The following is a 141,318-nucleotide window of genomic DNA, read 5'->3' on the forward strand; positions in this document are numbered from 1 at the left end:
AGTTCTCTCCCCCTTAATCATGGCTTACATCTTCAAATGGATAAAGCTTAAAACAGCCAAGACCAACTTTTTCAAGTAATATATTACAGTAACAATGACTTCTAATCACAAAGCAATTAACACCAACCATGACAAACAGCACAGGGCAAATTAAAGTTAAGCATAGTAATAAGAATCAAGCATCATTGTCCTTAAACTAAGCCAATGCTAACATACCATCTTTCTTTTCTCCCCCTTTTGTCATCAAGGTGGAAAAAGATCCTGCAAAAAATTTTGTTAGTGGCGATCCAAAAAGTTATCAAGCAGTAAGGTAGTTATGGGTTACAGTCATCCAAATAAAACAAAAAGAGTTAAAAAAAAAAAATCAAATGTATAGACGAGATGAAATGTTCTAGGCATCAGAGTCTGAATCAACGGAATTTCAAGTTGATCATATTAATATTTTCATCACTTTAATTACTAATGGCATCAGAATTTATTAATATGTCATATTAAGTCATATCATACTGACCACAATACATATTTGACGGTTCTAATTAACTGCTAATATAGTAATTTTATGAAATTAAATTACATTAATTTAAAATTAATCTAATTTCATAAATTTATTATATTAGTAGTCAATTAAAACTATTAGATGTATATTATGCTGTTACTTAATATGTTGCAACAATAAATTTTGATACTGTCAACAATAAAAGTGGCAAAAAGACTAATATGATTAATTTAAAATATTTGAAAAACAAATTTAATTAAAAAAACTTTCAAGAACTAACTTGAAAAACGAGTAATTTTTTAGGCTGCATTTATTTCTAAGAATAGGATAAGATAAGACACTGAGAACAATAAACAAAGGCCAAAGACACAAAATTTAGTATTCTTGTATTTTGTTTTGTGATAAAATAAAATAAATTATAAAAATTTAATTTATTCTCATTTTTTTCGTTCATAACATTTGAGAAAAAAATATAATAACAAAAAATATAATTATAAAAAATTAACAAAAATAATAAAAAAATTTTAAAAATAAATTATGTTATTTATTAGTATCTTTGTGTCCTTCCTGTTAGAATAGACACAAAATACACTAATTCAATATTTCTAAACACAATATTTTTATTTATGTCTTATCTATCAAACACAATTTTATATCTTTTAATTTATATGTGTTTTTGTCTTAGTGTCATGTAAACAAACACGACCTAAAGACGAATTTAACCATTTACTTGTAATAAAAAAAAAAGGATAGATAGTACTCCATATCATCTCATTACTTAAGCAACAAATGCACTTTCATTGGGCATAACAACGAAATTGGGAACACTAAAAGTCCATCCTAAAAAAAAGCATCATCACTTATTGACTGACCATTGATATGCTCACTATTAATTAGAACAAAACAAGAAGGAAAAACGTTAAATTCTTATTTGATCGGTCCATAAATACATCACATTTTTACCAAATCTCTTCACATTCATCCTACCTAGTTTGATCCACCAAAGTTTGTCTCATCATTTTCTTTTTACCTAAGAAAAATGTATAGAACATCATCAAGGATCCATAGATTTGGCAATAGTAGTAGTAATAGTAATAGTGGTGCTTCCAAATACACAATCAACTTTGGTGGAAAAGCAATTGAAACAACAGTTACAAACAAAGCCATCATTGTAGATCAATGGATTGAAGAAATCAATGTTCTTTATGCTGGAAAATCAACCGTAGTAGTTGGTTTAGATGTTGAATGGAGGCCAAATTATTCTCGTTACATGGACAACAACAATTTGACAATTTGACACTTTCTCTCAAGAACTTCCTCATGAACCCTAATTTCATTTTTGTGGGAGTTGACGTTGGTGATGATATTTCTAAGATTAGAAATGAGTATGATCTCAATTGTGGTGTACATGCCGATATTAGAGAGCTTGCAATGGAAAAATGGCCCGGCCGGTTTCGCCGGCTGGGGTTGAAGGATCTGGCTAAGGATGTGGTTGGTTTGAGTATGAAGAAGCCTAAGCATGTGAGTATGAGTAATTGGGAAGCTAGGGTTTTGAGCATTGAGCAAGTTGAGTATGCATGCATTGATGCCCATGCTTCTTATAAGATTGGTCACAAGCTTCTCATGGATGATTAATCACTTGGTCATGATGAATCATGTTTAATTAGTTTGTTTTATATGGTTTTTTTCTTTATTTTGTGTCCTTATTAATCCTTTTTGTCATTAGTACTAAGTGCCTAGAGCTAGAGTGATGAAGAAACCTAATGATAGTAGTTGACGTACTAGTTGTTGCTTGTTTTGATTTAGAAATTAAAGTTTTTGAATCATGTTTCTTGCAATTAGAAGTTTTGTGATTATGTTAATTAAATATTTTAACTATTTGGAGTGATGATGATAGTGATTTGTCTTTTAGAAAAAAAATGGAAAAGAAGAAGAAAAGTAAAAACTAAAATAAGTGTTTTGCTTGCATTAATTACAACCAATATAAAAGATTTTTTTTTCCTAAGAGGAATGCAATAACCTTCAATAAATAAATATGTAAATTACTATAATTTTACCAAAGAAAAAAAAAAAATAATAATATTCTTAGTCACCAAAAAAAAAAGAAAAATAATATTCTTAGAATCATTTTTCTCTTCACATGTCAATTTTTTTTTAATAATTGCTTTACATATAATAAACCAATTCATGTTACTAATTTCACTAAAGACTAAATAACAAAAAATAATTTATATTAATAATAATTTTAATATTTTAATTTAATAATTTACTAAATAATATCAAAACTTAAAAATTGAAAAAACCGGCCCAACCTGTTAACAAGTGTGTAGATATGTGATAGATACCATTTCTATTTTTGTAGAGTTCAAATGTGATTTCCCTTCTATAAAATAAAATATAGTTGTCCCGTTTTTGGTGAATCCCAGTAGTTAAATTAAGGGATAAGGCATTCACGTTTTTCTCAATAAGACAAATGAGTAACAGCCACTAGTATAAATTCTTTATTTGAGGTACTTCATTAACAAATCAAAGAGGGAAAAGATGGTAAATTATTGATCTATTAAAATATATTTATCTCCTTGTAATGAACATTAACTATATTGTCTTATATTAGGTGTGTGTGATAAACATATGCTACTTATATTATTTTTAATTATTTATAAATAGATTTCAAGCTATTAATATATATTTATTATTCCCTAATAAGCTTTGCCAACAATTAAAAAGATAAATAAAATTCCAAATTAATTTTAATTTTTTTTAGTGATCACTTTAGTTTTTTTTAAGTGAATATCCCATCCGACCCCTGATAATTATTTCAAAAGGACGACGAGACTTTCAAGAAAAAAAAATTTCAATCCGATCATTGATCTTTTTTTTATTGATTAGTCACTGTGCCAGAAAAAATAACATTAACTTTTTTTTTTTACACAGAGACTTTGTTGTCCTTTTGAGATAATTATTAATGGTCGGGTTGAGACTTTTTTTATTAAGGGTCTCGTTATCTTTCGAAGTAATTATCAGGAGCTGTTTTCGGTTTTATTATATTTTTTTCTTATTTTTTTCCTTCACCCTTATCATCTCATTCTTGCCAACAATTCTAAAAATAGAAAAATCAAATTAATTTTAACTGTTTTAATTATCACTTTAATTTTTTTTTGTTTTTACTTTTTTACCCTAATAATTCTCAAACTTCAAGATCATAATTAAGCTCATTCTTGCACTTTGCATACAAAGAACACACTTCTTCTTCCCCTCTTTGTTTCTACAAAATGTCTCTTCTCACATGGCTTAAGGAAGAAAGACTTACTACACCATTTTTCTTCATCTCCACACTAATTTTCCTCATTCTATTAACAAAGTTCCTCTTCACAAACAATTCAAGAAACAAGAAAAAAAGAAAATCCAAAAACAATATAAAAAATCTTCCTCCAAGTCCACCAAAACTTCCCATAATTGGAAACCTCCACCAACTAGGCAAAAACCCCCACATTTCTCTTCAAACACTTTCACAAAAATATGGGCCAATAATTCACCTTCAACTAGGTGAAGTCCCAACAGTGGTTGTTTCATCATCTAAGGTTGCAAAAGAAGTGCTTAGAACACATGATCTTGCACTTGCAAGCCGTCCACAACTATATTCAGCTAAGTACCTTTTCTACAATTGCACTAATGTTGTGTTCTCTCCCTATGGTGCTTATTGGAGGCATATTAGAAAGATTTGCATACTTGAGATTCTAAGTTCCAAAAGGGTACAATCATATAGTTCTGCTAGGGAACAAGAAGTTGCTCGTTTAGTTCAAAGGGTAAGATAGGTATTTGAATCATTTTCACATGAATAAGAATATGGAATTAACTTTTAATTAGTTAATATTAGTTATTTTTTTAATATAAAATTATTTTTTTTAATCTTTATTTTTTGAAAATAAAATTTAGAATTTTTGAGAGAAATTTAGGATTTATAATTTATAATAAAAAATAATTAATTTTCTAATTTTGAGTAATTCTTTGAACATTAGAAGTTTTAATATAATATAAATATTTATTTTAAAAAATTAGAGATATATCTGAAAACTCAGGTACAATCGATTTCACGTAAAGTTGATAGTTGAGAGCAGCCGTTAGATGAAAATTTAATCAAATCAGTCAAATCATCTTACGGCTCTCAGTTATCAACTTCACCTGAAGTCGACTGCACCTGAGTTTCCAACATATTAAGGATCCTACTAATTTTAGAGTGTCTGTGCATCATAGGTTGCAGAGACTTATCCAAGAGCTTGTAATCTTTCTAGGATGCTTGGACTGTACGCAAACGATATTCTCTGTCGCGTCGCATTTGGAAGAGATTTTTCGGTAGAAGGAGAGTACCAAAGACATGGATTCCAGAAGATGCTTGATGAGTACCAAGAACTACTTGGAGGGTTCAGTGTTGGTGACTTCTTTCCTTCATTGGAGTTCATACATGGCTTAACAGGTGCGAAATCGAGGCTTAAAGAAACTTCTAGAAGATTTGATCAGCTCTTTGATCAGATATTGGATGAACATAAAGGATGTAATAATAATAAGGTGGATGAAGAAAAGGACCTTGTTGATGTTTTGCTTGAAGTTCAGAAGAATGGCTCACATGAAATGCCTCTCACCACTGATAATATCAAAGCAATTATTTTGGTTAGTGATAAAGCCTTATATAATCATGTTTAGATATATTGATTTAAAACCATCTTGGGTTGGTCGAGCTCACTCGTCCGCTTAAGCAAGTGTCGGGGGTTCGAATCCCGCCTTGTGCATGCAGCAACCTATTAGCCAGCGGCAGACCCTTAAATGGAGCTCCGATCCGCGACGGATTAATCCTTGGCCTGTCAGGCTGGAGGATACCGTGGGCAACCAAAAAAAGATATGTTGATTTAAAAATTTACCAAAAAATGACAGTAACATATAAAACAGAGCAAAAACCGATGAAATAAGTGATAACATTTTTACTTTCAATGATTGCAGGACATGTTTGCTGCAGGAACTGATACAACATTCATTACCCTTGATTGGGGAATGACAGAACTTGTAATGAACCCACAAATTATGAAAAGGGCACAAAAAGAAATAAGAGACATCATGGGAGAAAGAAAAGTTATCCTAGAGAGTGATCTTCACCAATTTCACTACATGAAAGCCATAATCAAAGAAGTGTTCCGGCTACACCCTCCGGTGCCGGTTTTAGTCCCGAGAGAATCCATGGAAGACATAGTCCTAGAAGGATTCGAGATCCCGGCAAGAACAAGATTCTTTGTCAATGCTTGGGCTATAGGAAGGGATCCTGAGAGTTGGGAAGATCCTAATGAGTTTAAACCAGAGAGGTTCTTAGGGAGTGATGTTGATTATAAAGGGAATGATTTTGAGTTGATTCCATTTGGAGCAGGGAGACGAGGGTGTCCGGCGATTGCGTTCGCGGCCGCAGTTATTGAACTTGGTCTGGCTCGGCTGCTACATAGTTTTGATTGGGAGCTTCCTCATGGTGTTAAAGCTCAAGATTTGGACCTCACGGATGTCTTTGGAATTTCCATGCATAGGAGAGAAAATCTTCATGTTGTTGCTAAGCCATATTTTCCATAACACTTAAGAGTTTAATTAGTATGTTAATTAGTAATTAGTTAGTGTTAAGGAGTTCTTAAGGTGATTTGTAAGTCAATGACTCCCTAGTCAGGTAGCAAAGTCAATTAGAAAAGAAGTGTTACTATGTAAGAACTAAAAAGCTTAATGGGATTAGTATGATATGTAAGAAGAATTTAAATTGGAATAACTGATTCGTATATGTTATTTTAGATGATTATTCACGTAATTAATATAAAAAATAATATATTAAAATTAAATTTATATTAAGACATACATTGAAATATAAAATAGAAAGTGATTTTTTGTAAATATTATAGTTTGGAATTGAATGAACTTGTAATTCAATGAATTTTCCATTATCTCAAGCGTTGATATTTTTGGTTTTGCTCAAATTGATTTTGTATGTCTTGGAAGGCATTCAATATATATATATATATATATATATATATATATATATATATATATATATATATATATATAAAGTTTAGGGGTCAGTAATTTTTGTGTTTTGTGGCCAGCATTTAACCATAAAAAAATGAGTAATTTTCTACTATTGAATGTAATCTCACACCATTAAAAACACTATTGATGACCAATTGATAATTAGAAAATACAAAAGTTGTTGCCCCCTAACATTCCTCATATATATATATATATATATATATATATATATATATGAATATATATCGGATTAGGGGATAATGTGGGCAACAAAAAAATGTCTAGTTTAAATCAAATTATATATATATATATATATATGAATATATATCGGGTTAGGGGATAATGTGGGCAACAAAAAAATGTCTAGTTTAAATCAAATTAAATATATAAAAAATAACAAAGGTTATTATTTTGGAATTGGCATGATTTTAATCCAAATTATTTAAATAATATCATAATATATACATGATTAAATAATGTAAAAAATATTTATACTAATAATAATGAAATAAAATTAAATTCACCAAATGTTAAAAAAAATAAAATTCACTTTTCTAGGTTTTTTTAATTCTTAAGTGTGATTTATGGTGGATAAATATTTTTGTTTTTATTTAAATTAAAAAATTATTTAATGTTTTACGATAAGTATATATAAGCAAAAAAATTCAGACAAAATTATTCTCCACATCACAGATCATCCAATGGGTTCGCTCGAAGCACCAACCACTACCGAAAACGGTTCCACCGCCACTCCCGCCGGAAACGGCAAATCTCTGGCCACGGACGGCACTGCACGCGTTCCTCCTCCGGAGATGACGTCGGAGAAGCCGCCGGATTCGGACTCATCGAAGCGCCGGAGATCGTCGGTGCTTCCCCTGGAGGTCGGGACGAGGGTTATGTGCCGGTGGAGGGACGGCAAATACCACCCTGTCAAGGTCATCGAACGCCGCAAGGTTTCTTCCAGTGACCCCAACGATTACGAGTATTACGTTCATTACACAGAGTGTAATTACTTTCACTTTCTCTTTCTTTTTCTTTTAATTCTTGCTATTGCTCATCTTGGAAGAGTTAGGGTTTTGATTGTGAGGTGGAAATGTAGTTGGAGTGTGCAATTCTCTTTGATAATAACTTGACTTCGTCTTTTTGTTGGAGTTAACTGTGATTAATTGAACTTTTAGCTGGAATATTAGGGTTTAGGGTTTCGATTTTTGAATGTTAAGAATCGGTACCAATTGACGGATGTATTAGAATTCCACAGATTTTGTTATAGGATGGATTTAATTTCAGTGTTATCCATGTAGCAGAGGTTACCTAGTTGGAAAAGGTTTGGCTTTTTCTTTGTTATTTGTTGGGGGTGTTTGGAAAATGTGATATTTAATGTATCATCATCATGCTTTCAACAGTTGTTGAGCTTCTTTGTTTTCTTTTTTGTTTCTGTGGGGATGAGGTGGTTGTTGGTTGAGGAGGAGAGGAAGAAACAGAGATAGATTACTATGCTTTTCCACCTGGAAAAATGAGTAATATGATGTTTTATTAAGAAAAAAGAAGTTAAAATAAGAGTAATATAATGGCTTAATTAGTGACACTTTCATGTATTATAAAGTTAACAGGGCAATATTTTCAAATAAATTTGCATTTGGTGTTTTTATTACTCACAAGTCACCATGTTTCCCTTGTATTGCTGTTTATGTATCTGAACTTTTTTAGTTCCCTCTAGTTTATCAGCTGACGTCAAATTTTTTGCAATTTGTGATTGTGAGCACAGATGCCAACCGCTTAGTCTCTTGTTTTTATTGTTTCTTTTAGTCTTTCTACTTTTTAGTTATGATTATGGTTCTCTCTCTCGGCAGTTAATAGAAGGCTTGATGAGTGGGTGAAGCTCGAGCAGCTTGATCTCGAGTCAGTAGAGGCTGTTGTTGATGAGAAAGTGGAGGAGAAGGTAATGATTATATCATCTTCAAAGTTCTTGGCAGCCTTTCAGTGGTTGCCTAAAATTAATTTTATATCTGTAGTCACTTGCTCCTGCTAATCTTGATTTTAATGCAATGAGTGGTGCTTTATGATTAAACATTTTGAAAATTACACATTTGGTTTCTCAGGGGGCAACAGGCTTGAAGATGACACGCCACCAGAAGAGGAAGATTGATGAGACACATGTAGAGGTATTGAATGGTTACTTTTCATTTACAATGTTGAAATAGGCTGAGTATACACACACACGCGCGCGCGCGTCTGACAAAGTAAAACCTGCTAGACTAAACCTTTTTAGTTTCTACTTCAGCCATTGCTAACCAGCATCTTGAGCTGAAAACACACAGAATCGTATAAAATGACAATTTTTTACTCTGGCACAGATACCTACACACAATGTTCCGATTGAATAACTTCCAGTCAGTATTTGAGTTCTACTTTTAAATGACATATAAGAGACATGTGATGCCAACTAGCTATGGAAACAGTACACACATTTGAGTAGCAGTAACTCCGGTTCTGATATTGTCAGGGAAAATTTAATATTAATGTTATCTTGCTGGAAATTATTGCTGCTAATGACTATTTTCAATGAAATTGAAGCGACATAAAACGTGTAATTTTATTATTATTCTGTTGAAACGTGAAGCTGGTGGTTGCTTCTTGCTGTAATTCCTATCCTGCTTGAAGCTGAAGCTTTGTTCCTTATATTCTACATTTCTCTTGATACATCATAGGGCCACGAGGAGCTTGATGCTGCCAGTTTGCGAGAACACGAAGAATTTACCAAAGTGAAAAATATAGCTACTATTGAACTTGGAAGATATGAGATTGAGACATGGTACTTCTCCCCCTTCCCACCAGAATACAACGACTGTTTGAAGCTGTACTTTTGTGAGTTTTGCCTCAATTTCATGAAACGGAAAGAACAGCTTCAGAGGCATATGGTAAGGGGTGCTTGAAATGTTCCTTTTTCCCCGTACTTCTCTTTGTTTTGGCTATTTTTGGTGTATATTCTTGTTGGAAGATCGCTGTACATAAGATTAATATGTTTACTTGCAGTTTATTCTACTATTTTGTAGATTGCAACAAATGGTGTTTTTGTAACTTGTGTTATTTTAGCTCTTTTTGCAGTTGGAGAAGTTAATTGTATACCTATGTGCGATATTTGTTTCCCCATGTGCAGTTCTAATGTGGATATGTGCGATATTTGTTTCCCCATGTGCAGTTCTAATATGTGGTTTTTTCCTCGCAAATATATTGCATAATGATACAACATACGATAATTTTATATGTATAATCATGTGTATTTTACCTTTTGTGATAAGAATCTATCATATTTTCTTTGTACTATTCTTCTCATTTACTAGCTACATATTTGAAATGACCCCTTGGTTAAAATGCCATTTTTTGTGGGGGGAAAAAATGATCATCAAATCCTATGAAATAGCTAGTGAAATTCGCTTGTGGTATTTCTTTCTCTATCTTCTGAGTAGCCAAAAAATAGAAGAAAGGTGACAGTTTTATATAATCAATGCAAATTATTTAAATGCCTTTTTGAGCCCATGTAACAACATCGGTTCCTGTTCGTGCAGAGAAAATGTGATCTTAAGCATCCCCCTGGTGATGAAATATACAGAAGTGGTACCCTGTCAATGTTTGAGGTATATTTACGGTAATGTTTTTGTTATTATTAATATAAGTTCATCATCTATTCATTTTTCTCCTCCTATGGTAAGTTTTATCCTATGCCACTATGATTGATATTTTTTATATCCAAACTCAATTCTTTATTTCTTGCAACATTGTGATTACTTTTAATTATTGTTCTATGTCTAAACAGGTTGACGGGAAGAAGAACAAGGTTTATGGCCAGAATCTGTGTTATTTGGCAAAGTTGTTTCTTGATCACAAGACCCTCTATTATGATGTAGACCTATTTCTGTTCTATGTTTTGTGTGAATGTGATGATCGAGGATGCCACATGGTTGGCTATTTCTCTAAGGTAAATAACACTTGGCTCTAATCATTTCAGGTTGGCATGAGATATTTCAGTATTTATATTTTTTAATTTGCTAGCCCAATTCTTTCATCTCTTCTTAGAAGCCTGTGATGCTTTGTAATTGGTGAAACTTGACATTGGACATTGTTTTAATTTAAATATCTTATTTCTCCTCCATACTTATGCCTTGTGGTTTTGTTGCACTTATTTCTTCGTATTTACTTTACATGAATGATACCGGTGTTGATATTGACTACCTTTTATAATAAAGGAAAAACATTCCGAGGAATCCTACAATTTGGCATGTATCCTCACGCTTCCACCTTACCAAAGGAAAGGTTATGGCAAATTTCTAATAGCCTTCTGTAAGCTCTCTCTCCTCCTCTATCCTTCTCACACGGATGCACACACACATTTTTGTAGATTTCATCCATTCTAATTTCAAATATTGAACAGCATATGAACTTTCCAAGAAGGAGGGCAAAGTTGGCACGCCAGAAAGACCCCTTTCAGATCTTGGACTGCTAAGCTACAGAGGATATTGGACCAGGGTTCTCTTGGACATTCTGAAAAAGCACAAGGGTAACATTTCCATCAAGGTAAGCATCTGTATAATAATTTTATTTCATAGAACGCGTGTTATCTTGTTACTAAGAAAGTTGTGTTTCTGCAGGAGCTAAGTGATATGACTGCCATTAAAGCCGAAGATATATTGACAACTCTTCAGAGCCTAGAATTGATCCAATACAGGAAAGGACAGCATGTTATTTGTGCAGATCCTAAGGTTCTTGATCGCCATCTTAAAGCTGCTGGTAGAGGGGGTCTTGAGGTTGATGTTAGCAAATTGATCTGGACCCCTTACAAGGAACAAAGTTGAGGCAAGAGCTACCTACTATTTATGTAACTTTGATGAACTTGTATATATAGATTTTAGGTTAGGTTGGTTAGTTGTTTTAGCACTACCCCCTTTGTGTATTAACAAATAACAAATACATGGTCTTGTAAAGATCTTAGCTGAGCTTAGGAACACACTGATTGTTATAAGCTGAATCATTCTTACCTGTTTAAATTCATGACTCAATGTATTTGTGCTTAATTTCAACAAAAGGAAAAGAGAATACTTGGAAATCGACCTTTAATATTTTTAAAAAAAATGGAAATTGGTAACAATTAGATTTAGTTCTTCCTTTTCTTATGAGCAATGTACTAAATCGCCTCTTTTGGTGCAGTTTGAGAGGCATGTATTGTATTCTCTTTTTTACGGTATCTTGTGCAAGTTAAAGATTAATTTGTTGCAAATTTGTGCTCGATTTAAGAGATAACATATTGAATTAGATTCTGAAATTAATATGACAACATTTTGTCATATAAGAGACCCAAAACTAAAAGGAGTTCCCAATCAAACTTGCATTTACAAGCCACCAAAATACTAGAATTAAGATGAGAAAAACTCGATCTATGAAAAGTTGAAAACCACTAAAAGAGAGATATGCTATAAGGCTCTTGCAATGGTTGGTCATCAGAACACAAAATTGGTTTCCTTAGCCTACTGTTTCCTCTATATGCTCATCCATGACTAGCAACACTGTTTAACAAAAAGGGTTAGTCACTTCATGTTCAAGCAAACCATAGTAACCCTAATGACTCCTGATATCCTGGATATAGCGACCAATTTGCTGCGCACCGAGATATAACGCATCTACCGCAAGAAAGACTCCAAGCTGTGAGGAAATGATCAAACATACAAAACATCATGATTGAGAAAACAAGAGTTGCGACTAACAGAAAGAAATATAGATTTCGCAAATTACCAGCCGTGCCGAGAACACTAATCTATAACCCCAACCTTCCTTCGCTGCAGCCGCTCTTTGCTGATCAGTCCAACTGGATAATCATGAAAACATAAATTTTGCATTTCCAGTAGTAATATAATGAAACTATATTTAAATGGTGCACATAATGATTATGTTGTTTCAATTTTATATATAAATCCCCTTTTTATATTCCAATCATTTTTCTATCATGCAATGCAGCCATAAAATCTAGCTACACAGTTTTGTATTATCAACAAGCAAAGACAGGACATTATTAAGATTTGTATCTCATGCTGAAATCTTCCAAACTTCTTTGTCTTTGCAATTTATGTACTCACATGCTTATAATGACAATTTGAATATTTTCAAAATGTTATTTGATTTCATCTTAAAAAAGGAAAATCACAATAAAATTACCACAATAAAAGTTTTGCATGTTTTTCCAGCCAATTAATAAGTTCATAACTGTTAAAAGAAGCAAAAAAGTCAAGCATAGCAAGAACTTCTTTTGATTAAAAAAAATGCACACAGTATACAATAATTCATACTTTATAAAATTGAAAAAGCTTTAAATTGACAAGGCAAACCACATCATATTACATGCACTAAGAGAGATATAGTTGAGATTAGATAGTCACCCAAGGAATTCTGAAACGCCACCAATTCCGGCAAACTTAAGAGGCATAGGACCCTCTACGATGAGATCCTGCTCCGCAGTAATAACGAGAGCCGAGAATGCATAACACTCGTCAGATAAGCTAATTTTCATTTCCAAAGTACAATAGAATACCAAAAAAAATGTAAAATTGGAAAACATGCCTCGTCATCAGCAGCCTCTAATCCTCCTTGAACCCAGAACAGGTTTTGATAGCCGGCGTTGTACAACAGTTCACAGGCAGCTAATGATCTGAGCAGAAAATAAGGTTCAGAACTACTCAAGGACTGTGTTCGGCAACAGTGAAATGATCTGAGAATTTTCTTTTATGCATGCAAACTAATTCAACTGGTGCAACAGCTAGAAAATTAGTACTGAATGTGTTGCAAGGGAATGGAAAATTAGTACAAATAACGAATAGCAATTTAGCCTGCTAACAACTCGATTATGCGTACAAAAGCTCACCTCAGTCCCTTCTGGCATGCAACTATCAATTCTGTATCTTTCGGGAACTTCTCCTCGACTTTGGCTAAGAACTGGCTGTTGGAAAAAGGGAAAAGAATGAATGCGGAAATTCTTGTACACAGATCATGAATTATGAAAGTAAAGGGGAAATTGTACTGTCTTTGCTTCGTACTAGTCGATATTACATACATGGCCTTGATTTGTAAAACCATACACTAACCTCATCTAAGGTTTTGAATGATACCGAACTCAATAACTTGAAATTTTTGTAAAATATGACATTGACCTTCCCTATAAAGTATAAACATAACAGTAAGGTGCCGAATGTGACCTCACATGACCTTAGAGGAGTTCAGTGTAATTTATACAAAAAAAGTAATGATGGTTCATGATACCTATCATAAGACAGTGTAGGCAAGCCACTCCACCAACCTCCTGTTTAACACAACATCAATTCAAATGCAGTAGATTTGTGCCGAAATGTTGAAAATTGCTGCATAACTTCTGAAAGTCTAGAATGAAAAATTAATAATGGAAGAGCCAGCATGGATCTTTCATTTCAATACCCATAACGAAATTCGTGACTTTTCTTGGAATGCTTCCAGCATCTAGTCTTTTGTCAACATCAAATATCGGAATCCAGGTTGAACCTCTCACCCATGCCTAAAAATTATGCAAAAGGAAAAGACAATGAACATTATAATGATAAGGAAAAGACCATAAGAATGAACACTAAGTTTTAGATTACGTATTCGCAAAAAGAACTGAATAAAGATGTGCAAATTATGCTTTTTAACAAATGACAGCTACCAATGTCAATGACCATCATGATAATAATAATCATCATGTCTTGACACATACGGCACCATGTTTACGCAGTCGAATTATTTTTCTTTTGACCTCCTAAACTCCTACTTCAAGTAAATGGCTAACCAACATGTTCAATATATTTGCTAATATAGACAAACATAAGGAACAAGTAATACATCAAAAGAGAAACCTTGTTGTGCTCGTTCGACGGTCGAACATCAAGAAAGGGCTTGTTCGAAAGCTGAACTGCATAACCAGCTTCCCTTGGGGTAAGAACTTTAACCTTTCCATCTCTTATCTACAAAAGAAAAAGGGTTAACTTAAATCAAAATGAGAGATCCAATATGATCAGCATCATGATCTAAACTCTAAATTCAAGAAGAAACCAATCATAGACAAGAAGGCACCTTTCAAAAACAAAACCTTTATCATAATACTACACAAGTTCAGGCCTTTGAGATAATTACAAACAACAAACACAATTTACAACTGAAAATTCAACTCTATGAATTATAGTTACAAGCATAAAATTGAATAAAATTATTATTATTACCAGAGCTTCCCGTCTCTTTCTAGCAGCAGCCATGTCCCTCATTTGCTTCAATTCATAGTCCTCACTATCAGCTTGAACTCTAACAACACTCTTCTGCAAACAAAAAAGGGCACATCATACATAAACAAGGAAAAATCCACAAACCCATCAATTAAAAAACAAAACTTGAATAAGAAAAGAGGGAGATTAAGAATGAATAATACCAAAGAGAGTGTTGTGGTGGCAGTGAGAGAAGGAGTGAGTTGTAAGGAAGAGAGAGAAGCATAGTGAGAAGTTGAAGAGAGAGAAGTGAAGTTGGAATTGGAATTTGTAAGGCTAACAATGTTTATGGGAAGAGAAACAGCTCCCATTATTATTATTATTAACACTGAAAACTGCAAAGTTCTTCAGAAATGAATGAATCAATGAAGAAGAAGAAGAAGAAGAAGAAGAAGAAAAGTTGAGGTTCTTATCATCCCCTACTCTATTTTGTCCTTTCTATCTTCACTTCTTCTGTTCTTCACTTTATTGTTCATGCTCAATTAACAAAGAAAATTCTCATTTTTATTAAAAAAAAAAAACTAAATATGTAAATATCAATAGAAATTATATTTATATCACTTTGGAAATAAAACTTATTTTTTTTACTTTCTATCATTTAGTTTTAATATAAAAAAATACAAAAGTATATACTATATACACATAAGTAATATATAAAAAATATTGGTAAAATATCTAATTTATTATGTTCATTTTGGAAAAGGACATTCTTGAGAGTTGAGAGCATATACTTTCAGTTTTAACTATCAATTTTAGTTCAATTTTATTTTGGTTTTCACAAAATATTATTTTAATATTTATTAAATTATAATAAAAAATGAGTTAATATTAACGTGATTTATATGTGATAATTTTGTATTAAGATAAATTATAGTAAAATGAATGTTGTTTGGATTATATTATTTAAAATTATATTTAAATAAAAATTATTAAAAAAAAGACACCAATTTATAATTTTGTATCATTTAAAACCATATATTTTTTAACATTCTTTGACTATAATTTTTTTTATAAAAAACTTAAATTTATGTGTTGAAATTTAGTATTTTTTTTGTCGTAATTTGTCGGTCCTCTTTTTAGTACAAATTTTAAATAAAAACTATAATCTCAATAGTAATTTGCTTTCTTCATCCATAGTTGATAAAAATCGTTTGTTTTTTTTTTTTTACCAAAATTATGAAGACTCAAACCCGCAACCTCTTAAATGAGTATGAAAAGTTTATGTCATTTGAGCTATTACTCATTTGCTTTAAATATGAGTAATTTTGGAATAAAATACTAGTTGAAACTTGAATATGAACATCGATAAGATTAGATAAATTGTTATATTATACATTAGCGAAAAAACGTTTAAATAATTAATATAAAATTAATAAAAATACAACAAGGTTATTTAAATTTAAATGTTAACAAATTATTAGATTCTAATCCAACCAAATCTATTTGTATACTATCTTTGTTTTAAAATTAAATAATTACCACATCACACATCTGAATATTCATAAATTTTGTTTCGAATTGCACTTAAATTTGAAAGAAATCTTTTTTAAATTAAAATAGAAAGAAAATGGATATGTAATTTTATTCTAGATAGCAAGTTAAGATGAATGTCCAGTGTCCAATAACTATTAATAGAGAACATCAAAGAAAAAGTTTCAAACAAAAATATTTATATTATAATAAAATAAATGAAAATTTGATAAAAAAAAATTAAAACTTAGTAAAAAAAATACTAAAAATCAGGTGATTGTTGATAAAAATATCAACAAGAATAATTAGAAGCTGTATTTTTAAAATCAGGTGATTGTTGATAAAAATAGATAAAAATTGAATTGAGAAAATATTGCGTTAATATTAGAGAAAAGCCATAGCCAAGGTTTTGATAGTTCTATATAAAGTAGTATTTTCATTTAATCGCGTATTTATATAATATTTTTGCTTATTATAAACTACGCAATTCACAGATATATTTTCTCATTAACCTATCTTCATATTTTGGTCTTTCTTTAAAAATAGTAAAAAAAATGGATTTTTTTCCTTTTCATTATCAAATTTTATAAACCCAAAAACATTCACTATGATATTAGAAAAGAAAAAATCGTAACTTTAACTAATCTCAATTCCAATTTGCACATTAACAATAACATAAAGCAACAAATTAAAATCTCTATTATTTACATAATACACAATGGCAATTTGGAGTATCCATTTTTCTTCGTGACGTTGTTGCACTTTGCTTCCTCATAATCATGATTAAGAACTTGATTATTATAATGATGCTTACAATAAGTTCCATTAGCTTCAAACGCCTTGATGAGCTTCAAGAAGAGCTTGTTCATAATTTCATCCTTAGAATCCATATAATTCTTAAAGTTTCTAAGAATTTCATGGGCTTGAGTTCTAAAATGTCCCTTAACCAAGATTTCAAAACCCTCCAATGGTGACTCTAACATCACAAGCATGGCCTCCCATGTTCTAATAATTAGAACATTTTTTTTATTCCTTGAAAACTCATCATTGAGAAACCCTTGAATAGTGACAAGTATATCTAATATTCTAAATGGATTTGAAGAAGAACATTTTCTCTTAGAGTGTGGTAGGTTGACTTTTCCATTCTTTTTCAAATTTGGATTCAAATCATAGTCATAAGAATGGTAGAAAAGTTTAGGAGGTTGATTAGGGTAATCACAAGTAAAACATATGTCGAAGCAAAATAATGCGTTATAATAAATGGTATTAGGAGGACCTTTAATTATAGCTCTCATAAGATAAGGTCTTGACTCATAAACCCTAACATAAATGGAAGAGTTAATTAGATTTAAATCTAATACTTCCCATTCTCTCCTAATTATGAAATTTAGAGAAATTTTTTCACTAATGTGATACTTAAGGAAGTTGTCGTGACTAAAAAACCGATGATCAGTCGGAGAAGATTGTACCTTGTCGAAATTCTTTATCTTCCAAAAATTCATCTCAAGTTCATCTTGTAATTCTTCAATCTCTCTGTAAATTTGTGCAACTAGCATTTTTTGTTCTTCCTTTGGCTTCTCTAATGCTAATTTGCTTTCTTCCTCCATGATTGATAAAAATTGTTTGCTTCAAATGTGACCGAAAAGAAAATCAAACAACAACTAGAAAAGAATGGAACAAAATAAGAAATTGTTTAAGTAAAAAGACAGTCATGAATATTACTTTCGAACTCTTTTTAAAGCAACCTGAATCTGAATTTGAATCTGAATCTGAATCTGATTCTGATTAAGATTAGATAGATGATATATTATCGAAAAAGTGTTTAAATTTAAATAATTAATGAAAAAATAACATTTTTGTTATTTAAATTTAAATCTTAACAAAAGATTAGATTCTAATCTAACTAAATCTATTTGGATACTATATTTATTTGCTTTAAAATTAAATGAATACCACGTTACGCGTTTAAATATTTCATGAATTTCATTTTTCTTGTGTCATTAATTTGTTTTCATGAATAATTAAAGACGAATAATTTAAGTTTTTTTTTTCAAAATCAAAATAAAAAGAAAATAGATATATACTTTAATAATTGGAAAACAAATTTAAGTTTTCCTTTTTTTTAAAAAATCAAAATAGAAAGAAAATAGATATCTAATCTTATCTTAGAGTGAATTTAAAATGAAGTGCTCACAATAACTACTAGTAGTGGGTTTGAAATTGAATTTCAGTTCTTAATTATTGTATTGCGAATTTGTGATAGCTAGCGTCCTTATAGATAGGACTGACAACGGATAGGATAGAGTAGAGTAGGGTTTGGATTCTATCTTAATTCTACTTGTGAATTAATTTTTTTTAATTTTATTTTATTTTATTTGCGGATTGAGAATTTTTCAACTCTAATCCTACTCATATCCTAAAGTTCTAAATCCTACCATACTTGAATCTATCCACAGAAAAATAAAAAAATTTTAAACAAATATAAATTCAACCATTTCAAATTTTATACATATTAATAAAGTAAAAAATAAAAAACTAATTTCAAATTAAAAACAATATATCTTAAAGAAATCTAACATAAAATTACAAATAATATAATCATCAACTAATTTAGTGGTTATTTCAAGTTTTTATAAGAGGAAGATTGCGACTTCAACATTCACTTTCTTTACTACATACATAACTTTTACATATATATTATATAATATATTAGGAGTGCGGATAGAGTAAGGTAGGGTATACCTTGAATTTGTACTACCCGCAAATAAATCTGCACCGCCCCCTACTCTACCCGTAATGGGTCAGGTAAATAACTCTATTCGAACGAGTTGGTCTGAATTGGATATCTGCGGGTAAGGTATACATTGCCAGTCCTATTTATATTTATATGAGAAGCTATTTTCAAATTTTCATTTTTTTTTAAATTATTTTCAATTTTTGATTCATTCAAAAACAGAAGAACCGTATTGGCGTATTATTGTATCATATATCATTATCATACATACACTCATATCAATCATATTTGATATGTGACAAACCAAAAAGTAAAACAAACAACGCCCATGGTATCCCAATCCAACCACACCCATCTATAATAAATGTAAATCATTAAATAAACAAATAAAAAAAAAAGTGAAAACATGATGTTGTGGACTTATGGATGCACATGCATGTCAAGTCTTAAAAAAAATCAATAATTAATGTGTGCATTTGATGTTGTATATATATTTTTCACGAGAAAATGACTTTCTAACATTATTATTATTGTTGTTAAAATAATTTATTTTGTTAAAAATAAAAGGTAATTATAAACTTTAGAAGACTTTTTTATTTCGAATAATAAAAATGTTATTTAATTTGTTTAGAAAATATAGTAGAAAGAAGAGAAATTGAATTAAATAATATTTTTCTATTTATATCTATCTACATGTATTTGATAAAATCATCAACATAATTCAGTCCTTGTTTTATCTTAGTAATTTGTGAAAAAAAAAAGAATTAATCATCTCAAAACACAATTTTATAATAGTTTATCTAACCCGTACCTACCATTATTGTTGTTATTATAGTAATCATTATCATTATTATTAAGTTATAAGTCAAATAACTTCTTAAGTGCTTCTACTGATGAATATAACGAAAGATAGAGGGAGAGAGCTACCTTTTTTTCGTCTACCACATTAACTAATTTTTTTAAATTTTAAATTTTAAATTCCAAATTTAAAAATATTTTATTGTAAATTTTAAATTTAAATTCTAAATCCAAAAAATTAAAAAATAATTTTACTATAAAAAATAGTTAATATTGACTCATTAGAAACTAATTCCTATATATTTTCAATAAAAAATAATGAATACGACAGCAACATATTTAGATTTAAATATATTATAATGAACAAAAATAATAGATTATCTGTTAACATTTTTTACGATAGATTTATATTTTAAATAAATAATAATTCATCTTTGAACTTTTGAAATTATCAGGAGTGATCATCTCTTAAGTGTTTTTTTTTTTTTTTGCCACACTATTTTCTTCATAAAGTTTTAGTGTTTTACACACTTCATATTCATCAAAATGAAAATTATAGTTCTTCAAAGCCAATAAATAGGATGTAGTTAGTCGAAGTTTGACCAATTCCCTGAATCATGGGAGTTCAATTCCCACTAATTGATATGCATATGAGATTTTAATTTAATAATTAAAGATAAAATAATATAATATATGTAACACTAATAATAGAAACAAAGAGAGGGAAATTTTTTTTCCATATTTTGATGAATAATCCAAGAAAACCCATGATAAATAATTTTTAACCAAATTTATTATAAAAAAAATAGGAAAAATTTTAAGTATACCGAGAACATTAGTATTCTAATTGTTTTAACCGTTAATTTTAATTAATATATATTATATATATTTTTTATAATTCAAATCAACGGTTAAAATAACTAAAACATCGGTATTTCTGGTACACTTGAAATTCTTTCAAAAAAATAAAACGAATTTACAAATTTATGTAGTTAAATTTGGTCAAATCAACCAAATCAAAACACATGAACAAGCCATATCATCATTTATTTGAAAATCAAATTTAATTAACTATTTAAATTTAATTTTTTCTCTGAATATCTACTAATTTAATAAGTTAAAGATTACTTTACTTTGAATTCAATGAATTATTATATACATCAAATATCATTCAAATTCTCAATATTTATTTAAATAAACAAACGAATTAATTATTTGACCAATATAAATTAATTTCTATTTAAATTTAGATATTATCATCTTTACCTATACTATATACTTACTATATATAATAGAAATACAAGAGAATTTTGGTATATATATTTTCTTTTTCAAAATGTTTTTTTATAAAACATAATCTATAAAAAAGTATTTTCTCAACTCTAAGAGTTGAATTTATAATTTTTTAATTTTATTAGAACATACTATTTTAACTAATAAAAAATTTATTTTAAACACTGAATGTTGACCTTATTTTTTTTACGAGTCCAGAATTTTATGAACAATAAAAAAATTATTATACAAAATTATCAAAATAAAGTAACATTATTTATTTTTATATTATATAAATGACATTTATTTTTGTTAACGAATTATAATTCAAATGACATAACTTTTTTATTTTTATTTAAGTATTTCGAATTCAAAGCCAATGAGTAATAACTCAAATAGTATAATCTCCGCATACTCAATTAAGAAGTTACGGATTCGAGTCTCTTAAATCTTATCTTTAATAAAAAAAATATTTTAAATTCAAATGACATAACATTTTTATTTTTATTTAAGTATTTTGAATTTGACTTCAAGTCTCGTTCTTAATTTTGAAAAAAATTTTTTTTTTTTTGCTTTAAAATATAATTAGATAAAACCTCAAACACCCCTAATCCCAATCTAAGGGCCTAATCCCTACACCGCTTGATAAGAACGCAAATCAAAACCTGGGTGCTAAGCATTAAGCAACATTTTAATATGATTAAGCAATATTTAAAAGAAGCTAGCAAGAAACAACAAACAACAACAATAAACAGTTTTATAATTTTAGTTTTTTTTTTTCTTCTTTGTTTTCCTTTTTAATCTTCTTTTTTTTTTTTTTTTGCCTAACAAAGTGAGTGAGTGAAAAGTGAAGTGCTAAGAGAAACTTCGTGGAAGCAACAACCTCTCTCCACCACTTACCAATCAATCAAAATCAAACATTTTGTTTTGTTTGCAGCATAAAAACAATAACATAAACATATCCATTGCTTCTATCTCTAAATCCAGTGCACTGAAGACACTCAAACACACCAAAAGCTTCGATCTTTGTTAGTGTGTTATGCTTTTTCATTTCATTCTCTCTTACCCACCTCTTCAAGGTATAATCTTTCTTTATTTTCCTTATGCATTTTCATTTTTTTCTCATTTTTTGCTTGCTTTATTTGTCAGCTTTTCTGTTTCTGATGTCAAAGTTTTCAAAAGTGTCTTCTTTTTTTTTTTTCTACAAAAAGGGAAAAAAAAAAGGGGTTTGGTATGTAAGAGTTTTGGAACTAATGTGAAAAGGGATTGAAATAGAAATCATGGGATTCTTTTGTGTAGTTTTCATGATTTGAAAAAAAAAAAAATGAAAATCAAGTTTATTATTATAATGCAAATTGGGGTGTATCTTGACTTTTGCATAATGTGAATTGTGATTTTCATGAATTTTTTAAGTTAGGGAGAGAAAAAAAAAGTGTTATTTTTTTAATTTAACTTAGATTGAGCTTGAAAAAGTGCAGTACAGTTCTTAAAGATTTGATCTTTGATTGTTTTTATTGTATTGCTGAATATTCTGCAAGATAAAGAATTTAGCTTGAAAATTGAAAAACAAGTTTATTATTAAAATGCAAATTGGGGTGTTGTTTTGACTTTTGCTTTATGTGAATTGTGATTTTCATTATTTTTATAATAATGTGGGAAAAAAAGTTACTTAGATTTTCCTTAAGAGCTAAAAAAATGTGTCTTTGATCTCTTTAGCTTGATAAGACACAGCTTTTAGAGTTAAAAAGATTTGATTTTTAATGATTTCATTTCATGGGGCTTCTGAATTTATCTGCAGGATAAAGAATCTCTATGGGTGGATCAAGTTCTAAAAGAAGTAGTTCCAGGCGTTCAACCACGAGGTCGAATTCAAATTCATGGTACCCTCAATATCAAACACCTTCTTATGCACAAAACCCTCAGTATCATGGGCCTCAGGGTTATCAATATCATGGCAACACATCTCAAAGCTATGGTGGCAGCGGGAGTGGCCGTCCCGCGGAGCAGAAGAAGAGGTTGGATAGGAAGTATTCGAGGATAGATGACAATTATCATAGCTTGGAGCAGGTAATTTTATCTCCCTAGTCTCTGCTGGTATCTCTAGAACGATTTTCAGGGTTGTCGTTGCAGAATAACTCGGTTCTTGTTTGCAAATTGCATGATAATTGGCATCTCTAGAAAGATTTTTTGGCGTTGTGCCGAAAAATGAAACTGGTCAAGGTTATCAAACTCTCGAGTTAATTTTATTTACAAGTTTAGTTTTACAATCCAATTAAACTATACTTCACGAATACAGGTGTACTCTCGAGTTTGGTAACTTTGAAATTGGTCATGTTGGAACTCATGCACTTTTATGTAAGTTTTTGAGAAACAAGAATCTGTTTAGGTGTTCAGCTCTTCAGGTCATGAATTATTTCGGAACATTATTGCCATTGCTATCAAATTGCTTAGAAATCTTCTAAAGTTTGAGGGGAACTCCTATTTTTCGGTCTTGCGACTGTTGCTTTTAGTTGTTACTTGAAATTGTTATTATAAAGTTGGTGCCGGATTTGGTACAAGAAATCATCTCTCGTCTATTTGGTGCAAGTTTTGTACATACATCTTGTTTCACATTGGCCATCTTTTTGTACATAGCTATTCGTTTCGTTTCGGCATTGTGTTGGAGGATGTAAAGATGTTCTTGTTTTTGGATTTTAGCCTTAGTTATTCTAAATTAATTTGTTTTCTGTTTCTGACATTTTGAATTAAATTTTCATATTTGAAGGTAACCGATGCTCTGGCAGGTGCTGGCCTAGAATCTTCCAACCTCATTGTTGGTATTGATTTTACAAAGAGCAACGAGTGGACAGGTTTTGATTCGCTCGACTTCTCTCTTTTCTATTTTCTATTTTCTCCTGCTTGTTTTGCTTCAACGTGCATAGCTTGTCGTTTTGACCAGGTGGAAGATCATTTCAAAGGAGATGCTTGCATCACATTGGTCACGAGCAAAATCCATACGAACAAGCTATATCTATCATTGGGAAAACATTGTCTTCCTTCGATGAGGATAACCTGATTCCTTGTTTTGGGTTCGGTGATGGTAATTCGAGAAACACTGTTATGATCTCTTTAAAATCCAATAGTTAATGTTCTTGTGAGTTACATTGTGTGTGCACGTTTACATATTGGCAGCATCGACACATGACCAAGAAGTTTTTAGTTTCTACCCGGATGATAGATTTTGTCACGGATTTGAAGAAGTGTTGTCACGATATCGAGAATTAGTCCCTCAATTAAGGCTTGCAGGTCAGTTAAGCTTCATTTCATTTTTTTTAGCATTCTTAGTTTGCCCCTTTTTTATGCCGTTTTTGCCTTCCAACATGCGACAGGACCGACATCATTTGCCCCAATTATTGAGATGGCAGTCTCCATTGTTGAGCAAAGTGGAGGCCAGTACCATGTCTTATTGATCATAGCTGATGGACAGGTACAATCTTTTTCAAATTGAATTTGAAAATAATAAAAGTGATTTACACAAATAGCATACACCGAATTCCTTAATCTAAGTGGTTTTCTGTTAAATCATTTTTTACGTATTCCCTCTTAATGCATAAGGTTTTAGTTCTCAGTCTCGCTTCTTATATGTGGCTGCTGATAAATAACATTAGAGTTTTCATATCGAAATATTGAGGATTGCTACTTGTTGCAGGTAACAAGAAGTGTTGATACCGAGCGTGGTCAATTGAGTGCACAAGAAAAGAACACGGTAGAAGCTATTGTGAAAGCAAGGTACTTATCTAACTGTTTCACTTTATTCATTGTTTTGGTTATCATATTTCTAAAACGTGCTTGTTGACAGCGAATATCCCTTATCGATCATTCTGGTTGGAGTTGGCGACGGGCCGTGGGACATGATGAGACAATTTGATGATAACATCCCTGCCCGAGCATTTGATAATTTCCAGGTATGCATCGCCTCCGAAGTTATCAGTTTCGTGGTTCACAATTCATTTATATTTCTATTAATGTTAAACTTAATTTCCACCCTTCTTTTTTGTAAAATTATTCCTTCCATAGTTTGTGAATTTTACGGAAATAATGTCAAAGAACATGGATCGATCACGTAAGGAAGCAGAGTTTGCACTTGCTGCTTTGATGGAAATACCCTCTCAGTACAAGGCAACACTAGAACTTAATATATTGGGGTAATGAAGTTAACCCTTTTTTTTAACTTAATTTTCAAAATAAATGTCACTTTCATTTGTTTGGTATAACGGAAAACTAATGTATCCGGTGTAAATTGTATCCGAATACATTGAATTTCCAATTTACCAAAAGTGAAAGTGATGTATATTTCGTAACGGAGGGAGTAGTAGCCTTTTGCAAGCTTCGCATAACGAAGTCATTTACATCCTATTATTTCTTGAGCAGTGCTCGCAGAGGGAAAGATATAGACAGGATTGCTCTACCACCGCCGCTATATGGTTCCAATACGCCATCTTATAACTCTCCGAAAGCTTCGCGACAAAACAGTTTCCGCCCCACTGCGCCATCTCACAGTCAAAGACACGATGATGTCTTTCCCGCACATCCTCCTGCGACTTCTGCATCTGATAATCAGGTACTTGGACAGTTGAACACACTTTATTACTCTCTCTCTTGCTTTTGTATCTTACTTTCAACTTTCCTTGTGAATTACCATTACTCTGAACCTTCATTATAATGTGATGATCCTTGCAGCTTTGTCCCATTTGTCTTACTGATCCCAAGAACATGGCATTTGGTTGTGGGCATCAGGTAAGAATCCACTCGATTCAATGCTTTCTCGCATGCATGACACGAGAAAAACTTTCATGCTCGTGGCGTATCATTAGACTGTTTGATAAGTGTCTCGAGATAGAAAATTAAGATATCATCTTTGTTTTCGTCTTTGGTTTTTCCGGGAGTGTTTGGATTGTGTAGGGACAAAATTACGAAAGAAAATTATTTTGTATCTCGTTTGATGGCAACCAAAAACGTAAATTTTTGTCTTAGTGTTCTGTCTTCACGGCCGATTCTACCTAGTGGGATAAAGCTTCGTTGTTGTATTCTGTCGTCACGGTTTCCACTTTTCCGTCGCAATTTCTTAGTCTAAACACGATAGATGCATTTTGCGTGTTTTGGACTTTTGATATACAAAAATATTACGTGTACACTAAAAATCAGCTACTATATATTTGTATATAACTACATATGTTGTTTTACACACTTTCAATATGTATTTTTGTATTTTAACATGTATTTTCAACAAATGACTAATTTTTTGTATACACGGAGCATAGTTGTTTTGTCTGAGAGAGAAATACAAAGACAAGAAATTTGAATCTTCTATCCCAATTGTGTTTTCTATCTTCAGTCAGTGTCTTTGTATTTCTTTTCTAAGACAATTATCATGATCATACACAATCACTCATTTTTCTTATTTTATGAATGGTTAAATTACATAGTTGGTCCCTACATTTTCAGTGAAATTGTAAATTGGTCCTTACATTTTAAAAGTTTGTAATTGGGTCCCTAAAGAGAATTAAAATTTGCAATTTAGTCCCAAGCCGATCAAAAAGTGTTGATTTAACAGAATATTCTTATACTGAGAATATTCTGTTAAAATAGAGAATATATTGAAAATATTCTGTTAAATCAAACACTTTTTGAACGATGGGGACTAAATTGCAAATTTTAATTCTCTTTAAGGACTCAATTACAAACTTTTAAAGTGTAGGGACCAATTTGCAATTTCACTGAAAGTGTAGGGATCAACTGTGTAATTTAACCTTTATGTATAACCTCCTAATGCTATAACTGAAATTAATTAATAATTGATTGTGAATATTTTTAGAGCTTGTTAGACATGATTGAATGAGCCTGCTATAATTCTTTTTTTATTATTATTTTTTTTGAATTATTTTTGGTAATTTGCATTGCAGACATGCTGTGAATGTGGACAAGAGCTTGAATTATGCCCCATATGCAGGAGTACTATTGACACAAGAATTAAACTTTATTAATGTTATATATCTCAATTTTTTTTAAGAAAAAAAGAAAGGATTGTGTGCAACTTTCTTGGTGAGAAGGTGTGTAAGTAGGGATGGGCAACAAAATATTGCTTATTCAGGTCCTTATTTGTAAATATTTTGGTATTTATTGGTTCAACAAATCTATGCTTTTGGCTTATTTTTATATTTCATTTACATGTGGTGGTTCATCATTCAACATAATGCTCCTTGCCCCTCATTAGGTAGAGATTTAATTATTTAATAATTTTTTAATTTAATTGTATTTTTATTTTTTAATTTTAAAAAATAATATTAAATAAAAAAGTGATTTTAATTTTAGTTATATTTTTTAAATATAATTTAAGTTTTATAATAATTAGAATCACTATAAAATATATTTTTTCCCAAGCCATCTAACATTGTCGGTGGAACAACATAGTTGTGTGAATTATTTGGATACCAAAAATCCTTAAATTTCACTAGTGAATAATGGGGACACTAATTTAGTGATGGGATATGACATGAAACATGATGAGTTGGACAAGGTTGTTTTTGTATTTTTGTACATTAATTTATGAGTGCTTTATATATTTATTGATGAACAACCCTAATATAGTAATATGCAGGTGAGAGCTTACACTAACTTATTATCTTATCCACAAATAACTTTTCATTGACTCAATAATACACTTTAAGAAAAGTAAATGTCTCTCCTAATGGACTTAGGTATGGAAACATCTTAATTAAGTTTTTTTTGAAAAAATAATTTAAATAATAAATATCTATATTAAAAGTAGCTTATAAATAAGTTAATTTGTGTTTAGATTTTTAGTTTTAAAAATATTTATTTTAAAAGAAATGTAATAAAAAGCTTTTTATTATAAAAAAAAGTTATTTTTTTTTAATTTTTCTGTAGGTTTTTAAATAGTTTCTTAGAAACATACAATTTAATACTACTACTTTTCATAAGTCACAAATTAAAAAAAGTTACTTTTGAAATTTTCCAAACGAGCCCTTAATAGACTAAATTATATTAATATACTACCAGTGTAAAATAATTTTATACTTGCATCTAATTACGTAATGTCATATTATTAAAAATAATTATTATTTTCATTGACCGTGTAAATAATCATATAGAAGAACGAATGTGATTATATAATTGTATAAAATATTTTATATTATTAATACATCAAAATTAAACTCATGATATAATATAATATAATGTATAAAATGGCTTAGAGGGTAATTTTGCTTTGCCCATATACCATGATCAAATATGTGAATAGCTTAGCTTTTCACAAATATTTCACAAAAAGTCAATATTTCCAAAATTCTAAATGTCATTGTTTCTGTTCCTATTCCCTAAAACTACCATATTATTAATGGTAGTGAATTGATAGGTATTAATATGCTTATTAATTCATTTTGTTATTAATTAAATATGTGTAATAAAAATAAAATATAAAATAAGTTAAGATGGTAAAATTATATTCTTGATTTAGATTTTAGTAAAAAAATAGACTTAATTTTTTATTATATCAATCACATCTTTCTAAATCATTGAAGTTGACTCAATATTTTTAAGCATTAATCTAAAATTAAAATAAGTTTTTTATAAGTTTATTTTAATACACTAAATAGCATAGAATAATTTATATAAGGGTAAAGTTATTTTTTGTTCCTGAAGTTTACTAAAGTTTTAAAATTACTTCTAAGTTTCAATTTGTTTCAATTTTATTCCAGAAATTTTCGATTTGCATTAATTCTATCCTTTAAATTGACGTCGTTTAAATCAGATACAGACGTTAGTGATGTGTCCAAATAGAATGTCTGATGTGGCAAGGAAAGTAAATCCCCAAAATTATATTCTCACAGCTTTCTTGAACTCCTCTCTTGTTGCATAGAGAGTTCTAGCTTCCCACTTATAATTGCTCATATCCTTCAATTCTTTGTGAACGGAAAATTTTTTTTGCTGACTTCATCATCCTCACTCGATAATTCCTCTAACTCATCACTGTTCAATTCTTCATCATCGCTTAAATGAGAGCTCTTTCTCTTTTTCTTTCCAACAGCCACCTTTTGAGTTTTCTTTAATTTCTCAACAACACTCTTACTTTTTTTTAGACTTCTTTATGTTTTGGTACATCTCCCCAAAAATTATATCAACATCAAATAGCCCATCATCACCACAATAATCATCTTCACTATCACTAAAATGAAGATTAGAATCAACCTCATAATCTAGATCATCAGTGTCATCCTCTTCTTCACTATTGTCCCATCACCAACATTCTGAACCACTTCTTCAATATTTAAGTGGACATCAACTAATCTCTGCATTTGGGCTTCCGTATCCACCCTTCCACCTTGAGCCTCTACTTTAATATTTTGGGCCTCTCTAATATTACTTGACCCACCATCAACATCCACATACTCTTTTTCAACAACCTTGCTCCCATCCCCAACATCTAAATAACCAATGTCATAACAGAAATTATGAGGGACTGAAGTCTTATACACCACATACAAGTCAATCACCTTATTTTCAACTCCTATATTTGTCATTTCCATTGCTTCTTCATCACCTTTCAACAACTTCAACCCTTCTAATCCTAACTCAGTATCTTTATACCACAGTATCCCAATGTTCTCAGCAATGTACCCAAATTTTCCAACCACATCATAAGTCTTTATAACACTCCAACTATTTCGGTCACACCAATCAACTGTTGTCACCTCACCATCAATATACTCAGTTTTACCTTTATCACTACAAAACCTACCCCTGTGATGAATTCTAACAACAATCTAGAGTGATAAAAAAATGCCTAAATTCTAACCATTCAAACATGCAATTTCAAAATTAAATGGTGGCCTACCTCATTAGAAACCTTGATCACAACGGTGCTATCTCAGACTCCCTCGTTGATGACTAAACCCTATCCCAAACTCCTCCCTCAGTCTCGACGGCATTGCCACTTGCATCGTCCTGCACGTCGCCGTGGCGAACTGAAGACCACGGCGCAACGTCTGACCACCCACCAAGTTTCTTTGTGTGACTTTGTTTTTCTGGTTATGTTCCTTTTGTGTCAAACGGAAGACAAATGGGTTATGTTTGAAAAAGGAAGCTAATTGATATACTTGGGTTACTCACACATAAGTATTTTAAAAATTTGACTTTCCTTGCCACATCAAACATTCTATTTGGACACATCACTAACGTCTGTGTCTGATTTAAACGGCGTCAATTTAAAGAATAGAATTGATGCAAATCGAAAACTTTTGAGATAAAATTAAAACAAATTGAAACTTAGGGGTAATTTTGAAACTTTTAGTAAACTTCAAGGACAAAAAGTATAATTTACCTTTTATATAATCATCAAATTATATTTTTTTAATTATTATTTACGCTATAACTATAAAAAGTAAATATTTTTACTACTATATCACTATGTAATTTCATGCCTAAACAATTTGTCAAATTTTCTTTTTCATATTATTTATTTTACCTAATTAATCAATAATTCAATGTATCGGTATTCTAGTTTGGTCAATTCAACTAATCGTATAGTCACCAAAAAAAAAAAAATTCAACTAATCGTATCTCCGTTGACCAGAAAATAGCTTGATCGGAACCGCCTCTGGCGGTGGTCGACCCTCTCTTTTCCCTCATTGCTTCCTCAAGGTGCATACTTTCACTCGTTTACTAACAAGTTTGTTTTTTTCGGTGCATTTTCAATTTCATTTGGCATCTTCAATTTCACTATAATGAATATTTTGTGTTTAGGGTTTAGGGGTTACTAATTACTGGTATTACTTCTGACTTTGCGAGAAGTTGTGAAATTTGTTAATTCAGCACTTAATTTTTAGTTGGATTTTTGTATAATGAGTTGGGATTTTACTCATTAAGATGTAAAGTTTGAGCTTTTACGTTTTGCTTATAGGTTTAGCTTTTACTTGCAAACTCTACTTTTATCACCCTTGATAGTGTGAACTATGAAGCTGAGAGATTAAACCCACACTTGTAGCAGTAAGCAAAGCTTCAAGCTTTTGAAACTTAGATAGTTAGAGAGTAAATGCTGAACTTAGCTCCCTGCTTCAGCACCACCGGTCAGTGCCTCCTTCTTTGATTTGCTTGTCAATAATCTTCATTTGTCAGTCATAAAATTGCAGAAATGATGACATAGGAAGTATCAATGGCAGCGTGAAATTGGTTCACAAATATCTAGTAATATAGCACTCTATGTGTTTGTTACTTTGCTTGATAGAAATTGGAACTTTTTAATTACTTCTAGTTTGATATTTCAATAGCTCTTTTGCCTTCTTAGTGTTAGTATGGGTTTGCTACTAGTTTATTTTTATTCTTGTGGTGTGAATGTTAAAGTACATAATTTGTGAATGATATAGCATATAATTTGTGGGTGTCTAAATATTGATGAGTTAGAATGATTTTAGTATAAAGTTCTGATTTCAATGCTGAGTTTTATGTTACTTGCGGTAGAGATACTTTCATTTAACACTGGAGAGGAAAAGAAGGGAGAAGAGGTAAAGGATGAGACTAATTTTTGGGAGTTAGTTTATATTTTATGATTTAGGTTGGGGACCAATTTGAGTCAAACAAAATCATTTGATGTCATCCTCCGCGTCAGCTAGCCATTGGAGTCCCACATGAGCACATAACCGTCAATGTTGGAGTGCTCTTAGGGACTAACGTGATTCATGGTGAAAATTTTGGGCACCAATTTGATGCAATATATTTTTCGGGGAACAACTTGATTCAAGTGTGAGATTTTAGGGACTACTTGAGCATTTACTCGATAATTAGATATCTTTCCACTAAGCTGCTACAAAGATGAAAGATGTTTTTGTTTCAGTTAGCAGAGTGCTAATATACATCTTCATGCATTTCCATTTGAGAAGGAAATACTATAATTTTGTTAACTGCCCAAATTTTAGGATATATATAGTCGCTGGTTAATTCTAAACTGGCCAGTTTCATTTAACATTGCCATTGAGTGCAAAAATTTGATTCTTGTGTATGGTTCTTGTAGAAAGAAGCTGTTCACTTGGTTTTCAATGTTGATTCGATTGCATCTCATTTTGTCTGTCTCATTGGCATCATAGGTAACATTTTTCACTTCAGCATTGCTCAACTTTTTATTATTGGATTTGTAGGCACCTTTTTATTTCTTAATCTTTTTGCTATCGTTGTGAGCAATGAAACATCAAAACCTAATGGCTTCTTCCTGTTGAATTCATCTAGGTAGAGGAGGCAGGTCAAGATGGAAGCTCTAGCCAAGAGTTTTAGTACTCTTGCATTTTAATTATTCCATGTCAATGATTACTCAAGGACAAGTTCGATATTTATGTAAATGCGTAAAACCTATTATACAGCCAATATCAAGCAGCAGTTACATCGATTTGATGTGCAAGCAGCACCATTATGAAGAAGCACTCCATGCATTCGATTTCTATATAAAGAACTCAAGTATCCAGCTAGAACCAAGCACATATACGAATTTAATACTGGCTTGTACCAACTCTAAATCTCTTGAATATGGTAGGAAAGTTCATGATCACATTCTAAATTCCAACCATCGACCAGACATTGTTCTGCATAATCATATTCTTAATATGTATAGAAAATGTGGTTCTTTGAAGGATGCTAGAAAAGTTTTTGAAGCAATGCAGCTGAGAAATGTGGTCTCATGGACATTAATGATCTCTGGATACTCTCAAAACGGTCAAGAGAATGATGCCATCATCATGTATCTGCAAATGCTGCGATCAGGACATTTACCAGACCAGTTAACCTTTGGAAGCATACTCAAGGCTTGCTCTATTGCAGGTGATATAACTTTAGGTTGGCAACTGCATGGCCATGTAATCAAATTAGGATTTGGTTATCATCTGATTGCACAAAATGCTCTTATTGCAATGTATACAAAATTTGGACAAATTGATCACGCCTCAGATGTGTTTACTACAATCTCTACAAAGGATTTGATTTCTTGGGGTTCCATGATTACAGGGTTTACCCAATTCGGTAATGAGATAGATGCTTTATATCTTTTCAGAGACATGCTCAGGCAGGGTTCCTATCAGCCAAATGAATTTATATTTGGCAGTGTTTTCAGTGCTTGCAGCAGCCTGCTAGAGCCAGAATTCGGAAAGCAAATACATGGAGTATGTACTAAATTTGGTTTAGGGAGGAATACCTTTGCTGGATGTTCGCTCTCAGATATGTATGCAAAATTTGGATTCTTACCTTCAGCAAAACTTGCATTTTATCATATTGAAAGCCCTGATTTAGTGTCATGGAATGCAATTATTGCAGCATTTGCTGACAGTGGTGATGCTAATGAATCCATATATTTTTTCTGTCAGATGATGGATTCGGGATTGGTCCCAGATAGCATTACATTCCTCTCCTTACTTTCTGCTTGTGGGAGCTCGATGGCACCCAACCAAGGCAAGCAAATTCATTCCTACATTATCAAACTAGGATTCGATAAGCATGCACCTGTTTGCAACTCTTTGCTAACCATGTACACGAAGTGTTCAAATCTACAAGATGCATTTAATGTTTTTGAAGATATAAGCGAGAATGCCAATTTAGTCTCGTGGAATGCAATTCTTTCAGCTTGCTTGCAGCATAAACAAGCAGGAGAGTCTTTCAGATTGTTTAAACTAATGATTTCTTCTGCAAATAGACCTGACAATATCACCATAATGAACTTATTAGGAACTTGCGCAGAATTAGCTTCATTGGAAGCCGGGAATCAAGTCCATTGCCTTAGTGTTAAAAGTGGACTTGTGCTAGATGTTTCTGTCTGCAATGGATTGATTGACATGTATGCAAAGTGTGGATCACTTAAATCTGCTCAAAATGTTTTTGATTCAACTCTCAACCAAAATGTTATCTCGTGGAGTAGTTTGATTGTTGGTTATGCACAATTTGGGCTTGCACATGAAGCACTTAATCTCTTCAGAAGAATGAGAAAGTTTGGTATTCACCCTAATGAGGTCACATATCTCGGGGTTCTCAGCGCATGCAGTCACATTGGATTGGTGGAGGAAGGATGGCACCTATATAAAACCATGCAAGTCGAACTAGGTATTCCACCAAGAAGAGAGCACTTCTCATGCATGGTTGATTTGCTTGCTCGAGCTGGATGCTTGAATGAAGCAGAGACTTTTATCATGAAAACAGGATTTGACCCCGATATTACTACGTGGAAAACTCTCCTATCTGCTTGCAAAACTCATGGTAATGTTGACATTGCGAAGCGAGCTGCAGAAAATATACTAAAGCTTGATCCTTCCAGCTCTGCTGCAATGGTGTTACTTTGCAATATTCATGCTTCTGCCGGAAACTGGGAAGATGTTGCCAAACTAAGGAGCTTGATGAAACAAACAGGTGTACCAAAGGTTCCTGGTCAGAGTTGGATAGAAGTCAAGGATAAGATCCATGTGTTCTTCTCAGATGATACATCACATCCTCAAAGGGAAAAAATATACGCAATGCTTGAAGAGTTATGGTTGCAGATGTTGGATGATGGTTATGATAGTTGCAAATGGTTAGACATTGACATTTAGTGAGGAAGTTAGTTGGAAGGTTTCATCGAAGCTATGCTTTTTTTGGTTCCCGATTGAACAACCTGCATCCAAGTCCTTATACTAAGAACCCAACTAACCTATCCCAAACCGGGACTACAGATTAAGGGACCAAGGGACTTACAATATTGATCAATCCCATATTGGTTTGTTGAAACTATGCTGCTGATATGTGACAGATGGGGTGAGTTAAGCTCCACTTAAACAAGGTATGCATCAGTTATTGGGATTGATGATATGCAGTATGCCTCTAAGTTATATCTTGTTTAATGCCATATATCACTTTGGGCTAAATAGATTGTTGCATATAATATATGACAATGAATTATATGTTAATCAATGTAAGTTATTAAAATTTTTGTTGGAGATATTCTTATTTCTTTTGTATAGGAAAAATGATCTCTTCTATTATTCTCTTTTTTCTTCTGTCTCTCTTCTTTATATTAAATGGTCAATATTAGTTATTACTTTATGGAGTAAATATTTCTTACTGTAGTAAAAGTTAAGAATGCATTTGTATATAAGGATATAATTGACAATATAATGATAAATTTTAAATAAAAAATGACATTGTGGAACAAAAAATAAGGTATCATATTTAATGAATGAGGGAGTATAAAATTATGTTAATCAATTGGATTCCCACCAAACACTCAACTGCTATTTACTTCCTTCAAGACACCACCACTCTTATTAAATTAAATCCTAATCAATCATCATACACTATATGATAATTAGGTTAAGATTTTGTCAAATTAATTTCTTCTTTACAAGAGCATGACTTCTAGTTCTAGTTACTCGCCCCCAACCAAAACAATGTCATGAAACATTACCCTTATATTGCTAAATCTTATAATTACCATAACCCTCTAGGCATCATCATCACATGGTGTATGAAACAATGGTCATAATAATTTCTTGCACCAAATCCATGATTATCACAATCTTAATCTTGATCATCTTTTGTGCTGTGTTGATTAATGGTGCCAATGTAAAATCTAGTTCCTCTATAGGCACCAAAGGGCAATGGCAACTTCTACTTCACAATTCTGGTGTGGTCAGCATGCACATGGCATTGACCAATCGGAACACGGTTATAATGTTTGACCAAACCGGAGCCGGCCAATCAGGTTACAAATTAAGAAAACGCTACAATGGAACACGGTGCACCACAAGTCACAATGATCTTGTGGATCCTACATGCTATGCACACTCAGTAGAGTATGACATTGCTGCTAACAAAGTTAGGCCTTTGAGGCTTGACCCTGATACATGGTGTTCCTCTGGTTCATTTCTTAGCAATGGAACACTATTGCAAACTGGTGGATATGGCAATGGAGCTAAAAGCATAAGATTCTGTAGACCCTGTGGTGGTGGTGGTGGTGGAAAGAATCTTACATGTGGTTGGATTCAATCAAAGAAGACCCTTTTTGATGAACGGCGGTATGCTTCTAGTCAAATACTCGCAGAACATGACAGAGTTGTTATTGTTGGTGGAAGAAACGTATTCACATATGAATTTGTACCAAAAATTAATCATGAAGAAAAATCTTTTGCTCTTCCATTCTTGCACCAAACCAATGACAAAAATTCAGGAGGGAACAATCTCTATCCTTTTCTTCATTTATCATCTGATGGGAACTTGTTCATTTTCGCAAACCGTGATTCAATCCTGCTCAATGCAAGAAGGAACCGGGTGATCAAGACATTCCCTCGGATCCCCGGACACGGATCAAGAAACTATCCAAGTTCAGGCTCATCTGTGATGCTACCTTTACATCATAAGGACAAGTTCCAAAAGGTGGAAGTTATGGTATGTGGTGGTTCTACTACTGGGGCATTCAGGGCTGCTAACGACGGCATGTTCCTAGAAGGCTTAAGATCATGTGGGAGAATGGTAATTACAGGTAAGAGTTAGAATTTCAAGTGTAAATAGTTTGGTCTGATATGGGTTAAGATGTGGTGTGTGACATTTTTATGGTTTATCATTTAATTTGTTAATTTAGAAATTTTCAGAATTATCTTTTAGTGGATTGTATGAGTAGTAGCATATATCTATTTCCCCATGATTCTATTAATTTGACTTGAGTCAAGATAAAAATTACTTAAAAACTTGTGTTTGGAAATTTTTTGGATCTGTCACTGCAGGTAACCATCACAAATGGAACATCGAGTACATGCCGCAACCGCGCCTCCTCCATGACATGCTGATTCTCCCAACTGGCCAAATTTTGATCATCAATGGAGCAAAACATGGTTGTGCAGGGTTTGACAATGCAAGAAATGCTTCTCTTGAACCATACCTGTATAACCCCAAAAGGATACTTGGGAAAAGGTTCAAGGTGCTTAAGTCCACAAGCATTGCCAGAATGCACCATTCATCAGCAACCCTTCTTCCTGATGGAAGGGTCTTGGTTGGTGGTGGCAACCCTCATCCAAGGTATTACTTTTTAAAATTTATAAAACTTACAATGAAATCTCAACCATTAAGAAGCGAAAATTTTAATATAAAAATGTTTCTTTTATTATCATTTTCACTATTATTATTAAAGAATGGTGAAGGGAGGCCTTGGAGCAACGACTGAGTTGTCTCCGTGTGACCTGAAGGTTACGGGTTCAGACGTGGAATAAGCCACCGATATAATTATTAAGTTAGGCTGCCTACATTCGCCCTTTGGGTGCGGCTCCTCCCCAGATTCTGCGTTAATACGGGATGTTTATACACCAAACTATTAACGACGCTAGAGTATAATTCCTATTATTATTCATAACAGGTACATATTTCGCAATGTGGCATACCCAACAGAATTGAGACTCCAAGCATTTGTTCCACACTACATGGACAAGAGGTACCATAACAAGAGGCCTATGAACTTAACCATAGAATATGGTAATCAAATTGGGTACGGTAAAGAGTTTAGAGTGAAGTTTATGGTGGTTAAGAAGGGGCAAATTAGTAACAATACTGTAACTTTCAGTGCATATGCACCACCATTTACAACACATGCATTTGGCATGAATCAAAGGATGCTTAAGCTTAGGTGCAAGAGAATGGTTGTGAGCAAAAATGGTTCAGTGAATGCAATTTTGGAAGCACCACCATCATCTTTTGTTGCACCTTCTGGTTACTACTTGCTCACTGTTGTTAATGCTGGAATTCCAAGCATTTCTCAATGGATTAGGTTCACACATAATGGTTAGTTGATTCATTTAATATACAATTTAGGAGTACTAATTACTTGGGAGTTTTCTCATATACAAAATGTCTAATGATATTATTATTATTATTATTATATTATAGATTATAGATAATAAAATTGTTTCCAACCATTTATTTGAGCGTTAACAATTTAATTATGAACAATGTTATTACAACTTTTTATTTTAGGGTTAGATCAAATTGACTCCTCTGTTATGAGATGTGATATGAAATTTAATTGGTGTAAGTCAAAATTTCAAACGTTCATTTAATAATAATAAATAATTTTCATGATTGCATGCAATGTAAAAAATAAATACATATCGATGATCATTGATAATAATAAGACATTAGGATTTGAATTAAAGTTTAAACGTGTGATCTATTCAGTTAATTTATTGACAGACAAATTCGTTTTAAAATAATAACTAAAATTAAATATAAACTTATTTTTCTTTATTTTAGAAATTAAATATAAGGCTAATTTATCCCAAAAATTAGTTTAATTTTAATATTTTAGAGACTTTATTTTTGAAAGGTGTCGAACTTATAATAAAAAGGAAATAACATCTTTTTTAATAGAAAGTGATCAAACTACATCAAGAATTTACGGTTCATTATGGAATCCAAAATTCTAAATTTTATTGCTTTAACCACGCCTTATCTTATTGGTCAATCCAATATTTATTGTATAATATCTTTAGAGCATTATTTAGCTAAATCTATGAAGATTTATATAATTAGAAATTGATTTATTTTTTTTAATCTTTAATAATCAAGATTACATTAGCTCTTCTAAAATTTTTGGTTTCTTAAAATTAAAATACAAATTCAAATATGTAACAAACTGAGATAAAATAATAGAAGATCAATCTAAAGATAGTATCTAAAACTAATGATAAAGATATTCTAAAGATAACCTTTCGAAATATTAGATTGCTATATATACAAATCGAATCTTCAACATATTTTTATTTCCTAAATTTCATAATTTTACAATGATGCCAAAAGGCACAAATTTTTTTCCCCTATATTAGATTGTTATTTGTTAATGATCAATTTGTATTTTTTCTCTCCTCCTTAATCATCAAATTAACTTGCCTCTATGAAGATGGTTATGATGGAAGACAATTCAAGTTCAAAATATGTGGTGGTTTTTGATGGATTAAGCATTGAAACAATCATCACTCACAAAGCCAACATAGTTGAGGAGTGGATTCAACAAATTTCATCAAAAGAAGACATGATTATTGGATTGGATACCGAGTGGACCAAAGACAAAAACAAGAAGACAAAGGTGGCAATTTTGCAATTATGTGTTGAGGATAAGTGTTTAATCTTTCAATTTTTCTTCAACAATATTGTTCCTCAATGTCTTAGGAGCTTTCTTATGGATCCTAACTTCAAATTTGTTGGGGTTGGAATTGAGAATGATATCAAGAGACTCAAGAGTGATTATGGGTTGGAGTGCAAAAATGGCATAGATTTGGCTACTTTTGCAGGAGAAAAATGTGATCAAAATTATTCATCTAGAGGGTTGAAATTTTTGGCCAAAGAACTTGTGGGGCTTGATATGAAGAAGTCAAAGGATATTTGCACTAGTGAATGGAAGTCAAAGGAGTTGACCAAAGATCAAATTGAATATGCATGCATTGATGCCTATGCTTCTTACAAAATTGGCCACTATCTCCTTCTTCAAAAGGAAGAGGTTTACCCTAAACCTATCTAAATGATGTTTCTTATGTATGTAATTTGTTTTTTTTTTTTTAAGGATTATAGGTTTATTATTTTTTTTCCCCAAAATTAGGAGTGGGATTCGAACCCGAAACCTCTAGGTGAATATGTGAAGATTTTGTCATTTGAATTATAATTCGTTGGCAAGGATGATAGGTTTATTAAGAATATGTTTTCTTTGCTATTCTTTTTAACTCATTGATCTTATATTTGTTTTTGTTTATTGAATTAGCTCTATTATTGTAATTTTTTCTTAGTTTTCTAAAACTAATGATTAATATAACTTTATTGTTAAGCAATTTTGATCATTGTTATCGATTCGGATAACAAGTAAATTGGTTTTTGGGTGCCAATAATATTCAATGATTTAATTTGAATTTTAAGAAATTTATAATTTTAAATAATTTATTATTATTATATATTTAATAAATAAAAAACAACTTAATAATGATCTACTTACCATTTAGTGAATTTACAACGCAAATTGTATCCGAATTATGGTCAGGTCATCCCTTCTATATTCTTCGGGGATTCTCCAAATGTTTTTAGTGGGAATAAGGGACTCCCTTTATTTTTTAGGGTGAATGGTAAAATTTATTTTTGATTTAATTATTTTGTTGGTTTTTATAATTTTATTAAATTTTTAATTAGATTTATATATATTTTTTAATTAAATTTTTATATTATTTTTAATTTTATAATTAAATTATTTTTAGTGTACAATTAATTAAATATTTTTTTATAAATTAAAAATATTTATAATTAAAAATATAATTAGATCTTTGATAGTATATATTTTAAAAAATTATTTTATTAATTTTAATATTTTTGACATAAGAAAACTCAATTACAAAATTAAAAGAAATATAAAAATTTAATTAAAAAATAATTATAAAGATTTAATTAAAAATTTAGTAAAATTAATAAAATAATAATTTAATTACTCTGTCGATTTTATAATTTTACTGAGTTTTTAATTAGGTCTTTATATATTTTTTTAGTAGAATTCTTATACCATATCAGATTTTGTAATTAAATTTTTATGGTGACAAAAATACTGAAATTAATGGAATATTCGATTAAGCAAAACGAATATACTTAATACTTAATTAAATATTCTGTATAGTTTAATAGAATATTTTATTAATTTTAATATTTTTATCATCGTAAAAATTTAATTATAAAATTTAATATGATATAAAAATTCACTTAAAAATTTGATAAATTATTAAAAAATATAAAATAATTAAATCTAAAATAATTAAACATTTATCTTCCAAAGATTATTTAGTTTTTAAATTAGATTTAAGTTGAGTCATGTTGACATGGCACCGCGTGGAAAGCTGGGTTTCAACAGAACCGAAAGATGCATATTATTATTAGGTCGTGTTTCACGCTTACTTTTACGTGTGTAATTCTATCGATGCTAGCTGTAAAAAAAATATAAAATATATAGGCTCTTGTATAGATGTGAATGGATAGAAATGACATAGATTTAATCGGATAATGAAAACAGATATGGATGAGAAATAAGAAAAAAACAATATCATATTGTGGTAATTTTGTTAGAATTAAAAAATATGGAAGATTTTTAAAAAAAGATTTAGCTAAATTTGTGTAAAAAATTCATATTATTTGGAGCTTTCATGATTTTTTTTTTAAATGTATGTGTAGGTGGGTGTTTTTTAGTATGATATATGAAATGGGAAAGTAGTTTTTTTAATTTTACGCATGTAATTTTTCAATTTTTGAATGAAACAAAATCTTTATTAATTTATATTATTATTAACTGTTTTGATCACTATATACTACACATAAAAATTATCAATCATGTATTTTTATATTTACGTATTACTTTATACATATTTTTAGTTTAATAATTATTAACTTTTAAAATAGTCAAACTTTTTTTATTTTAGTAGTATAATAAATTTTGAGATACCAAATACTAATATATAGTAATTGATTGATGACTAAATTTTTATATCAATATATTTAGGTATTTATCATAATTGATCTTTTAATTAGTTATTATTTATAAAATTTTAATAAAATAATTATAATAATTATTTTTAAATATTACGTCTCAAAGTTTTTTTCTTATATATTTAAAATTTAAAATTATATCTATTTAAAATTAAATATTCAAATTTAAATTTAAACATAATAAAATAAAAATAATAGTCCAAAATTAAATTCTAATCAAATTAAAATTAAAATAATTGTTACTTAAATTATTTCTTTATCAATAATAAGCTTACCATTGTAATTATTTTTTTAGTGTGAAGAAAATCTCATGCCCTAAGCTGTTCAAGTTGTGATGTTGATGGTTTGATGAACCAGAAGGGATTAAGAGAGAAAGAGAAATAAGTTCTTCTCATTATTGAAGAGAATGAAAAATCTCCTTGAAAAAATATTTGTTAAGTTGTTATACCTTATATACTATGTACTCTTTATGTACTCTCACTAAAAAATAATTACAATAGTAAGCTTATTATTGATAGAGAAATAATCTAGGTAACAATAATACTATCAAAATCAATCTTTTTCGATTTTAAATCTGGTATATAATTATTTAACAAGAAAAATGAACACATTTATTTTTGGATAAGTTTCAGATGCGTTAAGAAATTATTTAGTGAGTAATTTTGTAATTTTAGATGTGTTAAAAATTATTTATGTTAAAAAAATACAAGCACGAATTTAAACAAAATTTAGATTTGTACTAAAAATATTATGCGTTATCTTATTATTTTGGACGTATTAAAAAATATAAGTACAAATATAAATAATTTTAAATATGTACTAAAAATATTTTATTTATTATCTTATTAGTTTAGATGTGTTATGAATATATGTAAAATAATAAAAAAATTAACAAAACAAATATGCGAAAAAAGAGAAATAAAGTAATTCAAATACCATATAATTTTTCATGACAAATGGTTAGTAAAATTAGTAAAAGAGATTTACTAAGTAGTGCTTTATCATGCTTAAATAATGTACACATTGAGTAACACATCATTTATTAGACTAAATATTTAGTAATATCTAGTTAGTTAATTCATAATGCATTGAACATTAATCTATGACAAAATGGTGAAAAAAAATTAACTAAATATAATATAATTTTTAAGAGAGGGAGAGAAATAAGTTCTTCTCATTATTGAAGAGAATAAAAAACTTTCTTGAAAAAATATTTATTAAGTTGTTACACCTTATATACTATGTACTCTTTATGTACTCTCAGTAAAAAAATAATTACAATGATAAGCCTATTATTAATAAAGAAATAATCTAAGTAACACTAACATTTTGTAAACATCTTTATTAGTTCTGATTTTCTCTGCTGTCTTCATTAAATAATTTCAGTTCATTTCTTAATTTATTTCAGTTCATTTGTATGTTAATTTCAGTTCACTTGTGAATAAAAAATTTTGTCAATAATTTCAGTTCATTTCTTAATTTATTTCGGTTCACTTGATGCTGCTGATAAGTATTGACTAATTTTTTTATTCACAAGTGAACCAAAATTAACACACAAATGAACCGAAATTAATTCACAAATGAACCAAAATAAATTAAAAAAAAAACTGAAATTATTTAATGATAACACCAGAGAAAATCAGAACCAATAAAGATGTTAGCAAAATGTTGGTGTTGTTCGTGATGACGATAACAAAAACACATCCAAATTCATTAACTGATTTTGCAGCATTATGGTTTCTTCTTTATTTAATTAGATGAACAAGATAAGAAAAGAAGAACATGATGAGAAGTTTAAGGAATTTTTTCTTCTTGTTTCTTCTTTTTTGTTTAATTTTTCTTCTCTTTTTTTTTGTTTTATTTCTTTTAAAATAGTGAAACAAAAAGAATCCTAACAAAATAATTCACTCAGAAATGAACTGAATAATTTCAGTTCATTCTAAATATAATTTCAGTTTATTTCTGAATATAATTTCGGTCTTTTCTGCACAATTTAAAACTCTTTTTCCTCACATTCTACTGCTTCTTCACTAGGGAGAGAAGGAGGAAAAGAAAAAAAATACAGTAACATAAACAACAAAAGAATGACAATAAAGAGAAAATACGCGAAGAAGAAGGAACACAAAAAAGAAGGAGGAGAATGAGGAGGAGGAGAAACACGAAGAAAAAGAAGATGTAGCATCAGAGTAAAGAAAAAAGAGAAGAAACGTAAAAAAATAAAAAAGCGAAAAAAAACGTGTGACCTAAAATCACTTGAATGAATTTAGATGTTAAAATTATTTAGACGTGGAGAATATCTCAATTTTTAATGATAAAATGGTTGGTAAAAATTTTAATGAAGACTTACTAGCAATGCTTTAAAATATTAATGTAATATTGAATATCAATTTCTATAGACATTTATATAATATACGTTCTTCATGAAATTAAGGAACAAAAATAATTGAAGTTGCGTATTTTATAAATGAAAAATACCAAACTTTTGTAAATTTTTTAAAATTAAAGTTTGAGATTTAAGCTTTAAAGCTTCCATGATTTTTGAAAGGAGAAAAGAGGAGTGATTCATCTTCAAGTTATTTATAAGTATATAATAATTATAAAATTTAAATTAAATAAAAATAATAGTGATTCCTTAAATATAAGAAACATGATTAATTAAATAAATTAAAATATTTAAATTTAAAGACGGAATAAAAGATAAAAGTTAAAAAATAAGTAGCATTTTTATATTTATATATGCTAGTATATATACTTATGTTTTGTAGGAGATAACGTACAAAAATATATAAAATATTAATATTATAAAAATTTTATAAAATTAATTAAATTTAAAGTTTAATTATTTGTAATATTAAAAATAATAAAAACAACCAGTAATAATTTTACTCATTTTCAAAGTATAACAATTATCATAATATATATATAGTTTGGAATTAAATTAAAATATTTATTAAAATTTTATTATTTAAAAGTCTTTTTAAATAATATTAATAGTTAAATTTGTAGATATTTTTTTTTATTTTTGAATAAAATTTTAAAATTTTCTTACTAATGCGATCAAATAAACTATTAAATAATTTAATATTTATTTCAATTAAATAAATAAATAATATATTTAAATAAATCAAATAAAAAAATACTTTCAAGAATATATAACCTCAGCTGTTTTTTTTTTTTTTTACCAAAGATATGGAGATTCGAACTCGTAACCTCTTAATTGAGTATGGGAAGTCTATGCCATTTGAGCTATTACTTTTTACCCCTTAGCTGTGTTATTCAACGAAAAAATGTGATTTTAATAATATTTAATAGATACGATAATTATTTATAATTGACTAAAATCCCATGTGCCGGGTCCACCACTTGAAAATTCAATTCCAACCGTAATATTTAATACCAACTGGTTTGCTTTTGTTACTATCCAAAGAAAGAAAACAAGTATTATGAATTTATGATAAGAATATATATATATATAAATGAATACAGCTTGTGACTGAATTTCAAGCCATTATTCTTCAAGTTCATTTTTGGTAATAGAAGATGACAGTGAAGGTGGTGCCTAGTTTGAATGAAGAGAGGTGCCTTGTGGTGAGGGGAAAAGTGGTTCTAACTGATGTTCCCAAAAACATTCAGGTTTCTTCAATTGGCACTGCTGAATCTGATTCTGCTGCTTTTTTGGGTGCTACTTCTCATCTTCCAAGTTCTCGTCATGTCTTCACTCTTGGCATTCTCCGGTCAGTACTTGTTAGAGATATAACTATTTATACGTTTTTTGATCATATAGTTCCTCTTAATATGATATCATATTAGAACTTTTTTATTGTGATGATTCAACTTTGTGGCATATTTATATACATGATAACAAAAAAAATAAATAATTTGGTTGGTCGAGGGATCAGCTCACTCACAAGTAGGAGTTCGAATCTTATCGCGTATGCAGTAACTTATTAGCTAGCTACATACCTTTTAATAAAGATTAAATTTGTGACGGATTAATCATTGATTTTTGGGCTGGGAATAGAAAGTAGAAAAAAAAAATGTTAAGTACGATTTTGGTCTGATGAAATTTTTTTTCGTCCCCAATCTTTTGCTATACAAAATCGTTTCTAAGGTTTAAAACCAAGTTTTAAATTCGTCATATTTAAATATTAAAATTTTGGACCAAATTATCCATAATAAAGGAAGAAGAAAAAGAAGAAGAAACTATTCACGATCCATCTCTGCCTCCACTTTCGCCGCCACCTCCATACGATTTCGGTCCCTAAGATAAGGATGGTTTTAAAACCAAATAAAACCTTGGGGATGATTCTGTATGCAGAAAAGGTTAGAGACGAAAAATTTTTTTGACCTATACCTTAGGGACCAAAATCGTACTTAACCTTGGTGGTTAGATCACTCATCAGTTTAAATAAGTATTTAGAGTTCAAACCCGATCTTATGTATGTAGCAACGACTAGCTGATCAAATTTGCGATGGATTATTCATTGACCTGTTGAGTTAGATTAGGGATAGAAACCAAAAACAAAATATGACAAAAAAGAAAGTCAAACTTAATTTACTCAAAGAAGTTATTAATTCAACATTATATTGATGTTAAGTTGTTAAGTGCTGAACTCTTGATTATGAACAAAAATGCAGGGGATATAAGTTACTATCACTCTTCAGAGTGAAGATATGGTGGATGATACCAAGGGTTGGAAAATGTGCAAGTGATGTTCCATTGGAGACTCAGTTCTTGCTTCTAGAAGCAAGAGAAGATTCTGCACTCAATGGTGATGATGATAATGATGAAGAGTTTTGTTCTGATTCAGATGAGGATCCTTCAACATCACAAAACACAAACTACATTCTCTTCTTGCCTGTTTTGGATGGACAATTTCGTTCAACTTTGCAAGGAACTCAATCAAATCAGCTCCAATTCTGCGTCGAAAGCGGTTTGCATAGACTCTTCTTACACTTCCATTTTCAGTTCATTTTGGAGGACCAATCTATCCGACAGAATTAATTTTCGAGAATAAAAATTTGTTAGGAACTAAAGTATCCGATCTGAAATTTCTTGAGGAATGTTTATTCTTTAGTCAAAGTAGATGAACAATAGTTTTACCTTAATCATTCTATAAACTGTGATACTTACAAATTTAATGATTAATACTAATTAATGTGAGTTTTAATTTGTAAATGATCCAGGAGATGCACATATCAAAACTTCACAATCACTAGAAGCTGTATTTGTAAATTCAGGAAACAATCCATTTGAGTTAGTCAGAAACTCTATCAAGTATGTCTTATTTTTCTATGATGTCCTTATTAATTCTTCACATTATGCTATGTCATGCAAAATTACATATTTATTATTCTTCTTCTTTCTTGTGTTAATATAATAGGATATTGGAAAAACTCAAAGGAAGTTTTAGTCACATTGAGCACAAGAAAATCCCTGCACATCTTGATTGGTTTGGATGGTGCACTTGGGATGCTTTTTACAATCAAGTGAGTCCACAAGGAATAAGAGAGGGCCTTCAAAGGTATAAAATGTTAATCAAAAGTTCAAGAGTTTAGGCCGTTTTTGTTTACAAGCACTAATTTTTGTATCTTTGTCTTTTGTGTCATGTTCTCAGTGTCGTGTCTTATTCTGTTTTCAAAACACCAAACACAGCTTGCAAATGTTGAGAAAGTAAGTGACAATACTTATTACTTTTACTTAACAGTTTCTCAGAAGGAAGTTGTTCACCAAAGTTTCTCATCATTGATGATGGTTGGCAAGACACATTCAATGAGTTTCACAAAGAAGGTGAACCACCAATTGAAGGAATACAGTAAGGCCATCATTTTTGTTTTCTTTTTCTATTTCGGTAAACTACCCTTTCTACCCTCCATTTCTGACTCATCATGTTGACATTTCCTGTTTCCCAAATAGGTTTGCAACCAGACTAATAGGCATGAAAGAAAACAAAAAGTTCAACAATGCAGACCTTGACAATTCTTGCAACAATCTTCACAATTTTGTTGATTTCATCAAACACAACTTTGGACTAAAGTAAGCAATCTCATGTCAATTAAAGCATTTATGCATTATTCCTTCCTTCGTGTGCCGGTCGCCTTTAACTATAAGCTATTTTCGGTAAGTATCTCATAACAGAATATACATATACGAGATAGAAAGGTTTTGTGTATCTTTGTAAATATAAAACTGAGCAATTATTCTCTCAAGATAGAAGTCATCTATCTCGAAATAAGTTTGTATTTGCAAATATATCTATATTTCGAATTACTAAGACAGTTACCAAACAAGGCCTAATCTACAACACCATGATTCACAATAACAAGAGAATCGAAAAGAGTTACAATTTTCTAAACCATGCAGATATGTTTACATGTGGCATGCATTAGCTGGTTACTGGGGAGGAGTATTCCCATCATCAGAAGCTATGAAGAAATACAATCCAAAACTTTCATATCCAATTCAATCACCTGGAAACACAGGGAACCTTAGAGATATAGCCATGGACAGCCTGCAAAAATATGGAGTTGGAATCATGGATCCTGAAAAGCTTCAAGATTTCTACAATGACTATCACAGTTATCTTGCTAGCTGTGGCGTCGACGGCGTCAAAGTTGATGTCCAGAATGTGATAGAAACCTTAGGCTCTGGCCGTGGCGGACGCGTTTCGCTGACGAAATGGTATCAAGAGGCACTAGAGGAATCTATAGCCAAGAACTTCAAGGACAATAACCTCATTTGTTGCATGTCTCACAACTCTGATTCAATATACAGGTTTGTGTACTTAACTAAATATCAAGAAGGGTTAAGAGCAAAGTATCTTACTCTAAGTTGATCTATATCTGAGATTTAATTTTGATGCACTATGAATGTAATGCACTTTTACGCGTACATCCAATTATGTAACGTCGTGTCAGCAAAAAAATAACCAATTTTTACATTGACTGTATAAATAGTCATCCAAAAGAACAGATGTGATTGAATGACTGTCAATGAATCAAAATTAAACTCCTTTATGTATACCAGAAACGTATTTAACTATATAAAGAATTATTTATACCGAATCGAAGCTAAAATTTTCTGATGATAAATTTTTAGTTCAAAGAAGAGTGCATCAGCAAGAGCATCTGAAGATTTCATGCCAGGAAAGCCAAAACTTCAAACCTTACACATTGCCTCAGTATCCTTCAATAGTCTTCTTGTTGGGGAGATATTTGTGTCTGATTGGGATATGTTCCATGTAATACAATATTCCTGTCACATTTTCTTCTCAAATCTTTGATCAATGACTGAAAATGTTACAAGTTGCTTCATATGATTCTGAACATTTTTTCCTATTTTTTTCAGAGCAAGCATGACACTGCTGAGTTCCATGCTGCAGCAAGAGCAATAGGTGGTTGTGCAGTATATGTAAGGTAAATAATGCACCAAAAAATGTTTTTCTTATGCTTAAGAAAAAATTCTGAAATGATCTTAACCAAAATTTGATAAAGTATACAGTGATAAGCCTGGAAACCATGATTTTGAGATCCTCAAGAAGTTAGTACTACCTAATGGATCAGTCTTGAGAGCAAGATTCGCCGGCCGCCCGACTCGAGATTGCTTATTTAAAGATCCTGTTATGGATGGTAAAAGGTATGCTAAATTATCCCTAATCTTACAGTAGAGACTCGTATGCAGTTGTCATGAAATTGACAATTGAGAATCGTTAGATGACAATATTCATGGCTATCAACTTCACATGAAAACACCTGCATGTGAGTTTCAACCAAATAAGATTTGCTCAAAAAGGTATGCTAAATTATTATTATCCTTTTTGTGCAGTTTGCTGAAGATTTGGAACATGAACAAGTTCACCGGGGTGGTAGGTGTGTTCAATTGCCAAGGAGCAGGAAGCTGGCCACTGAAACCAGTTGATGGAACACCAAATAACATAACCTTATCAGGGAAAGTGAGACCCCTTGATGTGGAGTTTCTAGAAGATGTTGCAGGAGAAAACTGGAATGGAAATTGTGCAATATATGCCTTCAATTCAGGTTCAAATTTCAATTCAACAATTACATTCTTATTACATGTTGGTCAATTGATAGACTAGTTTGTAGTCTTCTTACTAGTAGTCCTAAATTCGAGGACTGCGGATTGGAAAGAATCTATACCCGGAGAAACAACTACAGTTTCTTGACTCGAATTAGTCGAATTTCTGATAATATGATTTGGATATCGGCAACAAAGACTAGAAAAAGGAGTATGTTTGGTTCATGTTTTTGTTTTCAGTGTCTTGTTTGTTTCTCATTCTTTGATTCAAATCCGAGACCTCTAGTTAAGAGACGAAAATACTCTCACTTTGAGTATTCCCAAACTCATATCTACTTCCCTAAAATGTGACTATAATGCAGGTGTTCTTACCAAGCTACAAAACAAAGAAAAACTAGAAGTGACATTAGAGACTCTTCAATGTGAAATATATACAGTATCACCAATCAGGGTAAGTATCCTACTATCTTAACATTGTAATTTTTTATTTTATGAAAGAAAAAAGAAATCATGTTTACTAATACCAACATGCAAAGATGTTAATGTTAATGCTAATGATTGAAACATTACAGGTGTTTGGTAATGATGTAGAATTTGCACCAATAGGATTGCTTGACATGTACAATTCAGGGGGTGCAGTTGAATATCTGAACTGCACCATGGATGCTGTTAATGATGAAGAATGCATGGTCAAAATCAAAACCAGAGGATGTGGCAGATTTGGAGCATACTCTAATGTTAGACCAAAACGTTGCATGGTGGAAATGAAGGAAGAAAATGAGTTCTTCTACAACCATGAAAATGGACTACTCACAATTAATCTTGATGGTAGTGATTGCAAATCAAGGGGAATTGAACTTGTATACTAACTTGGGCTAATTTTGCAGTTTACCTTTTTTCTTAACTGCTAAATCATGATACTAAGTGCTTGTTTTGGCACTATTATCAGGATAAAAAAAATCTTTTTTTGTTGAATTTTTTTTAGTGTGTTTGGCAAATTTCTAGTATTAAAAGTAAAAGTACTAGAAAAATAAAAAAAAAACATCTTTTTTGAGAAGGTGCAATGTACATCTTTTTTTAAAAGATGTTTTTTCATTAAAAAAAAGATATTTTTCATGTAATAAATAAACAAAAAAGTATTTTTATATTGTTATACCCAAACATAATTGATAAATAAAAAGATCTTTTGAAATGAGATATCCAAACATAAAATTACTTTTACTTTTTCATAATATTTTTAAAAAAAAAGATAATTCGAAAAAAGATCTTTTCTTAAAAGTTTACCCAAAAAAGGCCTAATAATATTGTTATGTGTATTTTTAAATAATGAAAAATATCAAGGGGAGTAATCCTAATGCCTGTGGGAAGGGAAAAAGAATATTTTTTTTTTTTGTTATCTACGGTATTCTTCATCCTGACAAGTTAAGGACTAATTCGTCGCGAATCTGAATTCCAGAGAGGTCTGCGACGAGTGAGCTGACCACTAAACCAATCCAAGTTGGTTAGGAAAAAATGAATATATGTCCTGTTTAAGGAATTTTTTTCTTTACCCCAATTTAAATTCAGAGATGGAAAAGAAAAAAAAGCCCAGCCCAAATAATCATGTTGATAAGAGAGGAATGATCCCTAGATTTTTGGCTGCATGATATTTTTGGTGTTCTTAAGAATCACCGTAAACCCTTTTTCATTTTGCTTTCAATTCCCACCCCCTCCTTCCTTATCCTCATTTCCTTCAATTCAAAACCCTTTCTCTTCTTCTCTCTGTTCTTACAGTTACATGTCTATCATCACTGGCTTCAAATCCCTAACTACCATGGCAGAATCATGCCTTCTCTCTCCTCCTTCTTCTCTCTTCCATTCCAAACACATCACCCATTCAAATTCCAAACCCCACCACCACACTCTCTTCAAACTCGCTTGCCCATTCCCTTCCCTCTCTCTTTCTCTCACCGCAAGGCGCCATCATCACGTGCTCACTCACGTGGCCCAAACCTCCGACTGGGCCCAGCAAGAGGAAGACAACACTCTCACCTTGGAACAGCAAGAAGCTGAAGAACCTGCACTTTCAGATTGGGAACCCAGCGCTGAAATCGTAGGCGAAGCTGAAGTTGCTGAAGCCGAAGACGCAGACGAAGAAGAAGAAGAAGGAGAAGAAGAAGGAGGGGATTTTGTTGAGCCACCAGAGGAAGCGAAAATCTTCGTTGGAAACTTGCCTTATGACGTTGATAGCCAGAAACTCGCCATGCTTTTCGAGCAAGCTGGAACCGTTGAAATTGCCGAGGTAACTAACAAAACGAACCAACACTCTTCGGTTTTAGTGTTAGGTTTTCTGCTTTCTGCTCAATTGAGTTACAATTATTAGTGAATTGTTAAAAAAAATCATTTTTACCAAGAAGCATATGCACTACTATAATTGTTTAGGTGTATACTGTTTCATTGTGTTTGTAATGGCTTGTGATGACTTTTGAGTTTTGAAGATGTTAGTTCTTTATTTTTTGGGTTTTTATTAGTTTTGTATGTTGTATTATGACACTTATGTGTTTGTTTTTATAGCTTTTTCAAAGATGTTTGTGTTCTGTGTTGAATATGTACTTCATGATTCTGAAGGTATTGTGGTATTGTGGCTGTGGCTTTAGGTTATTTACAACAGGGACACTGACCAGAGTCGCGGGTTTGGCTTCGTGACGATGAGTACTGTCGAGGAAGCTGAGGCTGCTGTGGATAAGTTCCACCGCTATGTAAGTTCTTCTTCCACTTGTAGCTGATATCACTAGTTTTGTGCTGTGTATGATGCTAATTTGTCTGAGTTTGGAGTTAGTTTCCTATTGAATTAGGAGGATTGGAAACGCTAAATAGCTTTTGAATTCAAAAATTTCTCATGAACACTTTTGGTGTATGTATTTCTGAGGAGATACTGAACTTAGTTGTGTGTGCTAGAAGCTTTTTTTTTATATGTTTTCCAATTAACCAGTGAGGAAACATAAAATTGCACCGAGCAATGTAATGGATCCCTGTTGTGTGTTTATCTGTTGGATTCTAATGAGGACAGAAAAGTTCAATTTGCAATTGGAGCTGTAACCAATACTCCACACAATTATTTGCAATACTTTTGTATGTAGATCAATGACCTTATTTTTCACTAAATGAAATTAAGCATGTTTTTATAATTTTGTTATTATGGACTTCTTATTGCTATAGAAAGTCCTCTATTTATGCAAGAGTTTTGATTTGATTGCAACACTGAATGTCCTTAGTATTAAATTTTCGAGTTCGTTTGTTTTATGGAGTTCTTTTTTCCCTTTAATTCTTTCAGATCTTATTCATCCTTTTCGTCTTTTTTTTTTCTTGCAACAGGATTTAGGTGGAAGACTGTTGACTGTTAACAAGGCTTCTCCAAGAGGAGAACGACCTGAACGCCCACCCCGTTCATTCGAACAGGCTTTTAGAATCTATGTTGGTAACTTGCCTTGGGATGTTGACAATGGTCGCCTGGAGCAGATTTTCAGCGAACACGGTAAGGTTGCGAATGCTCGCGTAGTGTATGACAGAGAGACTGGACGATCACGCGGCTTTGGTTTTGTCACAATGACCGACGAGAGTGAAATGAATGATGCAATTGCTGCTCTTGATGGCCAGGTATTTCAAAGCTACTTTGTCACGTTATCAATGTTATACATTTCATGCATTGATAGTTCAAAATGTTTTGAACTTTGAACTTGAGAGGACAACTTTTTGAACAGCGTAGTTGATTTTGTCTTGGGTTTTCCTTCTGTACACTGATTTAATCATGGGTTTTAAAAAGAACATATAATTTTTTTTATTACTAGGACATGAAATTGATGTTTAGACACGTTAACTGTTAGTGGATATGATCCAATATCCTTAAAATTTTAAGGGTATCGGAAAACTCCTGCAGATATATTATCAAGTTTGTTGTCTTCCCTCTTTATGTGTCCGTGTAAATATGGTGTTTGGGTATGTTGCAGAGTTTGGATGGAAGGGCAATAAGAGTGAATGTTGCTGAGGACAGACCCAGACGCTCTTTTTGAGTATTAGCTCATGTAATCAACAACCATGGCAGCTGCTGGAGTTTTTTGTTTTTATAGCTGAGAATATAGTGTCATTTTTTCTGAAAAATATTTCCTCTCCTGGGCAACCGGTTCCAAATTAAGTTTACACATTCTATTGTCATTATTTTATAGCTGTAATTCTAATTTTCCTCAGATTCTTAAGTGGTCTATGTTCTCCTTTACCCTCTTTTCTTTTGCTGTTTCGTTTTGTTTTGTTTCTATAAAACGGAATCAAATTAAGAAAGATTTACCTTGAAATTAATGTAGCTATCTTAGTAAATTTCATAGCTTATGTTGTGAATTGTAGAACAGAAACTAATTAGTGTTTTTAACTATTAGAAGTTTTTCTGTTGCAAATTTGAAATCTGAATTTACAAACATAAGACATACATTTCTATTCTAAAAGAAAAAGATTAACCTGTTTCAAACTTTTATTACATGTCACCCTTCTTTAGATGATTATTTGAAACCTTCATCACGTATTCATGGGTTGAACTTGGTTTGCGGAACATAATAAAAATTCGTTGCACATTTTTAATTCCAAAATTACTATCACTGCATATGCAGATGAACTTTATTTATATGGTACAAGGAGTTGAGTAGCATCAACACTAACTATACAAATTCTAACACCATGTGAGGGAAATCCAAGTTCTAACAACCACGGATATCTGTAGCATTAGCCTTTCAAAATTCCAAGAAACTTAACTATACAGACTCTAACATTTGTGTATCCCCCATATTCCGAAACCAGAGAGACATGTGAACCAAAATTCAAGATCCCTCCTCCATTTCAGTAACCGCGAAGTTGAGCTTCTCGACTGGTGAGGGGGACATAACGAACGGAGGTCTCGGTGTGGACACTAATAGAGCCATCAGATTTCTTGTCCACCACCTTCAAATCTTGAAACATGTTTCCAACTGGGATCACCATTCTTCCTCCAGGCTTTAACTGATCAATAAGTGCTTGCGGAATTTCAGGTGCTGCTGCCCCAACATGAATGGCATCATAAGGGGCAAACTCCGGCCAACCTTTTCTTCCATCTGTCAAAATTGCTCAAATGTATTCAGTTAGCAATTCAAAATCTATTGTGATTTGAATATTATGAATATCATGCTCAAATATCTCGAATATCAGTCACATGAACAATACTTCTGAACCAACATAATTTCAAACAAAACATGAATCATAGCAATCTTTATATTTTCAATTTACAAAATGGACTAACTACAAAATTATTAAACCAGTTGCATTATGTCCTCATCACCAATTAATATAAACTAAAATCGGGAAAAACTAGATGGCTATGGTTGACTAAAAAAAACTAATATCTCAGGAAACTAACCAGCAGCATGAACTGAAAGGGAGCCATCTTTCAATAATTGGGCGGCAGCACTTTTCTGAATATTCTCTATTGAAGAAGAAACCAATTCAGGAATATGCTCCACACCAACAGCACGACCTTCCGGTCTAACCATCATGCCGAAGCACGCTGTCAAATACCCTGTTCCTGCAAGAGGCCCATATGAAGATTGTTACTCAACACTAAATAGCAAATCTTGGAATACGAGAGCTATATGAGAAACCAAACTCCCTTGTCAATCCCCTATGCAAGGTTTTACATCAAAACATCTTCACATTATCTTGCTATGCCTATGAAATCTCGATGCAAATGAGGTATACAGTATAAGCTGCATTTTTTATCCATAATCTACCCAAAAAGAAAGAAATTAAATAAAAAGGATTCCAACTTGAAAGAAACTTACATCTTGGATAAATGCTCAAATTAGACATCAAATATTATATGCAAGACATTAGTCCTTCAATATTCTAGTATATAGCAATATGCCAATATGGTTTCCATAGTATAATAGATCCTACATTTAAGGACAAAGTTGATATCTAAAACTAAATTGATGTCTATTTAGATATTTGAAAGAGCTGATAACCCAAAATCTTAACAGAACAAGCTTGACATTGCACATACATTGTTCATCGACTAATCTGAATATTTATTCTACCCAATCCATTTCTATAGAATCCGCTAAAGAGAAAATATTAGTGCAAAACAATAGATGCAGTGTGTTTCATGGACTATACCGGAGCCAATGTCGAGAGCATGCATTCCAGGCTGCAAATTCTTCTCCAGTAACTGAAGGCACATCGCATGCATATGCGGCGCAGATATAGTTGCGTTGTACCCTATCGACATGGGGCTGTCGATATAAGCTCCAGCCCCGTTGGGAACAAACAATGCTCTATCAATGCTCTCCATTACTTCAGCTACCTTATTTGATCTTATCACTCCATAACGCTGCAAACTTTCCACCATTGCTTTGTTCCTACTCATGCTGCTGCCAGAGCAGAATCTCTATATATTTGACAACCAAAACAACAAGAATTTCAAGCTTTTGGTAGTGGCAAGCGAAATTATCAAACCCTCAAATTAACTTGTAAACATTCCTAATCAAGTTTAGGGATCTAAGAGTGTAAACTCTAACAAGAAAATTGACAGGTTTAGCTATGCAATTCAAGTTTACCTTGTTGTGAAGGATTTGAATATGGCATAGTAATAGTAATAACCATAAGCCATGATTAAGGAAGTAAAGTAAGGAATTATACTGTTTCATTATCTTCTTTTTCTCTTTTCTTTCTTCTCCCCTTCCTAAGAGGACACTAAATAAGGTAAAAACTAATCAAAATCACAAAGAGAATTAGAACAAAACAAAACTTTTGCCACCAAAATCAAAGAAATAACGCATCTTTACAGCATAGGATACAATTTGCATGTTGGAAATTCGCAATAAATGAAAAATTAGAAAGAAAAAGAAAGAGAGAATACCTGCATGGAATGGAAGAGAGAGTTTCCCGTAATGAAATTAGGGTTTTGGAGGAAGGAGAAGGAGGTGGTGAGGGAAACAGAGGAGGGAGGCGAAGAATGAGAAGGGAAGAGTGTCGCTGTTGCGGTTAGAGAGAGAGCGCGTGAAGCAGGGCAAGAAGAGAAGAGGAAATTATAGGGCGCAGAGGCAGAGACAGAAGCAGAAGGAGAAGGAGTAGTATTCATTGTGATTCTGATCCTGATTCTGTTATTTCTGGTTGTTTCCACACTTCTCCAATCTCTCTTCCTTTACACGCTCTTGTCATATACCACTCACACGTGTCCACTCCACCTAAAAATTTATATACAGATGAAAAAATTTTAAACATATTGATATACTGATATTTCAGTACACTTAAAAAAAATTTCTATACAATTATCTTTAGGTGACGTTAGTATTTAAGAATCGTTAGATAATAAAAACAACTACATGCATACGAATCTTTACTAATTTATTTTCGATTTTGTATTATATCATAATATTCTTACATACTACATACTCACATATCCAATACAACAACAATAAAGTCTTATCTCATTAGGTAGGGTCGACTACATAAATCAAATAACGTCATTGAGCTTTATCCTGTATTTTGTCTATAAAGAGACCGTTTACATATAGTCTCATTTGACCACCTCGTGGATGGTCTTTCTAGGTCTTCCTCTATCTTCCACTCCTTATCCATCTTCCATCTCATCCACCCTCCTGATTGGGTGCTTTGTTGGTCTTCTTATCACATGTCCAAACCGCCTAAGACGCGATTCTACCATCTTTTTTATAATAGGTGCTACTTCAACTCTCTCTCTTACATTTTCGTTCTTTATTCTATCTAATCACGTATGACCACTCATCCATTTAACATATTCATCTCTATCACACTTAACTTATGTTCATGCTCTCCTTTAGTCGCCCAACACTCTGTACCAAGAAGTATAGCCGGTCTGATAGCAGTACGATAGAATTTACCCTTAAGTTTTAAAGGCACTTTTTTGTCACATATAAAACCAGACGCACTCTGCCATTTTGAACAACCTGCTTGAATCCTATGATTTACATCATGTTCAATCTCTCCTTAATCCTATATGATGCACCCAAGATACTTAAAACTTTTAACATTTCGTATGATGTTTTCTCCAATCTTCACCTCTATATTAGGGTTTTTTCTTCGGCGGCCGAACTTACATTCCATATATTTCATCTTGCTACGGCTTATGCGCAAACCATACATTTCTAGAGTTTCTCTCCATAAATATAACTTCTTATTTAGGTCTTCTATTGGCTCTCCCATAAGGACGATATCATTGGCAAAAAGCATGCACCATGACACAGGCTCTTGGATATACTCTATGAGTACTTCTAAAACTAATGTGAAAATGTATGGACTTAAGGATGATCACTGTTGTAATCCTATACCAATAGAAAATTCCCCTGTCACACCACCTTGAGTCTTCACACTAGTTGTAGCCCATCATACATGTCTTTAATTGCACGAATATATGCGATCCTTACTCTCTTCTTTTCTAAAACCTTCCATAAGACCTTCCTTGACACCCTATAGTATACTTTTTTTCCAAATCAATAAACACCATATGTAGATCCTTTTTATTACTAAGATACCTCTCCATCATCCTTCTTAATAGGTATATCGCTTTAGTGGTGGATCTATCTGGCATAAAACCAAATTGGTTCTCTGTTACTTGTGTCTCTTGTCTCAACATCTGTTCTATCACCATTTTCCATAACTTCATGGTATGGCTCATGAACTTGATCACTCTATAGTTTCTACAACTTTGTATATCCCCGTTATTCTTGTAGATAGGTACTAAGGTGCTCTTTCTCCACTCATCTGGCATCTTCTTTAACCTTAAAATCTCATTAAAAAACTTGGTTAACCAACTGATACCTTTCTCTCCAAGGTCCTTCCAAACTTCAATCGGAATATTATCAGGCCCCACAGTCCTGTCATTTTTCATCTGGTTTAAAACCTCTTTTACCTCGAAGTCTCGAATCTTTCGATAGTAGTCGAAATTTTGAACTCGTGCATAACCGACTAAGGCTCGGAAGAGTCTTCTGTCCTTCATTAAATAAATCGTAGAAGTAGCTTTTCCACCTTTCATTGATCTCCTCTTGAGCCAAAACCTCTCCGTCTTTTTCTTTATACACTTAACTCGATCTAAGTCTCTTGTTTTTCTTTCACGACTCTTTGCGATTCTATATATACCTTTTTCTCCTTCCTTCGTGCCTAAAGACTGGTAGAGACTCTCATATACTCTTGTTATTACTTTATTTACATCCATTTTTTGTCTCTTTTTTACCCGTCTTATATTTTTTCCAATTATCTGTATTGTGGCACAAAAACCACTCCTTAAAGCACTCCCTTTTTGCCTTTATATTCACATATCCAATACTAAGGTGTATTTATTTACAAGTGCAAGATATTAAATCATGAACACAGAAATATAAAATTGTGTTTGGTAAATAAGATATAGACAGAATATTATATTCTAAGATATTGAATTAGTGTATTTTATATTTTTTTTTAGAAAAAAATAAAGATATTGACCGAAGATATAATTTTTTTAATTGTCAATATTAATTTTTATAATTATATTTTTTATCGTTTTATATTTTAAATTGTGTCTGAATAAAAAATAAAGTAAATTAGACTTTTTATTTTTTATTTTATCTTGTATTCAGTTTATCATTAAATAAAATATAAAAATATTAATTTTTATATTTTTATCTTTTGTATTATATTTTTAGTGTGATATCTTATCCTGTTTTTAAAATTAAACGCAGTATAAAAGTTTCCAACTCTCTAATTTCCATTCACTACTAGTCTAACCTAAAACTCAAACCTCAATATAGATCATTATTATTAGAGTAAGATCTTGTGGATGGCAAATTTTATACGAAGACATACATCTAATTTTTTTTTTTTTTTTGGTATTAGACATACATCTAATTACTACAAGGCTTTAGGCTACTGGGCCCAACCAACAAAATGGGCTAACTTCTTTTGTTATGTCGGTTTTTCTTAGTTGCTGCTAAACCAACCTCAGAAGATGGACCCAAAGATTAAAAAATATATTTAATAAAAAATATTATTTTGAGTATACTATTCTTGAGTTTTTTTTCTTTTCTTTTTTTATAAAAAACATACAATTTTCACCATTAAAAAAGTAGTTTCAACTTTTAAAATGAATAATAAAATAGTGCTTTTAGACAATTAATCCACTTTAATATGGGTCAAATAGTCTTCTAATGACTTTCAATTTAATTGTTGTTCCTTGAGGCACTTATTTAAATTGAGACTTGAGGGATATAGACAAATTAATTCATCTCTATAGTCACAAGACTCATCAGATTAACAACTGTTTCAATGAGGGAGAAGCAACTAGCTGAGCTTTATTGCGCAATTCAAACTTTCGACATTCATTTAAACAAACGAATGACTTGATCATTTGACTAACCTAAGTTGATTAATAGATACTAGTATATGCATGTGTAATAAGCTAATAATAAAGAATTTATGAAAATTTTACAGAATTATAACACAATTATATATATTTGGTATTGGAATGTTTTTTACACCTAATTATTGAGTTATAATAATTCATCCTCAACGAATTTATTCTAAGGAGGAGACACTTTAATTCAATCAATATTCATTTTTTGATTGAGAAAAATTGGAATATTCATTCCTACTATATTCCTTTCTTCCTGTTCTAGAAGTGGTTCAGCCAATCGGCCTAAAAATAATACTAAATCATTATAACAAAAAAAAAAAGACACATTGTAATTAACAAAATCATTTAAGAATAGAATTTAGTTATTTGTACATTAACTAAAAGTGAGCGTCCACCGAAATTAAAAGTGAGCCAAATTAACTCATAAATTGACTTTGACTTGATTCGTTAATACTTCGATTAACTGAGTTTATAAGATAAACTTGAGCTTAAATTTTGTGTTTATATATATATTAAATAAAACGAGTTTGAGTTTGAATAAGTATATATATAAGGATTAATTACTCTATTAGTTCCTATTATTTTATTAAATTTGTAATTAGGTTTTTATATATATATTTTTTAATTGAATTTTTATACTATTTTTAATTTTGTAATTAAAATTTTTTATGTCAAAAACGTTAAAATTAATCGAATATTTCTTTCAAAAAATATGTAGTCCAAAATCTAATTAAGTTTTTAATTGTAAATACATTTAATTTATAAAAAAATATTCAGTTAATTTTAATATTTTGAGTAAAGTATCGTTTTTGTCCCCAACATTTGGGATAAGTCTCAAAGTTGTCCCTAACGTTTCAATCGTCCTATTTAAGTCCCTAACGTTTCAAAACTGACTCAATAATGTTGTCCTGCCGTTAGGAATCCGTTAACAGAATTGACGGCGGGACAAAATTGAGACGATTTTGAAATGTTAGAGACTTAAATAGGACGAAAACGTTGGGGACAAAAATGATACATAGAAATAAATTTTAATTTTATCCTTCAATAATATCATTTTTTTACTATACATAGTATTCAATTATTTTTTAATCACATCTAAGTAAATTACACTTAATCATATTACTTTCATTTTAAATAAATTAAATTTTTTTATAATTTTACTGTTAAAGATTTTTAGTTATCATGAAATGTTTGTAGAATGAGTAGTATATAAACTTGTAGAAAAGAAAAAATAATATATATACAATAAAATATAAATTATACCTTTTATCTCTAATGTATCAAAATTTTTTAAAATTATAAAAAAAATAAATTTATTTAAAATAAAAATAATGTGATTAAGTGTAATTTATTTAGATGTAATTAAAAATAATAGAATACTATGTACAGTAAAAAATTAATATTATTGAAAGATAAAATTAAATTAAAATTTATTTTTATGTATCGTTTTTGTCCCTAACATTTTCGTCCTATTTAAATCCCTAACGTTTCAAAATCGTCTCAATTTTGTCCCGCCGTCAATTCTGTTAACGGATCCCTAACGTCAGGACAACATTGAGTCAATTTTAAAACGTTAGGGACTTAAATAGGACAATTGAAACGTTAGGGACAATTTTGGGACTTACCCCAAACGTTGGGGATAAAAACGATACTTTACTCTAATATTTTTTACACTAAAAATGATCTAATTATAGAATTAAAAACAATGTAGAGACTTATTAAAAGAAAAAAAAATATAAAGATCTAAATTATAAATTTAATAAAACTATAGGAACTAATAAAATAATTAAACATATATATAATTAAAGTTTGTTATATAATTATAATTTATAATTTCTAAAAATTATTATTATGCTATTTAAGCTATCATGGACTTCTAGTGATAGAAATTGAGCTTCAAATTTACAATTGTGCTCGATTATTAATAAATTAACTCGTAAGTTGAACTTAATTTTCGTAAAACAATCTTAAATTTGGCCTAATTTCGCTCAACTCTCCTCTTTTTTATTAATAAATATCTAAAATTAAATAATAAGTGTTAGAAATAAGAGATCGAACTAAAGAAAGTATTTTTATGTATTATTCAGTCTAAAAAAAATTAAAATAATAAAGATATAGAATTTTACTATTAATATATAAATACGCTATATAAATACAAATGATACTAATTAATCTAATTCAATTCTAATCATTCTATTAACAATAAGAATAAGGTGCAAAAGTAAAGAGTTCATCCAAATCTAACTATGACAAAGTGAATATATATTATAATTAGGTGCTAGAAAAAAATATTTCTCTCAAGAATAAATAGCTCTTTGTAATCATGACTAAGAATACATCATTTTACTCACATGTGCATGCTAATTAAAATATTGCTTGATACTTCACGTGGGACCATATATATAAATTAATTTTTAATTAATTAATATTAATTAAAATTTTCCGTAAAATTAATTTTTTTATTCTCATCTTTTAAAAAATTTAGAATATAAAATTTATAATTTATAATTTATAATAAAAATAATTTTAAGAAATTAATTAATTTTTCTAAAAAAATTGACTTTTTAATCAATATAAGGTCTTTGTCACTCATTGTTAATTCCTTAATTAACCAAACCCTTCCACGTTTCTTTTTTTCTTTTGATTTAACTCACTCAACTTTAATGCACAGACTTTGTTAGTAGGCACATAACCCGATCTGATCTGAAGGTTATTTTTTATATTGAATAAATATATGTGTAATACGTTATTATTAGAAGATTGGGTATTTTTTTTATATATTGCTATTTTTTAATTGATATTAATTAAATTGGACGATCCGAAAAATCTAATTTGTTTAAAAAAAAAAACTACAAATCAAAGAATTCGATTTATATTTTTAAATTTTTTCATTCTTGAAAATAAAAATTGGAGAATCTAATTTTAATGTAATTTCTTTTATTTTGAAAAAATATAAATCAAACAATACGATTTCAATGTTAACATGTATTTAATTTTCAAAAACACAAATTAAACCGCTTAATTTGTGATTATTTATAAAAAAAGCTAAACAATAAAAAAATCGAAGGCACCTATTTATATAATTCACATCAATGTAAATTACTTCTCTTCTCACATTATTTTGTGATACACACTCTCTGTAATATAAGAAAAATAATAAGCGCCGATCTATTATGATAATCATTATTGTGAGAATTGGATTGAAATCGATCATCGGGTCAATTCGGTTAAAGATAAAAATTAACCGATATAATGAATTAATCAAAAGATTAAGAAAAAAAAGTAAAAAATTGGTTAATTAGATGGAATTGATTTGAGTTGTTAATGGTTAATTAATTTAAAATAAAAAAATATAATTCTTTAAAAAAATTATATTTTATATATAAATATATTATTTTATTATATCGATTCAACATCAGTTAATAAACTTCGATTAAACCTCTAAACTTATAATTCTACTTAATCGATCACCAATTTAATTTTTAGAATCTTGATGATAAGTGATACTACATGGAAAAAAAAAACTAAACTAAACTAAACTTAAATTAAATTAAATATCTAGCTAGCTACAAGCTACTAGCTAGCATAATATGGTTGGCTGCTTTTTCTTTACAAAAAAGAGAATTTTATTCATAATTACTCTAAAAAAAGTACTTAATTAGAAATCAAACAAAATATTAGACCTAGACCTTATATAAAAATAAATATATTATATATTTTGAACTAATCAACGATTCGTGATTCAACTGATTTCACAAAAAAAAAATAATGATGTGTAGTACTTTTATGTTGAAGACCACATGAAATAATGTACTACAATTCAAAACATGTATTCTATCTCTTCTTCCATTATTAGATAAATGTTTTTTTTGTTTTTTTGAAATTACCAAAGGGATACCAAAATCAATCCTGAAGAGAATGATAAAAGAGTTGTGTTATGCATATTTTTTTATTTTACATATTTGTATATACCTTCCACTTATGAATAGTAAATATAGTGACAAAATAAAAATAATAAGTTAGACTATTTCTAAAAAAATGTTACTTTAAAATGCACTAAAAAATAATATAAATACTACAATAGAAGCGAATTTTAGCTACGGTTTTAACTGTGACTAAAATTCATATCAAAATTAAGGTGACGACACTTTTGCTACTAAGAAAATAGTTTTAAAAAAATCAAATACATAAATAACAAAAAAAAAAAAAAGAAAAAAAAAGGGATGAAACGATGAGGGAATACTTATTAATTAATCACTTTCACTTATGTGAAAAAAAAATTTAAAGATGCTCATATTATATATTAATAATTTAATATATAATAATTAATATCTCAAACAATACAAATAAACGCTTTTTATTTTTAATATGGAAGAGAGGGTGGGGTGATGCAACATTATGAAAAAGAGAAATACTTTCTCTGAATGTAGTGTACAGTAGTGTTTTAATAGAATTCAGAGGGTCCGTTTTGAGTTTAAAAAAAATATAAAAATATAAAAAACCTAATCGGAGGGTCCGTTTTGATTTAAAAAAAAAAACTAATCGGACGGTCCAATATATGTTTTCGAAAATAAAAAAATGTTTAATGTTAAAATCGGACCGTCCGATTTTTACCTTATTTTTTTCTTTAAACAAATCAGACCCTCCGAATTGTATTTTAATTTTTTTTTAACAAATCGGACCATCCGATTTGAATAATACAAAAAAAAACACCATATAAAAAAAATGCATAATCTTCCAATAACAATGTATTACACATATATTTAATAAATATAAAAAAAATAGCCACAAATAAAGCAAGTCTAGTAGAATAGTATATATAGTGATGACATAATCTATCTGATGTCACATTTTTTTCACTTTTTCACTGTTTATGCTAAGGTAATTATCCATATTTATATGATTATGTAAAAAGTTTATTTCTCTTTATTAATTATGTCTTGGCTAACTTACTCCAATGTTTATGCTAAGATTCACCAAAGACTATAACAAAAAAAAGTTTCTCACTTTATATGAAGTAAATTAGATGAATGGGACCACCAAAGCTAACTAAGCCATGTGTATCCATATCCTAAATAAATAGGGTTCCATCATATATAACTTTAGCTTTAGTTTTATACACTTCAACAAGCAAGGTACTTGTTCAATAACATGCTTTATTCTATTGCCTTACATTATATAAACCCTAGTTTGTGTCACAATTTAATTGCACGTATTCAAAAAAGAGAGAGTAACACATAATACATACATTGTTGTTGTGTTGAATAATTATGGCCAGCACCCACGGTGGTTCTAATAAGATGCAACAGAGGAAGGAAAAGCGGCGGTTGTTCGCGGCGGCCGACGATAGCGCCATGATGAAGCAAATTCAGGCAACTCATCAGCCTGATGGCCGTGAAGTTGATGTGAAACCGATCATTCAAATTGTTGATCAAGTCTTAATTCAACTCATTGCTCGTAGCATTGAGGGTCATCATGTAAGACACATTTTTATTTCATTCATCTTTTAATTAATTTTGTTAAAACAAATGTTATAAGGTGTATATACTAATTAATTTTGCCCAACCACCTTTTACCATCTAACATAACAAAACAAAACAAAAAACTTAGAAATATCATTATTTATGCCGCAAATTATTTTTGATATTAGGGTGAAAATTGTGTTTTTTAGGATTATGGATAATAAGGGTGTTATTCTCAAATGTGGAACTTTTTAATTTAAAATGTGGAAATCGGACCCTCCGATTTATAAAGAACAAAAAGTCGGACCCTCTTATTTATAATTTTTTTAAAAAAAAGAAATCATAACAAACAAATCGAAGAGTCTGATTTCCACATTTTAAAAATCAAGTTACAAAGTAATCGGTAGGTCCGATTACTGATTTCCATATCAAAATAAAACACATGCACACACCAACAGAATTGAATTGCACACATTTATTTTTCATAATAAAAAATTTTAGCCTATTTATACATGTATCTTCTTTTGTCATATTAAATTTTTCAAAAAAAAAAAAAATTTAAATATACGTACAAAAGCTATTTGTGTATACCTAATTAATTATAAAATTTAATTTTCACATACATATGAAAAGGAAATAAACATTTAATCGTGCATTACCATTAAAATTAATTAATTTTTATATTATTTAAAAAATCATCTAAATGTGTGAATTTAATTAGATCGAATGATTGTGTTATCCTGTCAGTATATTAGAATTAAACTATTAATTATACGTGCTAGATTTTATTTTAATAAACTAATTTAGAAAATCATTTAAATGCGTGAATTTGATTAGATCAAATGACTGAGTTATACTATGAGTATATCAAAATCAAGCTCTTAATTAATTATAGGGTAAAGTATATTTTTTGTTCCTTAAGTTTGATAAAAGTTTTAAAAATACCTTAAGTTTTATTTTATTTTAATTTTGTTCCAATAGTTTTCGATTTGCATCAAATATATCCCTAACGGCTAATTTTTCAAAAAATATAAGACTAATTCAACAATAATTTCATAAGAACAACTCTCAATACAAACAAATCAAGCATAATTTTTATGCATTATTGTTAAATTGGTCTTAAATTCTTTGAAAATTTAGCCGTCGAGGGTATATTTGATGCAAATCGAAAATTTTTTGAACAAAATTGAAATAAAATAAAACTTAGAGGTATTTTTAAAATTTTTGCCAAACTTCAGTGACAAAAAGTATATTTTACCCTTAATTATATGTGCTAGATTTTATATTAATAGACTAATTTTGCTATGTTTAACTTGTTAAGAATAAATTATGTATTACAATACAATAATATTTTTCAGGAAAAAAGTGAGAACGAGAAATTGGAAGCTGCTGCTGCATTGGCTGAATTTGACATGCTTGACTCGCTGGCTTTTGTCATACACAAAATCTCGTGCGAGGTAACATTTTCATGTAAAGAATTTTGTTAACTTTTGTGATGGTTACCGCCATTTATTGTTCCTTTGCTTTCTGAAATAGAATATACTTAGCTTTGATGCTGGATGGTGGCACTCTTTTTTATCTTAGCTTACATATAAATAAATAAATAATGAGAAAGATAATTAAAAACACTTTATCTTAGCTTTATTTACTTTTTGTGCTCCTATCTCCAAGTGTTTAACTATTTAATTTATAGCTAACAGCCTTGTGTTTTGTCTTTCTAAACTCTTTAGAATATTTTATTTATTTTGTCTGCCTAGTTGATTCTTCGGCTAAAAAATTTAAATATGGAAGTGGTATGAGTGATATATTTTAATATGGTAGTTTTTGGTATTTTTTAAAATGGTAGGAGATATACAAATCGGACTGTCCGATTTGTGTTTAAAAGATTAAAAAAATTTGGAATACACAAACCTCAAATTTTTTAATTCTTTTTAACACAAATTAGACGGTCCAATTTGTGTACCTCTCACAAATCGGACAGTCCAATTTCTGTATTTTTAACAAATTGAACGGTCCGATTTTTACTTCTCTAATTAAATAGTTCAATATTTAATAATAACACTCCAACAATCCACATTTCAAAAAAACACTATTACCATTCCAATATTAAAAATAAAAAAGTGTGATTCTTGAGCATGATTATATCATTAATTAATTACCATGTTCATTATTCCTATATATATATTGAAAGTTCTTCAACAAATTAAATTAAAGAACCTAGCAAACTTACTATACAACAATTCATGATCTATCATGCATGGATATATACTACTTTAAACTCGGTACTGTATCAATATCAATGGTAAAGTATACTTTGGTAAAGTATACTTTTTATTTTTAAAGTTTGGTAAAAATTTTAAAAATATCTTTAAATTTTATTTTGTTTTAATTTTGTCCTAAAAAATTTTTATGGTTAATTTTTCAAAAAATTTAAGACTAATTCAATAATAATTTCATAATAACCCTTAACACAAGCAAATTAAGTATAATTTTCATGCATTATTGTTAGACTGGTCTTAAATTTTTGAAAATTTAGTTGTCGGGAGTATATTTGATGCAAATCGAAAACTTTTAAGACAAAATTAAAACAAAATAAAATTGAGAAATATTTTTAAAATTTTTGACAAACTTCTTTAAGGATACACAATATACTTTACCCTAAATTAAAAGTACGACATACATATTTTTAGGAAAGTTTTTCAAGTGTCCCATAAATATTAGTGTTTCGACAATTTTAGTTATTAATCTTTATTATAATATATATAATTAAAATCAATAGTTAAAATTATCAAAACATCAATATTTTTTAAATATTTAAAAATTTTTCTATTTTTTATACTAAGTTTTCAAAATCTAATTTTATACGTTGATCATAAAATTTTTCTTTTTACTATAGGTCTTATAGTATGACCAAAACGATGTAATTTTAATATTAATTTTTTTTTTATTATAAAAATTTTCTGAATTCGTCGCTGTTTGGTTACTGTAGCTATCGTGCGAGGTAACATTTTTTCATGTAAAAAATTTTGTTAACTTTTGTGATAGTTACCGCCATTTATTGTTCCTTTGCTTTCTGAAATAGAATATACTTAACTTTGATGCTGGATGGTGGCAGTCTTTTTTATCTTAGCTTACACATAAATAAATAAATAATGAGAAAGATAATTAAAAACACTTTATCTTAGCTTTATTTACTTTTTGTGCTCCTATCTCCAAGTATTTAACTATTTAATTTATAGCTAACAGCCTTGTGTTTTGTCTTTCTGAACTCTTTAGATTATTTTATTTATTTTTTCTGCCTAGTTGATTCTTGAGCATCATTATATCATTAATTAATTAATTACCATGTTCATTATTCATATCTATATATATATTGAAAGTTCTTCAACAAATTAAATTAAAGAACCTAGCAAACTTACTATACAACAATTCATGATCTATCATGCATGGATCTATACTACTTTAAACTCGTTACTGTATCAAAGTATATTTTTTATTTCTAAAATTTAGTAAAAATTTTAAAAATATTCATAAATTTTATTTTATTTTAATTTTGTCTCAAAATTTTTCAATTTACATTAAATATATCTCTGACGACGGCTAATTATTTAAAAAATTTAAGACTAATTCATCAATAATTTCATAAGAACAACTTTCAATACAAGCAAATCAAGTATAATTTTCATGCATTATTGTTAGATTAGTCTTAAATTTTGTAAAAATTTATCTGTCGAAAGTATATTTGATACAAATAAAAAATTTTTGGAACAAAATTAAAACAAAATAAAACTCTGAGATATTTTTAAAATTTTTGACATATTTTAAGAATACAAAATATACTTTACTTTAAATTAAAGTATTACATTTTTTAGGAAGGTTTTTCAAGTGTCCCTTGAATATTAGTGTTTCATTGATCTTTATTATAATATATATAATTGAGATTAACAGTTAAAATTATCAAAATATCAATATTTTTAAAATATTTAAAATACTTTTTATTTTATTTTTTACTAAATTTTCAAAATCTATATATAGCGCCACATAACCCCACTAAATTTTGATATATTTCTTTTTACTATAGACCTTATATTATGACCAAACCAATGCAATTTTAATATTAATTTTGTTACCGTTACAAAAATTTTCTGAATTCGTCTGCTGTTTGGTTACTGTAGCTATCGTGCAAGTGCTCGGGAAGCGGAGATGCACATGGATCAACAATGGTGCTCCTAAACTACCTATCAAGTTATGCATGGCATGGAAAGGTGGTTCTAACCCTAGCATCATTCTCAGTGGTGTTTGGAGAGTTCTGGCTAGTGGCTGAGATGAGCACAAAAGAGAACACACTTGCCAAATCAGTGGCACTTCTTAAACAACTCCCAGACATAGTTGAGAATTCATCTTCATTGATGCCACAATTTGATGCTGTGAACAAGCTTGTGAAGGCTTCATTGGATGTTACAATGTGCATTGTTAAGTTTAAGGAGCTTCCATCTCAATATATTTCTCAAGACTCTCCTCCTATGTCTCTTGCAAGTGCTTATATTCCAATTGCTTCTTATTGGGTTATTAGAAGCATTGTTGCTTGTTCCTCTCAGATTTCTGGTTTCATTGGCATGAGAAATGAGTAAGTATATATCATTATTATTAGGTTTAATTACTCTGATGGTCTTTATAGTTTCGTGAAATTTTCAATTAGGTCCCTATACTTTTTTCTTTTTAATTGGGTTCCTGCACCAAGTTTGTTTTCAATTAAGTCTCTCTTAGTAGTAATTAGCTTAATTTTATAGGGATCTAACTAAAAAAAAAAATTGGTACATGGACCTAAATAAAAGGAAAAAAAAGTGTAGGGACCCAATTAAAAAAAAATTAGTGCAAGGACTCAATTAAAAGAAAAAAAAAGTATAGAAACCTAATTAAAAATTTTGCGAAATTATAGGGATCAGCAGAGTAATTAAACCTTATTATTATTATTATTATTATTATTATTATTATTATTATTATTATTATTATTATTATTATTCCTTTTAATTTGATTACTGATTGAATATTTGATATGTGTTCAGAGCACATTTTCGTCATTTTAAAAATAATGTGTAAAATAATTTTTCATTTTTTCGTTCGTATTCTCTTGTTAATATGTTAAATCATCTGCGATATGTTTAGAATAAAATAAATTTTAAATAAATTTAATTTTATTTGATTTGATTTAAAATGAAATGATTGAATTAGAAATTAACTATATATATTGTGTTTGGAATTAATCATGTAAAATGTGAACTAAATTAATCTACAAATCAATATTTATGTTTGGATTGTAATATAATGATAATTAATTTAATTTGAATTATTGAAAATCACTCTCTTTTATATCAATATTTAAAGTGTAAAAATACCATCTTATTACAATTAGTTATTTTATCTTAATTATAATATAAATCTCATATGGATTTACAAATCAAATTAATTCTCATTTTATATGTATTTCAAACGACGAATTTAATTTAAAAATCAAATTAATATCAATTCCATTATATATATTTTATTATTTTTACTTTTTTTATTATATTTTATTTAAAAAATGAAAATACAAATCAAATTATTTATGTGTATAATATTTTACAGGTCGATGTCATCAGCCACAGAGGCATGGGAATTATCTAGCCTTGCTCACAAAATGGCTAGTATATATGAGCACCTCAATAATCAATTGGATCAATGCTATCGAGCCATAGGTATATATATATAATTATAACCAAATTAAATATATAATTACTGATTAATTAATGAAGATATTAAGAAATTTAATTTAATTTGTGCAGAGGAAAGGATGCAAATAGAGGCCTTCCACAATCTGGTCCGTTTATTTGAGACAGTCCACATAGACAACATGAAAATCCTCAGAGCATTGATATATGCCAAGGATGATTTTCCTCCACTCATTGATGGAACTACCAAAACAAAGGTATGTATACATTAATTATATAATCTAGTAATTAAACTTGCAAGTTACAACCAGCCCTTCTTTTGTTACAGTAATACTAGAGAAACAAAATAAATGGTTAAAATTTATCTTATTTAATATTTATTAATTATTATAATAGTTAATTAATATTAAATAAAACAAATTTTAACTATTTTTTGTCATTTTTTTTAACTAAACATTTTCATTTTGTTATTATTCACTATTTAATTTCATGGGTTAGTATTTAGAATTTTGATTTAACTCTTAAAATTTTTTGACATTATAATTTTAAATGAGTTAATCGATTCTATAAAATTTTTACTAAGTCAAACGATTTTACCACTTAAATACCATATTAACAAAAATAACAACTTTTATATTAATAACGTATATGAACATCCAAAACGGATATAATTAAATGATTACGTAAAATATTTTAATTTATATTATTATTATATATATTAAAATTAAATTTTATATATATTTATACATATTTTATTCTCGCTCATTTTTTTTTGTGACTATTCTCGCTCATTATTATATTACATTTACTTTCACGTTAAAATAAAAATTATGTAAAATTTTCTGAATCCGTCGCTAAAAGTAAAATTTGACTTATTGAAATTCCAGACTAGTCTTGAAATCCTAAGGAGGAAGCATGTGCTACTTCTAATATCAGATCTTGACCTATCACAAGAAGAGATAATGGTTCTTGACAACTTATACAAAGATGCAAAAGCAAGAGGTGAAGGACACTATGAAATGGTGTGGATCCCAGTTGTGGAGAAATCTTCATGGAATGAAGCAGCCAATCAAAAGTTTGAGTACTTGCAATCAATGATGGCATGGTATAGTGTTAGAGACCCATTCATAATTGAGCCATCAGTTATAAAGTACATAAAAGAAGTTTGGAACTTTACAAAGAAAGCCATTGTTGTTGCACTTGATCCACAAGGGAGGTTGTCTTCACCAAATGCAATTCATATGATTTGGATTTGGGGTAACTTGGCTTTCCCTTTCACAAGAGAGAAAGAAGAGTCTATGTGGAAGCAAGAGATTTGGAGTCTTGAGCTTCTTGTTGATGGCATTGACCCTAGTGTCTTGGAATGGGTAAATACTTATTATTATTATTATTATTATTATTATTATTATTATTATTATTATTATTATTATTATTATTATTATCTTGGAATTGGTAAATATTATTTAACGACGGTTTGAAAATTGTCACTAAATTTCTACCGTTTAATTACTATGTTGGTTCCTATAGTTTCACGAAATTTTCAATTAGGTTCCTATACTTTTTTTTCTTTTTAATTGAGTCATTGCACCATTTTTTTTAATTGGGTCCATACATTTTTTTTTTCCTTTTATTTAGGTCCCTGTACCAATTTTTTTTTAGTTGGGTCCCTATAAAATTAAGCCGATTACTACTAAGAGGGACCTAATTGAAAAAAAAATGGTGCAGGGACCCAATTAAAAGGAAAAAAAGTATAGGGATCTAATTGAAAATTTTGCAAAACTATAGAGACTAACAGCGTAATTAAACCAATTTCTACTGTCATTTTTTGGTCATCTTGTATCGGGTAATCAAAATTCTATATATATAAAAATTAGTCACTAAATTACTTACTATATATTTGTGTTTAAATACATATATATGTTATTTAATATATTTCTAACGTGTATTTTAATATCTTTTTTATATTATGATTGATTTAGTAATTAATTTTTTGTGTATACATGACATAGTTATATTGTTGTGTGATGTATCGTTCAATTTAACACTAATTATATTTGTATTTAAATACATATATTATTTAATACATTTTTAATGCGTATTTTACATTTCAATTTTTTTTATATTATAACTGATTTAGTAACTGATTTTTTATTTTTGATGTGCAAATAATATATGGTTACATTATTGTTGTGTGATATATCATTCAATTTGACAAAAAAAAAAAAAAAAACCCGTAGCTATATTTTTTTGTTCTAAGTTTTATGATGATACTTGATACTCAAAATTTCGCTTGTTGATATTGCTACAGATGACTGAAGGCAAATTCATATGCCTGTATGGAGGTGAAGACCTTGAATGGATTTCAAAATTCACGACGGCCGCACTTAGCGTTGCGAAAGCCGGCGGATTCGAGCTAGAGATGGTTTATGTGGGGAAGAGCAATGCCAAGGAGAGGATGCAGAAAATGATCAACACATTTGCCACAAGGAAGTTCAGCTACTATTGGCCTAATGTGACTTCAATTTGGTTCTTTTGGGCAAGGTTTGTTGCTATATATGATTCATAAACACTTTTCAAATTTATTTAAGAGAAAATGACAAATAGATCATTGACCTTTTGTCCTACGGATATTTTCGTCTTTGACCATTAAAAAATACTTTTAAGTCTCTGAACTTCATTCACAAAACTTGGACGGATCAGTCCCTGATAGAGGCATTTGGACGGAGGGACTGATCCGTCTAAGTTTTGTGAAGGTTAGGAACTTAAAAGTATTTTTCAATGATTAGGAACAAAAATGTCCGCGAAACAAAAGGTCAGGACCTATTTATCCTTTTCTCTTTATTGAATTAATCATTAATTTTTTTATTTAATACTTATATTTGAATTTGTTTCACACAGGTTGGAGAGCATGCTTTACTCAAAGTTACAGCATGGAAGAACAGTGGAGAATGATGAAATCATGAGTGAGGTGATGATATGTTACCAAAAAAATTAATTAGGTTAAATTGGTTAATGCTAAAAAATAGTTTCTGAAAAATCGCATATAAATTAATTTAATCATTTAAATTAAAATTAATAACTCAATTTATTTTTAAAAATTAAAATACTAGCACAAATCAAGTTAATTTTTTTATTATTTTACCTTTTTAATGATGTGTGATCACTAAAAATAACTACGAGATAAAATTTGTTGTATATTATATTTTCGATTTCTGGTGAACAATAATTTATCAATACGTTAATTTGACTCGTATTAAGTCATTTTAGAGATCAAATTAACTTGTGTGTATTTTTTTGTCTAGATCAAAATAGGTTTATCATCAACCTATTTTAATTTAATTATATCTAAGAAATTATATCAAAGGACTAAACATTTTCTTTTTCTTATTTGCTTTACTAGTTTTTCTATTTCAAAAATGTTAGAGAAAAACTCAAAACAGTTTTTGACAATTACTTCGAAAGACAACGAGATCTTTGAAAAAAAAAATCCAATCCGACTCCTGACAATTATCTCGAAAGGACAACGAGGTCCCTGTGCAAAAAAAAATCAATGTTATTTTTTTTGGTACAGGGACTAATAAGTCCCAAAGAAAAAAGATCAAGGACCAAATTGGATATTTTTTTTTTTAAAGGCCTCGTTATCCTTTCGAAATAATTATCAGAAATCGGATAGGGTATTCACTCATACCATATAAAAAAAGTGTTGGCCACCTAAAATTTTTCATATAGTAACTCTTGAACATTCTATTTTTATAATTCTTTTTTTATTTTTTTATAAAATATGACAGGTGATGACTGTGCTTAGCTTTGATGGTAGCGATCAAGGTTGGGCTATATTTTGTAGGGGTGCATCAGAAATGGCTAGAGCCAAAGGTGACACTGCCCTAACAAGCTTGTTGGAATTTGATAAATGGAAGGAGAACATTGATAAGCTTGGTTTGGTCCAAGCTCTCAAGGATTATCTTGATCAGCTTCACACCCCTCACCACTGCAACCGCCTCATACTCCCCGGTAGCACCGGCGGCATACCTCAGAAGGTCGTTTGCGCCGAATGCGGCCGCCAAATGGAGAAGTACTTTATGTATCGTTGTTGCGTCGAGTAGTAATAATAACAGATGTGTTTGGTTTGTATTTTTATTTTTAATATTTTCTGTTTTTAAAATTTTGTGAAAAAAAAAATAATGAAAACAATAAAATTATTTTTTTTTGTTTTCATAATTTTTTTTTCATAAAATTATAAAAATAGAAAATACAAAAAACAAAAAATAAAAATACAAACCAAAGGCACTTTTAAATACTTTGTATTATGTTGTGTCAGTTTGATGTATGAGACAGAAATAATTTATTTTTAGTGTTGATTTTATGGGATATATATAGTCATTATAAGATATGGTGTTTGTGCTATACTAGCTAGCTCTTTTAGTCCTTGCTAGGAATTAAAGAGCATTTGTAATGTAAAACTTTAGTGTTGTAATAATGATTAACAGTCATGATATGTGTTATGAATACCTTATTTTTATTTTTATTTTATTTCTTTATTATTTGGATCTCTTTGGCTTTACCTTTATATCAATATTTTTATTTTTATTTTTATTTTTATTTTTGAAAAAAAATAATAGATTTGTCTTTGAACTAATAAAATAAAAGTATATGTTTATTTTGAGTAATAAAATATATATGATGGTTATATTATAACTTGTCAATTAAGTAATCTAAACAATAAATAATACCTACTTCAATTCACTTTAAAGACAAATATGCTTTACAGAAAAATAAAAATATAAAAAAATATACATGATTGAACCAATGAGAATAAAATGAACGAGAATCAAGAGTGAACAAAATTATTATTATTATTATTATTATTATTATTATTATTATTATTATTATTATTGGAGTTTAGAATTTACATACTATTATATTAGTGAACATAATTAAATTTTAATATTTATCACGATGGTCATAAGAAACAAATTTCTCATTTATTTTTGTCCACGAAAAACATGAATGAATGGATTTATCCGATTGATCAAATCAGCCCGTGCAAGACATTCTTGTGAGTTGTGACCAATTCAATTCGATCATTTTAAAATATTTTGTGTGTTATATATATTCCATATATTCCATAGAGATAAAAAAATTAAATAAAGCAACGACTTTGTGCACATCTATTGATCCAACAATTAAATTCCATCACTATCTTTCGTTTTCGTTTATCAAATATATGTTTTAAAAATTATCTATTAAATATAATACTTTTTAAAAAATTCCATCAATTATAATTATAAAAAAATATAATTGAAAGTTAGACATATTTAATAATAATAATATGTTAATAATTTGTTAACTAATTTTTAGAATGAATTCAATATCATAAGTACATTATTTATTATATATCATTTATTAAGTATATTTAATCTTAATTATTTAAATTAATTCAATAACTATAAATACTTCCCTACATTTTTATATATACCCAGAATCTCATATATGTATATATTACAAATTGCTAAATTTGAGAAAGAGAAATTATAAAATTGCGTTAAAAAATTATAAATAATAAATAAACAATGAAAGAATAATAATAAAGATCGTTGGAATCTCATTAATAATTTAAAAATAAATAAATAAATAAATAAACAATGAAAGCACATCTCTACTTTATGGATAATCATGCTTGTCATGCTATTCAATAGTATATATAAACACATTTGTAGATTAAATAATTTTATTTACCTTAAAAAAATCACAATTTAACCTAATTAACAAAAATTATACAAGATATAAAATTTAGAATAAATATCCTTCAATATATACCTGGTTATATTTCTCTAAAATACAGCATATATAATTCCTAATAAAAGAGAGATGTACACCTAATTTCTAATTTTGTGAATTTTCTCCATCAAATATAAATGGAAGCTACATATTTTTTTAAAGGAGATATTATTCACCCAATATGCAAAAAATGACAAAATGTGTGTTTTTCTCCTTTCTAAAAGCATCATTAACACGCAAAATAAAAATAAAAATAAAAATTAGTCCAATAATAATGAGAGGAAACATGATTCATGAATGGGAAAATGACACATTATTGATTGACCCACCAGCTAGCAATAGCAATGACTTGTTGACTTCATGGGTTGACTTGACCCAAAACCATTAAAAACGTTATGGTTTTATTATCCACAAGACTTTATAAGCTTATAAAAAGGGGTAAGGAAGTTTCATTGTAAGTAACAAGAACAAACATAGAATATGAAAGTATATAAAAATATCAAAAATATTATTCATACACTAAAATCAGCTACTAATATATTTGTATATAAATATATATATAGTTTAATTTATTTTTAATATATATTTATATTTTAATATATATTTTATACTGACGGTTGATTTTGATAATTAATTTTAGTATCCAAGTAACATAATTCTAAAAAGATACACTATTTTTTTTTATAAAATTTAAGTTGTGTGATTTTTATATATTTTTTTATAAAATATAACAATAAAATTATTATAAGAATATATGATAGATTAACGAAAGTTATGTCAAATATAGTAATATCGGTTAGTGTTTAAACACTTCTAGTGTAATTTACTATAAAAAAATAAAAAATATATATAAACTATTTACATAAATATAGGAACATCATTGTGTATATATTTCTCAATTTGTAGGGTCTTTGCCGTGTTAAGACTTCATAGAGAATGAGTCAACTCATTGTGTAATTTACACCCTTTTTTGTTATCAATAAAGAAGGTTTTTTTTTATGAAATTAATAAAATTATGCTATATAAATGCAGCCTAATTAAGTTTTACTTTAACTTTATTGACGAATGTACTTTTTCTTATTTGTGCGTTTCTTTTTTTAATTTGTGGCGGTTTAAATCATTAAAAAAATTTTAGTTATTCTAGAAATTCTTAAAATTTAAGTGTAATGAGTTTTTTTTTATGGTAATTTTTAATAGCCGTCATAACTCCATTCATATTAATTAATATCTAATCAAGTCTTATTATTATGTACTTTTTTTTTAATATTTTTTTCATAAAATAGTATGTATAGAAATTAGACATTTTTTTTCTATGATAACACTTTTTTTTTTATCGGTGGTTACTGGTTACAGACATACCAAAGGACACAAACGAAATTTATACGTTAAAATTTTTAAATTTTACAAAACTAAGATATATAAATCTTTCCCTAAAAAATTTTAATGTAATAAATTTGTTACGTAGGTAACTTGAGATAGGTAGATTGAGTTTAAAGGATTGGCCCAAGCGTCAAAAGGAGGTAGTCTCCGACTTGATTCGCATCTGGGAGCCGCTATCCGATTTGTGTATGTAAAAGAATGGAGGGTGGTACCTGTAAAGACACTTCGATGCCTAAGTCAACAAGGGATTAAGTAGGTTTAGAGAGTATTGATGGAACTTAGAGGAACTTAGAGATACCTGAAAAGTGTTAGGATATATATAGTGGCGATTCAATAATCACTGTTGGAGTAGTTCCACTTTTCAAGGTGGATAACCATCACTTTATTTTAGAGTAGTTGAGATATGACTCCTGAAAATGGATTGAGAGATTTCAGGGACAGTTACTTATTTGAATAAGTGTTATCTGCCAAATATCCGTCGAACCCGACTTCTTTGGGAAGGAGTCCGTGTCGAATCTGACCTCTTCTGAGGAGGTCGGTGGGTAACGAAGGCCAATCTTTAAATTGGGCTTTTTGATTTATTTAGACTTAGGCCATAATATTGAGATAGAGTATGAACAAAATTTTTTTAAAAAGCAAAAATATCCTACATAAAATTTTTTAAAAAACTATTTGAATATACACTCTTACAAAATTCTAGGTTTGTGATGCTTTGATTATATTATAGGGAGTTCCAAAAATAGCTAATAGTGTTTAGTACTATAACACAAGTAAAAGGTTCATTTTAGAATGTCCCTTGAGATGAAACTACCAACAACATCCCAACATATTGTGGATATTGTTTGGTTTACGCTCTACACTTTAATTAATAATGTTAATGTGAAAGTCCCAAAAATGGAGGCTACTACACACCAAATGAATACTACTTGATGCGTACCACACCATAATCGGCATGGAGGTTCAGTGGCAGACTGACCTTAAAAATCGGAACCGAGCAGAACTGAACAAACAAACTTTATAAATTATCTCCGAAACAGAATACGCCACTCAATCACGTCTCTTCACAAGATATCCATAACGGCACTTGACCAGGAATATCGGAACTAACAGGAGCTCACCAGCAAACTCGAGGAGCCTATAAATCTTACCCCTTGATTCAGAAAGGGGCAGGTTCCACATTCACTTCTAGTTATTTACTCTTTATTCATTAATTATTCTCCCACTTACTTGAGCGTCGGAGTGCTTTGTGCAGGTGCTCCCGCTGCCGTGTTTCAGAAGGCCGAGGTTAAACTCACGTCGTTGCTCGAGGACAACATATAATCTAGCCACGCATCCAAGTGCTCGGCCGGAGATCATCAACCTCGGTCATCACAGACGGAACATTTGGCGCCCACCGTGGGGCCCGATAACACTAACCCCACGATTCCCTATTATATTTCTACCTCTTGAGTTTTTCTTCGCAGGATAGCACGGGTCCCAGTCATGGCTGACAATGGAGTTCCTCAATTCACACAGGCCGAACTCATGGCCCAAATGGCGGAACTTCAAGCGGAAGTCAAAAGACTAGCCGAACTATCAGCACGAAATAACGCCAACCAGATAGGCGAGGGAAGCTCCAAAAGATCTTCCCAGGGCGCGCCTGACCTGCTGATCGCTGACCCACCGAAAGAGAGACTGACCTTGGACAACCCTTTTTCCGAAGAAATCACAAATTTTCAAATGCCAAAACATTTCACACTCCCCTCCTCACTTGAGCCGTATAAGGGGATTGGTGACCCCCGGGCTCACATTAAGAAATTTCAATCTATGATGTTTTTTAACGGTCCTAACAATGAACCTGTGCTTTGCAGAGCATTCCCGACATATCTTGACGGAGCAGCTTTGCTTTGGTTCTCAAAACTACCTGCAGGTTCAATCTCATCATTTGAAGAACTGGCGAAGTCCTTCATTGATTACTTCGCCGCAGCGAGAATTTACGTCCACGGATCAGATTACCTCGGCACGATCCGCCAAGGTCCACAGGAGAGCCTAAAAGATTACCTGACCAGGTTTGCAGAGGCGACCATGGAAATACCCGACCTAGATCCGGCTGTCCATCTCCATGCGCTTAAGGCCGGCCTCCGACCTGGCAAATTCAGAGAAACAATCGCCATCACCAAACCGAAGACACTGGAGGAGTTCAGGGAAAGGGCAGCCGGACAAATGGAAATTGAAGAACTACGCGAGGCCAACAAAACGGAAAGGAAACCCATAAGGGAGGAGGAACGATCAATGAGATCGACCCACAACAAGGAGGTCGGCAAAACGTTCAAGCTCACTCCGAAGTTTGACAATTACACCAGATTCAACACAAGAAGGGAAAAGATAATCAAGGAAATACTCAATGCCAAGATTATAAAACCCCCAATAAGAGCAGGCAGTTACCAAGACCAGAGGTTCGTAGACAAAACCAAACATTGTGCTTTCCATCAAAAATACGGACACACCACCGACGAATGCATAATAGCCAAAGACCTTTTGGAAAGGCTTGCACGGCAAGGCCTATTGGACAAATACATTGAAGCGAGGAAGCATAAGGAAGACGACCGGGGCAGGGAGGAAAGGCAACCGACTTCAGTAAACAAGGAAAAGTGGCCGAACAACAACCTGCCCAAGGCAGTCATAAACTGCATCTCCGGGGGATTCGCTGGAGGCGGCGAAACAACATCGGCCAGGAAACGAAGTTACCGAGCCATGCTAGCCATAGAAGGAGCCTCACCTCCAAACAAGAGCGACGCACCAGATTTAGAGATCACCTTCAATAAAGCGGATATGTCCTCGGCCGCCCCACACCTGGACGACCCGGTCGTAATTTCTATCCAGACAGGCGACCTACTGGTAAGAAAGGTCCTTTTGGACCCAGGTAGCAGCGCAGACGTACTTTTTCATTCTACATTTTTAAAAATGAACTTATCTGAAAAACTCATACAACCCTCCTCCGGAGAACTGGTAGGATTCTCCGGAGAAAGGGTACCCATAAAAGGTTATATATGGCTTAAAACGACAATAGGTGAAAACGCGTCATTCCGAACACTTGATATACAATACCTGATTGTCGATTGCAATAGTCCTTATAACATTATCCTCGGGAGACCTGCTCTGAACATGTTCAGAGCAGTAATATCAACTTTCCACCTATGTGTTAAGTTTCAGGCACAGGACGGAAAAATAGCAACGATCCACTCAGACCGCCAACAAGCTCGGCAGTGTTATAACTCTTGCTTAAAAAGATCGGATAACAGCGGAAGACAACATGAGATCAAAGCAGTACAAACCAGAGAGGAAGTCCTTTCCCTAGCCGAACTCGACCCCAGAGGAGACACACAAGAGAGACCACAACCAACTGACGAACTCCAAAAAATTCAACTAACGTCCAAACCAGAGCAAGTAACATACATAGGTCAAGCACTACAAGGGCAAGAAAGGTCGGATCTCGTAAAGCTGCTAAGGGCCAACGCAGACTTATTCGCCTGGACCCCAGCAGATATGCCGGGCATAAGTCCGGAGATCATCTGTCACAAACTCGCCACCAATCCTTCGAGCCGACCCTTAGCCCAGAAGAAAAGAAACCTAGGAGCAGAGAAATCAAAGGCGGCCCTGGAAGAGACCAGTAAACTCCTACAAGCCGACTTCATCAGAGAAATCCGCTTCACCACATGGCTCTCGAATGTGGTAATGGTAAGAAAAAACTCAGGTAAATGGCGCATGTGCGTCGATTTTACAGATTTGAACAAAGCATGTCCTAAAGACGCCTACCCTTTACCATGCATTGATAAACTTGTAGACAACGCTTCAGGTTTCGAAAGCTTGAGCTTCATGGATGCATACTCGGGGTATAATCAAATACTAATGCATCCTGAAGATCAAAGCAAAACAGCATTCATTACCGAACATGGAAACTTTTGTTATCGTGTAATGCCATTTGGCTTGAAGAATGCAGGTGCGACCTATCAACGCTTGATGGACAAAGTCTTCCATCACCAAATAGGACGCAACATGGAGATATATGTGGACGACATGGTCGCGAAAACCAAGAGAGAAAAATCGCACTGTGAAGACCTCAAGGAAATATTTGGCCAACTACGAAATTACAATATGAGACTGAACCCCGAGAAATGCGCCTTCGGAGTAAAGGGGGGAAAGTTTCTCGGATTCATGCTCACATCCCGAGGAATCGAGGCGAACCCTGAAAAATGCTCAGCAATACTCAACATGGAAAGCCCTAAAACGATAAAAGAGGTACAGCAACTTGCAGGAAGGGTAGCTGCACTATCTCGATTCCTCCCCGCTGCATCAAGCCGAGCATATCACCTCTTCCAAACGATATCAAAGAACAAAAAATTTCATTGGACAGAGGAAGGCGAGAAAGCATTTTCCGAGCTCAAAGCGATCTTAGCAACACCACCCGTGCTACAAAGACCAGAAATCGGTGACCCTTTATATTTATACTTATCTGTTTCAAACTATGCTATAAGCTCGGCCCTTATTCTCGAAACAGGAAAAACGCAACAGCCAGTATACTTCGTCAGCAGAGTCATGCAACCAACCGAGCAACGATATCCGAAGATAGAACAACTCGCCCTTGCACTGATAACAACAGCAAGGAGACTCAGGCACTACTTCCAAAGCCACACAATAATAGTAAGGACGAATCATCCACTGAGACAAATATTAACAAAACCAGAACTGGCAGGACGGTTGACCAAATGGTCAATTGAACTCTCAGAGTTCGACATTCAGTTTCAAACAAGGCCGGCCCTCAAGGCACAAGTTCTCACCGACTTCATCACAGAGATGACCCCACACGATCACATTGAAACATGGGAATTGCACGTAGATGGGGCATCAAGTCGAGAAGGAAGCGGGGCCGGAATGATATTAAAGGAGGGAAATAAGGTGGTAGCCGAGCAAGCCCTCCAATTTCACTTCTCGGCAAGCAACAATCAGGCCGAATATGAAGCCCTCATAGCGGGATTAAAGCTCGCCCTAAGCCACAAAGCAACGAACTTAACGGCACATTGCGATTCCCTCCTGGTGGTCCAACAAATCCGAGGAGAATTCCAGGTAAAAGATCCCTTGCTAGAACAATACTGGCTCATAGCAAAGGATCTAATTTCAAATTTCAGTTCGTTCACCATATTACATGTGCATAGAGAGCAAAACGTCAGGGCAGATATACTATCTAAACTCGCCGCCACCAGAGCGGACACACAAACATCAACATTATCACAGCACACACTCACAAAACCGAGCATTGAATTATTATGTATTGAAAACATTAACCACCTCCACGATTGGAGGAAACCTTTTCTTGAATACATATGTACAGGTACATTACCCAGAGACGAGCTCCATCCTCAACAGTTCAAACGTAAGGCAAGCTTCTACACAAAAATATCAGGAGAACTATACAGACGAGGTTTCTCACAACCACTATTAAGATGCCTCGACCAAAACCAGGCCAAAGAAGTAATGAATGAAGTCCATGAAGGAGTATGTGGGAACCACATAGGAGGACGAGCTCTCGCCGCAAAAATAATCCGAACAGGATATTATTGGCCGACCATAAAGAGAGATTGCATAGCTAAGGTCAAAACATGCGACAAATGCCAGAAACATGAGGCGATCTCAACCAAGCCAGCCGAAGTACTGCACAGCATGGAGGTAAGCTGGCCTTTCTACAGATGGGGGCTTGACATCCTCGGCCCCTTCCCAACAGCACCAGGACAGGTAAAATTTCTTTTGGTATCCATAGACTACTTCTCAAAATGGATAGAAGCGCAACCTTTAGCAAAGATAACAGCTGAAAAGGTACGATCTTTTATTTGGAGAAATATAATATGCCGCTTTGGGATACCAAAAGAAATAATATCAGACAATGGTAGACAATTCACAGACAATAAGCTCGGTTTATTTCTAAAAAATTTCAATATTCAACATCGTTTTAGCTCGGTAGAACACCCACAAACTAATGGGCAAGCCGAAGCTGCTAACCGAGTTGTGTTGCAGGCAATAAAGAAGAAGCTCGACAACGCAAAGGGAGAATGGGCCGAGCTCATTCCCGAAGTACTGTGGAGTTACAACACCACAATACATAACACTACAGGCGAAACACCCTTCAAGTTGGTCTATGGCTCAGAAGCACTGATCCCCATTGAGGTCGGATTACCAACGTTAAGAGCCGAGTTGTACGACGAACAACAAAATCAAAGGGCCAGGAGCGCCGAGCTTGACCTAGCCGAAGAGGACAGGGAAATCGCCGCTATCAAACAAAGGGCCCAGAAAAGAATAATGGAAAGAAAATACAACAGGAAGGTGATTCCGAGGATATTCAACAAAGGTGACCTTGTGCTCAGGCGAACAGAGGAAGCCAGAAGACCTCCAGCTCATGGCAAACTCGCCGCAAATTGGGAAGGCCCCTTCCGTGTTACCCAAGTACTCGGCAAGGGGGCATATCAACTCCAAACATTACAAGGCAATGCCATCCCAGGAAACTGGAACATCTCATCACTCAAAATGTATATGTCATAGTTTGTACAAAATGCGAATGAAGGTACTCTTTTTCCCCCTTAGAGCTTTTTTCCCAACGAAAGGGTTTTGCCTAAGGAGGGTTTTAATGAGGCCGGACGCCCCCCGAATCCAAATAAAAGCGATAAATTCTTTTCAAATAAAGCCTGACAATGACAAAATATAACAAAGCAAAAACACTTACTATAAATATATTATATTATCAAACTGGCCTGAAACGTCGGCCAAATACCACCACCTAATAGTCAAACCGGCCTAACATCGGCCAAATACCATACAAAGTCCAAAAAATTAACAGTCTAGAGCTCAGACAGTCAAAACAAAAGCCACAAATACAAACAAACTAAGAAGGAGCATTCTCATCGTGCTCCTCCACAGTACCATCCACAACTAACTTTCCACCTACAACTATCTTTGTAATATCGAGCTTATCACAATCAAAATTAGGGGCTAACAAGGCAATCTGACTCACAGCACGATCAAAACCATAAGAGAACATCTCCATCCCAGCCTCCTCTAGCTCATGCACACGGGAAGTAAGCCGACCTTTGGCCACGTCGTGCTCCATAACTTCAGCTTGCAACAAACGGATTTGATCTCTTAAACGAACCACCTCATCCTCAGCTTCTTTCGCTTTAGCCACAGCACTGGTAGCAACATCTTCCTTTTCCTTTACAACCTTCTCCAAATCAGCAATCCGAGCTGTATATGACTTCTCCATGGAAGAGACCTTGTTCACAGCTTCTTGCTGATCAGCACCAACGCACTCAACAGTCCGACCAACGCAGAGTAAGCGAGAAGCAACCACCTACCGAGCACCCGTAGCATGAGAACAATACAAAAGGTTGAAAAAAACAAGAAACACAAAACAAAACATACCTGAACAAATTTACCGAGCGCTTCCATTCCAGCTCGGCGCGTCATAAGCATGTCCCCAGGATACTGCGAGGCCCTATCAGAAAGCTCCGCGAAATTAAACTGTTCGTTCCAAAGGGAGTGCGAGCTAGAACCAGCAATGAAGCCATGAAGCTTTTTCTGCCGATCAAAGGCAACTCCGCCACCACCTACAACCTCACGATCACCTTCGGAAATAACCTCTAAGGAAGTATCGTCTCTCTTCCTTTTAAATGAAGACGCAGGATGCGCAACAGACGAGAAAGCCTGCTCGCCCACATCCTTCCGATCACCAGCACTCCCAATCCCTTTCTCCTTTTTCTTACTCAAGAAAGATTGCAGCTTGTTCGGGTCCAACAAGGGAACTCGGCCACCTAAAAAAACCACCAAATGTCAGACAAACTCGGCAAATGTCCAATACTTAATAACAAAACACCAAAAAACATTACCTATGTAAGCCCTAAGACCCTCATTATCACCCAAATCATATAAACGCAAAATTTCAGGGATGGACAAGCATTCCCCAGCAGCAACACTCTCCACAATAAAGTTCATCACAAACTCCTCTTCCTCACTCCTCTCAGAAGCCTCGAGGATCTGAGTCGGTTCAGAACACCAGTAGAGAGGAAATTTCTCGCTCAACTCACCATCCAAATAGAAAGGGTACTCAGACTCGGCCGAGCGGACTTTCACAAAAAGAGATTTGAAGTTCTTGAAAGAGGACTTATAAAGAAGGAATACAGACCGACCCGGAAAGCTACTGAAACAAACCCACAACCCCTTACGAACCCCCTTTGCCTGAAAAAAGGAAAAGAATAAAGACAGCGAACAAGGGAAGGAGAGGAATTCCATCAGACATTGAAATGCGCGAAGGAACGCCCAAGAATTTGGGTGCAACTGTGACGGAGCACAGTTTAGCTGAGTAAGGACGTCACACTCAAAAGAAGAAAAGGGAAACTTCACTCCAAGTTCAACCATGCATGGAGTATACATATAAAAATACTCCCAGTCACCCCTCCTCTCACAAACCCTATCACTACTAGAACAGGGCTGAAACTCGACAACGACGCCAGAACCCCCCCTCACGAAATCTATGCCCCTCAAATCAGAAAGGGATTCAACGCTGATGAAGGAAGATGAACGTGTCTTCACATCATCTTGGACCCAGTGATATGGGTCGTCTTCCCTATCCTCAATAGCCTTCAATTTTTCTTTCAATTTCTCTCCCGCCATGACAGAGTATGCAGAAACGAACAGTCAAAGAAGAGTCAGAAAACGTTTACCTTTCGAAGACATAGCGCAGACTTGAAGACTAGGAGCAACACAGCGTAATTTCCAAAACAATGAAAATAACTATTATTGCAAGCCCACTAACAAAGTGGGTAAATTAATTCATGCCCACTAACAAAGTGGGTAAATTAATTCATGCCCACTAACAAACGTGGAAACCGAAACGGCAATAATGGACAATAAAAGATGACACGATTCGCGAAGAGACAAGTTAAACCCTTTTCAAATTTTCTCAAAACAAAACCTAGCCACGTATGAAAAACAAAAAGCTCGCCTACCGACCTATACGGAACGCTAGCCGACCTGGGGGGCTATGATGCGTACCACACCATAATCGGCATGGAGGTTCAGTGGCAGACTGACCTTAAAAATCGGAACCGAGCAGAACTGAACAAACAAACTTTATAAATTATCTCCGAAACAGAATACGCCACTCAATCACGTCTCTTCACAAGATATCCATAACGGCACTTGACCAGGAATATCGGAACTAACAGGAGCTCACCAGCAAACTCGAGGAGCCTATAAATCTTACCCCTTGATTCAGAAAGGGGCAGGTTCCACATTCACTTCTAGTTATTTACTCTTTATTCATTAATTATTCTCCCACTTACTTGAGCGTCGGAGTGCTTTGTGCAGGTGCTCCCGCTGCCGTGTTTCAGAAGGCCGAGGTTAAACTCACGTCGTTGCTCGAGGACAACATATAATCTAGCCACGCATCCAAGTGCTCGGCCGGAGATCATCAACCTCGGTCATCACAGACGGAACACTACTGAAACGTGAAAACTCACCACCGTGTAGCCACACCATAAATAAAAACATATATATACTTTAATTAATGTAATATATATAATCATTTTGAAAGGTTAAATAAGATTTCTTTTCCTATAAAAAACCTACGAATTTTATTAATTTGTTTTTTTTTTGTAATATAAATAAATAAATAATTGTATGAGTTAGAAAGAAAAAAATAAATGAAATTAATCCCTACTATTATAACACATACAAATTAACTTCACAATTATTATTCGTAAACTAGTTTAATTTCACTTACATTTGAACATTTTTAGACAATAAAAAAAGAATATTTTCTTTTAAACAAAAAACAAAAAAGTCATAATTCAAATTTCAAAGTCATTCCATTGTTGTCAATACCATAAGAACCAAGAGAACGATAGTAAACTAAAAAAACAAAAAAGTTCAATCAATATTTCGGCCTCTCATTAAAAGAAAGGATGAATACCTATTTCGATTTTTAATAAATTTTTTTTTAAAAGATTACGAGTCCTTCATTTAAAAATAATATTTTCTTTAATTTTTAATTTTTTATTTTGTGAAACTGATTAATTTTTCTATTAATAATTTTTTTAAATTAATAAAGTATACTTACAAATTAATCTCTAATAAATTTTGTTATTAAATAATTAGATTCCAAAAAAATCACACAAATTAATTCTCTTTTAAAATTATAAAAAAATTAATCTGTCTAATAAAATTAATTTTTAAAAAACTAAAAAAAAAAAACAAAAATGATTAAAAAACCAATAAATGTGATCGAAAATTTGTTGATGATCAACTTGCTGATTACTCCAAAAAAAAAAAAAAAAACTTTGAATTGGTAAACTCCCAGGAGTCCTGGTGGAAAATTCAGTCCAAAGAGGGACCCATCAGCAAAAAAATTCCACACGCTTTTAGCACCTTATAATGTTTATAAACAACCATTAAACAAACACATTAAAAAAATAAAAAAACACCATTCTCTTCTTCTTCTTCTTCTTCAATGGCTTCACAAAATCCTATCTTCTTCTTGCTCTTACTCTTGTTATTCTTCTTCTTCTCCTCTTCAATCATCAAAGCCAAGCTTGATCTCCACCCTTCAGACCTCACCGCCTTTAAAACCCTCCAAAGAGACCTTGGTCTCAATGCACTTTTAGTCAACGGTCAACGCTTCCACCCATGCACCATCGATGGTGTGTTCTGCGAGAGAAGGCTCTCCACCAACGACACCGCCACAGCCACCTACGTCCTCCGCATCACGCGCCTTCTTTTCACCTCCAAGAATCTCAATGGAACCCTCTCTTCCGCCATTGGACACCTCACTGAGCTTAAAGAACTCTCTTTATCTGATAACCACCTCGTTGACCGCATCCCAAACTCCATAGTCAACCTCAAGAAGCTCGAAATCCTCGACCTCCGTGGCAACGGCTTCTCCGGCGAAGTCCCGCCTCGCCTTTCTTCGCTCGCAAGGCTCCGAGTCCTCGATGTCTCCTCCAACAAACTCTCCGGCAACCTCAACTTCCTCAAGTATTTTCCGAACTTGGAAAAGCTTAACGTCGCCGACAACCTCTTCGTTGGTCGTGTCCCGGTTTCCGTTCGCTCGTTTCGGAACCTCAGACACTTCAACTTCTCCGGCAACAGTTTCCTCGAAGGCTCGACGCCGATTGTCCCACGACGCTTCATCTTCGCCGAGGACGACGGAGAGAGCAACGACGGCATAACCGCTCTCGCGCCATCTCCGAGATCAAACAAAAGGAGGAGGAGGAGCTACTTTCCCAGCGCTTCTTCTCCGGCTCCCGGACCGGCACCCAACCACCATCACCACCACAATCACAGGAGAAAGATTCTCGGATGGATACTCGGTTTTCTTGCCGGAGCATTTGCCGGAATAATATCCGGTTTCATATTCTCATTGCTTTTCAAACTGACAAAGGCGTTACTGAAAAGAGGAGGCAAACGCGCCGGCGGCCCTGATATCTTCAGTCCTCTGATCAAGAAAGCCGAAGATTTGGCATTCTTGGAGAAAGAAGATGGTTTGGCGAACTTGGAACTCATCGGAAAAGGTGGCTCCGGCGAGGTTTACAAGGCGGAGTTGCCAGAAAGCGACGGAAAAATGATTGCCATAAAAAAAATCATCCAACCACCGAAGGATGCAACTGAAATGGAAGAAGAAGAAAGCAGAGACTTACACAAAAAAATGAGACAAATCCGATCAGAGATCAACACAGTCGGCCATATCAGACACCGGAATCTGTTACCCCTTCTTGCTCATGTTTCCCGCCCTGATTGCCACCTCTTGGTTTACGAATACATGAAGAATGGAAGCTTACAAGATTTGTTAAACAAAATTCAAGATGGAAATCAGGAACTGGATTGGTTATCAAGGCACAAGATCGCCATTGGAGTTGCTTCTGGACTTGAGTACCTTCACATGAGTCATAGTCCAAGAATCATTCACAGAGATCTCAAACCAGGAAACATTCTTCTTGATGATGATATGGAAGCTAGGATCTCCGATTTCGGTCTTGCAAAAGCAATGCCTGATGCTCAAACTCACATTACTACTTCCAAAGTTGCTGGTACAGTTGGTTATATTGCACCAGAGTATCACCAGATTCTTAAATTCACTGATAAGTGTGACATTTTCAGCTTTGGGGTGGTGCTTGGAGTTTTAGTGACGGGAAAACTTCCCTCTGATGACTTCTTCCAACACACGGATGAGATGAGTATAGTGAAATGGATGAGGAAGGTTATCATCTCGGAGACTCCAAAGGAAGCCATTGATGAGAAGCTTCGTGGGAATGGTTTTGAGGAGCAAATGCTTCTTGTTCTTAAGATTGCATGCTTTTGCACTATGGATGATCCTAAGGAGAGACCTAATAGCAAGGAAGTTAGGTGTATGTTAACTCAAATCAAGCATGATGACATGAATCTCTCTTAAATAAAGTGAAAAAAAAGAAACAAAGGAGTAGATTCTCTCTATTTCTAATGTATTATATAATATGTTTGGGTAAAATTGTATTTTCCTAGCTAGGAAGTGTAATGAACAAATATAATGATAGTGTTTTCTTTATAACATAATGTTAATAAATTAGCATTGTGATTGTGATCCTAATTGTTTAATGAGATATATATTATGGAATAAGCAAGGTTGTGAGAACCAGACCGGTGATTAAATCGGTTAAATGATTAGTTTAATGATTTAATTGGAGTTGAATTGTGATTGATCTGGTTTAAATAAATATAGAATAAAATTATAAAAAAATTAATATATGATTTTAAATATTTAAATTTAATAATTTTTATATTAATAAAATTTAAAATTTGATAATTTCGCATAATAAATTATTCATAATTTATTATTAAAAGTTCATAAACAATTTTAAATATTAAAATTTATAGTTAAAGGAAATCAAAATGCACATAAATGACAAACACAAAATATTCTACCACAAAAAAATAACATTGAACAAATAAGTTTTCAACTAAACAAAGACACTACACATCAGAAATCATAATCATCATTAAGTACAAGTAATCCAAAACCACCATCTTTAGAAGAACCACAAAAAAAAGTGTTTGAGAATTCAATTACAATATCAAGCATATTCACTTTAACTTCCATGTCTCCTCCATCTAATAAAATAGAAAAAAATTCAATAAGAAATCAAAATTAACAACATTTATTTTTATGGAATGAAACAGAGTTTGCTATGTCACTCACCATCAGAATACGAAGGCATAGCATTATCAGTGTATATTAAACTTTCAATGCCTTAAACATCTCCATTAGTAAATTCAGGATCATCCTCATCTGCCATTATCTAAAAATCTACCGTGTTAATGCTTTAAATGTCAATTGGATCATAATTCATCTTCTTTTGATGCAACTTAGATTGAAGGCGTAGGTTATAAGTCACATAAATAATGTCACTTAGTCTTTGATACTCTAACCAGTTCCTCTTTCTTGAATGGATTTGTTCAAAAAAGCTTCCGTTCCTTTCACCTCCAGACGAAGAAGATGTTTGATGAAAAAGACAAATTACCATTTTTTTTGTAAATTAGGAGTTCTTCCACCATGTAACCTCCACCATTCACCTAAATATATATAAAAAATAAAAATCAAATACTGTTTAATATTTATTACTCAACATATTAAACTTTCAAACTAAATTGAACTTAGAAATAAAATAACTTACCAGGTTCAAGTTTCGTTGCCACTCTCTTGGCACTTTTTCTCCCAAAACTTTTTTTATAATTTTGATTCAATTATTTTTCTTGCATTGCGGCAACTGAGTCATCGCAAAGGGTTTCAACATCAAGCAAATCAAGTAAAGATCTCAAAATATTTGCCTTCTTAACCAAATCCTCACTATAGAAAAAAGCTTTATTTAAAAAGTACGCCGCCGCATAGAGATCGCGCTTTAAATGCTTATCCCACCGCATTTTCAAGATACTTGTGTATGACATATAAGTAGCTTTTCGATTTCTAAACATTGTCTTGATAGTATTTTTGGCTCTTTGCATGCTTTCATACATGTATCCCAAAGAGAGTTTTTCATCAGCATCAACAATCCTCAACAAATTAACAAGAGGACCAACAATTTTCACAGTGATAACACAATCTTGCCAAAATTTACTATCCAAGACAATTGAACTAACAATCTTCCTATTAACACTTTTGGCTAATTTATGAGAAGTGAAATATGTGTCCATCATCAATACTTGCAAATCTTTCTTGTGATCATATATACTTTTCAAAATAATGAAAATAGTGGCAAAACGTGTGACTCCTGGTCGAACAATTTCTTTCCAAATTTTTCTTTTTCTAAGCCAGGACAAGAAGATCATATGATTGTAAATAAACACAGTCACTTTTGAAATACGAAAAGCAAGGTCAGCTATGTGAAATCAGGTCCAATTGCAGCAATACCATCCAATGCAGGTTAAAAGTAAGGTGATTGAATTGCATTAAAAAGAATACGTGTATCAACGATCTATTTAGCAAGTTCCGACTTAGCCTTGTGCACAATTATTTTACTGGCCAAAACACTTTTTAAAGTCGGTTGAGACTCTGGAGTAGTCATTTCTTTGAAATAATTTTTTGGGTAACAATAATAGCTTTTCTCTCTTTTTTTTTTTTTTTTTTGTCTCCTGTTATTGTAGAAACAACAGGTTGTACAGGGTTAGGCGATTCAGACTCTTGTGCTTGTATTTTCACATCATAAGACTCCTCCTCAAATTTTTTTCCATCTTATTTTTTATTTTCCATCAGAAGCCTTTTGAATTGAAGTTCAACCTCTTCAGTGACTTTGTTACATACTTTAATTTGTCCAGAAATTTTTGCAAGGTAATATTTCATTCTATATATACCCCCTCCATTATAAGTATTCAAACAAAAGATATATGTATATGCTCTTTGTGATTTTTGTCATACTTCACAGTAAAATATTTATAAGTCGGGTAAGATTTTTTTCGAGAGGAAGCTGTTTGAGATTCTTGGATGGCATTAACTTGTGGTTGTTGATCACTTTGTGGTTGTTCCATCTAAGTTATATACAATATACAAATTACAAATTACATACAGCAAAATAAAAACTCAGTCATTATAGTAATTATAACAAAATTTAGAATGACAAAAATTCAGAATCTAAAATTATATCAATTCATATAACATTTAAAATTCAGAATTATATTCATCAAAATTCAATATAGCATTCAAAATTCAGAATCCAAATTTGTATCAATTCTATATAGCATTCAAAATTCAGAATCTAAAATTACAGAATGATTAATTCATATAATTAACAAAATAAAAAAAACTGAAAAGCAAAAAAAATCTACATCAAGCCATCAATTCATACCATTAACAAAATAAAAAAAAATAACTGAATTCAAATCAGTAAACTAAATTCCTCACTGCAGCAACCAGCAATTTATATAGTTATTTAATAAGATAAAAAAATTAATTGAAAAACACGAACTCACTGCAATGGAGAGCAGAGAAGGCCTAGAGTTCACGGCAACAGAATAGATGTCCGACGATAACGCTAACAAAATCTTCAAACCGCGATCCCGACGATTAGGACGACCAGACAACGCCGACGCCAAAAGCTTCATAGTTCAGACGACCAGACGACGACGTCGCTGACAGCATCTTTGATCCGCGACGGTGAGTTCCTTCTGCCCGCTAACAGCAGCTTCGATCTGGCATCGATTGTGGTAAGGACGATGGAGTTCGTTGGAGGAAGACTAGAAGACGAAATTAGGGTTGAGGATGTGTGGTGAGTGGCTCTTCGAAAATGGGTCAGATGGGTCAGCTATGTGGGTGGTAATCAGTAAGGATTTTTTTCGACATCAAAACAACGCCATTTTGGTGGATATTGAAAAACCGAAACTCTAAAAAACCTGGCTGGTTTCACCGGTTTGCCGGTTAACTACCAGTTCGAACGATTTTTCACCGATTTTTTGCAGAATAGTTTTGGAGTCAATCAAATCGGCCAGATGACTGGTTCCTGGTTAATCCGATCAAACTAGCCAGTTCAATCGAATAAGGTTCACGGTTAACTATTTGTCTATTGAATGGTGAACTTTAATGAGTTAGAAATTCGTTGGATCCGACTTATAAATATTTGTAAGTATGAATTCTTTAAAAATAAGGTTAACTACTAATTTAGTATTCGAAAGATTCAGTCGCTGATAAAATGATTCTTGAAAAATAATATCAACAAAATAGTTTCTGAATGATTTAAAAATACGACAAAAAAAACCAATAAATATTAGAGTAAAGTATCGTTTTTATCCCCAACATTTGGGGTAACTTCTAAAGTTGTCCCTAACACTTCACCAGAATGAATCATAGAAGTTTAGTAGGTAAAACTATGTGCTTGATTTTTACTACATACTATTTGAAAAGTCATCCTAATTTTGATGCATCCTTTTTGAAATTTGGTTTAACTTTAGTGTGAAATTGGTAGTTATGTGTTCACCAATTGATTGATAAAAGGATGAGTGAAAAAGAGTAAGTTTCATTTCGACATTTTCATTCCAATATTGGTTTGATGGGGACGAAGAGGTCGCTAACGGAGAAGAGGAAGAGGCAAATTGCATGGAGAGAGGGGCGAAAATGGGTAGACGATGTTGATGGAGATGGAGATTACGGAAGTACGATTGTAGGGCATATATATGATGGGAGGATGAATTTTTTTTAGATGTAATTATCAATTTATAAAGGGTAAATTGTCCAAAATTATTTTTAAGAAAGGATGATTTTGAAAATAAATTTTAACGTTAAGGACAATTTTAGGTGAAAAAAACGTTAGGGACGATTTTAATTTTGATCCCAAATTTTAGAAACTAAAACAATACTTATTTCTAAATTTTACAATGATATATTTAATGGTGTTCGTATAATGTTCTAGAGTGTTTGAGATTGCTCTAGATGTTTTTAGAATATTCTCGAAGAGTATAAAAATTATGAATATGTATTGAAACATGAAGAGTAGTTTAGAATAATCTAAAAGAGTTTAAAAAAATGTGATAGGTTACATATATTTTTTTTTTTATTAAAGATAGGGAGACTCGAATTCATGACCTCTTAGATGAATATAAAGAGATTATGCCATTTTATACGAACTATTAATTGAATTAAATCTTAACTATCTATTTAGGAAGTAAATAGTTATAGAAGTGAGAGTTTGAGTAGTATATATCTCTAAATTATTTTATAATAAAATATTTTTTTATTAAAATTTTATTATATATATATATATATATATATATATATATATATATATATATATATAACTTTCTTACTAAATATTGAAGGTTAATATTAAATTAACTTAGTTTTAGTTTAAGAGATTAAATAAGTTTTAAATTTCAACACGGTAAACACCATGATACTTTGCTCACTTTCGATTGTTGAAACAGAAAAACAATGCTACAGAAATTAATCAAATTATAGCTCGGAAAAAAGATATTATTGAAAAAAGAATTTTATTTGAGCTATTCACACAATTCATGAAATCACAATTTACACTACTTAGCATTATTGAAAATGATAATTAATAAAATTATGAAAGAATAAAAAAAAAATAAAAAAATTATTATATATTATTATTGTATGGGAGAATAATGCTATTTATTTATATTAATTACTAAACTGATTTTAAATTTTAAAATAAGATAAAATAACCAAAATTTTTAAATGATTTTGTTAGAAAAAAAAAACATAACTAATTTAAAAAAATATAAGCATAACAAATTTGTTTTTTTAAATAAAAAAGATAAGATAACAAATAAAATAAAATAATAATTTAATAATAATGTAATAATATCAATAGTTTTTTTCTTTTATTTATTCATTTGGTCTGGATTGTCTTTTACTTTTGGTGAGTGGTGACGAATAAGATCAATTTAAGAAATGGATCTAACAGAGATATCTGGGTCTGAGCCCAAAAACTATATAGTTTAGTCCAACTTGAAGGGTTGGGCTTGCATTTTATTGTACATATTTGTAAACTGAAATTATAGTTTAATAATTACATCACCATAACTACTATACCAAACTTTAGTAACAAAGTGAGTGAACCAATTTGGGTTGATCGAGTGGTCAGTTCGCTCGTTTGCTCAAATATCAGAAATATAAATTTCGCTTTGAGCATACAGCAATTCATTGACCAGTGATAAAAAAATAAGGGTTAGCTAACATAATGAATTGATAAAAACGTGTATTAAAAAAAAGTGCATCTTAGTTATTTAACAATATTCTTTGGTAAAATAATATAGAGCAATTAACCTATCATCTTTTACCAGGCAACTCATATTTTATCTACTACTATTAAATAAATAAAATAAAATCCCCATTGGGTTTATACCCTACCATCTTATTAAAAAGAATGCAATTGATACGATATCTCATGTCATTTTAAAACAAAAATAATACTTATTCCCAAAATTTTGGGTTCAAATTAAAGCTATAAACACTACTACTCTATTTTAATCATTCATCCGGGAAAAGATTAATAAATTTATGTTCCCTAAAATAATACATTATGATTAAATGGATAGGGCATTAGTGTTTATAACTTCAACAAATTAATTTTGGGTCGGAAGTAACATTCATTATTATTTATTGTTTGCACATGAAAACCATTTTTCTCTTTCTCCTTTTATTTGCTCCTCTCAAAAGGAGTTACCACTTGATTACCAAAACCAAAGAAACTCTATAAACATGCATTGCATCACACGTAAGAAGAAACTCACGAACTTGCCATAAATTAGGAGAAGTTACCAATTCTAGGACACTCACTAAAATGAGATCTTGTTTCACTTCCAAAAAACAAATTAATAGTGGGCAAAAAAATAAAAATAAAAATTATGAGATCTTGTTTCAATTTTTTTTAGAAAAATTAAATCCCACAAACTATCATAAGCACACTTGTTTGATGTACCAACAAAAATGTCATTTTCTTTTCCTAGTTCTCAAACAAGAACATCTTGGTCAATGTTTTCGTCATCATGGACAATTGTAACTTTCGTTCTAGTCATGTCCATGATGACGACGACATGTATCTCCGCTGAAACGAGAGAGACTAGTTTTATTGAGCATTGTATAAGGACGAAAATTATTTCTCCACCTCCGGTGGCCAAAAGATACCAAAAAATGGTAGATTTTGGTCGTATTGTTTGCCGAGATCAGTTTCGAATAGTATGGTTTTCGATACGATCGACCGGAAAATTGCCCAGACATTATTTGGAGGCACTTTGTAATATCTATAATGATGATCAAAAAAAGGTTAATGGTTATGTCAAAGATAATTTTGTTGGTTCTGATCCGCAAAATCTCATAGGAGGTGAAACTTGTGCTACCATTAGAGAAAATAAGAAGAAATTATTGAAGGCTCCACCACCAAGCTTGAAGAAATTATAGAGTATCAACAAGGTATAAAGAAGATATAGATTTATAGATAATGATACTGGGGAAATTAAAACATATGAATAAATTAAGTCCCATTTTTTTATCTATATATGTTGATCTTTCAATATTGACCCTTCAATTCAGATTTGACATTGAATAAAACAATGGTGATATAGTTAATATATAAATCTATGTTGTCATGGTTTTATTTAATTTCCAAGTTATGAAGAATATATGCACTTAAGCTGGTGAGAAAAATAGAGTTAATTAGTAGATAGTAAATAATAATAATATATATTTGTCTTTTAAATTTTTAATTGGTTCATGGAAATTAAGCAGTGATCAACCACAGTACCACACCCTAATTGTTTTGATGACAATAAATTCATTTAAGTTTGTTTTCCCATAAAATTTCTCTACATTGTTATTACTTTCCCATAAAAAAAAAAAGATTAGTTAGATTAGATAAGATAAATCTAATCTAATCTAAACCAAATCAAATCAAACTTAACGATATTATTGTATATAAATAACATCAATTGTCACTAAATCACACATACTTAGTTGATTGTTTCTCATATCAAATATTCTTGTTTAAGAACACTTTTAGCTTCTTCAAGTCTTCAACAATGTCTTCATCAAAGTTCATCATCATTCTTCTCATGCTAATTATGTCCATGATGATGATGCCACGTGTCCCTACCATGACCGCTGCCGCCACCCACCCAATAGAACACTGTTTATTACGAAAAGCAATAAACCCTCCTTCACCGCCACCTCCAACCGCCACTAAAAGCGAACTTAAGCTCTTGGATTTTTCTAGGGTTCTTTGCCGTGACTCGTTCCGTCGTGTCTCGCACTACGTTAAAATCATGGAAAAGTTGCCCTTACAATACATGGAGGCTCTTTGTAACATCTATGATGATGATCAAGAAAAGGTTGAGAGTTTTGTTAATGGTGCATTCTTCAATTATAATACACAAGAACTCATGAATGGTGAAACATGTTCAACGGTGAAAGAGAAGATGCTACGTTTTGCTCCACCTATTTGGGAAGATAATAACGAAGAAAAAGAAGATCCAATCTTGTACAGGTTATTATGATCCAATGATCGATAATATTAAATAAAGTAAATGCTGACATTTTTTATGACAAAATATTTTCGTATTACGGTATATGAAGACAAATAAAAGCAATAATATTATTCAATGAATTGAACTAGCCTTCAATGGTACTTATAGTTATTCAGATTTGACCAATTCATTTTTCTTTTATTTTTTTAGGTCTATTATTATACTCTTTTTTATTTTTAATTTTGTCGTCTTCTTTTTTTTTCCACAATATATGTAGTATATATAGAACACATTACTATTATTATTATTATTATTATTTCTTTTGCTTCTTCAATTTTTTCCATAATCAACGAAACTCAAATTTTTAAGCCATTATTATCGTCTCCAAAAATATATAAGAGTACACAAAAGTACACAGATAACGAGTATGACTTTTTTTAATATTGTTGGCGACAATGACAACCATTTTTATCGTCTCAAAAAATACACAAATATACAGGAATAAACCATATTTATTAATAAGATTTTTTTCATTATAAATTAAAAAACTCATTATTTTTCCAATGAAAGTATGAATTATTTTTATGTACTCTTATATATTCTTATGTATTTTGGAAACAATAATAATGATTGTCATTGTCTATTGTAAAGTTTAAAAAATTTGAGTCAGTCAACTATTTTTTTAAATATTTGGAGTGAAGTTTGCAGTAAATTTGTCCTAAATCTAAAAAAAAGAATTATTTGAGAAATTAAAATTAAAAAAAAATTGTAAAATACCAACTAAATAGAAGCTAATGGTTTTTTTGGTCAAAGATCTAAACCAAAATCTGGTCGAAACCTAATACAAAAACTCAAAGCCCCCAACCCAATCCAGAAATCAAACATACGTTTCCCTCTTCATTTTTCCACAAAGCTAGACTCTTTATCTTCCATTACAGCAAGTTTTCCTCAGCAAGCCAAGCAGATGAACGGCCGCATCTTGACGCGAAAGAATTCCAAATCAGTGGATATATCTTCGACGCTCAAAGTTCCAAAATCAATGGACACAGTTATCGAAACGTCGGCTGTATCTTCGTCTTCGTCGGCAGCATCTTCATCTCCATCAACAAACATCCTCATTCCTCATCGTCTTCATCCCGCCGAAACTTTGGTGGTCTTTGGAGTTTCAAATCTTTCGTTTCTTTAAAGCTGTCCCTAATTGCCTTGAGGTCCTCGTTCGTCCATCGCCATGACCGCACATTCCTCGGTTTCATTTTCAACCCAAACTTATGAGTCTGGTTGACGCCAAAACCTGGGCCATCCTCTTTTGGGACCGAGGAGGCTAATGGTTAAAGCAACTCAAACTAAGAGAAAATTTGTTGTGTAGAATTAAGTGAAAATGAAGGATATTTAGTTTGCAGGTATACATGGCCCAGGTTGCTGAGGCCCAACTTGAGAGAGTGGACGATCCTTATTCATTCATCAAAAAAGTTGCAGTTTTGGCCAATAAATAGTGCTAGAAAAAAAAAAAAACTAGATGGTGTCCAGTGTAGGATCTCACTTTTCATTGCTCTCTCTCTTCTATTTAATTTTAGTCCCACTTATAAAATTAAAAGTGAGAGATCACACTAGTGTTAAAAAAAAATGGAAAAGATCCATTTCCCACCTGCACAAAAACTGTTTAAATACAAAGAAAATTTAGGTTAGTAGAATGGTTAGTTACTTAATTCATTTGTTTTTTTAAATAAGTGTTAGCAGTTTAAATCTTATTTTTTTTATATAATAACTCATTAATCAGTGGTAGACTTTTAAATAAAACTCAAATTTTTAATGGATTAATCATTAATTTGTCGAATTAAAAAATATCATAAATAACAAAAAAAAATTGTAAGAAGAGTCAACTTCATGACGGTCTTTTGTTGAGCAATTTTCTTAAAATTAGTTAGGTGAAAGTTGAAACTATGGAAAATTTATTTGGCATAACTCCAGAATTAATTTTATTTATTATAGCACTTTTAATTTTTTAATTAATTTAACATTAAAGTTTGTTCTATCTAACTTCAAAAATAACCTTTCATTGTAGAAGTATCCTATTTTCGGAGGATGTTATTCATTGATTTTATAAATTCACTGTAGAAGGCCAGAAGCTATTCATTAGTTGGAATATAATTACAAAGTAATAATCTTGTAACTCACTTGCTAGATAGTTAATAATAGAGATTTTATTTATAATGGTATAATATATATAATAAAGAAAACAGTTTTTTTTATGCTATGCCAGATAAATACAGCTACAACCTTTTGCGATGGCTCTAACATCCATTGGATGCATGCATCTTTATACCACTTTTCAATTCAGTTTTATTTATATTATTATGTTATACTGTATATAAAAACAATTTTTCAATCATGTTAATTTTATACATATAAAAACAATCATTAATTAGTTATTATTAGGGGTGAGCACGCGTAGCGGGTATCCAATTATCCGTCCGAAATCGAACCGAACTAATTAAATTGGTTCTAAAACTAATGAGTAATCGGGTTTAACTCGAACTAAACCGATGACCTTTATTAGTAATTGGTTCAGGTATCGGTTCTGGGGATGCAGAACCCGAACCAACTCGCGAACCCGATCATATATTAATTAAATAAAAAAATAAAAAAATATATATATATGACTTTTTCATTAGACAAAGATTATTCACTATTAATATGTTTAGATTTGAATGATTTTATTTTTTAATGTATTTGGTGTTTAAGATGTTTGGATTCATGGTTGTCAAACTCGCGAGTTAACTCGTAAACTCGTACGAGTTTACGAGTTTAGGTAGTAGAATCGAGTTAACTCGGACACAAACTCGTTTCTGGGTAGACTCGGGTAGACTCGGCTAGACTCGGACAGAATCGATCAAACTCGCGAGTTTGAGGGCGAGTCAGCGAGTTTGATTTAGGAGCCCATTTTCGCCAAAACGACGTCGTTTTGGGCCAAAAAAATGGGAAAGGGCTTCGTTCATGTAAGGAAACCCTAATCCCAAACGACCAAACCACACTAACACACAGAACAGAGAAACACTATCTTCTCCAAGACTCCAAGCCCTCACTCTCTTCTCCAAGCCCATCGTGCCGCCATCCACCATTGTCTGCGCCACCACGTCGGAGGCTGGACGGATCCCACGCCATCTTCTTCCTCGTGGTGCAGCACTGCCATCGTCGTTCATGTCCACTTCTCAGTCCTCACTTCGTTGGTGAAGCTGAAGGCTGACGACGACGCTGAAGGTTCCTCAACGCTTCACGGCACTTCTGTTCTTCCCCTCGTTCCTCACCTTTGGTTTGTGTTCCTCGCCCTCTGTTCTGCCTGAGCTGAAGGTTGCCTGAGCTGCCTCTCTTCTTCTTTGGTTCTATCTGAGCTTCCTTCTCCAAGGTAATTTTGTTCCGCAAATTTAAATATCAATAATTTCGGTTCTGCCTGAGCTTTCATCGGTTTTGCCATTTTGGTTCTGACTTCTGATATTAATAGTTTAATTTTTTAGTTTAAATTCTGGTCATATGGTGTGATGAATAATGAAATTGGTTATTGAAATTTGATGGAAAAAAAATTAAACATGCTTTAATAAGTTAATAATGTATCAAAAATTAAACTGATGCTTTAATAGTTTAATTAGTGTTAGATACTTAGACTGTTAGTTATTTAATTAGTTATTTTTTGTTGAAGAATTTGAATATCTGAAACTGAAATACTGAAACTCTGAAATGTTAGGGTTAATTTAGTTTGTTTTTAATAGCTGCTTCTTGTAATTTGTATTTTGTTACTTGTTTTTCGATGTCCATGTTGTAAAGTTGGCTCATGATTTTGAAAGCTTTGAGCTTTTCAATATTTTAACTTGTTTATTAGCTCTTAACCTTGTTGGGGTGTGCAAATTTGACTGTGCTTGCACAATGGTCCTTCCAAATCCAATTGGTTGAGTTCTTAGATAATGTTTGTCTCATATTCCTTATCATTGCACTCATCATGCTTCTAGTTGCTGAATTTGCTTTGCTTTTATGGAAAATGAGGTGGAAAGAAGAACTTTATTTGGAGGATGCATAGATTCGTGTTTAGAGTTTAGATGCCAGTTTGCTTTAAGTACAGTTGCTCAATCTTTTTACTTGTCATTACTCATTCCCAATCAAAGCATGTTTGTGTAACTCATATAACTGATTCTACGTAGAATCAGTTTTACAAAAGCATACTAAAATATGAAGGCTCACGTGCATTTATTTTCATATAAAATTCATAACTAAGAATTGTTAGATAATTTGACAAGTTTAACTAAATTTTTATTTACTGATTCTCAATTATTAATTTCACATAAAAATAACTGTTTATAAGTTTCTACCTTAAAAATATACCAAGTTTTATATGACTTTGTTCCTTCTGTTATGGAATTTATTTATTTTTGAAGTTTCTCTTTTCTTTTTTCTTGTGAATTGATATGCTAAGCTATGCTTGTATTGCAAGTTGTCAATGCACATGCCTCACATAGATGCAGATGCTAATCCATATAAGCATCAATTGTTGGTAGATAGTTAATGATTGGAAGGAAGCTAACATGAATTGTATTATATTACAATACTTAAAAGAAATGAGATAGTTTCAGCTAACATCAATTGTATTATATTTAATTTGTGGTTTAGTTTGTTTTTAATAGCTGTGTTGGTTATAAATTTATCAACTTTGATAGTGGACTAGTGGATAACTTGGCAATTGAATCCTGAAATATGAATTTGTTATTTATCATTTATTCATTTTATCAACTTTGATAACTTTGCAACTGAATCTGAATGTTGATTTAGGGACAAAAATACAAAATGTCTGATGAAGATGGTGAAGGTGATGATGTTGATGCCATGGAAGATGAAGATGTTGGAGGATTTCAGTTTTAGTCTTTTATTTTATTAGAACATTTAATTGTTGCTTTGTTATTTTTTTTTTTTGTTTTTTGGTTGTGTTATATGAAGTTTTGATTGTGTGATTGTGTGTTTTATGTTGAACTAGATGCATATTTGTGATTTGTGAAGGATTTGAATGTGTGATCTAGAGTACTTGTTATAATTGTAGTATTATGTTAATTTATTATGTTAAAATTGTTAAGTTTGAGTGCCTATATTTGAGTAAATATATATATTATACATGATATATATATTTTTTATAAAAAATTTATAACAGGTAAACTCGTACGAGTCTACGAGTCGAGTTTACGAGTCGAGTCTAGGTCAGCTCCACGAGTTTACCTAGACTCGCGAGTTTGACAACCTTGTTTGGATTATTTCTATTGATGTTATATGTTTATTGTACTTATTGAATTTTTAAGATAAAAATTTGGTTTTTTCTATAAATTTTAAAGTCATCGGGTACCCAATTATCCGAACCGAACCAATCCGTTCTTAATCGGTTTGGTTTGGTTCAGGTTCATGTATAAAAAAACACAAATCCGAACTAAACTGAACCAATTAAATTTTGATCGGTTCAATTCTAATTTTATCATAAATCCAAACCAAACCGACCCGTGCTCACCCCTAGTTATTACGTATAAAAAAGACATATTTAATGTTTTATAAAAATTATATTACTGTGAATAAATTTAATTATTGGTCTATTATAAATTTAATTATTCTAGTAGTGAATTATTTAATTAAAAATATAATTAATATAAATATATATAAACATACAATGACTAATTAAGAATTATAAAAAAAGTTAGAAATTATTTTTAAAATATGTTTTAATTGGAATAAAAGTTCACAATTATCTTCAATTGAACATACTTTTAAAGGAGAATCAATTGTATATTTTACTTGACATAGATATTAATTAGTAAATTTAGAAATTATTTTTAAAATATGTTTAAATTGGAATAAAAGTTAGATACTTTTGTATAAACAATTTTTATTTATAAAATGATATGCATAAAATTGCTTCATATTCTTCTTATTTTTATATCCAATTAAAGTTATCCTAAATGTAAGGAGTAGGGGTTGACTATGAGTCAACCTAACCTAAATTCATACAAGAAACTCATAAGACATAAAGTAATAAGTTGTGAAATCAACCACCATGATTGTGTGATCTTTAATTCATCAAATACCTTTTATTTATACATATATTACAGATATATAAAACCCCAAATTATATATGTATGTCTAAAAGTTTAAAACGTGTAGGTAAAGCCATAATTTCAAATCATTGTACACTATTTTATTCTCTATGTTGGCATTTTGTAGTAGCATAAGAAACTTCAAGTCTTCAATTTAATTATTTATTTAATTAAATTAATAATAATTAGTATGCTAATACCTTGCTTATTGGTTGTTTCTCCCTACAAAGCTACATAGGTGACACATGGCACAATTTAATAGGTAGATATTGAATAAATACTTAAATTTGATTCAAATTTCGAAGTCGAACTCAAATTGACTCTTAAAATTACAATTGACTCAATTCGGCCTCCAAAATTTACAATAATAACTTACGTTAGTTTTTGAGCTAATTTTCGTAAATAACGTGTTAATTTTGTATATTAACTTATTAAGATTTGGACTCTTCAACTAAATTTTATGTGATTAAGATCTACTAGACCTCGTAAAAGTTTGATTGGCTCCACAACATACATCCTTGTGAAAACGATAATAATAAATTCAATTTAAAGATTTTGCAACTCTGAAACTCTGAAGCAACAATCAAAGCAACAATCAAAATTTTGAAACTCTAATAAATTTTGATTACATAGAATTTGAGTGAGAAATTCAAATCACAATAAATTAATACATCAAATTAATACATTGTTAACAGATAATTCAATGATTAATATGAGTTATGATTATAAATTTTAGAATTTAATTTAAGTTTATTAAAATTTTAAAAATTAAATCTAATTTTAAATTTTGGAGACCAAATTAAATATTAATACGACGGAAATTGCTTCTAACAAAATGGGCCCCACATTTCCACACTCTTGTGTCTTGGGATTGTTAGGGTTTTCAATTGGAGCCGTTGATGGGCCTTCATTACCCTAATCGAGGTCCATTGTTCAAAAATTCCCCTACAAAGATTCTTCTTCCTAATGTAATTTAATTAATTAATTAATTAATTAAAATAACAAAGGGAGAAAGTTCCTATGATGGGGATGAATGAATTAATGGGGAAGCAACATGCCATTGGAATTGGAATATACAGGTATACACAGTAAACATCCCCCTCTATTTTGTTATAAACATGATCTTGTGTCATATTAAAATATTACTCTATCTAGATACAATAATATTTATATTCAATCAAAGTAACATGGATAAAATAATTAATTTGAATCGAAGCAATAAGAGTTGGCATAAAATTAAAAATACAATTGTATACTTTTACGGCACTAATACTAGAGAGATAATAATTTAAAATTATTTTATTTTATTTAATATATATAATTTTATATATATCACATTAATAATTATATATTTATTATTTATTTTAATAATAATTAAAAATTATAAAATAAAAAGTTAATATAAAACAAAATTACTTTATATTACTTTGAACTAATATTTTATTATCTCTCAAATGTTGTTACTACTGCAATTCATAAATTTATATTTGATTTTACTAAAGAAAAGAAAAAGAAAAAAAAAAGGGTCAACTAAGACCAGAGAAAGCCATTAAGCCAATAAAGTTATCTACACAAGTAAATTTTAATGACAATAATAAAGGTAGACGAGGAAAAGTGAATAAGAATCACAATTTCATTAAATAATAATAATAAAATAAGATTTCTAAATGATTATATCGTCTTCCCTAATAACACATTAATACCCTAGAAGGACACTCTTAAATTATTGACCTAATTGTGTCCGGTTTTAATTTGATACTGTATCTTTTTTTTAGCAATTAAAAAAAAAATTGGAAGAAAAGTAAAAAATTATAACAAGTTTTTAAGGAGAATATATATTGCACACCATATTTTTTATTTTTTAAATATTTTTTATTATAAAAAAAACCATTTTTATTTTTCATCTCACTTCACTCCTCACCATAGCAGTATTATTTTCTAAAAATATAAAAATTAGTTTAAAAATAATTCTAAAATATATATTTTATATTATCTCTCTACATTGAAAATAAAGAACTAATTCAAAATTGTCTTGACATTTAATAAGCATAATTTAAATCTCGTTGTCATGTTTCTTCTCCCAAAAAATACACTTTAAATTCAATAAACTACTTATATTATATGTCCAATTTAGATAAATAACTTAATTAAATTACTTTTAAAAAAATAACTTAAACAATAAATGTTTATATTAGCCAAGAAGCAATAGCTCAAATGGTATAGTCTTTTCATACTCAATTAAGAGGTTGTAAGTTTGAGTCTTCATATTTTCGGTAAATAATAATAATAATAATAATAATAAATGTTTATATTAAAAGTAACTTATAAATAAGTTATTTTGTATTTGGGTTTTTAGTTCTAAAAGTACTTATTTTAAGAGAAAGATGATAAAAAGCTTTTTATTTGAGAGAAGTCATTTTTTTAATTTCTTCATAAACACTAAAATAGCTTTTTAAAAAACTGCAATTTGATTTTAAAAATTGTACCAGACATTAATACTATACATTTTCATAAGTTAAAAGTAAAAAAAAAAAAAAGTAACTTATCAACCCATCCAAACGGGATCTATATTTGTCAGATTTTAGTTTACGCATATTTCTTAGGTAGCGTTTGTTTTGAGGTACTGAGACAGAGACTGATAGACTGAAACTTAGTATCATGTTTGTTGGTTCAAAGACTGATACTAAAATTTCTGTTTCTGTCCCTAAAATTTTAGTATTTCAGTACCTCCAAAAAATAGGGACACAGGAGACTAAAATTTTTAGAAATGGAAATTAAAACTTTAATAACATTTTATACTTAAAATATCCTCATTTCAATTAATTAATTTTAATTTTACCTTTTGTACAAATTAAATTAGAGTTTCATTCCTATTTCAATTTCTGTCTTTCACTTTACACCAAACAAAATACTGAGATTTATTTCAATTTCTGTCTCTTAGTCTCAGTTTTTCTGTCTCTGTCTATCCACCAAACGCTACCTATAACTAACTTAAATTAATGGAGTGATAGATTAATTCAATCATTAAATTAAATAAAATAAAAATTTAATTTTTATCTTTTATATATAATAATTTATTGATGAATTTCAAATCCATAAATCAAACTCTCTTATCCACAAATTAAAAGCTTAATAAGAAGAGGAGGACATTGGTAGAGGCATGTCAAGGTGAGGTCCCATAATTGTGAAGAAATAGAGATAATAAAGGGCCGAAAGGGAGATTGTGGTTCCTTAGGAATGAAATCATGGGTGATGGTAATGAGAGAAGCATGCATGCATGGACATAGGTTTTGACAACAACAACAACAACAACATGGGACAACCTGTTTTTGATCCAACAAATCATTTTACTAATTCAAACTCTCTCCACTTTCCTATGTTTTTGTGTGTTTTTTACTCAAACCCCTCCCTCCCTCTACTCATTTTCAATTGCTCCTCTGGTCTCCACTCAAATAAAATTAATTATTATTACTCTCCACAACCCTTCTAAACATATCTTCCCTATTTATTTTGTATTCTTATCCACCTCCTTTGTATATGACACAAATTAAAGCATTAATTAATATTGCAATAATGTTATGTAAATGATCAATAATATTTAGAAGATAAAAAAAAAACAGTTTAAATTTGTCTTATATAATATTTATTAATTATCCCTATGATTAATAAATAATAAATAAAATAAAGGTTTAATTATTTTGTTGGTCTCTATAATTTTGTAAAATTTTTAATTAGATTCTTAAATATATATATATTTTTTAATTGAGTTCTTGCACCATTTTTTTAATTGGATCTCTATACTTTTTTTTCCTTTTATCTGGGTTTCTGTACTAATTTTTTTTAGTTGGGTTCCTATATAATTAAACCAATTACTATCAAGAGGGACTTAACTGGAAAAAAAATTGGTATAGGGACCCAATTAAAAAGAAAAAAAAATGTAGGGACCTACTTAAAAAATTTACAAAATTATAAGGACCAACAGAATAATTAAACCTAAAATAAATTTGGACTATTTTTTTTATTTCTCTAACATTATTTGCTTTGACAATCATAGATAATTATGTAGTAGTTTTTTTTTTAGAATAAAAAAAATAATTATTGAAGGCATAAACATACACCTTTTTTTTATATAATTGCCTTGTATAGTTATTTGTTCCAATTGTTTGTATAACAATAATATTGTTAGCATTATGTGCATAATTGATTTTATGTTCTTTTTGACAAATTAGGTTAATATTCACATAATTTGTTGAAAAGTAAAGTTATTGAGATTTAATATATAATACTAGCTATTTTCATGTAAGGGGGAAAAATAGGTTTCCTTGGGATATATAAGGTTGTTAATTGTAGGGTTATTGAATGCATTATTTCTTATGTAAAAAAGAAAAAAACTTTAAAAGATTATTAATGATATTTATTAAGAAGATCATCTACCCAACCAACAAGATCATTATAATTGTAGTAATGTTCTTCCCTGTCTATACAGCAAATAAAATTAAAGGGGTTATTAAAAGGATTTGAATGAAGGGTGATTTTGTAGTATTCATTCTATATATATTATTAATTTATTATCAATTAGACTAATCCATCTTGAGGAATAACTATATTTACCCCCTTTTTCTTTTCCCAAAAAAAAAAAAAAAAAAGTGTCCCCAAAACTTAGATATATTTTGCTTCCCATTCAAGCAACTTGATGGGGGGTGAATAAAGGATAATCTAATTAAATAAAATAATATCTTTTTTATATATGAAATTTGGTTTCATTTATTTATTTCTATTTTGTTATGTATGTTGTTGAAAGCCAATGAGTTATAGCTCAAATGATATAGTCTTTCTCTATACTCACCTAAAAGGTTGCGGGTTTGAGTCTCCCTATCTTTGATAAAAAAAAATGTATGCTATTGAAAAAAAAACCATTTTACCTATACATGAAAAGTAAGTTACATAAGTTAATACTAGCTACTACTGTATAAAAAATTATTATATTATTATAAAAAAATTTGATTATTTTATTATAATAGATTTAATTATTGTGATAATTATTTATTTTATTAAAATATATAATAATTGATTTAATAATTTATTTTTAAAGTATACAAAATATTTTAAGAAAACTTATCTACATATATATCCTTCTTTGATTTGATTTTAAGTTTTTAACAAACAATAGCTATAATGGAAGGGACTAGGCCTATTTTTCTTTTATTTTAAAAGGGAAAAAAGAGATCTAATTTTGCAATTACCATAAATTAAATAACCAAAAAGGAAGGAAGTGAATGAAATAAAAAACAATTGAGATGTATTGGGTTAGAACTTAGAAAGAAGAAAAATGGACCACAACTATGGTTGATGACTGAAGAAGAACCAGAACACGTGGCAGAGACTAGAGAGCCGAAAAATAAAAATAAGTAATATTTAATGCATGAAACAAAACTTGTTATGGTATATATACATGAAAGGAAATACTCATAAATAAAAATGGTATAAACTAAAGTCAAAATTATTTAAAGAAATTGGGATTCATTTCCTAAAAGAAATTTAGAATTATATGAATAAAATAAAAAGTTTAAAAGTAAGAAAGTAGACACATAAAATTGTACAATAAATAAATGATAATATATAAATTTCTACTAAAATATTTTAATAAAATAAAAAAATATGATATGTCAAAATCATATATTAAAAAATATAATGTGTCAGCTATATTAATATCCCATCAATATATATGTCAACAGAATTCTGTCAAAATCACTTTGGTCTGAGAAACATTTTTCGATAATAAATATGATATGATGATGAGAAGGGGAGGCTTTACTTGTTCTTAAAAGAGATTACTAAGATGTTTTCTAATCTTGGTCAGAAAAAAAAAAGTTTAAATTATTTTTTAATTAATAATCAGTCAATATTTTTAATTACTTTTTATTTACTATGTTATAAACTTATCTTAATTACATTATATTATTAATTAGAGGGGGGATTGTAGACTTACAATGATTGTATCTAAATCAATAATACATGAGATGTGAACAAAGTTAGAGACAATATCTCACAGGTGAATCCACTTGTTATAGCTCCCGAAAAATAAGAGGGATGTCCTTGTAAACTTGCTTTGAGGATAAAATATTCACAAAAAGTAATATATATATATATAGGAAAATTACTATTTTACTTCGATCTTTTATAATGTTACTCCACATATAAACTTTTTACGTGATATGTTAAAAAAAATTTATGAAAAAAATTAATTTGAATTAGTTGAGTGATCAGCTCATTCATTGAGTTAAATAAATATCGAAGGTTCGAAACTTATCTTATACGTATAATAATTTATTGACCAATAATAAATTCTTTAATGAAGTTAATATAAAAGTCAAAACATTTTTCCAAAAATACTAAATAAGTAAGTGAACAAATTAAAAATGACTTTTTTTGGAGTAGTTATTTAAATTTTATTATTATATCTTTTTATTATTATAAGGTGAATTCAATTAATCAATAACTTATTCAATTACTTCTTAAGGTGATAAAAATAAAAAAAAAGTATAATCCATTAAATTAAGTATTATATTTTTTGTACAATATGTTATTCTATATATTTTTTATAAAATAGTTAATTAATAAAATAATAAATTTAAAATAATAAAATTTTACAATAACATAATCAAATTTTTTAATAAAATTAACTATATACTTTTATATAATATCTATTTTTTGTATGTATATATTATTAATTTAACAATAAAAACACTTTAGATTATCTCAATACCACAAACCCTAAAAACAAACTAATAAAGGGTTAGCTATTGGTTAAGTACTTATTAAAAAAAATTCATATAAAATAAAAAATTTCAAGTTCTCAACATTTTTTTCCTCCCCCCCCAACTTATATTTGGACTAATACTAACTAATTATTCTTTTTGTGTATTAATTTCTAATTTTTTTATGAAATAATAATTAAAAATGATTAAATAATTAGATATATTTAATTGAAATATTTACATAAATATGTCAATATTTATAACTATTATATTAATATAAAAATAGTTTTTATAAATATAATCACCTATTTTTTTTTTTTACCATAAATCCTCTAATTATCCCAAACCAAAAATAACAAAAAATTAAAAACTCTCTCTCTCTCTCTCTCTCTCTCTCTCTCTCTCTCTCACATTTCACAATGACATAGCTCTCTCACACACAGCACAAAACCAACATAATCATCATCCATCCCCATAACACCAAAAAAAAAAAAAAAAAAGTTGAAACCAAACACAGAAGAAAAAACAAAACACCACAACCAGTTATGTGAACTCTCTCTCTCTCTCTCTCTCTCTCTCTCTCTCTCTCTCTCTTAACAACAAGATCTTCGAAGATGGGTGGAGTAACTTCATCCATGGCAGCAAAGCTCGCTTTTTTCCCACCAAACCCACCATCATACAAGCTCATAAAAGAAGAAGCCACAGGTCTCTTACTCTTGGACCCATTTCCACACCGCGAGAACGTTGAGGTTCTCAAATTCCCCAACCGAAGAGGAACAGAGATCGTAGCCATGTACGTGAGACACCCAATGGCGAAGTCCACTCTTCTCTACTCTCATGGTAATGCCGCTGATATTGGACAGATGTATGAACTCTTCATCGAGCTCAGTATCCATTTGCGCGTTAACCTCATGGGGTAAAGTTCCCACCTTTTCTCTCTCAGATTATGATTTCGGTAATTGGCTTTGTTTTTTAAGCTTTTCTAAGTAATGGGGTATCTGAAATGTCTTCATCTGAGTTTGGACTCATGCTTTCACCTTTTATTGGGTTCAATCTTACTGTTAAGTTAACAACTTTTTTCCCCTCAGGTTTTTTATTTTTGTTTTGTTTTTTCAATTTGTTTATGTGATTTGGGTACTGATTTTTATGCTTTGTTAAGCAATGAGGGGTATCTGGGTTGAATTCATTAAGCATGCTTCACCTTTTCTCACTGTTTTCAGCTTCAAAAGATTTAATTTTTTTTTTTTTTTTTTTTGTGATTTGGATAATTGGGTTGAATCTTACTCTTACTTTTAATTTTATTATTTTCTTAAAAAAAGAGTTTTCTTTTAATTTATATGGTTTGGGTTTTATTAAGTTCTTTGAATTCGGAGTCATGTTTTCAGCTAGTATTGGGGACAATATTACTCTTAATTCTAATTTTATATTATAAAAATTGAATTTTTATTTATTTATATGATTTGGGCAATTGGGTTTGTTTTATTAGTTTTTCTAAGTAATGGGGTATCTGGAATTACGTTCGGAGTTATGTTTTTCCATTGGATGGGGACCAATCTTACTCTTGATTTGAATTTTAGTATAAAAATGATCTTTTTAATGTTCTAGTTTATTCTTTGTAACTTTTTCTTTATGAGGATTTGTGTTGCATGGTTGTCTCCCTTTTGGAATTTTGTGGATCAATTGAGACTGGATGTGTTTTTCTGTGGTTGGATTTTTGGCTGAATTTCGGTGGCATGTGTTTGTTTTGGCATTTGATTGGATTATGACCATTCATTTGAGGGGAATGAATTGGCTTGGATTTGTTTTGTTGTGCTTTTGATGTTGATGGATTTGTTTTGCAATAAAGAATTCAATGGCTTTGTGGGGGGTTTGATTATTCAATGATGGGTCCAGTTTGTTAGGTCATGAGTTCCGGCTTATCTGGCAAGAGTTTTCATGTTGCAAGCAATGATTTCCAGTTCCTGTGTATAATTCCTGTATCAATAGTACACTAATCCCTTACTTGTGAAGCTTGATCCATGTTTTGTAATTGAGTCTTGCACGATTCAAAGTTATGATGTGAAGGTGTGAACATGGTACTTCATAACTTTCATCGGTACTTAATGTATCGTCCGTATCTGTTCATCGTCAACCAAGTTGAAATTTTGATTGTGGAAGAAAAAGAACTTTGAATTTAGCTAGCTTTTTGGTGAAACACTACTTTTAGAGGTCATGAGTCAAGCATATAAAAATGTAGAAGGTTAAAGCATGTGTAGTTAAAGAAAAAAGAATATAAATTTGGGAAGTTGTCGTTGACAAGTGACGATGCGACGTCTGGTTAACTATTTTGGACCATGGATTGACCAAAACTTTGTTCTTCAGCTCTAAGATTGCCTGATAAACAATGAAATTGTAAACTCTCATGGAGTATTTTTGGACTAAAAATGACAGGAACTTGTGTTGCAGTTGATTTGATATACTAATGACCTACATCCGAATGATTGTAGTTAGATCTCAAATGAAAATATGTCATATTGATCTTTTGCTCCCTAATTTAGGGATTTTGTTCCTGTTACTTCTTGCCCTGCTGTCATGATATTGTTGTGTTGTTGTCAAAGAAATGATATGTAAAATGGAACATTTGTAAGTCAGAGGTTATTGATTTTGAAGTATCTTTTTTCGACGTATGCAGATACGATTATTCAGGCTATGGACAATCATCGGGGAAGGTAATGGGTATATACACTTATTTCTTGTTTATTTAGTACTCTTAATCATTGCAGGCAAACGAATGCCGAAAAATTTGTTTATCTTTGATGCTCTCTTGCAGCCAAGTGAGCATAATACGTACGCCGACATTGAAGCTGCATATAAGTATCTGGAAGAGAACTACGGGACAAAGCAAGAAGACATAATCCTTTATGGTCAATCTGTTGGCAGCGGCCCTACTTTGGATCTCGCGGCTCGTTTACCCCGACTGAGGGCTGTTGTTCTCCACAGCCCTATACTATCTGGGTTGAGAGTCATGTATCCTGTGAAGCGGACATACTGGTTCGACATTTATAAGGTTAGATTCTTCATTGTCCGATGTGCTTAATGTCATTTGATTTGAGGATTACATACATGCAGCATTCTATCCCTGAACTAACTCCTGTTATTGTCGTGCCGTTGTGCAGAACATCGATAAAATTCCATTGGTCAAGTGTCCGGTGCTAGTAATTCATGTAAGTAATCTATTGGCAGGTTTAACTTTTCACTTCGTCATTTTTTCGTCCAATAATTAACTTTCATATGTTATCATAATTTCTTCGATTGGGATCGTCAACTCGGGCTTAGCATCAAAGTGACAAATGCAGTCTAATTAATGCAAATAATCTGCACTATTTTACTTGGTTGATAAATTTTCCTGCTAAATCTTGTAATGTAAAATCGTGATACGACATGAACTGGTATTCGGCACAAGAAAAAGGATTCTGTTTCTACCAGCCTTTGCAGCTGATTGAAACATTTTTAAGTTGTATTCAAGTGATCATGCTTTCTATGTAGTTATGTTTACGGGTACTAATGTCGAATTTGGCTGTGTGTGTACTTTTCTTCAGGGAACTGCCGATGAGGTCGTCGATTGCTCTCATGGCAAGCAATTGTGGGAGCTATGCCAACAGAAATATGAACCTCTATGGCTCAAAGGAGGAAACCACTGTAATTTGGAACTCTTCCCGGAATACATTCGACATCTCAGAAAATTCATATCTACTGTAGAAAAGGCGCCGTCGCAAAGACTAAGTTTTAGGAGGAGTGTAGATAGAGTTGAACAATCCAGGGGAAGTGTTGATACCTTTGAAACTCCGAGGAAGAGCACTGATCAGAGGGACAAACCGAGGAAGAGTGTCGATAGGACCGAGAAGCTGAAATTCCACGAGTACAAAATCAATAATGCAGACAAATTGGAGAAGTTGCGAGTCCATTTCGACCAGGTGGAGAGGTCGCGAAGGAGCGTGGAGTACGACAAGTCTAGAATCATGGACTTGCAAGATAAGTCCAGGAGAAGCGTCGATGTCCAGTTCGAGAGGCCGAGGAAGAGCATCGATTGGCTCGACAGAGTTCGCCCCGGCTAAACCAACCTCTTCTTGAAGCACAATGTTACATTGGAGATACTGAATTTGCAACATGGGAGGGGGGAAAATACAAAGAAGAATACAGACACAATTACTTACACTGAGAGGGGGGTTTTAACTTATGGTTTGAAGAATGCAATATGTTGCTCTTGCAGTTTCATACTTCCATTGCAATGTTCATGTAGATTTGGATATGTTGGTATTGGATATTCTTAGTTCTTCTTCTTCTTCTTCTTCTTCTTCTTAATATTATTTCTTCTCATTATTCTTATTTTCAAATGAAGTGACTCTAACCTTGTTTTTAGTATTAAAATGAACTTAATATCAAAGGTGGGCACTCCTATGATTTGTAAAAATTCACATGAATTGAATTATAGAATAAGGCTTTATTATTTGTTATAGCAACAATCACCTCCTTTGTAAAAATAAGCTCTTGTACAAATTTCAAAAAATTTAAAACAATGATTAAACTCAATTTCTTTGTTCAAAGTTATAATCTTTATTGGTGAAAATTTTGTGGCCACTCTTTGAAATTGCAAGAGCTGTTTGCTGGGATAATTGTAGTCATTGTTTTATATTGGTTTAATTACTCTGTTGGTTCTTATAGTTTCGCAAAATTTTCAATTAGGTCTCTAACTTTTTTTTTTATTTTAACCGAGTCTTTGTACCAATTTTTTTTTAATTGGACCTCTACACTTTTTTTTTCCTTTTATTTAGGTCTATGTACCAATTTTTTTTTCTATCCTATAGAATTAAGCCAATTACTACTAAGAGGGACTTAATTGAAAAAAAATTTGGTGCAGGGACCCAATTAAAAAGAAAAAAAGTATATTGACCTAATTGAAAATTTCACGAAACTATAGAGACCAACAGAATAATTAAACCTTTTATATTATTGTTTACAAGTGTAATTGCAAATTGCAAAGTTACTATCGATCATTCTACCTACAGACAAAAAATCAGCTACTAAATCAATTAATCGTATCAAATATGTTAGAATATAAAATAAATGAGATAATACATGTATTTATAGACAAACACAAGATAACTAACTTTCTTTTGTTTCTCACGGTATCTCTTAACTCGACAAGTCAAGAACTAATTCATCGCAAATCTGAGCTCCGTTTAAGGGGTTTTGTCGTTAACCAATGGGTTATTGCATACATAAAACGGAATTCGAAAATTTCAACACTTATTTAAATGAATGAGTGACCTGACTATTCGATCTATCCAAATTGATTTACACAAGATAATTAATTTGATAGCTGATTTTCGATATACTTTTAATATTTTTGTGTTACTAGTGCAAGGTACATTGCATATTTGCATTTTTTTTGAAATTGCAATGACAATTATTACATAAATGTGACCACAATTTAAAATTTGAGCGTCCTTGAAGAGAGCTATGAGTGAAAAGAAAAAGAAGTGAATTTAAAACGTGGAATTTCCGCAATGATACAAAAGCTGTATGTTGTAGAATAGCTTAATGCTGGGTTCCAAAAGGCAAAAGCTAAAGCTTCTGTTCAAATTCAAGAGAAGGAAGGTTCAATCATGGAGTTGACTCAAGTTATGTTGCTTTGGATTCACTTTTCTAACTTTTAACATTCAGTAACTTTATTTCTTTTATGCCATCAAGTTGAACTTATGATTGCAAACAAAATAATTCACATTTTTTGGTTCAAGGATGTGCGTTATTACAAGTGGACTAAGAAAAAAAATAGACAAAAATATATATTTTGTTTCTATCATTTTAAAAATTATCCGTAATGTTAATTTTCTTTAGTTTTATTTTAAAAATTTAAAAATAAATTTCAATTTTATTTTTTTTAAAGTCAAAAGAAACTCAACACATACAACCAGGAAATAAAAGTGTAACAACTCTTATATCATTTTCGGCATAGTCATCAATGACATGAGTTTGTTTCACACCATTCCTTAAAACTACAAAAAGATTTAACAATGCATTCCATCGCTACCGTTGTCTTGTTCTAAAAAATGAGTTCATTCCTATACAACCAGATATTCCAAATCACGGAAAAAAATCCCAGTAACTATGTTTTACGCTCGTCTTTTCTCGAAGGCATCATCCTCCAACTCTTAAAGTGTTCTCTGATGGACCCTGGGCAACACCAAACCCGACCCACATAAGTAATCCATGCGCACCATACCTGTCAAGCATACTCACACCAGTGGCGGAGCCACGTTATAGAGAAGGGGGGCAATGGCCCCCCCAAAATAAATAATATGTATGTATAAGTTTTAATTTTTAATTTAGTTTTTTTTTATTTTTAATTTTCCTTTCTTCTTAACTTATATTTTTCATGTTGGCCCCTCCCAAAAAAATTTCTAGCTCCGCCTCTGACTCACACGTAACAAACAAATGTTGTACAGTTTAAACAAATGTTGTACGGTTTCAAGTTTCTTGTTACACATCACACATATATTGTAATTCTGATCAATAATGCCAAATTTACTCAAGCAATTATTTGTATTAACTCGGTCTATTAGTACAAACCAAGTAAATAATTCAACTCGAGAGAAAACTAATCCTTTTTGGATTCCATTCATGTATTAATATTAATTTGATTAATTATCCAAATCAGTTTCTAAAATTTTTAAAATTGAACATTTTAGTCTCTCAACTTTTGAAATAAACAAAAAATTTCTTAAAATTCAACTCCAGCATACAAATCAATCATAGCCTTATTTTTTCGTCAATAATAAATTAATACAATACAATATGTGATAGTCAATTACTCATGTGTACAACTAGACAAATTAAAAAGAACAATATAATACAATATATATATTAATTCAAGTCTCTATGTCATTTTTTTGTCAAGAGAAATAAAACCAAAGATTAATTTGTTCCAAAATCAAATTCTTGATAGAATTTTTTGTATATTTCAAAAATTGAAGAACTAAAATGTCTGAACTGATTTAGATAATTATTCTATTAATTTTGAGAGCTCAAGTTTGTTTTCAACTATTAATTTTACTTCAAAAAATTGCACTTGAATTTTCGTTGTCAATATTATATAAGAGTATTCAAATATCCTAATGTCGCCTAAGCAATGTTAAAAGGAAAACTAGAACAGAGAGTAACTAACAAACAAAAAAAATGATTAACAAATATGTTATGATAAATAAAAATAAATAAATAAATTGTGAAATTATTTGTTCTTGTTCTTCTTGTTCTTCCTGGAATACACCATTCCCCGAATGCCATCAGGGTCAGCAACAAACCCTAGAGGCCTATAGAATCCAAGAACCCTAGGCTCCGAGTAAAGAGCAATGTTCACGATCCCTTTTTCTAGAAGCTCCGATATCATTCTCTCCATAACCGCTTTCCCAAGCCCAACTCCTTGGAACGATGGATCCACTACCACGTCCCATATTATCGCGTTGAACACTCCGTCGCCGGTTGCCCTCGCAAACGCCACCGGCCGCCGTGTACGGAGGTACTCCACCCACAGCAGCGATTCAGTGTGCTCCAGCGCCACGCGGATCTTCTCCGGATCTCGCTTCGGGAACCCTACCGCCACGAAGACGCCGTTGAGATCGTCGAGGTTGAGGCCGTCGGCGCTTCGGCGGAGGACGAAGCCGCGAGATTCGAGGACCTCGTCGGAGATGGAGAGAGGGTAGCTTGTGGCGTTGGTTGGGGTTTGCGATGAAACGACGACGTTTCGGGTTTTGAGTTTGGGTTTGAGTTGGAGGCGGAGAGAAGGGAGAGGACTCGAGATGATGCCACGTAAGAGCATTATATTATTATTATTATTACTATTATATTATGTATTTTTTTAAAAAAAAAAGAAAATTTGAAAAAAAAAAAATTGGAAAGTTGGTAGTGTTTAAAGGTTTAAGGGCCTTGTGAAATAGATGATGAAGATTGAAGATGTGAGTCATTATATTTGATGAAGTGAATAGGATTTTTTGTTGTTGTTGTGATTTGTGGTTGTGAGAGAGGCTTTTGTGGATAACGTTTGTGTTGTTTGGTTGGGAGAATTTTGTGCAACAAGTGTTTCTTTTTTTTGATAAAAGAAGGCTTGTGTTAATTAATTTAAATTGATCGAGTAGTCAATTTATTCAAGTATTCGAAATTCGAATTTCATTTTGTGCATGTAATAATTTATATCTGTGACGGATTAATTCTAAACCTGGGAGTTAAAAGAATATGGTGGACAATAAAAAAAGAGGCTTGTGTTCAATAATAATAATAATTTTGATTAGAATAAGAGCTTTAAAGAACAGAAGAACATATAATATGTGTTGTTGATGCTATGTCCTTGTCAACTTCAGCACACATATTGTTGAGAGTTGAGACAACCCTGCCTAGGAATGTTGCAGTGTTTCTGCATAATGTCAACTCCCTGTATTGGATATTTCAACTTGGATTGGGGCTAATCTTAGCTTTATTTTGAATTTTATTATAAAATTATATATTTTTTTTATTTTATATGTTGATTACTTTAGCGAAGCTGTGTGGTATGTTTGCCTACCCTTTTGGATTTTTATGGATGAATTAAAATTGGTTGTGCTTGTATATTAAATTAATTTAATCCATGCAATTTGTAAAATTTAAGGTTCAATCCCTTTCTCTTTTTTTTTTTAGCTCAAGTAAATTTCAACAGGGAGATATAAATTCTGACAAATCTATGACAATAAAAAGTATTAACATCCTCGTAATAATAAAATTAGTAAATGGGAAAATAAAAATTCAATTATTATTAAATTTGCAATTTTTATTTTATGTAAGTTTTATTAGGTCAGTATCTTGTTTTAAAATGAGCAAACTCTTATTACCTCATTTTTTTTATGTAACTTTTTTATTTCAGAGAAGTTAGGTCCCTATATCTACAATTCTAATTAATGAAAAAGTTGTACAACTAGATTAAGTTCCAAGCCTTTTTAGTTTGGACTGGATTAATTTAGTAGTTTTAATTGGGTTATGGATGAAATTTGAAACTTCAAGATGGGTGTTTACTTTATCTTCTTCAAGGATCATGGACTTACTTGGAGTACAAGCAAGATAAGTAACCAAGAATGCAATAACCAATAAGGCCCTGGAGAAGCTGTATTAATTAATGCATTTAATTGGGATGAAATTAAAAACAACTCTTATGGGCAATGTCCATGTGATCTTAAATAACAACATCACTCTAATAAAGTGGCCAAGTGGGTGTGTTTATGTTATCTCCATACTCATCATCCCATGTTCATATATATAATGAGCCATACAAGTGAGTATTCTTAAAATTAAGAAATTTAATTAATTTAGTTTAGTTTAGTTTAGTTTCCTTCCTTTTTACAAGTTTCAAAAGATAAATTAGTTCCTAAAAATGGGAAAACTCTCATATAATTTTAAATAAAAATTGAAAAACTATTTTACACTTACATCCAATCACATAATGTCATATTAACGAAAACAACAACTTTTTATATTGACTACGTTAATTGTCATCCAAGAGAATAATTGTGATTGCACGACTGTATAAAATATTTTTTACACTGTCAATGCATGAAAATTAAAGTCGTTTAAATAATTAAAAGAAAACAAAGGATATAGTAGTCCGTTTAATTATATAAAGAAGAGATTACTATGCCTTTCTTTAATTTATCCTAATTAATTATATGAGAAATTACTTAAGGATTTTCCCATGCTAAAACACTAATTGATCTTTCAAAATTTTTAATCAATATTTACTATAATAAAAGAAAGAAAGAATACACTTAAACTTAGTTTAGGTAAAACTTGTGCTTTCAAATTTTTTTTTAAATAGGAGTGTTTCTGAAAATACCTAACAAATTATTTTGTAAAATTAAAAATCTAATATAATTTTATATATTAATAAATATCTAAATTTACTTTTATATTATATTTTTTTATTTTAAAAATTATTTAATCAAACATAATTTTTGTTACTTGTATTATCAAAAAAAATATTTTTAGTTTAATTTATCAAACATAAATATTATCGTGTTTAAAAAAATTATCTTTTAAAAATTAACTTTTACTAAACTATTTTCAAAAAATAAAAATTTTATAAAACCAGTCAGTTAGTCTAATCTTAGTAGATAATATTTCTTGGTATATATACTAAAAGTAAAACTAAAAGAAAGTAAAAGGATATCCAAATAAGGTAAAGCTAGCTTGTTATCGGTGAGGCAGAACTAGATATATAGCTCTTTCACAAAATTAAGTTAATAAAAAACAAAGTCTTTAAATGCAATTAAGGCACGCCACCGACCTTCTATTATTTATTTAAAAAAATTTATATTAAAATTTTTAAATTTTATAAAAGTAAGACATATAAATTTTTATTTTAATCAGATTTATTATTTTTAATTACTTAGACAAATAAATGCTAAAAAATATAATAGAATGACCTATATATCTTATTTTTATAAAGTTTAAAAATTTTAACGTAATAAAAAAAATTTAATGACAAAAATATATTTATTTTTTCATATAAAATATGTAAGTAGCTATACTAAATCTGTCTAACCCAAAAAAATAGCTATACTAAATTGACCATAATAGCTAATACTTCATGTACAAGGGAATGATAGGTTATCATGAAGATTCAGCTTTTCCAATTTGGGGATTGAGATTAGTGGCGCACCATGCATTACGTTACAGCAATCCGTCACAACAAGCAACAAAATTAAAGAACATGTTTTGATATTGGTTTAATTATTCTATTGGTCTTTATAGTTTCGTCAAATTTTCAATTAGGTTTCTATACTTTTTTCTTTTTAATTGAGTCCTTGCACTAATTTTTTTTTTAATTGGGTCCCTACACTTTTTTTCCCTTTTATTTAGGTTCCTATACCAATTCTTTTTTTTTAGTTGGATCCCTATAAAATTAAGCCAATTACTACTAAGAGAGACTTAATTGAAAAAAAAATTAGTACAGGAACCCAATTAAAAAGAAAAAAAAATATATAAAGACCTAATTAAAATTTTCACAAAATTATAGAGACCAACAGAATAATTATACCTCTGATATTCAAGCTCATCAACACTCTAACCTACTAAAATAATGCCTTAATTTCTTGTATGTTGCTTTTGCTTAATGGAACCTTCCAAACCAACAAATAATAGCAAGTTCTAGTTTCTAACCCTTTAGCAATTGATTACCAAATTCTCCTTATAATAAACTACTACTAAGAGTTTAGTTAATATATATATATATATATATATATAATCTTATAAAGTATAAGTGAAAGTTGATTATTGAGTGACAGTCTAATTGTACAATCATATTGAAGTAAATTTTCATTAATGAGAGTATTATATGTTCCTAGTAATTTGAAATCATAAAACCAAATTTGTTAATTTGGTATTCAATATGAGTTTAGAAAGACGAATATCCAAATATATGTGTTGATATGGGATAATTAGATTTGGTAATTCTTTATCTTTTGATTGTCATATTTTTTAAGGTTTGAAAAAATCATATTAATTATTGAATTGGTAATGCTAGAAATTCAGGTGTTTAAAAGTTAAATTGATATTTAATTAGATATAATAAAATAATATAATATATTTATATATAAAATATATATATATATTTAAAAAGATTTTTTATATTTTATTATTTTAAACTAATTAACTACAAAAAATAAATTGATTTGACTATTTATTTAATTTTTGATTCATTCATAGGGTTTAAAATAAATTAAACTAACTCATGAACCAATTCGAGTTTGATTGGTTAATAGTTAGATAAGCTAAGTTCATCAACTCATAAATCAAATTTGAACTTGAATTTGAGTTCATATATTAAATGATACAAGCTTGAGTTTGAATAAACTCAACTCATTGACCCGTGAATAACTCGATTATGTATATATACAAACTTGTTATAATTATCTATATTAATATATTTTATATTTAATACAATAAACATATATAATTTTTATATATAATTATGATAGAGGACATAATTATAATTGATAGAGATATAAGTTGTTATTTATATAGAATTATAAATTATGTTCTTGCCAATTCTTAAATTTTTGGTGAGTGCAGTTGAGTTTGAGCTTTATAAATAAGTTCGATTATAAGTGAGTCGAGCTCAATTTTTGTAAGCTGAACTTGAGATGGGCCTAACTCGATTCACTTCCAACCCTATCCGTTTACTTGCAACTTTTTTTTTAACTCGATTGATCTAGTGGTCAATTCATAGTTAGCTTAATTGAACTAATCAATTAATCATTCCCATAATCAGAACTGTGATATTTTTAACTCATATTTCATCCTTAGATTTTCTTATTGATACAAATATTTCTCATTTTAAAATAATTATTGTGTAATTTCTTTAGAATTAAGTTTTCCGTTACTAAAAAAAATTCTCTACAAATCGTTGGCAATTTCACTCTATTTTTTCTAATCTATGTAGTATTTTTACTTTAATTTCGATAATTTCCCCTTATAAATTTCATATACAAGAATTTTACCTTGATTTTCACTCAAGAGCTTAATCCATCAAACATGGTAATAAGTAATAAATGTGTAACAAATAAGTATGACATATAGCAAGTAAGTTGGTCAATAAACGGAAATGTACAAGGATTAAGGATTAATGAACTTGTGAATGTTATACATCAATGTTTCACTAAATAATATCAATTTCATGCTATCACTCTTACGAAATTTTATTACCACAAACGCACTAATGTACATACATATATAGTTGACACTTAAGAACATATTTTCCTTGTAACATTGTGTGCCAAACTTTAGTAGTCTTGTGGACCATATCATATATCAGTTATGTAGATAAAAATAAAGATGAAATCGGTTATATCATAAAGTTTCCATTCTTCATTTGCAAATATATATATATTTAACATATCATATATATGGTGATGGTGTCATAAAACTGAACGTAACCATGCTTTCATATATCACTCTCTTCTTATTTTAGTAGCGTGATCTACATGCAAAAAGAAAGATTATCCTTTAAGCATACAATAACAGAAACCCATGACACAAAAATGCTTTAGAGTATGAGACACCATTTTTTAAGAAAATTATTGTACCCTTTTTGCTTCCATACATAAGCCACATAATAATAACCATACTTATTAAAAAGCTAGTTACCTAATTTTTGTGATTAAAAAAAATCACAATTTTCATTTTTTAATTAGGATAACTACCTAAATCAGTCCTTTGAGGGTTTTAATATCAGATATTTTAGTCTCCAAATTTCAAAATACACAAAATAATCTCTAATATTTACTTCTGTTAGACAATATAATCCCCTTCTAATTTAATCCGTTTAATTGAAATAACTGTTTTTAAATTTTTGAAATTTGTCAGTTTTGAGATGACTGCTTTGAGATTTTTTAAACTTTTCGAGGACTATTTTATATTTTACTCTTCGGATTAAATTGGAGAGAGACTGTATTGTCTAACAGATATAAACGTTAAAAACAAGGTAGAGAAAATCGAGATTTTACATGAAATCAAAAAAATAAATTAAGTACGTAAAATATAAAATTTTAATAAGATTTAAATGGTAAAATCGTCAGACCTAGTACAAATTTCGTAAAATCGACTAATTCATTTAAAATCATAATATCTAAAGATTTTAAGAGTTAAATCGAAATTCTAGCTACTATGATTAAAAATGTTTTGTATATTTTAAAATCTAAAAGACTAAAGTGTCCAATTTTTAAGACTACTTCAAGAACTCATATAATAACTACGTACTCAAAACATTAATTTATAGCCGAAATTGAGAATTCAGTACAGCTTCTTGATTATTTTCTAATGGCACATCTTGGCATCTTCCTCATTACTCATTGTTGATGTCCATAAGGAATATGTAACTTGCACATTAATATTTATTTATTTATTTTCTATTGTTCAATTTTATTCTCATTATTTAGTTGGTGATAACTAGCCTCCATGTTTTCCACTATATAAACCCTTCACATGCTACCATTTTTCTTCACCATCTTTCAATTCAAAATCTAAGCATTATATATGGAAATGAAGAAGTTCTTATTAGCCTCTGCTCTTTCACTTACTCTGCTTCTCGGCTTGTCCTGGCAAGCCGAGAGCTTCGACTTCAGCGAGAAGGATCTCGCGTCGGAGGACAGCCTCTGGGAGCTGTATGAGAAGTGGAGGAGCCACCACACGGTGACTCGAAGCATCGACGAAAAACTCAAGAGATTCAATGTGTTCAAGGCCAATGTGATGCATGTCCACAACACTAACAAAATGGACAAGCCTTATAAGCTTAAGCTTAACATGTTTGCTGACTTGACCAATGATGAATTTAGAAGCTCCTATGCCGGATCAAGGATTGATCACCATAGAAGGTTCCATGGGACACTAAGAGGGGCAAAAGAAACATTCATGTATGAGAATGTTAAGGATGTTCCTGATTCTGTGGATTGGAGGCAGAAAGGTGCTGTTACTCCTGTCAAGAATCAAGCCAAATGTGGTAAGCTATAATACTCACTATTACTCACTAATCATATTCTCTTCTTATATTATATGTTCATGGACATCTTTCATCTAGGACTGGCAATTCATACCCTATCCGCGGGTACCCAATCCGGTCTAACTCGTTCGGGTACCCTACCCGCACCACATATTTTATAAAAATCTCTCTATATAGTGAAAGAAATAAGAGTTGAACCCACAACCTCTCTTATGTAATGACTTATAATAAGTGAACAACCACTAAACTAGTTAGTTAATTTAGTAATTTAGAGCATTAGTTTTTTATTTTTTATGTTATTAATATGTATAAAATTTGAAATAATTGAATTTTATATTTACTTCGAAAAAATTTGATATTTCCGCGGGTAGGGTAGGGTTGGGTAGGGTTTAGAATTTTAGGGTGCGGGTAGGGTTAGGGTTGAGATAGGGTAGAATTTTAATAAAATTTTCAACCCGCGGGTAGGGTTAGGGTCCCTACCCTACCCATTGCCAGCCCTACTTTCATCTGAGCAAAAATCGAGGCTCTTCTATGACATTTTTTCTTGAAGATAATGTTGCTGCTTATGTCTGTCTGTTACAGGTAGTTGCTGGGCGTTTTCGACCATTGCAGCGGTCGAAGGAATCAACCAAATCAAGACAGGAAAGTTAGTATCATTGTCTGAACAAGAACTTGTGGATTGTGACAATGCAATCAATCAAGGGTGCAATGGTGGCCTAATGGTGTATGCTTTCAAGTACATCAAAGAAAAGGGTGGCATAACAACAGAGGAGAACTACCCTTATAAAGCAGTAAAAGGATCATGTGACACATTAAAGGTGAAAATCTTATGCTAAACTTTTTTTCTTTCTTTTTAAAACCAAGACAATAATAATTGGCTAATAACTAGAGAAGCTTTAAAATGATGCTGTAATTCATTCATGTTGCAGGCTAATGATAAAGCCGTGTCTATCGATGGCCACGAGACTGTCCCTGCGAACGACGAAGGTGCGTTGCTTAAAGCCGTCGCGAACCAGCCTGTGTCTGTAGCCATAGATGCCATGGGCTATGATATGCAGTTCTACAAAGAGGTAAGGGACTAGTTTCACCTAATGCAAAGTAAAACTTGTTCAAAGATTTGTAATCTACACTTTAATTTAGTGCTTAAACAAAATTAAAGTCTTCTAATATCAGATTATAACACTTTAATGATAGATAAAACTGTTATAAGTTGAAAATCTTTGGAAAGACTAATTCTTACTCTAGAATTACAGCAGGCACTGATGTAATTATCAGATTAGACTGCGTACATTACACTTTTTGGGTGCGGTTCTTCTCTGAACCCTGCGTTTTTTGCTAATAATTAATTAACATTACAGGGAGTATACAACGGAACTTGTACCACACATCTAAACCATGGTGTGACCGCAGTTGGGTACGGCGTAACCAACGACGGAACCAAGTATTGGATTGTTAAGAATTCATGGGGGGATAAATGGGGAGAACAGGGTTACTTCAGAATACAAAGGGGAGTAACTCAGAAGGAAGGACAATGTGGCATAAATATGTTGGCTTCATACCCAATCAAAAACTCCTCTGCTAACCCAACAGGATCTTCATCTTTTCCCATTGATGAACTTTGATTTGAATAACTTTACCCTTTGGAATTTAAGACCTTTTCATCAGTTCATGGTTGTTGTTCTTGTTGTTTTCTTGTGTGTTAGGAATTTGCAATAATAGTAATAATAATCAATTAGGATTATAACATTTTCATATGCTGATGTAACCTTCCAGACATTGAGGCTTGTGTCACAAGCAAATAAGAATTTCAAATTTGAAAGTTCTAACAGTAAGCTGCAATTATTCCATGGAAAGAGTTTGTTTCGAAAAAGTGGTATGTTTTCGCTTTTAATTTTTTAGTTAAGAATTTTGTTTTTTGAATGGAGCGACTTCATATGACATTAACACTAAGCAGAACTAAGTGTCATTACACTCAGCTACATGGATCAAACGACACTAACATAGTAGGAAGAAGTTTTTCGACTGTCATGCAAATATTCAAGCCAAAACTGGCACTCATGTCTGCAAAAAATTATAGCTTTTATTTCAATTTGGTTCCTTGCAATTTCTCATGTAAGTTGGTTTAAACTTTTATTCATCTAAATATGATATCTTATAGCTTTTAACATAATTGTTTGCAATTGTTCAAACCAAACCAAGACCAGCAAATTTGCAAGAAACAAACATAAACATTTACACAAATCAAGTTTGTATTACATTATTAACAACAGTAACAAGAGAGTCTTATCACATTGTTAGCTACATGAATCAGACAACGTTATCAACTTTTATTTTTCAAGATAACATACCATGCTTTTAGAATTGACGGCGGATAGAAAACTAGAACTGTAACTTGCTTCACAAGTCATTGATTCATTCATTTCAACCATAGCACCTTATGGGATCATTGCAACCCTTTTCAGCAGATTGCTTGAGGCCTCTACCACCACCTTTCTCCAGATACTGCTGATGGTATTCCTCTGCTCTGTAGAACCTCTTTGCTGGAAGAATTTCTGTGACAATCTTGCCCTTAAATTCTGATTGCTTAGCTTCTTTTGATTCTTGGGCTAAACGAGCTTGAGTTTCATTGTAGTAGTATATTCCTGATCTATATTGTGCACCCACATCATTGCCCTGAAATATATCCATATGCAAAAAAATCACACACATGTCATATTAGTAGATTTCTGCAAGTTAAATTGGTTCCAACAGTAATGTGACATGCAAATCTTTAGGGAAACAAGGCACTCGTATTTTTTCATTGATTTCTCATGGTATTCTCCAGTTCGACAGAACAAAGACTAATTTGCTGCTGTCGCTAGTAAATGGATTCTTGCATACACAATACAGAATCCAAAACTTCAACATCTGTTTATGCAAACTAGTGAACTAACCACTCCACCAACCATGTTAATTCAAAGCACTTGTATTTGAGCCGTAGGTGTGAAGTTAATTTTTATATTGCATTGTTATGGTTTTAGTAGATTTTTCTACAAGCTAAATTAGTTCCAATAGTTATGTGGCATGCAAATCTTTAAGAAATCAAGGCACTTGTCTTCTTTGATTGATTTCTTGCGGATGGTCTACCTTGACAAGCTAAGAAGTAATCCATCATTGCAGATATTGTCTCCATTTAAAAGTCTATAGCTATGGCTTGTCACTGGTCAATGGTTTCTATATACACAACGCAGAATTCGAACCCTCAACACTCATCTAATCTAAATTGGATTAAGACACTCGTATTTGAAGCATAGGTGTGAAGATAATAAACTGTAAATTCAAAAGAAGTCAAACCATATCTTTTGGCAAATTTAACATGAGTTTAATTTTGATACCTGACCGTGTATAGTGTTATATGGAGTCCTACAACGATATCTATTCTTTTAGATGACAATTCATGCGATTATTGTAAAGGATAAATATTTTTAGAGTACTGCTAGGGAGCCAATAGCCTAACCATCCAAATACTAGAGATAACTAAGCTGATTTTGGGGTTCACCAAGGATCGAACTCTTGACCTTTCGGATCTAGAACTCTAATACCATATCATGAAACCACTCATCCCAAAAGCGTAACCTTGAGAGGACAATATAACACTAATGATCATATCTCTAATACTTGAAAATCCTCCATTGTACACCTCCTACGCTTATTCATATTTTTACTATGTGGCTTTACGTGAATCACATGTAAAACTATCTTAGACCGAAAGTACATCAAAATTAAATTCATTTAACATACGCAAAATCTTAATTAACACTTGAAAACAAGAACAAAGCTAAAAAGATATTAGAGACCTGGCGATTGAGTGAAGTAGGGTCATGGCGAGACCAAAAGAGATCCAAGAGGGCGTTGTAGGTGCAGAGTTTGGGATCGAACTGCACGCGAACGACTTCGACATGGTTGGTGGTTCCGGTGCAGACCTGCTTGTAAGTGGGATCATGGGAGTGACCCTGCGTGTAACCAACCTCAGTTTTGACCACACCAACCACTCTCTGAAACGCAAGCTCCACCCCCCAGAAACAACCCGCTCCGAACTCTGCAAACTCGTGATCCGGGTTTTCCGGTTTATCTGTATCCGGGTCATGGGCCGGGTTCTGCCCTGTGCTTGATGCCATTCTTATTCAGTTATTCGTAATACGGCGTGCTTCTTCTCACTTCCTTTGTGAGTAACTGCGAATCTCGGTTGACTTTTATAGCTGCGTTTAGCTTCATAAAAAACACCATTTATTTTTTGGAAAGTACCAAGAGCCAATAGAATTTCTATTTGTATAATGTGTATACGGAGTATTAGACATATAACTATTAGTGTTACTTTTTTCTTGAAACTTTTGAGATGAGTGGTATCATGACATGGTATTAGAGCGCTAGATTCGAAGGGTCAAGAGTTTGATCTTTGATGAACCTCAAAATAAATTTAAACTTTTGGAAGATGTTTATTATCCCTAGTATTCGGATGGATATTTATTTTGTAACTCAATAGTCCATTGTCTCCCTAGCGGGATCCTTTATTTTTTGGATGGACAAACTTTTGGATCCTTTATTTTTTATTTTATTATTATTTTTATTAATTTTTTTAATTATATTTTTTATTTTTACTTTATTATTAAATCAAAGTGAAAACTCACTTACAGTTGGATAAAAATTGTGAGATTGTTTGACTGATTTGACTAAATTGTGATTTAACGATTTTTAACTATTTCTTTTTTTGGTTTCTCACTGTATCCCTCAACTCGACAGGTCAAGGATTAATCTGTCGTGGATCTGAGTTCCATTTATTAAGAGTCTGCCGCTTGCCAATAAGTTACTGCATGCACAAAGGCGATATTCGAACTTCTGACACTTACATGCACACGAAGACAACTACGTATGAATTTCTACCTTAAATAAAATATAAAAACATTTACTTTTGTATTTTTATTCTTTGAATTTTATTCTCAATATAATGTATTATTCTATTCTCATAATTAGATGATAGTATTGATATAACCATATATAAATAATAAATTCTTAGATATATTTCTTCTTCTTTTTTTTAGAATAAGTAACTATTTTAATTTATTGAAATTTAAAGTTAAGTTTTAATAAATTAAAAAATGAAAAAAAATGCTAGAAATATTCATTTTGAGAAAGCAAATAATTTATTCAAACCGATGTTTAAAAAAAAAAACAAAATTACTTATTGATTGCAACTTTTTACTTGTACATAGCTGTAAGCTATTCTGAAAAGGTGTCGTGAATTTTAAGCTTATTAGAAAAATACAAATTTAAAAAGTAAATTATTATTTTTATTTATAAAACTTTAAAATATCAACAAATTTACTTATAAATAAAAGAAATTAGTTTTATATTTATAAAAATTAATGAATTATTATTTTTACTCATAAAACTTAAGAACGTTGAGAAATCAATGAAGAGATTTACTCTCTAATCATAAAAAAGTTGTGTATCAAATAAGATAGTATGCGAATGATTAATAAAAATGGTATGAAATAATAAGTATAATGAATAGTAGTAATATGAGTAGATTACATGTTGAACGTGGCATTTGAATGGAATGAAGAGGGTGAACAACACCAACAAAATTGGTCTGATACATGCATGAATAATTGTGGATACAGTTTAGTCAACCTGACTCGAAAGTCTTCCAACCCCATTGCACCACAAAATAGGAATGGCAGAACCAAATCAATAATAATAATGGGTAAGCATTTTTCAAAATTAGTATAAATTTTATATTTTATTTTTTAATAAATACATGAAAACAGCTATTTGGGTTTTCATTGACTACCAAAAAATCACCAATATTAATATACTTTTTCTCTTCAATTTCATTAATTAAAATGAAAGGTTCAGCTTTGTTTGTACAAATATGCTTTCACTATAAAATGTGATTATACAAAGCTTTTGAGTAGTTTTTTTTTTAAATAAATTTTGTAATCATATACATTTTCACAATTTCTCAAAAACATAATACTATTTTTTTTCATGATATTTTTCAATTCGATAGATAATGGCTAATAACTCATTGCAGATCAAAGTTCTATTTAAAGATTTGCTGCTAACCAATGAGTTATAGTATGTATAAAACCGAATTTAAACCTGTATTTAAATGAATTAGTTAGCTAAACATAATACTAATTATTAACTACAAGCCAATAACCAGTCACCCCAAGATACAATAGTGAGTACATCCTTGACGTAGCCCAGTTCCTTCCTGTCATAAATTATGGCCCATTTCTGCAAAAATTACAAAAGAATCTACTTGAAGGAAAAAAAAAACCCTAAAAGAGCTGAGCCATTGAATTTAAAGTAACTTGGAGGTTACTTACCAAAAAAAAAAAAAAAAGTAACTTGGAGGTTCCAACCGTCTACTACAAATTCTTAAATAAAATTTTGATTCGTGATAAATTAGTTTTTAACAAGCTAAATTAAAAGATATTCTAAAAATTCAAAGATAAAAAAACTTTAAAATCTTTTAATTTAATGTCTTTTTATACTAAAAACATATCCTTAATTTGATAAAATGAAATACTTATAACTTATTTATTTAAGAAAAAAAAACACATAACTATAATTATTTTACAAAATTTGGAAAGAAAAGAGGAAAAATTTTACAAATAAAAAATATACACAGAGTATCTCACATTAGTTAAGTACAGATTTTCATTAATATAATTAACATAAAAAAAAAACTTGTGATGGAGGATTATTGTTTGTGATCCCCCTAAAATTTGTTGAACCCACACTTGGTGTTTGAGAGTGACAAAGATGACATGGCTTTGGCTGAAGCCACCTTCCTCACAAGTAGTCTCCATCTTCCATCATCTTTCCTCTTCTCTTCTTGCCTCTTCAATTCAATTTGTCTTCATATTAATAAACATCAAAGTTATTTAAACTCAGACCACTGAATAGAAAATTCCAAGTGTAAGACAAGACAATCATCCTATGGTATTAGAATAAAACAAGACAGTGACAATGCAATATGTGCTTAATTATTGGATTAAAATGGTCATTAAAAGATTTTATGGTCGTTAATTTGGTGGTAAAAAAATCAATATTTTAAATTAGTCTCTAAAAAATATAATAATAAATTAAATTGGTCTTTTTTAGATAATGACGTATCACAAAATAATAATGTCACATTTCATCATTTAATTAATAAAATAATCAATTTGATTTATAATTATATCTTTTCGATACTAATTTAAGAAATTAATTTTTTAAAAATTAAATTGATGTATGTTTGATATTTCAAAAACTATTTTGACTATTCGAAATCTATTTTTGCAGTTGATATTTGAAGGATTTTTTTTTTTTAGTTTTAGTCGTTGAACTTTATTTATTATTATTATTAATTTTTTTTTGTGTGTCAAATGGACACCAACTCCGTGTGATAAACAAATAATTAGTATTACTCTAGTTGTATTGCGGCTTTTAATTTTGAGAGGGAACCATAAAAATATATTAAAAATAAAATAATTAGTATTATTTTTTTAATATTTTTTTGTTATATAAAAAAGACTGAATGATAAATCCAACAATATTAAGATTTATATATATGTATTAATTTTTACTCATAATAATAGTTAAAAATATTTTTATGTAAAAATAATTAAAAAGTGTTAGATAATTTTATATATTTAATTAAATTATTTAATATAATATGTATTAACATAATTATTATTCTCACGTAAAAATATTTATATGTGATTAATCATTAATAATAAAAAAAATTATACATATACATAGCTTATCTATACAATTTTTTCATCTTATTTTACTCCAAATCACAAATCCCTAAATTAAGAAAAATAAAATAATATATAATAAATTAATTTTAAATCTTTTACCTGCAAAGAGGGACCTTGCAGGAATCATGGTGATGGCAAATGGAGGAGTGAAGTCTAAAGAGCTGCCACATGCGCTTGCACCTCATGCAGCCTCCACTATTCCCCTTCGTACACGTGGCAAAGTGTTGTATCAAAGCTTGCATCCCCTGACACGTTTCACCAAACTTGGTGCATGGTTCTCTCCCCTTTCGAAGTTCCACATCGTAGGGCCCCACATTGGTGCACCCTTCCGTACAAATGTGTTCCAAACACTCCATTGCTTCACTCAGTTGCATGTACACCTTCTCTTGTCTTTTTCTCATCATCAATCTCTTCTTTCTCTGTGAAATATCAACCAAAATATTATATATTATTAAATAATTTAACATATTTATTGGTAAAAATTTAGTTGGAATCGACTTCATTGTGAAATCGATAGTTAAGAACCGTCATATGATTTGACTGATTTGACTACATTTTTATTTAACGTCTTTTCGATTATCAATTTCACGTAAAATCAACTGTACTAAATTGTTATAACGGAAAGCAGAGTTTGAATTTGATTTACGTTATCGTTGTCGTCAAGAAGACAGAGGATATCTAGCTCGAGGGCAGGGTCATGGTTCTGCAAGAATCTCCATCCCTCACTTCTCTCCACCTTCTTGAACCGATCATCCACCAACTTCACGCACTTGAGATAAAGATCCGGTGCGTCGCAGAGCCGCGACAGTTGCAACACGTCCACCACGCTCTCCTCTGTCACGTGCTCCCCCACTGCTTTCACGCTCCTTTTCTTCAGCTCCGGCACCGCGTACACGTGCGATAGTGCTAGAAGGTGCATTCCGTACTTCTCCATCTCCTCCTCCCTGCACCTGCATCATTACCTCCAATTGAAACATCAATTGCTCATTCATTTCTCTTTTATAAAATTTAACGTGAAGTTGATAGTGGACATTAGATGACATTTTAATAAAGAAAAAATTTAGGGGTGGCAACTTTGTTAAATTTTGGCCAGTATGTAACCCAGTAAAAAAAATGAATTATTGAATGAAATCTCACACCATTAAAATTATCATTAATGACTATTTGATGACTATAAATCACAAAAATTACTTGACCCTAGTATTTCTCTTTAATAAAATCTGTCAAATTATTTAACAATTTTTAGCTATTAATTTCACTTTAAATCAACTGCACTCGAGTTTCTGTCTTATTTGGTATACAAACCTGAAGGAGTAGAGGAAGCGTAGGAAGGCAATGACAGCGCGGTACGGAACGCCGGAGATTTTGATGATTTTGTTGGACATTATGATGTTCTCTAAAACCGGGGATGCCGAAGCCTTTGGGATTGATATAAACAATTGATGAATTTGACATTTGATTATTCCATAATGATAATGGAAATAGAATATAATGATATAGGAAACTTACCAAGATGCTAGCATGAACTGGAATGGGTGTTGAGACAGAAGTGTATAGGTAAAGGTCGGGTTCTGGTAAGACCCGGGAGGTAGTCATAAACGTATCCATGAATTATTTTCCTTGCTTCAGTTTATTATATTATTATAGTTTGAGAGTTGAAAGTGATTACTATTTTGAATTTTTGATATATGAATAAGAGTTAGAAGAGTGGAGGGATGAATATTTGGGAATAAGGGTTATATTTATAGAAGGCACCTAACTCTGTGGAAGAGGCAAATGGGTTTAAACTTTAAATAATGAAATATTTGATATGTCATTATTTTTATGTAAAGTTAATAGTAGAAATTTTGGTACAGTTAAATTTATGTGAAGTTAATAGTTGAGAGTCGCTTGATTAAATTATCATATAACAACTCTCATTTATTAACTTCATATAAAGTTAATTGCACTTAAGTTTTCACCAAAATTAATGGTTAAAGATATTAAATAATAATTTAATCAAATATATCAAATTATTTTATAATTTTTAACAATTTCTCATAAAAATAACTGTATATAAATTTTTACTGATTTAAAATTGTAAGATGTATTTCTTATTAAATAGGTAATTGTATTTTGGAGAGTAATTCTACTATCTCTTTTATAGTATTATCTATACTTTTGTAGTATTTCTATTATTTCTGTTATTCCTGCTACTCTTTTTATTTCTACAACAATAAAATAAAAATTACTTTAGAAAAAATTTCGATGGAAGTTAAGAAATTATACATGTGAAATTATTTTTAGAAATTACAAAATAAAAAAAAAGATTATAACATAAGAATATTTTTAAATATAATATATTAAAAAAATAAATATTAAAATACATCTTGACGAATATAGATAATCAGGTAAAAATTATCCTCTTAATAAAGAATGAAACTTTTTTATAATAAAAGAATAAATAAATAAAAATATCATATACAATGTATATTTTTTTACAGATTTAATTATAATTTTTAATCTTCATCTAGCTTTATTATTAGAGAAATTTTCTTATATATTAAAAATGAATATAAATAAATAAGAATTAATTCACCAAATACTAATGGGTGATGTCTGATTTAGCGAAATTCGATATAGATGATTTAAAAGGTATTACATACATCAGATGTAATTTAAAGTTAATATTTATTTAAATAAACTAATAAATTAACTATTTCACCATCCAAATTAATTTGAAAACTTTGTTATGTGAACAAAGACAACTAGACAAGGCCACAACACAACGATGTTTTTGTGCAAGTTGGCAAATTGGCACTAACAAAGTAATAATAAAAACAATCCCGCTACGTTACCAACAATATTTCTGTCAACTTCTATCAACTCTTATTTATGACTATATTTAATGAAAGTATCTTTATAGATGTGTCTAATAAAAATATATTTTTTGGATGTGTCTCTTTATAACATATGTTTAAAAAATAATAAATAATTATTATTGACAATAAATTGACAAATAATATATTAGTACCCTATACTTTTTCTAATAAAAAATGTTACATGGATAAACCATCCCTTTGATCAAGGTTTAAATGGCTCTTCGGGGTAAACAAGAGTCTCCCTAATTAAACAATTAACAACTAGTCACAAAACAAAAAAAATTAACAACAATTAATTAACAATAATTAACAAAACTCACCCTTTGCCTGTTCTCATCCATTCCAACATTCCATGTCATCAGAGAGGGTATGAACTATACACTCAAAATTCAAGAAGAAAAAACCGAAATTTTATATAAAATTAAAAAAATAAATTAAGTACGTAAAATATAAATTTATAATAAAATTATTAGACCTAATAAAAATTTTATAAAATTAATTTATTTATTTAAAATCATAATATTAGTTAAGAATTAAATCGATATTTTCTCTTATCCTTGATAATGATGGGACCCACCTCTAAGAAAGATTGTGATTGAAGATCTAGGTTGTTTTAAATTCATGGGACGTCCACATAAACTAAGGATTATTGGTTAACATCATTTTCTCTCCTTAAAAATTGTACACTTTTAAAATCCTATATGGATAAGTAGTAAAGTCGTTTAATGTTTATAAAATGTCACTTTTTCCTTTTTCTTTTTTAATTATATTTTTTGTCAGGTATAAAGTGACAACTTTAAAATTTAAAATGTTTTGATGTTATAGGTAATCTTTTTTATCGGGTAAAGTTGGTTAGGTTATAGTAGTTCACTTTTATTAATGTCGTTTAATTTATTAATGATATGTTTAGCCTTTTGTACGTACTTTCCTGAAATCTGAACCATAATTTCATGATGTAATGAATTTTAAAAATAAATATTATAAATATTTTTTTATAATAAAATATGTAAATTAAATAGTTGAAATATATTAAAAAGAATTTAAATTTTGCATTTTTAACTTTTTTTAACTAATATTTTTAAGATATTTTTTAATTAAATCATTTATTTTATATTTTTGATTAAGTAGTTAAGAAAAAATAATATGAATTTTATAATTTTAAGGTCTCAATAGGGTATTTTTTTAAAAAATTATTTTAAGTAATTATCCAAATACTCCTATAAAAATTTAAATCAAATGCGCAAGTGGTATTAACGACAAAAATTATTTGTCATTTAATGAAAAAATATTTTTATTACTTTTTTCACGTTTTAAAATCTTTCATAGACATTTATTAAGCTATCTTTTGTAATTTTTTTTTATAATAAGATAAATTTTTAGATAATATTCTAGTAATTGGGCCTTTTTTATTTTGAAGTAATTTGGCCTTCTTTCTCCCTTCAGATGATAGGGTCGAATTTCTTTCTTCCTGTCCTTTTTTTTTCTCGGTGAATGAGAGTAAAAATTAAAAAACAACTCATAAAAGGCCTAGGAAGCCCAAGTCAATAATTACAAGGAATCGGGCTGTGTTAAGCCCAGATGATTTTTTGAGTTCTTGAGTCTTGGAACTAAACAACCGAAACCTTACTGACCAGAAAACAAAAACACAATTCTTTTTAGAGTAAATGTCATTTTCAGTCCCTAATCATTTGTACGATGAATTTTCACCCTCTAAAAAATCTAAAAACCCAAATCAGTCCCTATCTACTTTGATATATGTACGTTCCAGTCCCTATCAACTTTGAGTAAATGTCCTTTTTGGGACTGGAACGTACATATATCAAAGTAGATAGGGACCGATTTGGGTTTTTAGATTTCTTAGGGGGTGAAAAGTCCATTGGACAAATGGTTAGGGATCGGAAAGTACATTTACTCTTCCTTTTATAAATCATGTTGTATTATCTACCTTTTAGTTTTGGATTAGTCATGGATCCAAAAAAAATTAAAATTGTTCCGAATGTTACTCAAAACTAATGTGATTTTAGTGTAAACATGAGGTTCGGACTTCTTTTAATGAAGGTTTCGTCGCCTTTTTGGTGAGGTAAAGTCGTTTAAGGTCTTTGAGTGAGAATGGTGGATAATACCTACAAAGAACTCTAATACTTAAATTAATAAGGATTTTTGACTGGTTCAAGTGAATTAAAAATTGAGATATACTCGTATTTGATGGGATATTTATATAACTAGGAGTGATGGTTTGACTACCAGTCTACCACTCTAAAACTCTTTCACTTTTTTTTTATAGTGTATGTGTGAGTGGGTGTATTGTATAACCTAAAATTGGGAGTTGTCCAATCCATCGATCAAACAAAAAAAACTCTTTCACTTATAATGGGAGATAGTTACTTTCCAACATTTAAAAAAGAATTGTTATTCCACATTTCAAATAATGGTGAGCTTATCTCTTGGATTTTTTTTTTTAGTACCTTTAGCATAATTGGACTGATGCATTTGGGTCCTAGCTTTTATCATGGATGAGAGTATAAATAAAAATTATTTTTCATAACTTTTAGGGTAAAGCACTAAATTGGTCCCTTAGGTTTGGGCATAATTCTGTTTTGGTCCTTAAGGTTTAAAGTGTTCTATTTGAATCCAAAAAAGTTTTATTTAGCATCAATTTAGTCCCACAGTGAGGTCAAAATTAAATAATTAACAAAATGTCCTACATAACAATAGTTCAAGAGCAAAATCGATAATCTGGAGAACAAGTACAAGAGGCACAAAATCAACCATTGATGCATCAATACATTTATTTATCATTTTCTTTAGTTTTATAGAAAATATTTTATTTATATTATAAAAAAATAATAAATAAATATATTGATGTATCAATGGTTGATTTTATGCCTCTGGAGCTTGTACTTGTTCTCCAAATTATCGATTTTGTTCTTGTACTGTTATTATGTAGGACATTTTGTTAATTATTTAATTTTGACCTCACTGTGGGACTAAATTGATACTAAATGAAACTTTTTTGGATTCAAATAGAACACTTTAAACCTTAAAGATCAAAACAGAATTACGCCCAAACCTAGAGGACTAATTTAGTACTTTACCCTAACTTTTATTTGAATTAGAATTGAATGATATAAGTGTTATTATGTTCTAAATATTTTTACACTCTTTAATAATATTTTATTCGTAATTTTTCACAAAGTTTACTATTAAGTTAAAAATTTATATATTATAAATCGTCTCTAAGAATTTTGATATCAACCAAAAAATATTTGATATATTTTTTATATACCTAAATATATTTTTTTATAATATACAACAACAATAATAACGATAAATAAAAAGATTTTGTTAATATATATTTCTTGAACATTTTTTAGCATGTCATATCTATAGTTATGCTCATGTACACTTCACTAGTATAGTGCACTTCTTAATGTCAACGATGACTATTATTACAAAACAAACATATTGTTAATTTTTTATTAATGATATCATAATTATTCAAATAAAAAGTGATATCATAATTTTTTATAGCGCCAATGCTATATTTAATTTTAATTTTATTTTAAATTTTATAAGATGACACATAAATATTTGAGAGATTATATATAAATTAAAAATTAAAAATAAAATTTATCCTTTTAATATTTAATTTTAGTTTAGTTAAAATTTTATATTATTTTTAATTATTTTATTGACATAGTTATATAAGTGAAAATTTATCAATATCTCTAAAGTAATATCCATTTAATTTTATCAATTAACTCTAATACAGATTTTAATTCTAAATTAATTTATTTCTTAAAAGTATCAAAAGTAATACTTTAAAAATACTCCATTAAAAATACTCTTCATGTCATATCATCAGAAAATCAATACCCTAAATACTAAGTTAGAATTTTACAATTCAAGAAGACTCATAATCCAACTCTTATCCGTAAAAAAGTTATTTTTCATAAAAAAAATAATAAATAAACAATAAAATACAGAATAATAATACTAAATTAAATAAATTAGAATACCTAATTTTACTATAATTAATTCTATCATTAAAATCGAAAAATTTATACTAAAACTAAGTCAATTGAAGTAAATTTATCTTATGTTCTATTTAAGAATTTATTGCTAATGGCCAATGAATTATAGCATACAGCAGATAAAATTTAAATTTTCGATATTTTTAAAATGAACGAATGAATTAACTACTCGATAAATATGCATTGTTATTGATCAATATTCATTTTACGTTAGTATTT

At 30.6% G+C, this 141,318-nt stretch overlaps 20 protein-coding genes and 1 pseudogene across 29 annotated transcripts; 14 read left to right on the forward strand and 7 right to left on the reverse strand.

Moving 5' to 3' along the window:
• Positions 1 to 1,535: 1,535 nt before the first annotated feature.
• Positions 1,536 to 2,131, forward strand: LOC148569653 (3'-5' exonuclease-like; annotated as a pseudogene).
• Positions 2,132 to 3,580: 1,449 nt separating this feature from the next.
• Positions 3,581 to 6,297, forward strand: LOC107629368 (cytochrome P450 71AP13). The gene is made up of 3 exons (XM_016332148.3): positions 3,581 to 4,302; positions 4,751 to 5,164; positions 5,492 to 6,297. Exons 1-3 carry the CDS (start codon positions 3,769 to 3,771, stop codon positions 6,101 to 6,103), a joined length of 1,560 nt encoding a protein of 519 aa, XP_016187634.1. The 5' UTR covers positions 3,581 to 3,768; the 3' UTR covers positions 6,104 to 6,297.
• A 904-nt stretch (positions 6,298 to 7,201) lies between these two features.
• On the forward strand, positions 7,202 to 11,634 carry LOC107629367 (histone acetyltransferase of the MYST family 1). The gene is made up of 9 exons (XM_016332147.3): positions 7,202 to 7,549; positions 8,395 to 8,483; positions 8,644 to 8,706; positions 9,253 to 9,462; positions 10,111 to 10,179; positions 10,359 to 10,520; positions 10,789 to 10,882; positions 10,974 to 11,116; positions 11,191 to 11,634. Exons 1-9 carry the CDS (start codon positions 7,246 to 7,248, stop codon positions 11,392 to 11,394), a joined length of 1,338 nt encoding a protein of 445 aa, XP_016187633.1. The 5' UTR covers positions 7,202 to 7,245; the 3' UTR covers positions 11,395 to 11,634.
• A 171-nt stretch (positions 11,635 to 11,805) lies between these two features.
• LOC107629366 (Rhodanese/Cell cycle control phosphatase superfamily protein) lies at positions 11,806 to 15,353 on the reverse strand. Its single transcript, XM_016332146.3, has 10 exons — positions 15,018 to 15,353; positions 14,815 to 14,907; positions 14,452 to 14,559; positions 14,018 to 14,114; positions 13,847 to 13,886; positions 13,452 to 13,526; positions 13,151 to 13,238; positions 12,970 to 13,037; positions 12,329 to 12,401; positions 11,806 to 12,238 (listed from the first exon to the last, which is right to left on the reverse strand). The coding sequence occupies exons 1-10, from the start codon at positions 15,162 to 15,164 to the stop codon at positions 12,155 to 12,157; spliced, it is 873 nt and encodes a 290-aa protein (XP_016187632.2). The 5' UTR covers positions 15,165 to 15,353; the 3' UTR covers positions 11,806 to 12,154.
• A 1,674-nt stretch (positions 15,354 to 17,027) lies between these two features.
• On the reverse strand, positions 17,028 to 17,930 carry LOC107632404 (putative ubiquitin-conjugating enzyme E2 24). The gene is made up of 2 exons (XM_088509538.1): positions 17,767 to 17,930; positions 17,028 to 17,643 (listed from the first exon to the last, which is right to left on the reverse strand). Exons 1-2 carry the CDS (start codon positions 17,928 to 17,930, stop codon positions 17,028 to 17,030), a joined length of 780 nt encoding a protein of 259 aa, XP_088365664.1.
• Positions 17,931 to 21,736: 3,806 nt separating this feature from the next.
• LOC107629365 (E3 ubiquitin-protein ligase RGLG2) lies at positions 21,737 to 27,361 on the forward strand. Its single transcript, XM_016332145.3, has 12 exons — positions 21,737 to 22,206; positions 22,926 to 23,194; positions 23,892 to 23,976; positions 24,066 to 24,206; positions 24,299 to 24,412; positions 24,496 to 24,593; positions 24,816 to 24,895; positions 24,966 to 25,071; positions 25,184 to 25,311; positions 25,538 to 25,727; positions 25,847 to 25,903; positions 27,070 to 27,361. Exons 2-12 carry the CDS (start codon positions 22,940 to 22,942, stop codon positions 27,148 to 27,150), a joined length of 1,335 nt encoding a protein of 444 aa, XP_016187631.1. The 5' UTR covers positions 21,737 to 22,206; positions 22,926 to 22,939; the 3' UTR covers positions 27,151 to 27,361.
• A 3,310-nt stretch (positions 27,362 to 30,671) lies between these two features.
• On the forward strand, positions 30,672 to 36,306 carry LOC107629363 (pentatricopeptide repeat-containing protein At3g53360, mitochondrial). Of its 4 annotated transcripts, none has more exons than XR_001617951.3 (4): positions 30,678 to 30,826; positions 32,193 to 32,265; positions 32,405 to 34,967; positions 35,772 to 36,306. XR_001617951.3 is itself a non-coding variant. In XM_088509987.1 (4 exons), exons 3-4 carry the CDS (start codon positions 32,699 to 32,701, stop codon positions 34,738 to 34,740), a joined length of 1,941 nt encoding a protein of 646 aa, XP_088366113.1. In that variant the 5' UTR covers positions 30,678 to 30,826; positions 32,193 to 32,265; positions 32,405 to 32,698; the 3' UTR covers positions 34,741 to 35,158. The 4 variants fall into 4 exon arrangements, 3 of the variants coding, with proteins under 3 accessions (XP_016187628.1, XP_088366113.1, XP_088366112.1); XM_088509987.1 differs by lacking the exon at positions 35,772 to 36,306 and having other exon boundaries at positions 32,405 to 32,701; positions 32,803 to 35,158; XM_016332142.3 differs by lacking the exon at positions 35,772 to 36,306 and having other exon boundaries at positions 30,672 to 30,826; positions 32,405 to 35,158.
• Positions 35,276 to 38,179, forward strand: LOC107629364 (aldehyde oxidase GLOX-like). The gene is made up of 3 exons (XM_016332143.3): positions 35,276 to 36,665; positions 36,907 to 37,198; positions 37,533 to 38,179. The coding sequence occupies exons 1-3, from the start codon at positions 35,645 to 35,647 to the stop codon at positions 37,957 to 37,959; spliced, it is 1,740 nt and encodes a 579-aa protein (XP_016187629.1). The 5' UTR covers positions 35,276 to 35,644; the 3' UTR covers positions 37,960 to 38,179.
• An 883-nt stretch (positions 38,180 to 39,062) lies between these two features.
• Positions 39,063 to 39,686, forward strand: LOC107632403 (3'-5' exonuclease-like). The gene has a single exon (XM_016336086.3). The coding sequence runs from the start codon at positions 39,063 to 39,065 to the stop codon at positions 39,684 to 39,686; it is 624 nt and encodes a 207-aa protein (XP_016191572.2).
• A 5,410-nt stretch (positions 39,687 to 45,096) lies between these two features.
• Positions 45,097 to 51,089, forward strand: LOC107629362 (putative galactinol--sucrose galactosyltransferase 2). Of its 2 annotated transcripts, XR_015907326.1 has the most exons (14): positions 45,097 to 45,411; positions 46,316 to 46,611; positions 46,865 to 46,955; positions 47,062 to 47,202; positions 47,386 to 47,493; positions 47,595 to 47,714; positions 48,042 to 48,452; positions 48,777 to 48,918; positions 49,026 to 49,093; positions 49,179 to 49,313; positions 49,503 to 49,714; positions 50,075 to 50,163; positions 50,285 to 50,636; positions 51,006 to 51,089. XR_015907326.1 is itself a non-coding variant. In XM_016332141.3 (13 exons), the coding sequence occupies exons 1-13, from the start codon at positions 45,218 to 45,220 to the stop codon at positions 50,579 to 50,581; spliced, it is 2,304 nt and encodes a 767-aa protein (XP_016187627.1). In that variant the 5' UTR covers positions 45,097 to 45,217; the 3' UTR covers positions 50,582 to 50,696. The 2 variants fall into 2 exon arrangements, 1 of the variants encoding a protein (XP_016187627.1); XM_016332141.3 differs by lacking the exon at positions 51,006 to 51,089 and having other exon boundaries at positions 50,285 to 50,696.
• RBP31 (31-kDa RNA binding protein) lies at positions 51,006 to 54,045 on the forward strand. The gene is made up of 4 exons (XM_016332137.3): positions 51,006 to 51,993; positions 52,349 to 52,450; positions 53,067 to 53,348; positions 53,699 to 54,045. Exons 1-4 carry the CDS (start codon positions 51,355 to 51,357, stop codon positions 53,759 to 53,761), a joined length of 1,086 nt encoding a protein of 361 aa, XP_016187623.2. The 5' UTR covers positions 51,006 to 51,354; the 3' UTR covers positions 53,762 to 54,045.
• A 268-nt stretch (positions 54,046 to 54,313) lies between these two features.
• Positions 54,314 to 56,936, reverse strand: LOC107629361 (protein-L-isoaspartate O-methyltransferase 1). 3 transcript variants are annotated; one of them, XM_016332140.3, is made up of 5 exons: positions 56,626 to 56,845; positions 56,324 to 56,459; positions 55,884 to 56,154; positions 55,129 to 55,293; positions 54,314 to 54,826 (listed from the first exon to the last, which is right to left on the reverse strand). In XM_016332140.3, exons 2-5 carry the CDS (start codon positions 56,411 to 56,413, stop codon positions 54,576 to 54,578), a joined length of 777 nt encoding a protein of 258 aa, XP_016187626.1. In that variant the 5' UTR covers positions 56,414 to 56,459; positions 56,626 to 56,845; the 3' UTR covers positions 54,314 to 54,575. The 3 variants fall into 3 exon arrangements, with proteins under 3 accessions (XP_016187626.1, XP_016187625.1, XP_088364801.1); XM_088508675.1 differs by having other exon boundaries at positions 54,339 to 54,826; positions 56,406 to 56,459; positions 56,626 to 56,905; XM_016332139.3 differs by lacking the exon at positions 56,324 to 56,459 and having other exon boundaries at positions 56,626 to 56,936.
• An 8,394-nt stretch (positions 56,937 to 65,330) lies between these two features.
• On the forward strand, positions 65,331 to 75,826 carry LOC107629359 (protein SIEVE ELEMENT OCCLUSION B). Of its 2 annotated transcripts, XM_088508674.1 has the most exons (10): positions 65,341 to 65,609; positions 66,953 to 67,051; positions 69,770 to 70,221; positions 71,220 to 71,329; positions 71,417 to 71,559; positions 72,190 to 72,669; positions 73,611 to 73,843; positions 74,201 to 74,270; positions 75,091 to 75,430; positions 75,587 to 75,826. In XM_088508674.1, exons 1-9 carry the CDS (start codon positions 65,403 to 65,405, stop codon positions 75,403 to 75,405), a joined length of 2,109 nt encoding a protein of 702 aa, XP_088364800.1. In that variant the 5' UTR covers positions 65,341 to 65,402; the 3' UTR covers positions 75,406 to 75,430; positions 75,587 to 75,826. The 2 variants fall into 2 exon arrangements, with proteins under 2 accessions (XP_088364799.1, XP_088364800.1); XM_088508673.1 differs by having other exon boundaries at positions 65,331 to 65,609; positions 75,091 to 75,826.
• A 4,116-nt stretch (positions 75,827 to 79,942) lies between these two features.
• LOC148569654 (uncharacterized) lies at positions 79,943 to 85,030 on the forward strand. The gene has a single exon (XM_088509546.1). It carries the CDS (start codon positions 79,943 to 79,945, stop codon positions 85,028 to 85,030), a length of 5,088 nt encoding a protein of 1,695 aa, XP_088365672.1.
• On the reverse strand, positions 84,861 to 86,154 carry LOC148569655 (uncharacterized). Its single transcript, XM_088507347.1, has 2 exons — positions 85,907 to 86,154; positions 84,861 to 85,835 (listed from the first exon to the last, which is right to left on the reverse strand). The coding sequence occupies exons 1-2, from the start codon at positions 85,955 to 85,957 to the stop codon at positions 85,371 to 85,373; spliced, it is 516 nt and encodes a 171-aa protein (XP_088363473.1). The 5' UTR covers positions 85,958 to 86,154; the 3' UTR covers positions 84,861 to 85,370.
• Positions 86,155 to 88,944: 2,790 nt separating this feature from the next.
• SOBIR1 (Leucine-rich repeat protein kinase family protein) lies at positions 88,945 to 91,099 on the forward strand. The gene has a single exon (XM_016332135.3). The coding sequence runs from the start codon at positions 88,992 to 88,994 to the stop codon at positions 90,927 to 90,929; it is 1,938 nt and encodes a 645-aa protein (XP_016187621.1). The 5' UTR covers positions 88,945 to 88,991; the 3' UTR covers positions 90,930 to 91,099.
• A 21,167-nt stretch (positions 91,100 to 112,266) lies between these two features.
• LOC107629357 (uncharacterized) lies at positions 112,267 to 116,346 on the forward strand. The gene is made up of 5 exons (XM_016332134.3): positions 112,267 to 112,773; positions 114,529 to 114,565; positions 114,667 to 114,903; positions 115,013 to 115,060; positions 115,436 to 116,346. The coding sequence occupies exons 1-5, from the start codon at positions 112,472 to 112,474 to the stop codon at positions 115,949 to 115,951; spliced, it is 1,140 nt and encodes a 379-aa protein (XP_016187620.1). The 5' UTR covers positions 112,267 to 112,471; the 3' UTR covers positions 115,952 to 116,346.
• A 2,727-nt stretch (positions 116,347 to 119,073) lies between these two features.
• Positions 119,074 to 119,843, reverse strand: LOC107634137 (Acyl-CoA N-acyltransferases (NAT) superfamily protein). Its single transcript, XM_016337714.3, has one exon. It carries the CDS (start codon positions 119,710 to 119,712, stop codon positions 119,125 to 119,127), a length of 588 nt encoding a protein of 195 aa, XP_016193200.1. The 5' UTR covers positions 119,713 to 119,843; the 3' UTR covers positions 119,074 to 119,124.
• Positions 119,844 to 125,712: 5,869 nt separating this feature from the next.
• Positions 125,713 to 128,239, forward strand: LOC107629356 (vignain). The gene is made up of 4 exons (XM_016332133.3): positions 125,713 to 126,411; positions 126,994 to 127,229; positions 127,341 to 127,481; positions 127,770 to 128,239. Exons 1-4 carry the CDS (start codon positions 125,949 to 125,951, stop codon positions 128,031 to 128,033), a joined length of 1,104 nt encoding a protein of 367 aa, XP_016187619.1. The 5' UTR covers positions 125,713 to 125,948; the 3' UTR covers positions 128,034 to 128,239.
• Positions 128,240 to 128,619: 380 nt separating this feature from the next.
• LOC107629355 (peptide methionine sulfoxide reductase) lies at positions 128,620 to 130,679 on the reverse strand. Its single transcript, XM_016332132.2, has 2 exons — positions 130,248 to 130,679; positions 128,620 to 129,084 (listed from the first exon to the last, which is right to left on the reverse strand). Exons 1-2 carry the CDS (start codon positions 130,566 to 130,568, stop codon positions 128,833 to 128,835), a joined length of 573 nt encoding a protein of 190 aa, XP_016187618.1. The 5' UTR covers positions 130,569 to 130,679; the 3' UTR covers positions 128,620 to 128,832.
• A 2,288-nt stretch (positions 130,680 to 132,967) lies between these two features.
• Positions 132,968 to 135,920, reverse strand: LOC107634136 (BTB/POZ and TAZ domain-containing protein 1). 3 transcript variants are annotated; one of them, XM_016337711.3, is made up of 5 exons: positions 135,714 to 135,920; positions 135,510 to 135,622; positions 134,851 to 135,154; positions 134,304 to 134,623; positions 132,968 to 133,316 (listed from the first exon to the last, which is right to left on the reverse strand). In XM_016337711.3, exons 1-5 carry the CDS (start codon positions 135,810 to 135,812, stop codon positions 133,178 to 133,180), a joined length of 975 nt encoding a protein of 324 aa, XP_016193197.1. In that variant the 5' UTR covers positions 135,813 to 135,920; the 3' UTR covers positions 132,968 to 133,177. The 3 variants fall into 3 exon arrangements, with proteins under 3 accessions (XP_016193197.1, XP_020973366.1, XP_016193199.1); XM_021117707.2 differs by having other exon boundaries at positions 133,100 to 133,300; XM_016337713.3 differs by having other exon boundaries at positions 133,237 to 133,357.
• Between the last annotated feature and the right edge of the window lie 5,398 nt (positions 135,921 to 141,318).

The sequence above is a fragment of the Arachis ipaensis genome, chromosome B3, assembly GCF_059453495.1.
Source record: "Arachis ipaensis isolate K30076 ecotype BB chromosome B3, ASM5945349v1, whole genome shotgun sequence".
In the NCBI taxonomy this organism is placed as follows: domain Eukaryota; kingdom Viridiplantae; phylum Streptophyta; class Magnoliopsida; order Fabales; family Fabaceae; genus Arachis; species Arachis ipaensis.

Coding starts and splice junctions, on each gene's coding strand:
- LOC107629368 (XM_016332148.3), top strand. CDS start 3,769: ATGTCTCTTCTCACATGGCTTAAGGAAGAAAGACTTACTACACCATTT. Junction 4,303..4,750: donor TTGCTCGTTTAGTTCAAAGG/GTAAGATAGGTA, acceptor TGTGCATCATAG/GTTGCAGAGACTTATCCAAG. Junction 5,165..5,491: donor ATATCAAAGCAATTATTTTG/GTTAGTGATAAA, acceptor CAATGATTGCAG/GACATGTTTGCTGCAGGAAC.
- LOC107629356 (XM_016332133.3), top strand. CDS start 125,949: ATGGAAATGAAGAAGTTCTTATTAGCCTCTGCTCTTTCACTTACTCTG. Junction 126,412..126,993: donor CAAGAATCAAGCCAAATGTG/GTAAGCTATAAT, acceptor TGTCTGTTACAG/GTAGTTGCTGGGCGTTTTCG. Junction 127,482..127,769: donor ATATGCAGTTCTACAAAGAG/GTAAGGGACTAG, acceptor TTAACATTACAG/GGAGTATACAACGGAACTTG.
- LOC107629355 (XM_016332132.2), bottom strand. CDS start 130,568: ATGGCATCAAGCACAGGGCAGAACCCGGCCCATGACCCGGATACAGAT. Junction 129,085..130,247: donor CTACTTCACTCAATCGCCAG/GTCTCTAATATC, acceptor GATATATTTCAG/GGCAATGATGTGGGTGCACA.
- LOC107634137 (XM_016337714.3), bottom strand. CDS start 119,712: ATGCTCTTACGTGGCATCATCTCGAGTCCTCTCCCTTCTCTCCGCCTC.
- LOC107629363 (XM_016332142.3), top strand. CDS start 32,473: ATGTCAATGATTACTCAAGGACAAGTTCGATATTTATGTAAATGCGTA.
- LOC107632403 (XM_016336086.3), top strand. CDS start 39,063: ATGAAGATGGTTATGATGGAAGACAATTCAAGTTCAAAATATGTGGTG.
- LOC107629365 (XM_016332145.3), top strand. CDS start 22,940: ATGGGTGGATCAAGTTCTAAAAGAAGTAGTTCCAGGCGTTCAACCACG. Junction 24,896..24,965: donor GAAGCTATTGTGAAAGCAAG/GTACTTATCTAA, acceptor GCTTGTTGACAG/CGAATATCCCTTATCGATCA. Junction 25,312..25,537: donor CTAGAACTTAATATATTGGG/GTAATGAAGTTA, acceptor TTTCTTGAGCAG/TGCTCGCAGAGGGAAAGATA.
- SOBIR1 (XM_016332135.3), top strand. CDS start 88,992: ATGGCTTCACAAAATCCTATCTTCTTCTTGCTCTTACTCTTGTTATTC.
- LOC107632404 (XM_088509538.1), bottom strand. CDS start 17,930: ATGGAGGAAGAAAGCAAATTAGCATTAGAGAAGCCAAAGGAAGAACAA. Junction 17,644..17,766: donor TCTTCTCCGACTGATCATCG/GTTTTTTAGTCA, acceptor CATTTATGTTAG/GGTTTATGAGTCAAGACCTT.
- LOC107629366 (XM_016332146.3), bottom strand. CDS start 15,164: ATGGGAGCTGTTTCTCTTCCCATAAACATTGTTAGCCTTACAAATTCC. Junction 13,887..14,017: donor AGTCACGAATTTCGTTATGG/GTATTGAAATGA, acceptor TGTGTTAAACAG/GAGGTTGGTGGAGTGGCTTG. Junction 13,527..13,846: donor CCTACACTGTCTTATGATAG/GTATCATGAACC, acceptor TTTTTCCAACAG/CCAGTTCTTAGCCAAAGTCG.
- RBP31 (XM_016332137.3), top strand. CDS start 51,355: ATGATATTTTTGGTGTTCTTAAGAATCACCGTAAACCCTTTTTCATTT. Junction 51,994..52,348: donor GAACCGTTGAAATTGCCGAG/GTAACTAACAAA, acceptor CTGTGGCTTTAG/GTTATTTACAACAGGGACAC. Junction 52,451..53,066: donor TGGATAAGTTCCACCGCTAT/GTAAGTTCTTCT, acceptor TTCTTGCAACAG/GATTTAGGTGGAAGACTGTT.
- LOC148569655 (XM_088507347.1), bottom strand. CDS start 85,957: ATGCTTATGACGCGCCGAGCTGGAATGGAAGCGCTCGGTAAATTTGTT. Junction 85,836..85,906: donor CGCTCGGTAAATTTGTTCAG/GTATGTTTTGTT, acceptor GGTGCTCGGTAG/GTGGTTGCTTCTCGCTTACT.
- LOC107629367 (XM_016332147.3), top strand. CDS start 7,246: ATGGGTTCGCTCGAAGCACCAACCACTACCGAAAACGGTTCCACCGCC. Junction 8,484..8,643: donor ATGAGAAAGTGGAGGAGAAG/GTAATGATTATA, acceptor TTGGTTTCTCAG/GGGGCAACAGGCTTGAAGAT. Junction 11,117..11,190: donor AGGGTAACATTTCCATCAAG/GTAAGCATCTGT, acceptor GTGTTTCTGCAG/GAGCTAAGTGATATGACTGC.
- LOC107634136 (XM_016337711.3), bottom strand. CDS start 135,812: ATGGATACGTTTATGACTACCTCCCGGGTCTTACCAGAACCCGACCTT. Junction 135,155..135,509: donor CGCTTCCTCTACTCCTTCAG/GTTTGTATACCA, acceptor GTAATGATGCAG/GTGCAGGGAGGAGGAGATGG. Junction 134,624..134,850: donor TTCTTGACGACAACGATAAC/GTAAATCAAATT, acceptor GATATTTCACAG/AGAAAGAAGAGATTGATGAT.
- LOC107629361 (XM_088508675.1), bottom strand. CDS start 56,847: ATGAATACTACTCCTTCTCCTTCTGCTTCTGTCTCTGCCTCTGCGCCC. Junction 56,460..56,625: donor CTCTCTTCCATTCCATGCAG/GTATTCTCTCTT, acceptor TACCTTATTTAG/TGTCCTCTTAGGAAGGGGAG. Junction 55,294..55,883: donor TGCTCTCGACATTGGCTCCG/GTATAGTCCATG, acceptor GGCCTCTTGCAG/GAACAGGGTATTTGACAGCG.
- LOC107629359 (XM_088508673.1), top strand. CDS start 65,403: ATGGCCAGCACCCACGGTGGTTCTAATAAGATGCAACAGAGGAAGGAA. Junction 67,052..69,769: donor TACACAAAATCTCGTGCGAG/GTAACATTTTCA, acceptor TGGTTACTGTAG/CTATCGTGCAAGTGCTCGGG. Junction 71,560..72,189: donor ATGGAACTACCAAAACAAAG/GTATGTATACAT, acceptor TTGAAATTCCAG/ACTAGTCTTGAAATCCTAAG.
- LOC107629362 (XM_016332141.3), top strand. CDS start 45,218: ATGACAGTGAAGGTGGTGCCTAGTTTGAATGAAGAGAGGTGCCTTGTG. Junction 47,203..47,385: donor ATAAGAGAGGGCCTTCAAAG/GTATAAAATGTT, acceptor TTTACTTAACAG/TTTCTCAGAAGGAAGTTGTT. Junction 47,715..48,041: donor AAACACAACTTTGGACTAAA/GTAAGCAATCTC, acceptor TAAACCATGCAG/ATATGTTTACATGTGGCATG.
- LOC107629364 (XM_016332143.3), top strand. CDS start 35,645: ATGGTGTATGAAACAATGGTCATAATAATTTCTTGCACCAAATCCATG. Junction 36,666..36,906: donor TGGGAGAATGGTAATTACAG/GTAAGAGTTAGA, acceptor CTGTCACTGCAG/GTAACCATCACAAATGGAAC. Junction 37,199..37,532: donor GGTGGCAACCCTCATCCAAG/GTATTACTTTTT, acceptor TATTCATAACAG/GTACATATTTCGCAATGTGG.
- LOC107629357 (XM_016332134.3), top strand. CDS start 112,472: ATGGGTGGAGTAACTTCATCCATGGCAGCAAAGCTCGCTTTTTTCCCA. Junction 112,774..114,528: donor TTGCGCGTTAACCTCATGGG/GTAAAGTTCCCA, acceptor CGACGTATGCAG/ATACGATTATTCAGGCTATG. Junction 114,566..114,666: donor ATGGACAATCATCGGGGAAG/GTAATGGGTATA, acceptor GCTCTCTTGCAG/CCAAGTGAGCATAATACGTA.
- LOC148569654 (XM_088509546.1), top strand. CDS start 79,943: ATGGCTGACAATGGAGTTCCTCAATTCACACAGGCCGAACTCATGGCC.